This window comes from Mytilus californianus, unplaced genomic scaffold, assembly GCF_021869535.1.
Source record: "Mytilus californianus isolate M0D057914Y unplaced genomic scaffold, xbMytCali1.0.p SCAF_1, whole genome shotgun sequence".
In the NCBI taxonomy this organism is placed as follows: domain Eukaryota; kingdom Metazoa; phylum Mollusca; class Bivalvia; order Mytilida; family Mytilidae; genus Mytilus; species Mytilus californianus.
The window spans coordinates 120,078,059-120,222,237 of record NW_026262581.1 but is presented as its reverse complement, the minus strand read 5'-3'; the positions used below and the strand labels follow the sequence as shown (position 1 = coordinate 120,222,237).

The following is a 144,179-nucleotide window of genomic DNA, read 5'->3' as shown; positions in this document are numbered from 1 at the left end:
CACCTAAACCATATATATTCATGTATGGGATAATAAAACAAATCAAATGAAATATAGCGGGAGTCCCTCTGGGTCACCCCCACTCCCTCCTAATTGAGAACTTGTAAACGGTCGAGATCCCCACCTTGAAACCATATATATTCTTGTATGGGACAATAAAACAAATAAAATGAAATATAGGGCGAGTCCCTGGGGGGTCACCCCCACCACCTCCTGTTTGAGAACTTGTAAACGGTCGATATCCCCACCCCTAAACCATATATATTCTTGTATGGGACAATAAAACAAATCAAATGAAATATAGGGGAAGTCCCTGGGGGTCACCCAACCCCATCCTGTTTGAGAACTTGTAAACGGTCGAAATCCCCACCCCTAAACCATATATATTCTTGTATGGGACAATAAAACAAATCAAATGAAATATTGTGGAAGTAAACAGGCGTCACCTCCAACCCCCATTCTTTTTGAAAACTTGTAAACGGTCGAGATCCCCTACCCAAAACCATATATATTCTTGTACGGGACAATAAAACAAATCAAATGCATTATAGGGAGAGTCCCTGGGGGTCACCCCACCCCATCCTGTTTGATAACTTGTAAACAGTCGAGATCCCCACCCCTAAACCATATATATTCCTGTTCATGATTTCAAAAAGATTTGAATGACATACAGGGTTAATCCCTAGGCGTCACTTATGCATATCACTTTACTAGACCAAACCAATTTGTACTAGACTTTGCCCAATATCAGGCGACCATGGGAATGACTAATTATGGGAGCTTAGTTTGGGAGACTTCGTAACAGCATCCTGTTACAATTATTTCTTGTATTAAGTAAAAACAAATTAGAAGTCGGAAAAAACCGTTAAAAACACAATCTTCTAGTCATAGTCTGAGTTTGTTCAATATATAACAATTCAAACAAGAAAAGTAGCTGCTTAATTAGTAATAATACAATTTACTACAAACAAATATGAAGGACCTTAATCAATAAAAAATACTTAATCACAGGCCCTTTACATGGGATGGGCACAGAAAGAAATTAACAGAGCTATCTGTATATTTGATTATTTTAAATCTACAGTTAATGGTTGCAATAGAAATTATCAAAATTTTACATGACAAACATATGAAATAAGTGATTTTTGTTAATTGCTGATGAGTCAATGGTTTAGGGAAAACACCAAAGCTGTGATTAAATACATATTTGAAATAATACACATCTACACATTATTTGAAATAATACACATCTACAACCTATTTGAAGTAATACACATCTACAACCTATTTGAAATAATACACATCTACAACCTATTTGAAATAATACACATTTACCGTTGCAAACTTTCCACAGGTGCTATCCAGCACTTTGATTATGATTTGGTCTGTTCTTCTAATACTGTGTGCAATTGGTCAACTATATTTGGTGTATGAAAATATTTTACGATGAACAAGTCAGTCTGGTAGGTTTTGTTTGACCTTGACCTCATTTTAAGGGTTCATTGCTCAATGTTAAGTTTTTTGTGTTTTTGTCAGTTTTTCTGCAATAGGTCAACTATAATTGGTGTAATGATTGTAAGGTGTATATGTCTGTCTGGCAGGTATCATGTGACCTTGACCTCATTTTCATGGTTCATTGGTCAATGTTAAGTTTTCCTGGTTAAAGTTTTTTCTTAGATACTATATGCAATAGATCAACTATATATTTGATCAATAGAATGATTTTAAGGTGTACATTTTCTTTATGAGGATAAAAAAAAATGTCTGATATATTTTGACGAATCACGTTAAAGTCTTTCCAAATATACGGTAACGGATAATTATTTTAGACCCCCCCCCCCTTTTGTGGGAAAAATTTGGTTGATTATTTAGGGAATCACTGAAGCTTGACTGGAGCGGGCCCCCTCTTAGGCAGTAAGTGGGTCCCCCTTATGAAAATTTCTGGATCCGCCGCAGGTATTTAGCTGAATTTTGTCCCCAAATAACCTTCGGATGTCAAGCAACAATCACTTTTTAATTAAATTATGATGTCAAATTTTACAGGAACTTGTGAAATTTTAAGTAATGGCGGACAAATTTGCATACAAGTGAGGCCCCTCATGTGGTTGTCCAAGTAATCACATAATCACAATTTTTTTGGCCAATATAATCACATAATCATCAGAGACATGTATATCTATGTCTCTGTAATCATTAATTATTTTTTTTAAACAAGATAATCAAATAATCAAATAATCATGAAATCAAAAACTGGTATTCAAATAATAACTATAAAAACGGCCAAGTAATCAAATAATCAAAAACCCCATGAGGAGGCTCACAAGTGTATCTATAATACCCTCAGATGAAACCTGCTAGACGTCACGAATCCACGGAATGTATTAAGGTCGAAAGCTCCGAGTTTAGCATAACTATCATATAAATAGCACCTAGTTATGTCGATCTGGTTTGGACAGCGTGTTGTTTTGCTTTGTTTGATTTTTCACCTTTTAAAAATTCCCGCCGGGTAACTTCGAATAAATTGAAACGTCAACAGGAAATAAAACGAATGATGGGAAACAGGTGTTGTAGTCACTTCCGGTTTTAACAAAATATAGCTTGGAAATGGATTGAAAGCCGAAAATCCTGATAATACGCTTACTGTAAATATTTTAACATAAATTCAATAGATTTTTACTAACTTCGTATTTCTGACACGACTGAGACAGTAACATACCATATTTTGGTAGAAATGATTACATTTTATTTGCAGACTGGTTGATATTTTGCACCCCCATCATGTTATAAATATAGAAATGATAAACCATTCACCAGGCACCGTCTGTTTACATAGAATAAATCTCCATTATATATAACTTTTGTATGACTCATGTTTAAGATACTCAAAACTAAACACCGTAAATTCTGTAGGTGTCACTGTTGTTGCTGAATCATGAATGGTAGCGCGCCTATAAATTCCCAACTGATAAATACACCATAGTGGTATTGGTAAAGCGACTCAGTAAATGCATCCCAAAAATCACAGACATCTATGGAGGCATTAAGGCTTACCCTTGTCCGTCTGTACGTCCGGAAGTTGGTTTCGGTTCTCTCACTTTAGTTTGCCTCAACCAAATGTTATGAAAATTATACACAATGCTAATTACCACAAAACACAGATCAAGTTTGAATATAGGTGGTGTGACTTTTACAGTTCTCTAGCTATGTTCCTTTATAACCTTTAATGCAAGCAGGGGCATCACCTGTGTCCCATGGACACATTCCCCATTTGAAAAAGTACTTGTACTTTAGTTTAGTAGTATATATAGTACATATGTACATGTATGCATTTGTTCAACTATTTCCTTAACTTTATTATATCCAGAAACTCATTATTTACTCAAAAGACTTTAAGACCATCTTGGCAATCTACAATGAGTATTACAAATTCACATAATAGTTCTAAATTCTACATGTAGGTGCATTGATCGTGTTTTAAAAAATTGTATGTACATTTTTGCTGCTGGTATTTTGTAATTATAAAACACCCATGCAACCATGCATCCCATATTGCCTATTTTGCAACTGCCAAGTAATACACTGTCCAAACTAGGGACTTTTTTTTAATTTTATAGACATTTAACATGTTTAATATCAAATTTAAAGTAAAACAGTGTTCCCAGACCTTAATTATGTGTTGTTTTCCTCATATCAATACACATTTGACCTCAGAACAATAATTTTCAATCTTACTCTGGTATTTTACTTGTAGGTGTAGGTAAAATGTCAGCTTCAGCAGTATATATTCTGGATGTGAAAGGCAAGGTAAGATTGAAATAGTACAATACAAGATGGAAGGTAGCAAAAAATGATAATCATAAAAGAACTTATAAAGTTATACATTTGCGATCCTTTTTTAACAAAAAAGATGAATATGTTTTAAATATTTTTGCAATAAATCATGTGCACATTGACACTTTAAAGAAAATCCTTTATTATAACCAAATCTTCAAAATGTTCTAGTATTTGATTGTCTTCCCGTACTCTAACTCGCCAATTGCTTTTCCGTATCTGTACATGTATGAAGTGACCTTAAATTGTAACATCTGTTGTAAGTAATTCAGCAATCACACAGCACATGTGTAAAGATATAAACATTGAAAAAACTAAAAAATATATCTATTGATGGTTTATCAAGATCATGATAGGTAAACATGGGCGCCAAAGCCAGATAGCTACATGTACATGTATTTAAGCAGTCAACAATCATGAAATAAGCTATTTTTTGTCAGTTACACATTATGGATTTGTATAAATGTAAAAAACGTGCATAGAGGACTTAGTTCAGTACAAATGTACATGTATGCATTGGTTCAACTATTCCCTTAACATTATAATATCCAGAAACTCTTTATTAGCTCATAAGACTTAGCTTAAAGACAATCTTGGCAATCCTCAATGAGGATTAAAAATTCACTGTTAACCTTATGTGGGAAAAGACACATTGTACATTGCAAATAATGGAGATACTTTTTTAATATCTACATTGCACAAACTATTTCAATTAAAAATAATACTAATTTGTATTTCCAAAAAAAAAGATTATGTCCATTTTTGACGTGTACAAAATGTACCTTGTATATATCTTTTATAGGTATTGATATGTCGGAATTATCGAGGCGACATAGATATGTCTTGTATAGACAAGTTCATGTCATTAGTGATGGACAGAGAGGAAGAAGGCAGTATGACACCAATCATTCAACATGGAAACGTAACATTTGTTTATATTAAATATAATAACTTGTATTTGGTGGCTACAACTTTGAAGAACTGTAACATAGCACTGGTATTCTCATTCCTACACAAGCTAGTCCAGGTAAATGGTCAAATATCTAGTATTATTTTCTGGAATAGTTAGTTTTGAGGTAAATTACATAACAAAGTTTATGTTAAAATGTTAGCAGAAGAAATTAAACCATAAAATCAGGTTCTTGCATAATTGACTCTTTTGCACAAATGTTTAAAATTGATGCTCTCCAATACAACATGAACTTTTATCATGTTTATTTTTAAAAGAGCTGTAATTGGCATTCTCATTGTCTACAAACAAATTATAGCACAGTTGCTAAACACTTAAGCTTTTTTGTTTTTCCAATTTTTCAGTTTCAAAGTAGGCATAATTTAGTGAACACTGCTTGCAAAGTCTGCTCTGAATTATGCAGGTCAGTTTCAATAAGACTGATAAAATAATTCTTCCACTGGTACCTTTTCAAAATTATGTCGTACATGTTATATTTGCTATTTCATGTAACTGATTTATCAAGAATATTTTTTAGACAGGTAAACTATCTCAGTAGGCCCGAGAACACAGTAATTTCATAGTGGATTTTTTTTAGACAAAAAACACATATTAAAAAAATCGCACCTGCTCTATCGTATAAAGATTTTTACAGTGTAGTGTACTACTTTTGGGACAAATTATATCAAAATTATAGAAAAGTCTATTGGCTCTAACTCAAAATATGGACAATTTTATGTTAAGGGGGTCTGTAATTCAGTTTGACATCTTCAGGCATACTATTTTTTTACCTTTTCAAACGACCAAATCACTACTTTACCCAAATATTCATGCCCCAAATTTTTTTACGTGTAATTTCATCCCCCTACTTACTATTTTTTGCATAAAATGTAAAGAAATAAATTTGGAAGATATATGAAAAAAATTTGCAAGTTACACACTGTCCACACTAGGGACTCTTATTTGTAGACAACGACAATCAAAGGACGATAACTGTGTCCCCGGACCAGTAGTATTGTGGTGCTATAGTTGCCTCATGCATAAGCATTTGTTAGTTCTGCCTATGTCAAATTTCTGACTAACCTAAGTGATGTGAGGTCAAATAATGAAATAACATACATTAGTAATTACATAGAAAAAAAATATCTGTTATAACACATTTGCATTATACACAATGTATAATGAAAAATTATTCATTGTTATACTAAATTTTTTGTGTTATTTGCAATGCATGTTCTGATTTTGTGTCATGGATGGATGCCCCACATCTTCTTTTCTATCGTCCTGAATATGCATGAAATATTTGCCACTGGACGTTAAGCAACCAACAATCAATCAATCAATCTTCTTTTCTATTGTATAATTTTGTTACTTGATCCTACATCATCTCAGAACATTTGTACACAAACTTTTTTGGAAATTTTTATTAAAAATGATACTTTATGAAGGTCTTAGAGGCATCTTTACTATAGGATGACAAACAACTTGCAGAGAAGTACATTCTTCCATAATACCAACTGTTAAATATATTCTTTAAATAGATCAGGTTATGCACTTGACTGTTCATAGAACTATCATCCTTGATAAGCATGCCACATTTTGAGCTTGAAATTAAGCATCTAATAGGCAGGTAAGATCTCTATTTTTATACGACCGCAAAAAAATTTTGCCGTCGTATATTGGTATGACATTGGCGTCATCGTCGTCCGAAGACACATTGGTTTTCGCACTCTAACTTGAGTTTAAGTGAATGGATCTCTATGAAATTTTACCATAAGGTTCAATACCACAAAAGGAAGGTTGGGATTGATTTTGGGGGTTATGGTACAAACAGTTAAGGAATTAGGGGTCAAAAATAAGTATTTTTGTAACTTCCAGACATAACTTGTGTGTTAGTGTATGGATCTCTCTGACATTGTACCACAAGGTTCCATATCACAAAGGGAATGCTGGGATTGATTTTGGGGGTAATTGCCTCAAAATTTTAGGAATTAGGGGCCAAAAACAGGCCAAAAAACAATCATTTTTCTAGTTTCATGATATACATGTAATAACTTGTGTGTAAGTATATGGATCTTTCTGAAATTGTACTACAAGGTTCCATACCACAAGGGGAAAGCTGGAATTGAATTTGGGGCCAAAAAACGGCCTTAAAACAAGCATTTTTGTAGTTTCCAGACAATAACTTGTGTTCAAGTGTATGGATCTCTCTGAAATTGTACTGCAAGGTACCATACCACAAAGGGAAGGCTGGGATTGAGTTTGGGGGTGATGAATCATAAGGGGGTTCAAAAAATTTGGGAGAGGGATTTTTTTTTCCTTTTTTCCTTTTTTTTTCTTAGAATTTTCCATTTTAAATTGGTAATTTCTGATTTACATATAAAAGCAAATAATAATGATATGGTTTGAATAGGTAAATTAAATTTTTTTAAGTTCTTTGACCATATTCATTCTGTGTCAAACCTATGCTGTGTCAAATATTTAAACACAATCCAAATTCAGTGCTGTATCAAGCTTGAATGTTGTGTCCATACTTGCCCCAACTGTTCAGGGTTCGACCTCTGCGGTCGTATCAAGCTGCGCCCAGCGGAGCATTTTATTTTTATTATATGCATATAATACTTATTATTTGATTTCCATTACAGATAATGATTGAATACTTTAAAGAAATAGAAGAAGAAAGTATCAGAGACAACTTTGTCCTAATTTATGAACTTTTGGATGAGGTGATGGACTTTGGGTTTCCTCAGACCACAGACAGTAAAATTTTACAAGAGTAGGTAGTATTTTTTATATCCAGTACACATTGAAATGGTAAGAGTTTCCACCAAAACTCTGTAACAAGTTCTGATATCCAGTTCTTCTATTTTTTTCCCTATAAATCCTTAAAAAAAGGATAAATATGCATTTATGAAGTTGGTGATTCCTTTGCGCAACAACTAACAATTGTCATAAAAATCACTTCCAAATAACAATTATATATGATACATTATACATTTGTTTGAAATATTTAATTAAAAGCCAGTTTGGTCTAAAATTTACTTATCATAGATAAGCAGACAGACATGCCTATATTTTGAATGTTGTTTACCATTAGAACTACTTATACTACATAAAACTGTATTTTAACAGTAATTATGGATTTTGGAAATACATTAGATGCATGCATACTCACACATACATGTATACCAGCTTACAAATACTGTATTAATGTAATGCAGATAGTTATGAATCATTATATTTTGCTATAAATATTTCAAAACAATTTACAAACTAGAGGAAACATATCTTTTAGAATAACATTGATTGATCTGTCCAATGTTGTTATCAATAAATGTCAAAAAAGCTTATACCTAGCTTATTTCCACTTTTGCAAAAATAATTTCCTAATTGTAATACAGCAATGTAGGAACCAACAACAGATTGTCTTATTTGAGTAACAGTTTCAGATTTTGTCTTGATATTTTTGCAATCAGAAATGTTTTTAATTTATCACTGATGTTTACTCTTTTTAAGGTATATAACACAAGATGGACATAAGTTAGAGGTTGCTCCTCGTCCACCTATGGCTGTTACTAATGCAGTATCATGGAGATCTGAAAAGATTAAATATAGAAAAAATGAAGTATTCTTGGATGTTATAGAATCTGTTAATTTATTGGTAAGTCTTAAACACATATATATTGGGACATTGTTATTTTAAAAAAATGTGGTAAAATAGAGACCTGTATATGTGTTTATTATTTATTCAATAGAAGAACATTTTATATTGGATTTTGATCTTGTGAATATCTTTGATTTAGGTGATATAACACCTTCGTTTGATATAAACAGCAGGAGGAAATGAAAGCTTTTTGTTCAGGGTAATTCAAAGATGTCTAATAAATTGTGTTACACTAGGAAATAGTTGTAATAAAAAAACTTGAATGCAACAAAAGTGACAAAAAAAACTTTTAATATCTAATAAATGACTAAAAAAAATAGAGAAACATTCTTTTTACTATATAGTTTCCATTTTTCATTTTTTTACAGGTTAGTGCTAATGGTAATGTTCTTAGAAGTGAGATTGTAGGGGCTATTAAGATGAGAGTATATTTATCTGGTATGCCTGAGTTACGACTGGGACTGAACGATAAAGTCTTATTTGAAAGTACTGGAAGTAAGTACAGAGGTTGTATCATAATTTTAGATATAACTAACTTGTGTATTGAGAAATGTTGAGAAGTTTTTTTTTGGGGGTAAAAATGTGACAGAAAGAAAGTAAAATTTAATTTAGGGTTAAATTTACCTTATTTAAGACTTGTTGGTGTAGACTTATAAAGCTTTATGCAAAGGTTATAAAATCCATACACAAAACTGATTTTGATAAAACTCACTTTTGACAAATATTTGGTGAATCCATTTAATCTCTAGACATACATTGTTTTCCAGTTAAACGTATTGCAACCACCTGTTTAAAAAATAGAATATATTCCAGAAAGATAGTAAATATGTTATTTTGCTTGTTCAGTTTATAGATTTCCTTCATAGATTATGAGGATTATATAAATCACAATTAATATTTAAGCCAATAGTGAGTTTTGGATTTTTTTTAAAGTGCAAAAAAAGTGGTTAAATGATAATGCACATGCTATTTTTTAAAGCCTTTTTTACTTTTTTTGTTTACAGGAGGAAAGAGTAAATCTGTAGAATTAGAGGATGTGAAGTTCCACCAGTGTGTTAGATTATCTAGATTTGAGAATGATAGAACAATTTCCTTTATACCTCCTGATGGAGAGTTTGAACTGATGTCTTACAGACTTAATACACATGTAAGTTTGATTACAATCCAATAATTTACTACTGTAGGGTGTAATTGACAAAGTTATAGATCTTATTGTTAAATATTTAAACAACATCTGCACAATTTTTTGGTTGATGAGGCTGAGAAAAGAAAAGTATTTTTTTTTTGAAATTTTCTTCTTTGTTTCATACTAAATATAAATTGTAATTGATATCAAACATGTTCAAGATGTCAGATGTTCTGGTTTGTGTTTTAGTCCATTTGTACCCCCTTTAACTTTAATGTAATGGCAATAGTAGTTCAAATGCTTAAATATATCTTGGATGTTTTTACAGGTAAAACCATTAATATGGGTGGAGTCAGTTATAGAAAGACATGCCCACAGTAGGGTGGAATATATGATCAAGGTAAGATAGACAGCAAGGTTTAAATAGGTTAAGATTAAACATATTTTATTTGCTAAATCTACACAAAATGGATGAGACACAACTTAATCATACATAAACATAGGTATCTGATCAAAAACCTTTCTTTTTCCAGATTGTTATATGAAAAAGTTAGAGCTGCTATGTTGCAATAGAATAACGAAGGCAAATTTTCAGTCTTAGTTGAGTTAAAAAAACATTGAAGTTTTAGGATGCCTTAAGTATCACCATGATCACAGGATAGTATAAAGATAAACATTGGTCAAATGACTTATAAAGTCACACGTTAAGTTTTTACACTCAAGGTTCTGTAGCTCTATGAGAATTAGGACAATTGTAATTGGTTTTAAGAGTGGTGGTAAGGTGTACATGTCCAATCTGACCTGACAGTAATCACATGGTCCTTAACCTCTTTTAATGGTTCAACGATAAACATTTTCTCCCTAGGTCTGGTCAGTTTCTCACATTACATTTATTACATCATGTACATCAAAATACAATAAATCAGGGCAGTAGCTCTAATTCTTTTATAAATACTGAACATTTGTATGGAACTTTTGATGTATATAAAATGTCATTCATTCTCATCCCAGAAATAATTTTGTTAAATATTTAAAATAAAGATATGCTGTAAATTTAGCAATTGCTCCAATGTTTTTAGTTTTGATTCAGCCATGCTGGATCTATGTGATCACTCTGGTTTTGGAGATGGTGCAGAATACTAAGTTGAAGACATATCATGAAACTAACTATGTGTTTTAATGACTTGCAGAAACTTTCTACACCATTTTAATCATCGACTGCCAACTTTTGACATGTTATTTGCCCTTGAATTAAGAAAATATTGGTCGAACAGCTACTTTATATTAGATATGTACTTGCATATAGTTCCTTTGTAAATCAAAGTTTATAATAAATAACTATTTAGGAATTAATGTGAAAAAGTAATATATTAATCAAATTTAATCAGGTGATAAAAATTATGAAAGTATTTTATAAGTATCTTATGCTTGTGTAATTATAAGTTATTGAATAAAATTTGGTACAAGATGTGTATTGATAAAGTTGATTCCCACACTTCTTATACAACCGCAAAAAAATTTTTTTGCGGTCGTATATTGGTATGACGTTGGCGTCGTCGTCGTCCGAAGACACATTGGTTTTCGCACTCTAACTTTAGTTTAAGTGAATGGATCTCTATGAAATTTAACCATAAGGTTCAATACCACTAAAGAAAGGTTGGGATTGATTTTGGGGGTAATAGTACCAACAGTTAAGGAATTAGGGGCCAAAAAGGGGCCAAAAATAAGCATTTTTGTAACTTCCAGACATAACTTGTGTGTTACTGTATGGATCTCTCTGACATTGTACCACAAGGTTCCATACCACAAAGGGAATGTTGGGATTGATTTTGGGGGTAATTGCCTCAAAATTTTAGGAATTAGGGGCCAAAAAGGGGCAAAAACAAGCATTTTTCTAGTTTCAGGACAATAACTTGTGTGTAAGTGTATGTATCTTTATGAAATTGTACTACAAGGTTCTATATCACAAAGGGAAAGCTGGGTTTGAGTTTGGGGGTAATTGCCCTAAACGTTTAGGAATTTGGGGCCAAAAAGGGGCCTAAAAACAAGCATTTTTCTAGTTTCCAGACAATAACTTGTGTTCAAGTGTATGGATCCCTCTGAAATTGTACTGCAAGGTTCCATACCACAAAGGGAAGGCTGGGATTGAGTTTGGGGGTGATGAATCATAAGAGGTTAAAAAAATTTGGGGGAGGGATTTTTTTTTTCCTTTTTTTCCTTTTTTTTTCTTTAAAATTTTCCATTAAAAATTGGTTATTTCTATAAAAGCAAATAATAATGATATGGTTTGAATAGGTAAATTAAATTTTTTAAGTTCTTAGACCACATTCATTGTGTGTCAGAAACCTATGCTGTGTCAAATATTTAATCACAATCCAAATTCAGTGCTGTATCAAGCTTGAATGTTGTGTCCATACTTGCCCCAACTGTTCAGGGTTCGACCTCTGCGGTTGTATCAAGCTGCGCCCAGCGGAGCATTTTATTTGAAATGCTATTCCAATTCTTTCCTTGGGCTTAGGCAAGTAAGAGTACTGTAGAGTATGATAGACAATTATCATTATTTACAAACACTTTCACTCAAAGGTGGGAGTATTAATTGGAATCAACTCCACTTTAATGCCAATCTTAGTTGACCACAGTTAATATCTCTTGTGTTACATAATTAAATACACACTTCATTACAAAACTAACTTATACACTTGACTTCAATAGTATACCTGTAATTACTTTTGATCTAAACTACATAAAATTATTCTGTAAACTATGTCTCAAAGATGAATGACTAAGGATTGATAGGATGCATTTTTTGCAAAGAAAAGACAAAAAAAATATGTGTGTATAAAAAATGCAAGCAGGGTCTATTTTACTTGTAAAGTCAGTGTTATAATCATCAATGATTTAGGTTAATTTAAGTTTGATTATAATTAATTTGCTGGAAACAATAAACAAATATGCATAACTCTAACCTGAGCATTTATTCGTTTATTCACCATTTTATTGCTATTTAACAGTGTAAGGTACTTGTACCTGTATTTTAATACAGCAGGATCTTTTCCCAATGAATAATGAACACCAATTTAAATAAAAATTAATTTTCTTAATTTTTGGTTAAAAAAAAAGTGCATTTTCAATGCCTCATTCTGGAAATTATTAAATCAAACTTCAATAAAAAGTATACTACACCTTTCTTTGAAGATTTCTATTTCCAATCCTGTCAAAATTGTTTAATTGGAATAAAGAAAATATTGGAAACCCTTCTAAAAATTGAAATATCAAAAAAATGTGTATCTATATTGAGAAATTCTGCATCTTTGGGCAATTGAATACAATTTCTTTAGTAGTATCATGAAAATGAAATAAAACTGTTCATCTTCAGTGTCATATGCAATATTTATCAAACTCAATAAGTTATTGAAAGAAAGAGTTAGAAAAATTGCATAATATGTTCAAACATAGAAATACTCCCAAAAGCAACCACTTACAGGAAAATTTGGGGAGACAAGCTTGTTTTGTCACTGACTGAAAAAAAACCTATCTTTCTGAATTTAATGCAAGAATGATATATAAAGTTTTTTTTTGTTCATCACAATCCCTGAGAATATGATTTGAAATTATGCACACAACCCTTCCAGTCTCTCCATTAGTGATTCCTATTACTTTGATTGTCAGAAGTACCTTAGAAAAAGTACATTTTTTTCTTAGAATTTCATGACTGGTAATTTTTTAGTTAAATAATAATAAAAATGATGACATGTTCTACATTTCAATCCTTTGGGTTGTCTGCTTTTTTCAGTCCCTTGGTTTCTTGAATGTTAAAAGTGTTTAAACACAAGTTAAAACATTTTTAGCTCAAATCACTTATCCAAAGTTGTGATGTTTGTCTCTAAAGAAAAAAATTTATTAAAAATGAGATAAAAAAAATTGTCCAACTAGCTGTTGCCAAAAAATGGCTGAATAACAGCACCAACAATGCTTTAATTAATAATGTGGAGCCTGCAATAGGACAAATTTCTCATCAAAACTAACATTTTTATTTTTTACAGTAAAGTTCTTCTAAAATATTTACAGTAACCAAATTTATTAATCTAGCATTTTTTTCTGTTGAAGATTTTGACAATAATAGATACACACATTAAATTATTTTTCAGTCGATATTTCTTAGTAGCTAGATAGTTCTTACTGAAAACCTCAGATGGCACTGAGAAGTTGACTTTTTTGCTTTGTCTAATAGAAAAATGTTTAATGATAAATGTCGTTTCAGGCTAAAAGTCAGTTTAAAAGAAGATCAACAGCCAACAATGTAGAAATAATCATTCCAGTTCCAACAGATGCTGATACTCCAAAGTTTAAAACAACAGTCGGTAGTTGTAAATATGCACCAGACTTGAATTCTGTGATCTGGACAATTAAGTCATTCCCAGTAAGTTTAAATGAAGATTTACCAGTATATATGATTTATATATATTGTATGATTATTAAAGTATCATTCATAAGATTAAATATCTCTTCTTATTTTAAGCTCACATGACCAAAATGCCACGTAATTATCTTGAAAACTTTGATAGATAGGTAGAAACTATTAGGGCAATGATCAGCGATACAATTTCTCCAAAATGCCATGAAGAGTGAAACCATTGGATATTCCTTTAAGTTATTTCCTGTAAATGATATTTTTTTTTTAATTTCTGATTTCAATCTTTAAAACAGACATTGATATACAGGAACGTTTTGCAACCGAATTGATCACCAAGACAAATTTTAGTTTTACATAGTTTCTATCTAACACACATAATCTTTTTACATTGTTTCAATTTATTTTTGCCCAAAATCGGGGTGAGCATACAGGCTCCTGGGCTCCTGTTTGTCATTTTTTTCGATAAAATCTGTCACTTTTTTTGATAAAATAAGATCAGTTACAACAACTTACATGTTGATGAAAGTTTCTTTTAAAAAAATCCTCATAAAATAAGAGTTGTCGAGGAAAACCTAAACCTATTTTATTTTGGACTTTATGTTAGCCTTGATAAAATAATTTGAAATTTTGGATTGTAGTTAAGGACCATTATTGACAGGTGAATTTTGTTCTATTATGTATCTATTTATACTAATTATAGGGTGGAAAAGAGTATCTGATGAGAGCACACTTTAATTTACCTAGTGTTATAGGAGAAGACTCCGAGGGCAAACCTCCAATTCATGTCAAGTTTGAGATTCCATATTTCACTGTATCTGGTATACAGGTAACTATTTATGCTATTTACCTCCAGAGGCTATTTAATACATCATACTTTTATCTAGTTTGGAAAATATTTTAATAAAATCAAACTTATTATTTATTATGTTTTTTTCCAGTCTGAATTGGTATGTTCAACCAAAGGTGAATATCAATTTCATTGCACATTGAAGAACCTGTGCTGAAAATTTAAAAGGAGTCCTTTGATGGCATGTTGTTAATTTCTTACACACCTGATTCTTCTTATTTTTATATTGAAGCATTTGCATTTATCATTTTCATATAACACACTTATTGAGATTACAAACACATAAAATTGACATGAAATGTATTTATTTTTATAGGTAAGGTATTTAAAGATTATAGAGAAGAGTGGGTACCAGGCATTACCATGGGTTAGATATATTACACAGAATGGTGACTACCAACTCCGTACTCAGTGAACAAAACAATGAGGATATAAATAATTGTTGTCTATTTATTGTTTCATACTAAAATTTGGAAATTATTCTCACTGAATGATAAGTTTTACCATATTTATTCATTTTAATCATGCATTGCTCACTGTTGTATGAAATGTGCTAAGATTAAGATTATAAGTTTAGCCATTATATTACTGTTCATAGAATATACAACTATTGTAACAGTTACTCTAAAAAAGGGTAAAATATTAATATATTTAAAAAATAAATCCATGTTATGTTTATGTTTTCATGTGCATTGTTTTTTTATAAAAATTCAATATTTTTTTAATAGTAATTTTTTGTCTGGTAGGCTGTAGATCCTGTGTAACAGGGCTTTCTGTTGAGTTTAAAAAATCTTTTCAGTGGATTGCATGAAAGCAAGCCCATTCAATAAGCAATTTTGTCTTAAGCTTATGCATGATAAGTCTTTTTGCATTTAAAGTTAGACGTGATAATGCTTAGAAATACTTACAATACACATACATTCAAAAGAGTATACACAAATGTTTATTTAAACCTGTCATAGTGCTGTTTATAAAATGAAACATTGTTGTCAACATGAACATGAATAAATGGAAATAAAATTGAAATATCACTCAGTTATTTTTTTCTAGCCTGGAATAATGTAGCAGTAGAGGATCCATATGTGTTGTCTTTCTATGGGGATAGTGGTCGTGACTGCGGCTGTAACAATTTGCACATAACCTCTATTTCTTATCCAAACTTTCACCTAGGATGGTAAAAATTAGTATTGAAGTAGTTCGTTATTAGACCTTGTCAGACGGTCATCACTTCAGTGGTCTGGTTAAGTGTGCAAGATGAGTTTTATTTTTAGCCACTTTAAAAAAATATGTAAACGATATATTTGGTATGTTAATGGGTTGCGAAGAATACATATCTGACTGTTTAATGTCACATAGCCTTGACCTTAATTGCTTGCTTTTGTGGTCTGGTTAAGAGTAGGTTGAGATATGTACTTCAGTAATTATACATGTGTGGCAAATTTAAACTAACAGACTTCTTTTCTTTTATTTATTGGAACAATTGGTCAAATCCTCTCAATACCACACTAGAATAAACTAATTAATTACACTCCTGATAACAATTACCCGGTATATAATTTGCAAATATGTTAGCTTATAAACAAAAATCAAAGTAACATTCTGAGTCTTAAAATTTCTATGAATAACTCAAAAAGAGATAAACTAGCTAATTTTAGTAACAATGAAATATTAGAATTTGCCTGCATTTCTTAAACTTATATAAAGTAACTTTCACTATTTATCTATCTATTTGTTCCTCTTTACAAAATTACAGAATATATAAAGAATAATGTGTTAACATAACTCATCTACATAATTGTGTAGTATAAGAAATAAAAAGGTAAGGCTACAAAATTTAATCCTGGCTTGGTTGGAAAAGGTAAATGTGCATCTGACATGTGAAAGCCTTGACCTTGATTTCGCACTCCAGGTTTCACATTTTTATGTCCCCGCCGTAGCGGAGGGGGCAATAAGTTTTACCCTTGTCCGTCTGTACGTCCGTCCGTCTGTCCGTATGTACGTCCCAAAGTTGGTTTCTGTTCTCCAACTTTAGTTTGCCTCAACCAAATGTTATGAAACTTATACACAATGCTTATTACCACTAAATACAGATCAAGTTTGAATTTTGGTGGCGTCACTTTTACCGTTCTAGAGTTATGCTCCTTTACAAATGGAAAAATTACTAAATTTTTCGTTTCCGTTCTCTTACTTAAGTTTGCCTCAACCAAATGTTATGAAACTTATACACAATGCTTATTACCACAATATACAGATCAAGTATGAATTTTGGTGCCATGACTGTTACTGTTCTTGAGTTATGCCGGTTACAAATGGAAAAATTGTTAAATTATTCTTTTTTTTTTTTTCTAAATATCAAGTCATTTTTAAAATTGGAGTTATCTTCCTTTGTCCATGATTATAGTTGAATCAACTACAATCAATGCTTTATACAATGCAATGTTTAATTTTGCCTTCCACTGATAAAACACAGATCAAGTTGAATTTGGGTAGTGTCACTTTAACCATTATTGAGTTATGCCCCTTTATAAATCGAAAGATTGCAAAATTTTTAGTTTCCATTCTGTAACTTAAGTTTTGCCCAACCAAACATTATGAAACCTATACACAATATTCATTACCTCAAAACTAAGATAATGTACAATATTTTTGTTTCCGTTATCTAACTTTAGTTTGCCTTAACCAAATGTTATGAAACTTATACACAATGCTTATTACTATACATAATACAGATTAAGTACGATTTGGTGGCGTCACTTTTACCATTCTTGAGTTATGTCCCTTTATAAACATAAAAATTGCTGAATTTTTCATTTCCGTTCTCTAATTTTAGTTTGTCTCAACCAAATGTTATAAAACTTATACACAACCGTTCTAGAGTTATGCGTGTTTACAAATAGAAAAATTGCTGAATTTTTATACGACCGCAAAAATATTTTGCGGTCGTATATTGGTGTGACGTTGGCGTCGTCGTTGTCCGAAGACATTGGTTTTCGCACTCTAACTTTAGTTTAAGTGAATGGATCTCTATGAAATTTTACCACGAAAAAAAGGAAGGTTGAGATTGATTTTGGGGGTTATGGTACCAACAGTTTAGGAATTAGGGGCCAAAAAGGGGCCAAAAATAAGCATTTTTGTAACTTCCAGACATAACTTGTGTGTTAGTGTATTGATCTCTCTGACATTGTACCACAAGGTTCCATACCACAAAGGGAATGCTGGGATTGATTTTGGGGGTAATTGCCTCAAAATTTTAGGAATAAGGGGCCAAAAAAGGGGCACAAAAACAAGCATTTTTCTAGTTTCATGATAATAACTTGTGTGTAAGTGTATGGATCTTTCTGAAATTGTACTACAAGGTTCAATATCACAAAGGGAAAGCTGGAATTGAGTTTGGGGGTAATTGCCCAAAACGTTTAGGAATAATGGGGCCAAAAAGGGGCAAAAAATAAGCATTTTTCTAGTTTCCAGACAATAACTTGTGTTCAAGTGTATGGATCTCTCTGAAATTGTACTGCAAGGTACCATACCACAAAGGGAAGGCTGGGATTGATTTTGGGGGTAATTGCCTCAAAATTTTAGGAATAAGGGGCCAAAAAGGGGCAAAAAACAAGCATTTTTATACGACCGCAAAAAAATTTTTGTGGTCGTATATTGGTATGACATTGGCGTCGTCGTCGTCGTCGTCCGGCGTCGTCTGGCGTCGTCCGAAGACACATTGGTTTTCGCACTCTAACTTTAGTTTAAGTGAATGGATCTTTATGAAATTTTACCACAAGGTTCAATACCACAAAAGGAAGGTTGGGATTGATTTTGGGGGTTATGGTAATCACAGTAAAGGAATTAGGGGCCAAAAATAAGCATTTTTGTAACTTCCAGACATAACTTGTGTGTTAGTGTATGGATCTCTTTGACATTGTACCACAAGGTTCCATATCACTAAAGGAATGCTGGGATTGATTTTGGGGGTAATTGCCTCCAAATTTTAGGAATTAGAGGCCAAAAAAGGGGCAAAAAACAAGCATTTTTCTAGTTTCATGACAATAACTTGTGTGTAAGTGTATGGATCTTTCTGAAATTGTACTACAAGGTTCCATATCACAAAGGGAAAGCTGGGTTTGAGTTTGGGGGTAATTGCCCTAAACGTTTAGGAATTTGGGGCCAAAAAGGGGCCAAAAAACACATTTTTTTCTAGTTTCCAGACAATAACTTGTGTTCAAGTGTATGGATCTCTCTGAAATTGTACTGCAAGGTACCATACCACAAAGGGAAGGCTGGGATTGAGTTTGGGGGTGATGAATCATAATGGGGGTTCAAAAAATTTTGGGGGGGGGTTTATTTTTTTTTTCCTTTTTTTTCTTTTTTTCCTTTTTTGTTTCTTTTAAAATTTTCCATTTTAAGTTGGTTATTTCTGATTTATATTTAAAATCAAATAATAATGATATGGTAGGAGATACACACCAAACAGGATGTGTAAATTATTATATAATAAGTATTGTGCAATAGCAAGAAATTTTCAATTGCACAGTATTGCACAATAGCAAGAAATCTTCAATTGCACAGTATTGCGCAATAGCAAGAAATCTTCAATTGCACAGTATTGCGCAATAGCAAGAAATATCCAATAGCACAATATTGCGCAATAGCAAGAAATTGTCAATTGTACAGTATTGCACAATAGCAAGAAATATTTAATAGCACAGGATTGTGCAAAAGAAGATACTTCCTATAAATTGCTTATTTCTTGACCAATTTCAATGGGGTTTTATTCTTGATTTCATGGGGTTCTTTAATATGCTGAATCTAACCGTGTATTTAGTTTTACGTTTAGGAATTTGGGGCCAAAAAGGGGCCAAAAAACACATTTTTTTCTAGTTTCCAGACAATAACTTGTGTTCAAGTGTATGGATCTCTCTGAAATTGTACTGCAAGGTACCATACCACAAAGGGAAGGCTGGGATTGAGTTTGGGGGTGATGAATCATAATGGGGGTTCAAAAAATTTTGGGGGGGGATTTATTTGTTTTCCTTTTTTTTCTTTTTTTCCTTTTTTGTTTCTTTTAAAATTTTCCATTTTAAGTTGGTTATTTCTGATTTATATTTAAAATCAAATAATAATGATATGGTAGGAGATACACACCAAACAGGATGTGTAAATTATTATATAATAAGTATTGTGCAATAGCAAGAAATTTTCAATTGTACAGTATTGCACAATAGCAAGAAATCTTCAATTGCACAGTATTGCGCAATAGCAAGAAATCTTCAATTGCACAGTATTGCGCAATAGCAAGAAATATCCAATAGCACAATATTGCGCAATAGCAAGAAATTGTCAATTGTACAGTATTGCGCAATAGCAAGAAATATTTAATAGCACAGGATTGTGCAAAAGAAGATACTTCCTATAAATTGCTTATTTCTTGACCAATTTCAATGGGGTTTTATTCTTGATTTCATGGGGTTCTTTAATATGCTGAATCTAACCGTGTATTTAGTTTTTGGATTTTGGGCCCCGTTTTTAAATTGGTCCACATTGAGGTCCAAAGGGTCCAAAATTAAACTTTGTTTGATTTCATCAAAAATTGAATTATTGGGGTTCTTTGATATGCCGAATCTAACTGTGTATTTAGATTCTTAAATTTTGGTTGTGTTTTCAAATTGGTCTACATTAAGGTCCAAAGGGTCCAAAATTAAACTTAGTTTGATTTTAACAAAAATTGAATTCTTAGGGTTCTTTGATATGCTGAATCTAAACATGTATTTAGATTTTTGATTATGGGCCCAGTTTTCAAGTTGGTCCAAATCGGGGTCCAAAATTAAACTTTGTTTGATTTCAACAAAAATTGAATATATGGGGTTCTTTGATATGCTGAATCTAACCATGTATTTAGATTTTTGATTTTTGGGCCCAGTTATCAACTTTGTCCACATTGAGGTCAAAAGGGTCCAAAATTAAACTTTGTTTGATTTCATCAAAAATTGAATTATTGGGGTTCTTTGATATGCCGAATCTAACCGTGTATTTAGATTCTTAATTTTTGGTTCCGTTTTCAAATTGGTCTACATTAAGGTCCAAAGGGTCCAAAATTAAACTTAGTTTGATTTTAACAAAAATTGAATTCTTAGGGTTCTTTGATATGCTGAATCTAAACATGTATTTAGATTTTTGATTATGGGCCCAGTTTTCAAGTTGGTCCAAATCGGGGTCCAAAATTAAACTTTGTTTGATTTCAACAAAAATTGAATATATGGGGTTCTTTGATATGCTGAATATAACCATGTATATAGATTTTTGATTTTTGGGCCCCGTTATCAACTTTGTCCACATTGAGGTCAAAAGGGTCCAAAATTAAACTTTGTTTGATTTCATCAAAAATTGAATTATTGGGGTTCTTTGATATGCCGAATCTAACCGTTTATTTAGATTCTTAATTTTTGGTTCCGTTTTCAAATTGGTCTACATTAAGGTCCAAAGGGTCCAAAATTAAACTTAGTTTGATTTTAACAAAAATTGAATTCTTAGGGTTCTTTGATATGCTGAATCTAAACATGTATTTAGATTTTTGATTATGGGCCCAGTTTTCAAGTTGGTCCAAATCGGGGTCCAAAATTAAACTTTGTTTGATTTCAACAAAAATTGAATATATGGGGTTCTTTGATATGCTGAATCTAACCATGTATTTAGATTTTTGATTTTTGTGCCCCGTTATCAACTTTGTCCACATTGAGGTCAAAAGGGTCCAAAATTAAACTTTGTTTGATTTCATCAAAAATTGAATTATTGGGGTTCTTTGATATGCCGAATCTAACCGTGTATTTAGATTCTTAATTTTTGGTTCCGTTTTCAAATTGGTCTACATTAAGGTCCAAAGGGTCCAAAATTAAACTTAGTTTGATTTTAACAAAAATTGAATTCTTAGGGTTCTTTGATATGCTGAATCTAAACATGTATTTAGATTTTTGATTATGGGCCCAGTTTTCAAGTTGGTCCAAATCGGGGTCCAAAATTAAACTTTGTTTGATTTCAACAAAAATTGAATATATGGGGTTCTTTGATATGCTGAATCTAACCATGTATTTAGATTTTTGATTTTTGGGCCCCGTTATCAACTTTGTCCACATTGAGGTCAAAAGGGTCCAAAATTAAACTTTGTTTGATTTCATCAGAAATTGAATTCTTGGGGTTCTTTGATATGCTGAATCTAACCATGTATTTAGATTTTGGATATTGGACCATAATAGGTGAATGTCCAATTTAAAATTTTTAAGTTCTTAGACCACATTCAATCTGTGTTAGAAACCTATTGCTGTGTCAAATATTTAATCACAATCCAAATCCAAAGCTGTATCAAGCTTGAATGTTGTGTCCATACTTGCCCCAACTGTTCAGGGTTCGACCTCTGCGGTCGTATCAAGCTGCGCCCAGCGAAGCATTTTATTCTAGTTTCAGGACAATAACTTGTGTGTAAGTGTATGGATCTTTATGAAATTGTACTACAAGGTTCCATATCACAAATGGAAAGCTGGGTTTGAGTTTGGGGGTAATTGTCCTAAATGTTAAGGAATTTGGGGCCAAAAAGGGGCCTAAAAACAAGCATTTTTCTAGTTTCCAGGCAATAACTTGTGTTCAAGTGTATGGATCTCTCTGAAATTGTACTGCAAGGTACCATACCACAAAGGGATTGAGTTTGGGGTGATGAATCATAAGGGGGTAAAAAAAAAATTGGGGAGGGATTTTTTTTTCCTTTTTTTTCCTTTTTTTCCTTTTTTTTTTTAAATTTTCCATTTTAAATTGATTATTTCTGATTTATATATTTATATATAAAAGCAAATAATAATGATATGGTTTGAATAGGTTAATCAAAAAATTTTAAGTTCTTAGACCACATTCATTCTGTGTCAGAAACCTATGCTGTGTCAAATATTTAATCACAATCCAAATTCAGTGCTGTATCAAGCTTGAATGTTGTGTCCATACTTGCCCCAACTGTTCAGGATTCGACCTCTGCGGTCGTATCAAGCTGCGCCCAGCGGAGCATTTTATTAGTTTCTGTTCTCTACTTAAGTTAGCCTCAACCAAATGTTATGAGACTTAAACACAATGCTTATTACCACAAAACTCAGATCAAGTTCAAATAGGGGAGCGTCACTTTTACTGTTCTTCAGTTATGTCCCTTTATAACTATATGATATGCAAGCGGGGGCATCACCTGTGTCTACATGTTGACACAATCCACATTTATCTTTAATGATAAGATGAGTTTCTCTGTCATGTAATAGATCTACTATATTCAGAAAATGGAATGGTTGTGAGGAGTTTTTTTTTACTTAATATAGTTGTCTAGTATAGTTTTCTGGCACACTGCATCAAGATAATTTTAAATGTGGTATAGTTGTTAGAATTATATGTCTGTCTAACATACATCATTAGGCCATGACTGGAATTTTACTTTTTCAATTAACAGGTAGTGCGTTCAGGATGAGGTTTGTTCCTCAGTTACAATGTTTGATATGTAATTTTTAAGTATATAGATTGATGGGGATGAGACATTTCCACCCTACAGATTTCATTTGATGAATGAGTTGAGCTCAATGTGATAGTTCGTTGTTAAAAAAATTCAGTATTCAACATTTTTAGTGTCTCGACTCTTGTTTTAGATAATTGACCTCTAAGTTTTAGGATAAGGCTTGGTAAAGGGAATACCATCTTAGTTTTAACTTATCAAAACTTTTTTGCTGCATTATGGATTTTTTCAACAGCTAAAACATTGTGATAGCTAAAGTAGGTTAATATTCCACTGCCTAATTGCCTTCCATCTGGAAGCTGCCGATTGAAAATTCATGCTCTGCTCATGATAACCTGAGAAAAAATTTACACATTCACTTTAAACCTCGAAGAGTGAACATCGTTATTTTTTTTATCCTGAGTTGAATTAGCCAACAACAAAGGGTTTTTAAAAACTAGGTACTACTGACTCAAATTCATATTTCACGGGTGATTTACTACGACTCGCAATATTAAAATACCCGTTCAAAGTGGTGAAGTTGAAATCATCTCTTCGAATATTTTACGGATGCCATCACAACTTAATTGAACGTTTGGGAATATCTATTTCACAGATGGCGAGGGATATGATCCAATTGTTGTCATCACAATCCCATCCTCTTTTTATACGACCGCAAACAATTTTTGCGTCGTATAATGCTATGATGTCGTCGTCGGCTTTGTCGTCTTTGTCCGAAGACACATTTGGTTTCCAGACAATAACATTAGTTTAAGTGAATGGATCTCTATGAAATTTTACCAGAAGGTTCAATACCACAAAAGGTAGATTGGGATTGATTTTGGGGGTTATGGTACCAACAGTTTAGGAATTAGGGGCCAAAAAGGGGCCTAAAACAAGTATTTTTGTAGTTTCCAGACAATAACTTGTGTGTAAGTGTATGGATCTCTCTGATATTGTACCACAAGGTTCCATATCACAATGGGAAGGCTGGGGTTGAATTTGGGGGTTATGGTACAAACAGTTCAGGAACTAGGGGCAAAAAAGGGGCCAAAAACAAGCATTTTTCTAGTTTCCAGACAATAACTTATGTTTAAGTGTATGGATTGTACTACAAGGTTCCATACCACAAAGGGAAAGCTGAGATTGAGTTTGGGGGTAATTACTCCAAGGGGGGTTCAAAAAATTATGGGGGCATTTTTTTCTAATTTTTTTGGAGGATTCATATTTTTTTTTTCAAAATTTTTGATATCTTCAATTGCACAGTATTGCACAATAGCACAGTATTGCACAATAGCAAGAAATCTTCGATTGCACAGTATTGCTTAATAGCACAGTATTGCTTAACAGCACAGTGTTAAAAAAGGAGAGTAGTGCGCAATAGCAAGAAATCTTCAATTGCACAGTATTGCCCAATAGCACAGTATTGTACAATAGCACAGTATTGGGCAATAGCAAGAAATCTTCAATTGCACAGTATTGCGCAATACCAAGAAATCTTCAATTGCACAGTATTGCGCTATTGCGCAACAACACAGTATTGCACAATAGCAAGAAATCTTCAATTGCACAGTATTGCGCTATAGCAAGAAATCTTCAATTGCACAGTATTGCGCAATACCAAGAAATCTTCTATTGCACTATTGCGCAACAACACAGTATTGCACAATAGCAAGAAATCTTCAGTTGCACAGTATTGCGCTATAGCAAGAAATCTTCAATTGAACAGTATTGTGCAATAGCAAGAAATCTTCAATTGAACAGTATTGCACAATAGCAAGAAATCAGCAATTCCACAGTTTTGTGCAATAGCACAGTATTGCACAATAGCAAGAAATCTTCAATTGAAAATAAATACAAATCTTATAACCAATTTCAATGGGATTAAATTAAAGTCTTTAATTTTTGGGGGTTCTAAGTTGTATTACTTTTTTGGATATTAGGCCCCATTTTTAAATTGGTTTACATTGAGGTCAAAAGGGTCCAATATTTAACTTTGTTTGATTTCATCAAAAACTGAATTATTGTGGCTGTATGATATGCTGAATCTTATTGTGCATTTAGATTTTTCATTTTGGGCACTGTTTTCAAATAAGTCCATATCAAGGTTTGAAGGGTCCAAAATTAAACTTTGTTTGATTTCAACTAAAATTAAATGTTTGGTGTTTTTTTATATGCTGAATCTAACCATGTTGTTAGATTTTGGATATCAGACCATTCTAGGTAAGTGAAATGCCCATTTCAAATTTTTAAGATCTTTGACCAATTTATTTTGTGTCAGAAACCTATATTAGGTCAAACATTTGATCACAATCCAAATTCAGACAGTATCAAGCTTGAATATTATTTCCAAACTAGCCCAACTATTCAGAGTTCGACCTCTGCGGTCGTATCAGGCTGCGCTCAGCGAAGCATTTTATTCTCGATTGTGGACTTATCACCGGGTTTGTACTTACATGAGCAACAAAGCGGGTGCCACATGTGGAGCAGGATTTGCTTAGCCTTCGTGACCACCTGAAATCACCTCCGGTTTTTGGTGGGTTAGTGTTGCTCAATTTTTGTGTTTTGTGTACTGTTGTTTGTCCTTTTGTCGTTTTACGTTTCTAGCAACGGAAGTTTCTTTTCGACTTAAGCGTTTGAATATCCCTTTGGTATCTTTCGCCTCTCACTCTCATGTATAAACTCCCTCTGGCAAAGGTACCTTAGATCTATTTGGCTATTCTTTTGTGCCATATTTGGTCATACAACTTCTAACATATTTACACATAACTGACTCTTTAATTGTTACGGTTTGAGCTTTTCACGATAATCTAAAGGTAAAGTCTAGAAAATCGAGTAGGACGCACGAAATGAAATAAAGCGTTATTTGTATGAACCTGTTTGAAATAAACTGCTTTCTTTGATTTATTATGTTGTTTTAGGCTGCATGCCTGTAGAAAACATTTCAGTTGACCTCGTGATTTTTGTTTTATAATCTACAGTCCTGCTTAATTAGCGTTTCGATTGTGCATATGTATTTTTGATAATGTAAATTGGTAAATTCTTTTCTCTTATGTATGACAAGAAAACAAAGTCTTTTCATAGAAATTTCAATCTTAATTTTGATCACCACAAATATTCACCAAAGTTTAAATCTGATTAAAATCAGATCTTTCACTTTGCTTCGTTAGATTTATTTGTCGTTCGTGTAATAACTTTGACGGAAATGAAAAATAAATGCTACCTATTGATGACCATTTTAAAATCAATGATACAGCAATAAAAAAGCTAGAATAACAAATTCCACAATTACCACTCGAGAAAAAGACAAGAGAAAATTCTTCAATTGTTACAAATATCACCCGAAAAAGAAAATCCTCATCAAATTCCATAATTGAAGTAAGATACTACCAACATTAAGAAGAAATTATGAAATTGTCACAATGTCAAACTGATATTTTTCAACAAATTCCAGTTAATCAATTTAGAAAACTAGGTATTTTCTAATACAGCCAAAAATAAATCAATCAATGAATACTTTGAATCAAAGTTATACAAGGTTAAAAACGAGGTTGGATATGTTGAAACAGAATCGAGAGAAAATATTTCAGAAGAGAATTAAAACTTAGAATTGAATAAATTGAAAACAATAGGCAGTAGCAAGAATCAAAAGAAGAATTTCATAAGTTTTCTGATGACGTCAATGCAAAATGTCCATGTATAAAACCTTTCTGGATGGTCAAAGTATTAAATTCATTAATAGGATGCACAATTGAGAAAGAACCATCAATCAAAAAAAGAAACACGAAATCAAGTTAACACATGATATCGGAATGTATAAATATATTATGTATAGATAGACGACCTAAAATTAGAAGACATCCAACCTAGGGTTACACCTCATCACGGAGTTATCAATACAGAAGCTTCACATGTCAACAACAGTATGGACCAGAGAAACTCTCAGAATCACTGTAACAGTCCACAATTTTCTGAATCAGAGAAAGCTATGTATGATCATTCAAACACCTTATTTGGAGCCTTATAAAGCAACGTCTCCTGTTTTAAAAAACACTAGTTAAACTAACAGGGATACGATTAGATGGCCTACATATGGTCAACGATGAGCAAGGGTCCAGCCAAAAGACAAATGGTTGACCAAACCGGAACATATAGGTCATAAAAACGATGATGGCAATCAAACAAATTCGTCAGGTCCAGACAAAAATTAGTCGGATAAACAAACTTTATCTTGTTTTGAAATGTTTTAATGATTTAGAGGACTTGAAATGTTTTTCTTTGAAGGTTTAGAACTATTTTTAAGGTTTCGCGGCTTGTCATTAAAGATAGGTTTTGCAAAATAGTAGCTTGTTTTTTATTTGTTTAATATTTGGATATTTCATTTTTACGGAATCATTTGAATACTTCTTTTTAGGCTAAACTATGGCAATAAAATTGAGAATGAAAATGGGGAATATGTCAAAGAGACAACAACCCGACCAAAGAGCAGACAACAGCCGAAGGCCACAATGGGTCTTCAACGCAACAGCGAAGGCCACAATGGGTCTTCAACGCAGCGAGAAAATCCCGCACCCGGAGGATTTCTCGTCAAAACTATGTTTAAACCATTTTTCGAAAAATTCACACACTGAGAATTAAAAAAAAAAACACACTGAGATCAAAAAACCTAAAAACACACACTGAGATTACAAAAAATGAAAAACTCACACTGAGAATTGAAAATTACACACTGAGAATTGAAATTACACACTGAGATTTCAAAAAGACACTGAGATGAAATAACTGAAAAACACACACTGAGAATTTGAAATTACACACTGAGAATTTAAAATTACACACTGAGATTTTTATGCGCACTTTTAATGCGCACATATCTAATTAGCATACTTAATCTTAATCTATTACAAGCTTAAAATAACTAGGGAACAGAACTCGTTAGTCCTTCAATTTGGCGCCAAATGTTTTATAAAAAACATTAGAAATACAACGTATAGAAAAACTACGTTATTAAAGACCAATAGAACAAGAAAAATACCCACTTACTCTCATTACAAAATATAACCAAATTGTGAAAAACTTTATTAGAATTGTAAGAAAACATTGGAACAATCTGCAAAAAGACAATGCAGTTTTTACCCAAGTGCCTATTATAGCATATAAACGTCACAAAAATATAAAAGATTACCTTGCGAAATCAGAGTAACAGTTGAAAGACTTTTGAAAAGGGACCCATGCTTAAACAGTTTTAAGCAAAAATTCCCGATACACTTAGTAATAATCTGAATTATAGGCAACACACTTATGAATATGAGTTAGCGAAAAACGATGTTAAGTCTTGAAATTTATAACGAATGTTGGTTGAAGGAACCGCATTTCATTATAATGACGAGAGTTCGGGAGACCAAGATATTGATCGGTTGAATTATTCCGATCTCACGAATATTCATTAGTAATGCGCATATTAATCGCAGTGTTTATTTTTGAAATCTCAGTGTGTAATTAACAATTCTCAGTTTGTGTTTTTCAATTTATTTCATCTCCGTGTGTCTTTTTAAAATCTCAGTGTGTAATTTTAAATTCTCAATGTGTGTTTTTCATTTTTTGAAATCTCAGTGTGTAATTAACAATTCTCAGTGTGCGTTTTTCAATTTATTTCATCTCAGTGTGTCTTTTTAAAATCTCAGTGTGTAATTTTAAATTCTCAGTGTGTGTTTTCATTTTTTTAAATCTCAGTGTGTAATCAGTTTAAAATCTCCGTGTGTAATTTCGATTTCTCAGTGTTATTTTAGGTTTTTAAATCTCAGTGTGGTTTTTTTAATTCTCAGTGTGTAATTTTTCCGAAAAAAGGTTTAAACATAGTTTTGCCGAGAACGGCTTGCCATACTAAACATCTTGATCTATGGTTAAATATTTTAACCCGAGATTTTTTGCAGTCAATAGACTAATGCCAATGTGTGTTTTTATGCACTTTGACAATGTGTGTGTTGATACACTTTTAATATTTGGACGTGCTAATAATATTATAAAGTTATAGAACTTGGTCTCATGTGGACATGTTTGGTTGATAAATATTCTAGAATTGATTGGTGTAGGTTCCATGAATGTTAGCTAATGGAGTTTAAACGGCAATTATTGTAAGAATGAATTGTAAACATCAAGTAATGGTTTTTAGAATTACACTCTTCAGGTTCTGTTGAATATAATTATTTTTGTAGTTATGATACATGTATTTTGTATGGTTGTGGTATTTTAGCTAGTTAAAAATGTGTTCATTCAAGGCTACAAACCGTAACAGTATGTGTTTGGGCAGCTTGGATGTTAAAGACAAGTTTTTAAAAGTTTGCATTTTGATATTTACTGTTATTTGTCATTGTTTTTTTTTTTGGTTTGATATTTGACGATTTGTTCTTTTAATTAATCTCTGTGAGAGAGATTTTTGAAGATTCCTTGATTTTTTTTTAAATGCGTAAACCTTTCTTATATATCCATTTGAAATGATTAAAAGATATCTTTAAGAAAATTCTGAAATACAATAGGCACTATTTGGAATAAGACAATAAGACCCGTTTACACTTGTAAAAAAGATCGATCTTTCTTGAGATCGATCTTAAAAAGACCGATCTTTAGTCTAATGTAAACGGGAAAGATCGATCTTCAATCGGACTTAAAAAGTCCACCTCCTAGGGTGGTTTTAAAAAGATCGATCTTATTTGAATCGATCTTTCTTCAAGTGTTAACGGTTAGATCGATCGCGATCGATCTTTCTTTAAGTGAATTTTATATTTAGATATGAAAATAAATCTGCGCATGTTCGGCGGCAAAAACACACTTGTTTAAAAACGATGGTATGGATAAGAACAGTAAATATAGATTCCGCCGTTTTTATGCCCCACCTAGGGGCATTATGTTTTTCGGTCTGTGCGTCCGTTCGTCCATCCGTCCGTCCGTCTGTCCCGCTTCAGGTTAAAGTTTTTGGTCAAGGTAGTTTTTGATGAAGTTGAAGTCCAATCAACTTGAAACTTAGTGCACATGTTTCCTATGATATGATCTTTCTAATTTTAATGCCAAATTAGAGTTTTGACCCCGATTTCACGGTCCACTGAACATAGAAAATGATAGTGCGAGTGGGGCATCCGTGTACTATGGACACATTCTTGTTTGATCATTCTTCTGAATTATATTTCTTTGCTGCAAATCCTCATCTTCAAACGCATTGACCTTTCATTTTTTAATTGATAGTCTTCTCACATTTCTTTGTTTAATGACTTGTGACGTGCGAACCAAAAAGATAATTAATAACTGCAAACGAAATTCCAATGATCCAACTATTTTCTCCATGATTTTGCAGTGCCCGTGCGAGATGCACACGTTATCATACTATTCTATTTTTACGATTATTTGTTAACGAAATGTAAAGTAATCAGGTCAGACCGGTTCTTTTTATGTTGCAGTGTAAACGCACTAGATTAAATAAGGTCGATCTCGATCGATCTTTCTTGTGCAAATGTAAACGCGAACTGGTCTTTTTAAGATCGATTCAAAAAAAGATCGGTTCAATTTCGTACAAGTGTAATCATCCTAAATACGTTGAATTAGTGCAAAAACCTTTTCATGTAACAATTTTATAATTGACTCTACATGCCATTTTACATCTATTGCAGAATACAACTTTAAACTTTTAGATAACTAGGATATCATCGGTCCAATAGTCAGTGCATCGGTACTGAAATGATTTATGACATATTTTTTTCCTAAAAGTCCCCGTTGGTAAATGAAATAATTACCAAGAAATTAAGGTACCAACTTCATCGGGAAAAGATGACCTAAGACGAATTTGATATCCATTAAATGTCCCTGTAGGTCATATAGCTCATACCCGGTAACGTTGCGATGAATTTAGCCATTCCTGGCTTTCAAATGTTTGGGTATGAGCGTTCCTGATGAAGGCAATTCCAGAAAAGCGATTAGGACGCGCGAAATTTATAAAATGTTATTTTCCTTTACTAGCACTGGATCAATACCTCTGTTGGTGGACTGTTAGTCTTCGAGGGCATCACCAGTCCAACAGTCAGTGCGTCGGAACTGAAAGTTTTAAAACTTATTTTTTTTTGTATCAGTTGGTTTATTAAAAAGTTATTCAAGAAAAGTTGACCTTAGAAGAATTCGTCTATAAGTTTTATGTTACTTTAGATCGTATAGGTCCTTACGTTTATATGTATTTATGCGATCATGGCTTTCAAATTTTTGCTTTTGAACGTTCCAGGTGCATCCAGAAAAGTGCGTCGGAAGTACGAAGTGTTATTTCATTATACAGCAAAAAATATTTTTCAATTTTCATTTATTTGCATATTTAGCCGGGCTACATATTCTAGAGGTGGCGTGAATCAGATGTGGATGCTAAAAAATTCCAAAGATCTTTTAGAGTACATAAAATCTAAGTCTCTTTCATCTTGCAAAAGCATTAAAACATTTGACTTTTCTACACTTTACACAAGTATTCCCCATTCCAAACTTAAAGACAAATTGAAAAAGTTGGTCCTGCTTTGTTTCATAAAAAAGAATGGTATCTTGTTTTAGGGAGGGATAAATCGTACTCCGATTCAAACAAAAAATTCTCTGAAACTGACATTATCAAGATGCTTGATTTCTTGATTGACAACATATTTGTTACGTTTGGAGGACGTGTTTTTAATCTTACAATCGGCATTCCTATGGTAACCAACTGTGCTCCTCTTCTTGTCGATTTGTTCCTTTATTCATATGAGGCTGACTTCATACAGGAACTTCTTAGGAAGAAAGAAAAGAAGCTAGCAGTATCCTTTAACTTTACTTTCCGCTAGAAAGACGATGTTTTCTCACTAAATAACTCAATATTTGGTGACTATGTTGAACGCATCTATCCCATCGAACTTGAGATAAAGGATACAACAGATACAGTTTAGTCTCATATCTTGACTTACATCTAGAAATTGACAATGAGGGCCGGTTGAAAACAAAACTTTACGACAAAAGGGATGATTTCAGCTTCCCAATTGTTGAACCATGTAGCAACATTCCAGCAGCGCCTGCATACGGAGTATATACATCTCCCAGTTGATACGATATTCCAGGGCTTGCATTTCTTATCATGATGTCCTTGATAGAGGGGTTGCTGCTCACAAGGAAGCTATTAAACCAAGAGTTCCAAGTGGTGAAGTTGAAGTCATCCCTTCGTAAGTTTTACGGACGCCATCACGAGTTGGTTGATCGTAATGTAATATCCGTTTCACAGATGATAGCGGATGTTCCAATTGTCGTAACTGCAATCCAATCCCCCTTTCCCCGAATGTGACCTACCGAATTAGACTTATTACCTGGTTTGTAATATTGTTCTATTGTTGTCTTTGTAACCGGACAGCATGAGCTACGGGTGCAACATGTGGAGCAGGATCTGCTTACCCTTCCGGAGCACCCGATATCACCCCCTGTTTTAGGTGGGGTTCGTGTTGCTCAGTCTTTAGTTTTCTATGTTGTGTTTTGTGTACTATTGTTTGTCTGTTGGTCTTTTTCTTTTTAGCCATGGCGTTGTCAGTTTATTTTTGACTTATGAGTTTGAATGCATCTTTGGTATCTTTCGCCTCTCTTTTAGTTAACCTTTCATAATTTTTTTTCAGTAGTATTGGAATTTGTAATTATTATATGTAACTATTTTCAGTAACTCCATTTACTGAACAAACACAACTAAAAATAAACTATGCACCCTAAAAATCTGCCTATCACAATTGAAAATAAGCCTCTCTATGCTCACAGAAAGGTCGAGTGTTGCACATAAAGATAACGATTACTGCAGAAAGAACCAAACATTGTTCTATTGTTGTCTGTGTTACCGGACAGCATGATTTTTATTAGAGAATCGCATTGTCATAATGAGAGTCATGCTCTACGGGAGAATCAAATACATCCCAAAATACTAAAAACGTAACTTTGATCAATTACCTTAAACGCAAAAACATAATGGAGTTAATGTTTAAAAGAACATTGCATACTTTCTTTTTTATGCTTATACATACAACTGTTTGTAAGGTTATACGAGCCAGTTTGTGTTAATTCTCAACTCATACTTTTACATTCGATAAATCTGAGTGTAAACCATCCAAAGTAACTGTTACAAATATTTTGGCATCATATTATTGGTAGGACTAGCTTACATATGATCAAAAACAATAAGGAGTTATTAGTTTTTCTTTTCGGTAGTGCAATACTAACTGTGTCAGTACAAATGTTTTTTTTAGATAGTTAACATTTAATGTTATTGCAAAACCTTCGCTCAATCAAACTCAACACGATTACATGATATTTATAAGCATCTGATGCTAAGCTGTTTGAATGATGTTAATAAGTATTTCTTATATAAACATAAGGAGATGAGGTATGATTGCCAATGAGACAACTATCCACCAAAGTTCAAATAAAGTGGATGTAAGCAAATTTTATGCATGTCTCACATTACTTATTTCTTAGAAAACCCCTCTATCATCTATTTGACAGTCAAAACTGCTCCTACTAATTCTAACTTGAACCATAATAGATATAGGCATTTTGAAGGAACAAAAAGTATGAAAATCGACACTACTTTTCCTTTTCCATTTTGTTATTTATTTTTTGTTATTTTATATTATATTTGACACGCATTTTTCGGTTTCATATTTATTCTTTTCATTTTGTCAACAGTTATTTGCGTCAGCGTCGACTGTGAATGAGCCTTGTTGTTATTTTATTTGACTGATTGGAAGGAAAACAAATACATTCATGTCATCTGAACTCTGATGAATAGTTGTCTCATTGGCAATCATACCACATCTCCTTATGTTTATACTAAGTCGACGAGGAATAGTAGGATAGTATAAAGCCTATTAAACAATTGAACATTATGGTTTTCTGATGTATACATATAAAGAAATCCTAGGACTAGAACCGTAATTATAAAAATATGCATCATCGTCAAATCACAGTGTCCATTACATATAAGTAATGACCACAAGCTATAAAGCAAATTAAATATAATCACGAGAATATTATATGCGATAAATGCCTGTTTAAAATATCATTTAGATCTAATAAAATATCATGAAGACACAAATCATTGAGCACCAAAATTACTAATCAGCAGAACTATCACTGGATTCATCCTCCATATTTTCTTTTCCAATCTTCTTGGCTTTGTTGGAATGTTCTGAGGAATCATGGATAAGACCCTGATTTGATATTTTGATATTTTGATCATCGGAATCAGATATATGTTCGTGACTGCTGGACAGGGAAGGGTCTTCGGAAGTCGTTGTAGGGTTCAAAGTTGTCTTTAGAATTTCTGTGAGTTGCTGAATGTCATTTGTGTTCTGTGTTTCTGAATCGGGTTGCATGTGCACTGCAGATTCCAAAGCTTCATCGACAATTTTATGGGAAAGTTCGGCCGCATACTTCTCTTCTGGATGGATTATTTTCGGTATATCGGTTTTGGAATTAGATACGGTATCACTCTTATCATCTCCGTTCACTTCACCTTTTGATTGTAATTCATGTACGGGGAATTCTTCCGTTTCATTTTCCTGTTTTTCTTTCGTTATTTCACTTTCAATCGACTTCCGATCTGTTTTATCCTGATTTCCAAGACTACTTTGACTAGTACATTTACTGGGACTTTTCTCTGACGTCTGTAGAGAGCCACAACTTCGGTTTATATCATTTATTTTTGGGGTTTGCAAGGAGACTCTACTTCCCTCTCCCGTGTTATCTTTTTGTGATCTAGATATAGAAACGGCACTTCCGCTTACATCGTGAACTGAAGCAGTTTCCTCTACTTCTTTTTCTTTGGTTTGAAATTCTTCACTTTCTTCTCTTTGTTCAATTTTTTGTCTATTTTCATCGTTTCCTTTCAGACTTTGGGATTTTAGAAATGAAACAAAATTTCTGTCCTCGTCTTCGTCATTTTCGTCGTTGTTTTTTGGTTCGCTGTCGCCATCATCGTGTTTCGTTTCAGTGGCATCGTTTTCGGCAGTTGTACTCTGCCTATTAGCTGTACTATTTTCACCCTGTTCCTTCTCCTGACTGTAGTCACCCTCTTTATCGAGATCATCCTGACTACTAGACTTGTGCAGATAATTGATAATTTCCTGTCTCCAAGGAACTGGATTTTTGTCCTTCTCTGTACTTGATATCCTATCAAAAGTAAAAAGCTTCAGGTTCAATTTATGGGAATATATTGCACAACAAAATGAATTCTATTCTACAACAGCTTTCTCGTTTTCAGCTACAATGCTAATGTTTATAAAAAAACATATTTCAGTTATATATAGAAAGAGTTGGTTTACGAAACAGAGAATGAAGAGGGATGAAGCTTGAAGAGTGTAAGAGCAACTTCTTTGTCCACTTATTCGATGACAAAAAAAAAAACGGAAAAACTAAAATACGATCCATGATTTTGTACAACATAATGAAAGATTAATTAATACAAATGTAACTGACAATGTGTAAATATAATGTTACCATCGATCTGCAGTTTCAAATATCCATTTCATGGCATCGTTCATATTTAGGACCTCAAATGACTGAATCAGTTGTAAAAATGTTTTAAACATATCGCCTATCTTTTCTCTGGCAGCCACGAACATCTGAAAAGCATAAACAGATTGTCGTAGATGAAAATTGTGATTAATACTTTGAGAAATATCAAGTGACAGGTAGTACGTGAGAGTGTATAAGCTTACTGCTATTGTCAAATATGTGACTTGTAGGTCCAATAGGTCGAGTATTACATTGACTACAAACTTTGTAATTGTGTTATGTTCATTACAACATATTCGCAAGTCATTACAATAAACAAATTACTAAATTGAATTTACTTCATATTTCAATATTTACAATGTAATTTTGAAATTTTCGACGAGGATTTAAAATCGTTGATTAAAATGCAGAAGTTCCCAATACTATGTCATATTATTATGTTTCGAAAATAAATATTTCCAGAATGAAACAACAGTTGCGATGCATAATATACTTCTACTTTGGCTAATTAAAGTATTGTTGAAGATAAAGAGCCTTACAAAGTAAAATTAAAAAAATAACAAAGTTAACAGATTCTCAGATTTTCAGTATTTTCACAATATCTTTTACATTTCAAGACATAACTAACAACTAAAAATACAGGCAAAGTTCTTTTTTAACAGTCACAGTGTTTACGTTCGTTATTTCCATTGAAATATAAAAAAAATTTCAAAGATTTATTAATGTTGAGATTACCCGTAATAGTTGATGGTCTGTGTTGGTTATAAGAGCATCGTTGAAGATTTTGTCATTTTCTGGTCTTGACAATCCCATCTGTAATCCTACTTGATTTATGTTTCCATCGTTACCAAACTTATCGATTAGTAACACAAATATCTGGTCAGATACTGGCGAGGGTTGTTCTGTAATATAAATTTACATGTTTTTAAATTTCAATAGTTATGTAAAAAATGGTTAATTGAGGGTTTCAAATGTTTACCGCTACACTGATGGAAACCAGTTTAATTAGTGACCCTTTTCGTTTAAGGTCTTCATGGAGTTGTTTTTATTGGACTTAAGTTTCTTATTGCCTCTTTGGTATCTTGATCACACTACCTTTTTATTTAACCACACATTTTAAGATAACCGTGTACTAGTTGTTCTTAATTTTATTTGTTTCCTACATTCCTATGTTCTTATGCAAGGCTGATTCGAATAGTTGTGTTTTATACAACTTACCAACATCTGATGACTGCAGCGATGGTCCTGTTAACTTAATCTGTGCCCAATTATAAAACCTATCTTGTCGGTCTTCATTCTTTTCTAACCTGTAATATTTAAATACAAATTGAATATAGAATCAAAGAGCAAAGGAATTTTAAGTCCTCAATTAAACGAGGCTTTCAAAAGTTTTAATCTGTTCTCTCATTAAACTTCCAACAATAAGATTTGCAAATAAAAATATTGAAATGGTAACTTACCATATTTCTAGTTCTTTCTGTATTTGTTGAACCAAATCCTCTCTTTTAGTTCTTTGCAGGGCTGAGACAAGGTCGTCAACTCCGTAATCTACTCTATGTTTACTAGTATCTCTCCATAGTTGTAAAACCTATTCAACGGAAATAGTACGTAATTGGCAAAACAGCACATTTTTACAAGACAATTTGTGTAGATGTTAAATGAATCCAATATATAAATGTAAGAAAGCTGCAAATATAGACATAGTTTTTAGATGATGTTTCGTCAAAGATTTTTGGGAAAAAACAGCATTTTTTGTTGAAAAGGGCGGATTATGAGGATAGCGTTTTATTTCTTATACAATTTGCGGAGTAAAAACGACGATAGTTCAAGATTTCTTAGTGTAAAAGCTTTCAAATTTGTGAATAAAGGTATCAGTTAGACAGCGACTAAAGGAAACAAATAGCCATGAATACATCTAGAGGGCAACTTAAGTCTTCCATAATATACTGGAATGTGTTCTTTGATGCTGAAACAATTCATACTAAAAACGGGAAAAATGGGAAAATTCTTTTTTTCCCCATGTTTTCTACTGGAAAAAAACTTTGAGACTTGATGATATTAGTAATAATGTATTTCTAGGAAGGCTTCAAAAATGCATATCTAAAAAAAATTAGATGGAAAATGAACCTATTCTCTGAAACTGATTGATTTGAGAAACAAGTCTTATATATATGTAATGATACTAAAGTCAGAAATAAACAAATGGAACTTCGACAAATGGTGCAAATACGAGGGTAGGATGAGTGGTGTGTTTTTTTTTTTGCTTCAGTGTTCGTATGTTAATATTTGTTCAGTTTATTTTTGTAATTGGTTTTATGTAGTTTCATTTATGCAGTGGGTCATTCTTTTTTACTCTATTCATTATCTGCTCTTATTTAATATACTATAGTTTCCTCACCTTGAATCTTTTGTCAGGATCAGAAAGTTTACTATTTGTTCGGAAATTCTCCACAGTACGAAACGACAAGCCTAAAAGAACTGCTACTTTGATCCATTCGTTCTCAAGATTTTTAGAAAGTTGTCGTAACAAACTGTCTGTAGTGAAACCTGAATTTAACACAAAAAATAACTTGTAATTTCCAGTAATGGACTTTTGTTTGCAGAAGAAAATCGCATTGTTTTACACTTCTCCAAACATCGTGTTCTATAATTTTTAAGTAATTCAACCAATTTGAACTCTTCAACTTATGTTAACAAGCTTATGTTTCAATCTAATGTATTGTTATAAATACATGATATTGCCGTTTTTAGATAAAAACAAGGAGATGTGGTATGATTGTCAGACCAAAAAACGCAGATGTTTGTAACCATAGGTCACCATGCGGCCTTCAACAATGAGAAAAACCCACACCAATATAACGCAGAAACAAAATCACAAATATCATATTAAGCAAAAAAAGTATAATGCAAAAAACTGGGGGAATAGGGAATAACAAATTTACGATGTTTATTTAACCACGGGTAAACATGAATCACACAAAGACATTCATTATAAGATTCTGTAAGTATGTAAGAAATTTACGTGTATTAATAAAATGAGTTTTTGTAAATATTTAATGTTTACATGTATCACTTCATCATTACCTACCTGGAAAGGTTTCATCGTTAACAGGTTCTAAATCTTCAACGAATGGTGTTCCTGTCAATCGGAATGACATTGATACTAAACCCTCCTCTTCCTCTTTCCCGTCTTCTGTATCTTTTACTTCGTAAATATCAACCGAGGCCGCGTTAAAAGCATTACAGTCTGACATAGTCACTTGGAATTGTTGACAGTTTTCTCTTTTGGGATGAAATTCAAGTCTTGTTTTGGGGAAGCCAGACACAGTCTTAACATTACCACTAAGTCTTAACATATATTTGGTGCCTGGAATACTTTCAAACTCCCCCGAGTAACTTGGCTTCTGATCTAAGTAGTTTTTGTTTATCCAGAAATTCATTCTGTCGTCTTTTTTCCTCTTAGTTGTACATTCAATAATAACGTGGTATACAGTTTCACCTACTGGTTTCACCAATACTAAGAAGACGGTAAAAGTTTTTCGCTGTGATGCCCTCCTACACAGTTCTGATGTTTCTCTTATTACTGTTTCTTTTGATTTGTTCCTTTTTGCTTCACTAGCCACATATCTAATGACAATGATAAAAAAGTATAAACGTCATTTCCGAAGAATATGAAAAAGATGTAGGATTGAATTAAGAAAATAAACAAAACACACTGAATTTTTATTTTATGTTATCTTGTACTGATTGGTTTCTGTCAAATTGAATTGTACTCCAGATTCCCGGTAATCATCACCTACAGGGGAGTGCTATCTGAGGAAATGGTTGACTGTTGTTTTCCAACATGACTAAGATATACTAGTATCATACTTCAACTAAATGGTTTGTCCATTAACATTCTACTGTATTTACTAGCACTATATTGCAATACTATGGGAGGAAACGCCAATCAGCTGGTATTTCTATTTGTTCACCTTACACTATGATTCAGTTAAAGTGTCTCGATACTATAATCTCCAGTATTAGATGCATGCACACTGATGGTGGTGAAAGGGGTCATGTGTAGAACATATTATTTTACGATTGAAAGGTATATTTCAACTATTTGCAAGTAACATGACGAATGAGGGTCCTTCTTTTTTTAAACTTTTTTTATTCGAGCGTCACTGATATAAGTCTTTTGTAGACGAAACGCCCGTCTGGCGTACGAAATACTTAAAACACTTTACCGTTTATACTGAAAATAAATTATCGGATTCGTCTTTAATAGTTTTTCATTTTGATAAAACGGGTACCGGATGGGTTGTGTTTATATACCCAGAATCTGCCTATCTGACATAAATCAAATTACCTGAATACATAAAATCTTAAACTTTCTCAAGTATTTAATGCTAATACTTGGTTGTGGAAGAATATTCATTTCACATTTGAGTCAGATGTCTTTGCTCGATTCAAGACTATTTATTTTCTAAAATATAAATCGGATAGTTGAATGCACTTTTGCTTATAACATTGAAACTCACATAGAAAAATGTTCAACTGGTATATTCACACAACCTCTAGTGGTCTTTGGATTGACACTGATAACTTCCCAATGGTCCATATCTTGCTTTTCACCGAAGTCTTGATCTAAGAAGTATTCTGGATCAACATCAGCTCCCAGGAGGTACAGATCGCCATCATTCTCATAGTCCTGAGGCAGCGGAACACGGAGGTTGACTGTCTTGCGAGGTTGTTCTATCTTGTCATGGGTCAGATCATAGAAATGTCCAATAGATATTATAGAATCGATATGCTGAGGGTGGTAAACAGGAGTCGGGATAACCTTCAAAACAAAAGCTTTGTTTAAACTTGGGAAAACAATAAAGATCTTTGAGAGAGAAAACAGAGTAAGACCAGTAATCACCTGAGTGTGAAGGCAGGAAAGACTTTGTTAATATAAAGATAGAAAGATAATGTGGTTATTTCTATAATTGACAATTAGACAACTATCCACCGGAGATGTAAGCAACTATAAGTCATCGTACGGCCTTCAACAATGAGTAAAACCCACACAGCGTAGTCAGCTAAAAAAGGCACCAACATTAAAAAATGTAGAATAATTCAGACGAGAAAAATCGACGGCCTGAATTATGCTCAAAACATTAAATGAAAACAATAATGACAGACAGCAAACCACCGAGTTATCGGCTACTGACTGGGTACATGCACATACACAATGGGGCGAGGTTAAACATGTTTGCGAGCGCTCAAACCTCAATTAAATCGAGCGTAGAGCTAAACATTTAAAGCGCGGTTATCATTTTTATTTTGCTTCTAATTTTAGTCGGTATTGCATCTTTTTTTAGACAGAACCAAAAGTTGTTTAAACCTAATAAGATTTATGAACAATTTCTTCATATTACTACCTTTTCTTTCTCTCTAAAAGTCATCTAAGATTATAATAATTTACAAATCAAATAAGATTTGATTCGCCAGGGGAGGCAACTTTTGTAAAAATGTTCGATATTGTGGAAAATACGAAATGCTTGCAAATACTTTTTGAATTTTTTTTTTGTGTTTGAAAGTGGTTGAATGGTACGCCTTCCCCTAAAATATATATAAAATACCGAAAAGTAGGACTCATATTTCTCTTAAACAAGTAAATAGACTTATTTTTTTTCAAATTAGATTTTAAAAGGCTAATTCATTCACAACTATTTTAGTAATATTGAAAAAACATATTATAGTGTATCAACAGGGGCGTGTTTTTTTGTTCTTCGGTAGTGAGCCAGAAGAGGTCCATTTTCAACTATTTTAGTAATATTGAAAAAACATATTATAGTGTATCAACAGGGGCGTGTTTTTTTGTTCTTCGGTAGTGAGCCAGAAGAGGTCCATTTCTGTTTTTTTTTTTTTGCATTGGGAAGATCTTCTGGATCTCTTCACCCTCTTTCTTTTAAATAGGTAGTTTAGACGGCAGAGGCACATAACAAACATGGCGTCGCTTAGTCTAAATGACATTAATAAATTTATGAATGCAGATATAATAGAATGTAAGCTGTGTGATGAACGTTTTTATGGTATGGCAGCCTTAGTAGGACATCCCTGTAGGAACAATAGGCTGGATGAATATAAGAACTACACGGACAATAACAGTAAAGGGACGACTATTCGATATTCTGGGGAGGGGGAGGGGGCAGGAGGATTTTTTGCGGATTTATTATTCATTTAAATCTGTCGCTAATCACGCCTATTTTGTCAGCTCTTACCTGACCATCATATTCATATTTAAAATCCTCTTGTCTCCCACCCCACCCAAAACAAAAATATCAAATGGGTTTTACCTTATTTAACACAAGTTTAATCAAGTTTGATTGATCGTTGATTTCTTATTTTAAACGTCCAATGACAAATATTTCATGCATGTGCAGGAAAACACGAGTTTCAAAGTCAGGTATATAATATGAAAATAAGGAGATGTAGTATTATTGCCAATTAGGCAACTATCCACCCAAGTTCAAATCAAGTGGATGTAAGCAATTATAGGCAACCGTACGGCCTTCAATAATGACAAAAACACACACCGTATAGTTGGCTATAAAAGGCACCGACATGAAAAATGTGAAACAATTTAAACAAAAAACTAACGGCCTAATTATATATAATAAAACAGTTTACAAAAAATCAAATATGAGTCGACAGAACTACAGGCTCCTGATTTAGGACAGGCACATAAATGAATATGTCAGGGTTAAACATGTTTGTGAGCGCTCACCCCTCTCCTAAACTGGAACAAAAGATCGGTACAAGACACAAAAACAACTAACATTAAGACAATAGACACAAAGAACCGAAATAAGAGTATTTGCAGTTAAGGAAAGTTTGTTCAAAGCTAAATACAAGTAACACTGAAATAAATCTTGTTCTCCCAGACTAAAGTATCAATCAGTACACAACCAACGGATTTAGTCATAAACAGTCTGAGAAACACCGTGACCTTGTATACCTTGTGGTGGTCTGGAGGTTTTGCAATTGAAATAATAGTTAGGCAAACATATTTTGAGAACTCTGCGATATCTTTTATATACAAAAATTATCCAGTTTAGTTACTTCAAAATTGTTTGATAGACAAAATGTCCTTTTCGAGCATATACCAGAAAAACATTGACAAATTTTTGTACAGTTTTAAGATTATTACTGAAAATCAAATGGTCGGAGCTTTAAGCCAGATTTGTTTACCAAAATTGAGTTAGGAAAGCATAAAGAAAAAATGTGACGAATACATCGATTTCTTCCAAATAATTTACTTTGTTTTTTCACTTATTGCATAATTACATCAATACAAAAAGTTAAATAGAGCACATTATTACAGCCATGTCTACCGACTGAATTGACGTATGTTAATTTTCTAATAAATCATCGTAAACTTTATTTATGTCACCCAACATAAAAAATAAAATAAAATCTGCTATATCCGACGGAAAATTGATTTTTTGCTCTATTGCTTCTACAGAATATCTCCAGAAGAGGTCCAGATTCATTTCTTTGGACTCTTCACCAGAAGACATTCTGGAGATGTACAGAAGAGACCAATAAAACACTCCCCAGTACTAGTGTCTATTTACCTAAATTGGCCATACCAAGGTCAGTATATTTATATCCTTCAGACATATAACTAATGTAAAAGGACCTACGGACTAACACGCATACATACAACAAAAATATATGGGCCACACGCAATCAATTATGGACCCACTAAAATCATGTTCATATTAGTTAAACTATAAAGTTAATAAAACAAAACTTTTCGATTATTATGTACCCAATTTGGTACTTGATTATCTCCCCCTCCCCATTTAATATTAGGGACAAACTATGAATAAAAAATAAAACACTAGGATTTTTTATGAGAATAGAAAAAGTGAGAAAATTAGAAAAAAAACACCAAAAAAACACAAGGTTACACAATAATATGAAATTTACTTTCGTATGTAAATAAATCTCAAAAAGGGGAGGGTATACAATAACAAAACATACATTTACATACTTATTTACATTTTTCATGTTATACACGTCAATAGATAATATTTCACAACATAAAAGTTTCACTTTGTTATGAAATATCAAAATCCAATTAAGTAACCATCTGTTCTATAGATAAGTTATTAGATAATGTTGTCGATGGGAGCCTGACATTCCTTTACACTTCCTCACAGGTATAAATAGACAGGTAAACAAATCATTTCTTCATGAATGAATTACTTCAATATATAATATTACTCGTACACAGTAGTTTGTCAACATGAAACCTTATCAGGTTTATGGTAAGTAAAGATTATCTATATTAACTACACTATTATATATAAGTGCACATTAAGTTAACATAACAACATTTTAATGGAAACGAAATGCAAATGTTTTTAAAGAAGAAATCTCAATTCAAACATATTACTATAACTGGGTTAGTCTGACAAGAAAATTTTCATTCATTAACCTTGTATATCAATCATACCATCAGAAGTCCATGTCCCTAGTAATGGACTTCTGATACCATCCACCCTTCAGAAATTTATATGTGTAACAAACAACCCTTGATAAAAGATAACCCTATTTGACTGAATTTTATCTTTAGTGCAGCTACCAATATCTTTTTTCTAAAACATTTATTTTAAATTATTCTTTACCTTTCTTTAATTTCTACGTTAGCTCAGGTACATTATCATATGGAGGGGAATATCCGCCATAATTATACATGTCTTAATTTGTAAAATGCAATTTCTTAATTTGTAACATGCAATTTCTTAATTTGTAACATGTAATTTCTTAATTTGTAACAAGGATTTTTCCATCCGTTACATGAATTTTTACAATTCTTGATTTGTGAAATGTAACTTTTTAATGTGTAAATGCCGGCAATTTCTTAATTTGTCAACGTATTTTCTTCGTTCGTTAAATAAAATTGTTCATTTCTTAATTTGTGAAACGTAATTTCTTTGTTTGAGTCACGTTTTCGGAGAATGTGCCAGTCAATGAGAAGTTCCGTTTCTCAAGGAAAACTACAAGTTACAAATCAAGAAGTTTTACAAATCAAGAATGAAATAGTTCCACAATATTCCGCACGAGGTCGCTGTGGTTCCATGTCAACTCGTACCTTAGCCAACTTGTACTCAACCAACTTGTACCCAATATTTACCAACTCGTACTTCTGCCAACTCGTACTTTTACCAACTCGTACTTCTACCAACTCGTATCCAATATTTAATTATTAATAAGCATTAAAGTTTTCAAGTTCTTTTATATAATATACAAAATACATTAAAGTACAACTTTATTGATTGGTAATCTGATGCAATTTGTTTTCAAATCAAAAATATCTAAAGTTAGTCATTCGACCTTAGAAGTAATTGATTTTATGAAATTGTTTAAACGATAATTTATTTCATATACATGTTGAATAATTATAATCATACAATGTTCTTATCAGTGATCATTGTAGTCTGTGGCCGGGGTCGTGGAGGGTCCGGGGGTTGAACCCCCCCTATTTTTTTGACAACTAATGATTTTGTATGGGGACATAGGGTTGGAACCCCCCTTTTTATATGACTTGCATGTGTTTAAACCCCCTTTTAAAAATGGTTGGATTCGCGCGTGATTAGTGAATAATAGGCTAGGACCTACAAAAATAGAATGGGGTTGTTTAAATGAAAAGTAAACATAGAAGGGTTCATGAAAACACAGATTTCGGAATAAATGCTGCACCAAAGTCCGAGTTTTACTTATTAACTTTGTAAAAGCCAAGCTGTGGGAGGGAGGATAAGGGCGAAATGTATGATCTTACATTTATGTATCTAAATAAATGTAAATGTAAAAACTTGTGGACTATATTTTATTCCTGTGCTAGATTTATCGCTTTAAAAAGGCCTTTATAATTATATAAACTAACTAGAAAAATCTTGTTGAACACATGTTCAACGCAAAAATCAGTAAACAATATTCTTCTCTCTTATTCTATGGAGCTTTTTTTACTGATTTTTTTACTGATTTTTGCGTTGAACATGTGTTCAAAAAGATATTTCTAGTAAGTTTATATATGAGGGCATTTCGAATCTTTTTGAAGCGATAAATCCAGCACAGGAATTAAACATGGTCCAAAAACATAAATATAATCGTCTGGTAGGTTTAAATTATCTACGTCAGTTAACATCGTTTCAACAATAAGATATCATGTCCAAGCAAAATGTCAAAGAAATCCGGACAAAGCAGTCTTTTCTTCAGCCCACAACAATTCAAGATACAAAACGTTAAGCTATCGTTGTTCAATTTATATTCACTATTTACAGTTCCATTATACTGATCAATTTCTTTTTATACGGGCCCCTATCTGCCAGAAGTCGGTGGAGCATTTGCGTTCGTCGGATGAGGGGACAGCCCCTGTCGCTGTCTTTTTGTAGGTGGGTTATAACTAGATCCTTTTGGGGTCGTGTCATGATTTGTTGACGAAGAGCTGGTACGCTCTGTCCTAGATTCGTATAATACAGTGCCAGGAATATAGAGCTGATTGTCTAAGACGAATGATTAACTTTAAATATTTCTGATTTGAAACAAATTGCATCAGATTACCAATCAATAAAGTTGTACTTTGTTTTATTTGTAGGTTTCTAAATCATATAAAAGAACATAACAACTTCAATGCATATAAATAATAAGATATTGGGTACGAGTTGGTAGAAATATGTGTTGGTTGAGTACGAGTTGGCTAAGGTACGAGTTGACATGGATCCACAGCGACCTCGTGCGGAATATTTTGGAACTATTTCATTCTTGATTTGTAAAACTTCTTGATTTGTAAAACTTCTTGATTTGTAACTTGTTGATCTTTAACTTAATTGTTGTTTTTCTTGAGAAACGGAACTTCTCATTGGCTGGCAGCGGTAACAATAACAATGACAAAAAAATACATGTTACAAATTAAGAAAATACATTTTACAAATTGAGAAATTGCATGTTACAAATTAAGAAATTGCATTTTACAAATTAAGACATGTATAATTATGGCGGATATTCCCTGCCATATTATCAGACATACTACTGCTTTTATTCAACATTGTGTAAACTTGATTGTCGTAAGCGTTCTGCATTGGATAATGTCTGACATAATATGTAATTCAAACTCAATATATCCAGGGTGAATCTTAACTTATGATGCCGATAATATCAGTTATGAAGTAAATTTTCCTTTTATTAGGCTAAGATGTCAATTTCCGGTATTGTTATCTTCGATTAGTGAAATATTTGTTGAAACAATCAAATATTGAGAAAAAGGTATTTGAAAAATGTGAATAAGAAAAAAAAAAATAGCCAATATATCAAAGAAACAGCTAGAAACACCATTTTTGTTCAATGAAAAAAAAATAAGAATTGTTCAAAATGTTCAATAAAAACAAAATCTATACCCAACGTCTTTGTCGATCATGTATTCTAGCACAATTTCAATGTATATTTAAACTGAGTTAAAGTAACCTATCTAATGTTACATTATTTAAGCCACATATATCACATACCTCTAGTGATACTTTACCCTTTGGGTCATCGAACGTGTTTTCCAAAATAGAAATCTTAATAAACTTGTCCACAGACGATGACAGTTCTGCTCCAGATCGACCAATCTGAAAGGTCTCCTTTCTAGGGAAGGCTATTAGATTGAAGGACCTGACATGTGTTATATCTACCTCTGTAGTACAAATCCATTTCAAACGACCAGGCGTCCTCTAAAATAAAACAAAATGTAATACCTCATTACTGTCCTGATAAGTTTGTCTCGCTCTTCTTTTGATAAGAATTGATAACTCTTCTTTCCCCTCCTCTTTTGACAAGTTTCCCCCCTTTTCTTTTGACAAGTTTTCCCCCTCTTCTTTTGACAAGTCTTTCCCCACTTCTTTTGACAATTTTTCCTCTCTTCTGTTGACAAGTTTTGTCACTTCATATTTTGACAGTATTTTGTCTTCCTCGTTGACAAGTATTCTAACCTCACCTTTTTACAAGTATTTTTTCATCTTTTGACAAGTATTCTTTAAATGTATTATTATCTCGTCCTGTTATTCCAGTAGACCTTTTTCATTCGTGCAAGTATTCTTACCTACTTATTTTTGCTCATCTTCTGACAAATATTCATACCTTATGTTTAAACAAGTATTTTTTCTTCATCATTCAAAACTATATATCTTTTGACATTTATTTTAACCTTCCACACTTATTCGACTAGCATTCTTACCTAATCTTCTGACATGTATGTTACTTTACTCATCATTTAACCAGCCTTCTTTCAACATCATTTGATAAGCATTCTTTTCTCATATTCATCCCTTTCCATGCATTCTCTAATAAGTAATCTTACCTCATCTTTTAAACGTTTTATATCAAGTTGCCTCATGCTTTCTTTTATTGTTGGACAAGTGTCGGTTTTCATAAAAATATCTTCAAAAGGATCCGGGAAATCATATAGAGGTACTTCTAGTAAAACTTTAGCTTTTGTGCTTGTCTCAGATGTAAGGAACTCAAATGTATCACTGATAAGAAGCTCTTTCTGATAAGGTTTCAATACCGGATGGCAGAATTCTGGACGAACACGGCGACATATGAAACTAAGGGATTTTAATGGAAATGTAGTCGGTGTATGTACTGTAAGATCCGCTTTCTCTAACCAATATGTCTTATTGGGTTCTAATTCAATACACTGTATATGTATATCTCTGTAATAAAAAAAAATGTATGTACTATAGTATATACATAAAATGCCTAGAAAATGAACACAAAAGAGTAGATCTTATTCTTTACTTCCTCCCCGATCGGAGCTGGAACCTCTACTTTTTCACTTCTAGCTTCTACGGCAACACCGCCTAGCATTGCGCAGACGCCTTTCGTTTCGGGAGGTGTTAACTTCTCATAGGTATTAAAAAAGGACGACTAATCAAAACACACGAAAAAATTGAAAAGATAAGCAACGGCTTGATTTATACTAAGATGATAAACTAAAAACAAATATGAAAGACAGCAACCAGCAACACCCACTGAAATTCAGAATTACAGGGTACTAACTTGGGACAGACACATAAAGAATGTGGCGGGTTTAAGCATGTTTGTCAACGTTCGATCCTCCATTTTCCTTTGACAACACCACATACGAACAATCTCTTAAAATCAGTTGGAAAGGTCCTGACTCCTGAGATCTACACGAAGCACACAACAAATACCAAAGAAATTCAAAAAACTTACAGTTACTGAAAGCGATTTCTAGGCCAATTAATAAAAAGTATTTACCAGGATAAAAGTATACATTCAATGGATGTAAAAATACCATAAACAGTCTGAGAAAAGCTGGACCTTGTGTAATGCTAAAATAAAAGTACACAGTCCGTCGACCCCATGTACATTGTAGGACCATACGTTTTTATAACTGTAGTATAGCAATACATATTTAGTTATGTTTTAATTTATTAAAAACAAAATCAATGTTGTTATTACCGATTAAGACAATATTTAAAAGATTGTACAACAGCGCTAAATTGATAACCTTACGAATAAGTTTATGTGAAGGATATTTTTTCTGAAAGGAATTGATGCATTTTCCAGGGAGTTAACTTCTGAAGCAATGATAGTTTTTGTATATATGATAATTCGCATCATTTTGCTATGATTCCCTCCAACCCCCCACAAAAGAGTTTTGTTACTTTTTAGAAAAAAAAAACCAAATTATATTGTGTCAACCTGTGTTTCATATTGCTTTGACCTATACGATGCTCAATTATTGAAAACAAAAAACAAGAATTATTCTATATTTTGTGAATAGCTTACAAATATCTTGAGTATATATCATAATAATTTTTTCAAATTATTGAATAAATTTGGTAAGCATTCTTCTATTTGAACACTGATAAGATCATTGATATTGTGGAAAACTCACCCATTTTTTACTCCAAGTAATGTATATTCAGAATCTTTCAAAATTTGCTGTACCTCTGGATTATTTGCAGATTTCAAAGGCGTAAAACCTTTCTAGAAAGACAGATACGAAGAGATGAACAAATAATATGTATACCTAAACAAAAGCGGTGTAGTTATTCAAAAACAATTTATGGCGTCATCCATTTGTCCCCGATTTATCAAGTTTTCTTCCCTCTTCCTCTTTACCAAATTTGATGTATTCGTTTTGTGCCATCGCAAAGTTGGTAAATTTAAATTACAATTCATTTATAGTGAATTCATTGGATTTAAGTCCCCCAATTATATCAAATTAAAAAAATTTCCTTGTTCCGGTATAAAGCATATTACTGAAAGATTGGTCAAAGTACATGTGGATATTTTCATTGACAAGTAAATATAATTTATAATTTATTTTTTAAGCTAGCTAATATTCATTAATTTCAGAAAAAAAATTCCATACTAATAATTTACAATTTGAAATCAAAAGTGATGTCCATAGTTTTAGACCCTGGAACTAACTTATCAATAAGCTCACCTTATTTTTCTCGAAAGCGTTAGCGCCACAGAATACCAGAGTATCGACAGCATTTAGTTTGTTCCGATCAGCAGCATAGTGTAATGGAGCACAATCATTCTACAATTTAAAAGATAAACTTTAATCTTTCCTCTATTTTACCATTATACTGTTTTAAGGATAACAAACTACATTGTAACTAGTCGCTGCATTGAAGACCTGTTGGTGACCTTCTGCTGTTGTCTGTTCTATGGTCGGGTTGTTGTCTCTTTGACACATTCCCCATTTCCATTCTCAATTTTATTTGGTTATTATTCTAAGGTATTTAAACGTTTTTGGACTATAAACAAAAAATGGATTTTTTTAAACTTTGCAATAACAACTAATACATGTATTGAATTAAAACAAAATATGTAAAGAAACTGTTTTGATATGAATAAAATAAATTATGATGTACACGTCGAAAAGAAAACAACACCGTTAGATCCTTAGACTGTATCGGCGCTTGGTAGACTAACAACCTTGTGATCTTACTTACGACATCCTAAGACTATTGATGCTTGGTAGACTAACAACATTCTGTACTTACGACATCCTTAGACTGTATCGATGCTTAGTAGGCTAACACCATTCTTTAATTACGACATCCTTAGACTATTGATGCTTGGTAGGCTAACAACATTCTGTACTTACGACATCCTTAGACTGTATCGATGCTTAGTAGGCTAACACCATTCTTTAATTACGACATCCTTAGATTATTGATGCTTGGTTGACTAACAACATTCTGTACTTACGACATCCTTAGACTGTATCGATGCTTGGTAGGATAACACCATTCTTTAATTACGACATCCTTAGACTATTGATGCTTGGTAGACTAACAACATTCTGTACTTACGACATCCTTAGACTGTATCGATGCTTGGTAGGCTAACAACATTGTGTACTTACGACATCCTTAGACTGTATCGATGCTTAGTAGGCTAACAACATTCTTTAATTACGACATCCTTAGACTATTGATGCTTGGTAGACTAACAACATTCTGTACTTACGACATCTTTAGACTGTATCGATGCTTAGTAGGCTAACACCATTCTTTAATTACGACATCCTTAGACTATTGATGCTTGGTTGACTAACAACATTCTGTACTTACGACATCTTTAGACTGTATCGATGCTTGGTAGGCTAACCACATTATGTACTTGCAACATCCTTAGACTATTGATGCTTGGTAGGCTAACAACATTTTGTACTTACGACATTCTTCGACTATTGATGCTTGATAGTCTAACAATATTCTGTACTTAAGACATCTTTAGATTGTATTGATGATTGATAGGCTAACAACTTTCTTTACTTACGACATCTTTGGACTGTTTTGATGTTTGATAGGCTAACAACCTTCTGTACTTACGACATACTTAGACTACTGATGCTTGGTAGGCTAACCACATATTGTATTTACGACATCCTTAGACCATTGATGCTTGGTAGACTATAACAACATTCTGTACTTACGACATCCTTAGACTGTTTCGTTGCTTGATAGGCTAACAACATTCTGTACTTACGACATCTTTAGACTGTATCGGCGCTTGGTAGACTAACAACCTTGTGATCTTACTTACGACATCCTAAGACTATTGATGCTTGGTAGACTAACAACATTCTGTACTTACGACATCCTTAGACTGTATCGATGCTTAGTAGGCTAACACCATTCTTTAATTACGACATCCTTAGACTATTGATGCTTGGTAGGCTAACAACATTCTGTACTTACGACATCCTTAGACTGTATCGATGCTTAGTAGGCTAACACCATTCTTTAATTACGACATCCTTAGATTATTGATGCTTGGTTGACTAACAACATTCTGTACTTACGACATCCTTAGACTGTATCGATGCTTGGTAGGATAACACCATTCTTTAATTACGACATCCTTAGACTATTGATGCTTGGTAGACTAACAACATTCTGTACTTACGACATCCTTAGACTGTATCGATGCTTGGTAGGCTAACAACATTGTGTACTTACGACATCCTTAGACTGTATCGATGCTTAGTAGGCTAACAACATTCTTTAATTACGACATCCTTAGACTATTGATGCTTGGTAGACTAACAACATTCTGTACTTACGACATCTTTAGACTGTATCGATGCTTAGTAGGCTAACACCATTCTTTAATTACGACATCCTTAGACTATTGATGCTTGGTTGACTAACAACATTCTGTACTTACGACATCTTTAGACTGTATCGATGCTTGGTAGGCTAACCACATTATGTACTTGCAACATCCTTAGACTATTGATGCTTGGTAGGCTAACAACATTTTGTACTTACGACATTCTTCGACTATTGATGCTTGATAGTCTAACAATATTCTGTACTTAAGACATCTTTAGATTGTATTGATGATTGATAGGCTAACAACTTTCTTTACTTACGACATCTTTGGACTGTTTTGATGTTTGATAGGCTAACAACCTTCTGTACTTACGACATACTTAGACTACTGATGCTTGGTAGGCTAACCACATATTGTATTTACGACATCCTTAGACCATTGATGCTTGGTAGACTATAACAACATTCTGTACTTACGACATCCTTAGACTGTTTCGTTGCTTGATAGGCTAACAACATTCTGTACTTACGACATCTTTAGACTGTATGGATGCTTGGTAGGCTAATAACATTTTCAAACTTTCTGCATCTCCAGCTTCTGCCACGTAGTGTAAGCAACTGAGACCCAACTATAAAAACATACAAAAATTTGGTAGATGATGTTCGCATAAACGAATAAAAAAATCCTGAAAGGTACTAGGCTAATAATGTTTGTACTCCAGAAGCGCGTTTTATCTACTCAAGAGTCATCACACGACTTGACAGTTGGAAGGTCTTGCCATTTAAGAAGTTGGGTACCATTTAAAACAAAAATTCCAAAAACTAAATGTGCTTTTTACTTTTCAAAAAACAATCAAGATTTATTATTATAACGTTAATCAACGTTTATTTGCTCCATTTCATCATAAATTCGACTGCTACAAATTCTGTTTGCTTAGTTGCTTCATAAGCTTTTTTCAGAAGGTCAGTGTGGAAAGTATTATCGATTTATGTATTCGTTGTTAGTCTTTTATTTGGCGTCGTAACTGGTTTTGCAAATATCTTGTTTTCTGAAACTGCTTAACCAATTTGACACTTGTCTCAACCAATCATACGGTCTGTCAAAATGTTTACCTTTTGTTTTGATATATACAGAATATCGGGATTATGAATTGTACCTTCGTCTCTTTCCTTTAAATATTTAACTACATGTTTGTTTTATGAATTCATAAGATTACTACAGTTAGATTTTTATCTTAAGTTGACCTACCATTGACAAAAATATTAGATAAAAAAATTAATTTTCGACTCCTTACTTATATTTGGTTGATCTTAAGTAAATAAAGATATATTGAGTGGTTACAAATCAATGAGTTTTGTCAAGATTAGCTCACTATGAACAAAATAAAGGCGATTGATGTAGGAACATTTTATGGACATCAAGTGAAAATAACACGTTATAAGTTAGTTACGTTCGCAGCGTTTTTCTGGATTTACCACTATGACCAAAAAGGACATATAAAGAAGAGCCAAATCCACCTAAGGTCAACTTTCCCTGAAGGAGTTGGAACCATAGTTCAGCATTGGAACATATTATAGCAGCTGTAATCCAACAGTACTGATAATATAAGAACGTGTTTTATTGTATATGATTTGAAGATCTAGGTATGGTACACACCTTGTCTTTAAGTTTTGGGTTAGCACCTTTAGACAACAAAATCTTCTGCATGGTATAGTTTCTTCTTTGACATGCCTTGAGTAATGGTGTCATCCCATCTTTCTGAAAATAATCAAACCATAAGTGTTCTTATAAAAATCAAGATAAATCTTTTACATACCACCTATACTTCATAATATCAAGTCTTACTATATGTGTGGGCAGATCAATTTCCCTGAAAGGGGTTGCAAATTTGGTTTGTCTTTATTGCCAAATTATATTAAACACCTGCCAATCTTGCCTTTCGATACCCTCTTGATCCATTTGATAGCAGTTTCATAAAATATGGCTTTGCTCATTGATTAGGTCTTACATCAACTGAATTTATAGAATAAATCTCACCTTGTTTCTAATATTAACATTTGCTCCCTGTTCCAATAGTTATAGAATAAATCTCACCTTGTTTCTAATATTAACATTTGCTCCCTGTTCCAATAGTTTTTCCACACTCCCCGTTTTACCTTTACACACAGCTAGTAGTAACTTTTCGTTTAGGGTTTGTATCTCGTACATGTTGGATCAATTTGTTCATGCAGATACTGACAACCTAAAATGAATTCAATGAAGTTTTCATTTAGACAAAAAAGAGCGACTTCAAATTAGTATAGGTAAATGTTTTTGATACCAATAATGTTCTTCTTCTTGCTGACCTTTGACCTTTATTTGTATGAGCCAGAATGTATACAGCAGCTTCTGAAGAATGAGGCTAGAAGCTTAAATTATCCTTAGCCTTCGCTTTCCGCTAAGATGATGCTCGGTACAGTATAGTTAGGGAGCTACCATTTGATGTTTAGGGGGGGGGGGGGGGGGGAGGGGGCTAGGATGAAATTAGAAAAAAAAGGCAGGACAGGAGTTTTGAGTAAAAAACAAAAAGGCAGGATGAGCAACTTGGCAAAAAATAAAAAGGCAGGATGACAATTTATGTGAACAAAGTCAGGATACACTAATAAAAAAAAGGCAGGACCGAATAGAGTGAAAAATAAAAAAGCAGGACAGAGATTACAACTAAAAAAAATGCAGGACCAAATTTTTCATCCTGACCTTCTGCAATGCCAAAATATTAGTATCGACAGGATGTTGGGCCATACATTTATTTGTATGTGTAACAACTGTATAGAAATACGTAATTACATGTAGTTGTGTTTTGATTTATTTAAAACAAAATCAATGTTATTACCGATAACTACATATAATATTCAAAGACTGATAAGTTAACATGGATGTTCATATCTTGACCTGCATCTAAAAATTGACAATGATGGCCGTTTACCACAATAGAGATTGTTTAATTACATTTTTACATTGTGAGCTTTCCATTTCTGTGTAGGAAAATTTCAGCAGGTGCTTACATATGGACTTTATATCTCTAAGTTATGATATACAATAGAAAAGAGAGGATATTGGGTACCCATCCATGACACAAAAACAGTAAATCCACAGCACCAAAAGCTAAAGAACACCACTATTATTGTTAATTACAGAATGACAACTGTTTATCAAACTTCTATCGCGTGACATTCTTTGAATTCTAAAATTAAGAGTGAAAAGCCTATGGAACGCCGACACTGTCTTATTATGACATTTATCATTATATGATGTTCATTTGCCATTATATGATGTCATTTTACCCTTATATGATGTGCAAATGACATTATATGATGTGCACTTGTCCTTATATGATGTACACTTGTCATTATGTGATGTGAACTTGTCCTTATATGATGTACACTTGTCATTATATGATGTGAAGTTGTCCTTATATGCTGTCCAAACACGTTTATATGAGGTGCAAACATCTTTATATCATGTCCACAATTCATTATATGATGTGCTTTCTCCATTATGTTATGTGATTGAGTCCTTATATTATGTGATGCTTTCCTTATACGATGTAGAAACGGCATTATGTGATGTGCAATCACCTTTATACGATATGCAATCACCTTTATATGATGACAATTTGACATTATCTGATGTGCAAATTATATTATATGATGTGCAAATTATCTTATATGATGTGCAAATGGTCTTATATGATGTGCAAATTATCTTATATCATGTACAGATGTCTTTATATTATGTGCAAACTTCTTTATATGATGTGAACTTATCCTTATGTTATGTGCTAACATCGTTATATGATGTGGTAAGGTCATTATATTATGACAATGTAACATCATATGGTGTGGTTCGGTTTACATCTTTATATGATGTCAGAACATCATTATGATGATGTGCATTCATCGTCCTGATGGTCAATGAACATGATTACGATTAAAGCGATTACTCACTACGTCAGAACTGATTCCGATCTGCTTCTACGAAAAAAGCAGTTCTGTATCTATGTCGTATGAAAAATGGATGAGATTTTGAAAGAGTTAAACCTAGGCACGTTGGTATCGCGTTTTAAAGATGAAAAAATAGCACCAGATATTGTCGGAAAATTGTCCAAATTTGAATTGCAAAGTTTAGGCTTAATCGATAGCTCTAAAATAATGAATTTACGGTTAAAGTGTTTAAATTATGGATCTTCTACTTTGTGCCGAGCACCTGGTAGTCGAATATTTCAGATACCAGAGGATATTCTACACTTTTTTCTTGAATGCCAATTTACTGTTACTGATATAGCAAAGCTCCTATCAGCTTCTGAGAGTACAGTTTATAGGAGAATGCGGCAATGTAATTTAACTAAAAAGAACGTCTCAAACATTTCGGATGAAGATTTAGATTCCTTAATACAGGAGATAGTTCAGGAATTTCCCCGCTGCGGCGAAAACATGATAAAAGAATTTTTAATGCAAAATACAGCTATACATGCAGGTATGTTGAATACTCTCTTTTTTATTTTTATATTTGATTTCCTTTCTTATACCAAATAAATCACACAGTCATGTGTTTCATAAAATTAATTGTTACCAGGTGGTGAACATGGGATCTAGTCGTTGTAAAAAAGGGGATGGGGTTGGGTGGTATTGCGGTTGGAATTTTCGATTTGAACCTTTTTGCTAAAACTGTTAATTTTTGTAGCATGGACATTAAAGTTCTTTCTTGTACACAACTACTTTTAGAACTGTTCTGCATTTTGAAAAGCAGAAGAATTTTTATTTTCAATTTGTCTTTTGCAAATCAACTTAATTTTTTTTCTCCCGAAATCCTTTAGCCACTAGCCCGCCTCCATACCGAATGGTCATGCCATACATTTACAAGTATTATCTATTAAATATGAGTGAAAATGTAGCGGGACAGTAAACTCAACATAAAATTGTCACCAAACGAGCATCCACAGTTTTCGGGAATGGATAAAAGTGTAATTTCCCATGAATATTGTTTCACTTATAGAGCAAAGATATAAAAGATGATGGCAAAAAGAATAAAAAGTGGAAACGATGAAATCGTCAAAAAGATTACAACCCGACAAAAATTTACAAAACAACCCAAGGCCACCAGTGGGTCTTCAATAAAGCGAGAAATCCCACACCCATATGCTGGCTTGAGAAGGCCCTGAAACACTTATATAAAAAAGAGATGTGGTGTGATTGGTATGACACAACTCTTCACAAGAGACCAAATGACACAAAAATTAACATCTATATAGGTCACCGTACGGCCTTCAACAATGAGCAAATCCCATACCGCATAGTCAGCTAAAAAAAGGCCCCGAAATGACAACTGTAAAACAATTCAAACGAGAAAACTAACGGCCTAATTAAGAACCAAAAAATGAACAAAAAACAAATTTGTAACATAGCAACAAACGACAACCACTGAATTACAGGCTCCTGACTTGGGACAGGCACATACATACATAATGTGGCGGGATTAAACATGTTAGCGAGATCACAACCCTCCTCTATACTAAATCAGGAAAATAGACGCCACTCTACACTTCGAAACACAGAGATGAACCAAAAGTATAAAACATACAAGAATAACAAATGCTTAAGGTTCTGGACTTAGGACGGTCGCAAAATACTAGTAAGGCGAAGTTAAACATGTTTAGTGAGCGCTCAATCTACCCGCTCACCTTGAGCCAATGTACACATATTTAACTTCAACGTCTACAATTTTGAGTGTCAATGCCAAAGAATAAATTTTGGGATCCCTAAAAAATTTAGCATTTTCACAATTTTATATTTTCCATTAATTCGAAAAGTCCGTCACAGCTGTTTAAGTCATACTTTAGATATTGAACGTAATCAAACTTTTCAGTCGAAGGTTTTATTTTGTTAAAACATGAATCTATGGTGGCATATATCTGCCCCTACTTGTCACTTAGTTAAGTCGTCATAATTAGCTAAATAAGTCTACTTGTCACTTAATTAGATCTACTTGTCACTTAGTTCAGTTCACTTGTCAGATATATAAGTCTGTTTTTACATGTCATGAAATGGGCAAAAACACCTAAAGATGTTTTTATTTTCTATACAAAATAGTGTCATTTTATTATCTGACAAGTAGACTTAATAAACTTTCTCAAAATGTGTTTCGGAACAGATTTTTTCCGAATGTGACCTACCGAATTAGACTTATTACAGGGTTTGTACTAACATGAGCTACACTACGGCTGCCACATGTGGAGCAGGATCTGCTTAACCTTCCGGAGCACCTGAGATCACCCCCAGTTTTTGGTGGGGTTCGTGTTTCTCAATCCTTAGTTTTCTATGTTGTGTTTCGTGTTTCGTGTTCTGTTGTTTGTATGTTTCTTTTTTAGCCATGGCTTTGTCAGTTTATTTTTTACTTATGAGTTTGAATGTCCCGTCGGTACATTTCGCCCCTCTTTTACTCCAGTTTAAATCTCCGGAAAACGAAACATTGATATGTACATGTCACTTAAGTTAGAGCACCGTCAAGTATGCTGTTCCTTTTAACCGATGTTTTAATACTCAAGTAATCCGTAATATTAGTTCAAAAGGAGTAATGCATATTGTGTCTTCTACAAAACATCCTTGCCCAAGACATGCTAAAATAAATATGCTTACAAAATTTCATTTGTTTTTGTATTCATATACATGAAATATATATATATATATATATACATGTCTAAATTGAAAACGACGTTCAAACCTATGATTGCGTTGGATAAAAACCTCAATTTTTATACATGTGCATGCAAAACAAATTTCTTGGTAGAGGGGTCTAAATACAGCACAAACAACATTTTCCAAAAGACCAAAAAAGTGAAAAAGTATATTTCAACAAAACGCATTTGACTAACAGGTCGAACAACTGATGTTCTTAAACCCTGCTGACTGCCATTGGCGATTGCCAAATAAACGGATCACAAGATGTAACAAAATGGATCTTTAAAAATTAATATCTAATACCAAACAGAAAACAATAAACTTGCGGAAAAGATGGTATACCGCAAACAAAAGGTGCAAAAATTAGTACACCATATCCGGATTTCGACAATTAATGTCTCTTCAGTAATGTTAGGGATCGAAACAGTATTTGGAAGGCCATAAAATTTACCTCAATTTAGGATAGACTCTTGAATATATATATATATAGATCTAACCACTTCATTCTTTAACAGGTGACTAGAATGCGTTTAAGAGAGAGCTTTCATCGGCTGGATAACATTGGAATACAAGATAGAAAGAAGAGAAGGTTGCATAGAAGTATATACAACGTTGATGGTGTAAATCATATGTGGCATATTGACACAAACCACAAGCTTATCCGTTGGAATTTTATTGTGTTAGGAGGAATTGATGGCTTTAGTAGATTTATAACCTTTCTCAATTGCAGGGACAACAATAAAGCTGTTACATTACTGGATTCCTTCAAAAATGGTGTAGCAAAATTACGGAATGCCTTTACGTGTTCGATCCGATAAGGGCCTTGAAAACTGCCTAGTTGCTGATTACATGATCAAAGATCGAGGTCCTAACCGTGGTAGCATGATAACAGGGAAAAGCTGTCACAATCAGAGAATAGAAAGGTTGTGGAGGGATGTTTTTGAAGGTGTATTGTGCTTTTATTATGATCTTTTTCATTTCATGGAGGAAGAAGGCTTTCTTGACAATTCACTTAGCGACCACATGTTCGCTCTACATCATGTATATATATGCAAAAAATCACGCGATGAAAAATTGAGCATATGGGCACGGGCGTGGGGAAAAAACCGCCTTCGTACTGCAAAATCGTCTCCTCCTTGATTATTTACTGCAGGTATGATTAATAATCCACCCGATTTTGAAATTTTTTACATCGAAAATTACGGTACAGAGGGAAATTATGAAGATACTTTAAATGACTATACTGGCATAGATGATCCCAGGCCTATACTCGATTCACAGGCGTTTGTTGTAAATGAAACATGCCAAGAACAACTAAACTTGTATTGTCCAAAAAATTGGAGCTCTGTATATCATGGAATCGACGTATATCTACAAGCATTACATATTATCGAGAGGAATTCCGGAATTATTGAGTGATTATAAACGAGTTAACCTTTTTCAGTGTAGGACATATGTATATCATCTTCTCATTTTTCTTAAGTGTTTGGCAATAAAATTTCAGACAGATTGTGAAATTGAAAGAGTTAGATAAAACCAAACTGGTTAAGCATTATGTTGTTGAGAAATAAGAATATAAAAAAAATGCTGTTACAGTTTACTATTTCAAAGATGATGACTTCCGAGATTGTTTTATTCCTTTTATGTAATTTGTACATGTCATTTTATGTTTTAAATACAAATGTTTATCGAACACTTTGATTGAATCAAGTATATAGTTGTGGTATGTAGTTTAACTCTTGTCCGTTTTTCTGTTTTTCACAACGAACAACTTTCAGGACTTCCGATATTCAGGCGATTTTTGGTATACATGCCAGTCTTTAAGGTAACAATACACAGTTAGCAAACAAAGTGATAATTTACCCTCATGAATATTAGCCATCCTCTTTTCCTTGCTTTTAAATAGTAAAAGCTTAATGTGTGTATAAATAAGAAGATGTGGTATGAGTGCCAATGAGACAACTCTCCATCCAAGTCACAATGTATACAAAGTTAACAATTATAGGTCAATGTACGGCCTTCAACACGGAGCATTAGCTCACACCGACCAGTAAGCTATAAAGGGCCCCACATATCCAGTGTAACACAATTCAAACAGGAAAACCAACGGTCTTACTAAGTATCTATTTACAAAACGAGAAACATCTAATATATGTGCATATGTCTATAATCAGAATCTTCGAAAGATTCTATTTCCAATGCTGAAAATGGTGAAATTTTATTTATTTTTGGTGTATCCATGGCAATAATCTGCATGTATTTGCTATAAAATAGTGCTAAAATGGGGGTGAAGGTGTCGTTTCCCAAAAATTTTGTCCCGGCAAACTTGAATTTCAATGGCCTTGAGTGATACCTTTTCTGAATCTATTTACATACATATATCAAAATATGAAAGAAAAATCATATGTCTTTCGCCTAATTTTTTTCGTAAAATTGCGTTGAAAAGTTGGAATAAGATCCCAGTTAAGGTAACCAGTCAAGTACCCACGAATGTAGTACTTAAACTAGACAAAATGATGTCTATAATGAACTTGGCCAAGTAGTTTCAGTGGAAATTATTTTGTAAAAATTTACAAAGTTTATGAAAATTGTTAAAAATTGATTATAAAGGGCAATAACTCCTTAAGGGGTCAATTGATCATTTTGGTCATGTTGACTTATTTGTAGGTCTTACTTTGCTGTACATTATTGCTGTTTACAGTTTATCTCTATCTATAATAATATTCAAGATAATAACCAAAAGCTGAAAAAATTTCTAAAAATTACCAATTCAGGGGCAGCAACCCAACAACGGGTTGCCTGAATGGTCTGAAAATTTAAAGGCAGATAGATCTTGACCTAATGAACAATTTTGTTTTGAAAGATTTGCTCGAAATGCTTTGGGTTTAGATATATGAGCCAAAAACTGCATTTTACCCTATGTACTATTATTAGCCATGTCGGCCATCTTGGTTCGCGGTCGGGGTCATCAGACACAATTTTTAAACTACCCAAATGATGATTGTTTACAACTTTGGTTAAATTCATCTTAGTAGTTTCAGAGGAGAAGATTTTTGTAAAAGATAACAAAAATTTACGAAAAATTGTTAAAAATTGACTTTAAAAGGGCAATAACTCCTTAAGGGGTCAACTGACCATTTTGGTCATGTTGATTTATTTGTAGGTCTTACTTTGCTGTACATTATTGTTGTTTACAGTTTATCTCTATCTATAATAATATTCAAGATAATAACCAAATACGGCAAAATTTCCTTAAAATTACTAATTCAGGGGCAGCAACTTAACAACGGGTTGTCCGATTAATCTGAAAATTTCAGGGCAGATAGATCTTGACCTGATAAACATTTTACCCCAGATTTGCTCTCAATGCTTTGGTTTCAGAGATATAAGCCAAAATCTACATTTTACCCCTATGTTCTATTTTTAGCCATGGCGACCATCTTGGTTGGTTGGCCGGGTCACCGGACAATTTTTAAAACTAGATAACCTAATGATGATTGTGCCCAAGTTTGGTTAAATTTGGCCTAGTAGTTTCAGAGGAGAAGATTTTTGTAAAAGTTTAGGGACGACGGACGACGGACGCCAAGTGATGAGAAAAGCTCACTTGGCCCTGTGGGCCAGGTGAGCTAAAAATGACAAAGTTCAACTATCTCCCAAAAGAGCAAATATGAATAAAAATCAAAACCCTGACCACATGCACACCTTCAATATATGTACAAACAGCCAGCAAAGTGAAAACTTCCTAGCATTGAAACTGTAGGAGGAGTTATCTAGAAACGCTATGCACCTCTTTTGCAAGTATATACTCCAAAAATATCAAAGTTCAACTATCTCCCAAAAGAGCATATATTAAATCAAAAATCAAAACCCTGACCACATGCACATCTTCAATATATTACAAACAGCCAGGAAAATAAAAACTTCCTAGCATTGAAACTGTAGGAGGAGTATCCGGAATAACAATATACTCATAATGGGACGGACGGACGGACAGGGGTAAAACAATATGCCCCCAACTTTTAGTTGTGGGGGCATAAAAAAGACAACTTTTACTCCAAATGGTGTAGTGTTATTATTTCTATGTCAATATACCTGGCATTTTGAGAATATAAAAATATTCATATAGAGACACTCGGGCCTACGAAGTATCTATATACGGAGGACGAGCGGACATACGGACGAACAGGCAGGGTTAATTGATATGCCCCTCGGCATTTTAATATAGGAGCCTAAAAGTTTACATGTCAACAAAGACCCTGCTAGTGTATTTCTCAAATGAACTTGTGATTTCAAAAACATTGTTGTTTTAAACAAGAGTAGACACACTGAAATGTCTCACCTGTTCTAGTGTTGATAATTGAATTATGTTAGTTAAAAAAAAGTTTATACCACAAGCATTACATTAAATTAACATTTAAATGATCAATGTACAGCAGTTCAATGTAAAATAAACCCTTACAGACAGACACCAAATTATCGATTACATAAAAATTCTCAGAAAGAAACCTCGGACACCTGCCAGACAGACCTATACACCTAATAATTATTCCAGACACCAAATATAGTTCTACTATTTCTATAAAGTAACTGAAAAACAGACCAATGAACCATGAAAATAAGGTCAAGGTCAGCTGAAACCGACCTAACAGATGTATCTACCTTACAATCATTCCATAAACCAAATATAGTTAACCTATTCCTTTTAGTATCTGCAAAAAACAGACCAAACAAGAAAAAATAACATTGACCAATGAACCATGAAAATGAGGTCACGGTCAGATGATTACTGCCAGACAGACATGATGAACACCTTACAAACATTCCATACACCAAATATAATTTACTGAATGCTTATAGTATCTGAAAAATACTAAGTAGACCTGAACACAAAAACCCAACATTGACCAATTAACCATGAAAATGATGTTAAGGTCAAATGACACCTGCCAGTTGGACATGTACACCTTACAATCATTATCTATTATCTATACACAAAACATAGAAGACCTATTGCTTATATATAGTATCTGAGATATGGACTTGACCACAAAAACTTAACCTTGTTCACTGATCCAAGAAATGAGGTCGAGGTCAAGTGAAAATTAGCTGACAGGTATGACGACCTTGCAAGGTACGCACATACCAAATATAGTTACCACGTTACGCATCATAAGAGAGAAACAAGATTATTCTGACAAAGTCGGAAACTCAGGCTGTTATAGTATTTATAAGACAATAACAATTAAAACCAAGGAGTAAACAAAGACTCATAAAACCAAAAAAACATTTACAACTTACAGTAGAAATAAAAGAGAAACAACACGAACTCCACTGAAAACTGGGAGTGAAATCAGGTGCTCCGGAAGGGTAATCACCGTATATCGCACCCATCGTGTTATTTCTTTTTTCTATCCGGTAATGATAGGTTACTTATATGAATGAGGAAGATATAACTAATGCAGTACTCAAACAATTCACGGTACTTTCAGGAACTTTTTATTTATATTTATATGGACTTTAATGATTTTAAACAAAACATTAACCAAAATGCATTTTGTTGTTTTTTACTGATGAATATCAAAACATGAAGTTCCCGACTTTTTTCCCACTATGTTGGACAATTGTTGGTAATTGACAACATTTTTAAAGGTTCTCTGTATGACTTATCTATTTTGGATGATGATGCTGTTTCGGTATGAGTTCCTGGTTTGCTGACAATGGGGGGATTTCAGGCTAATTATATAAATATTTATAAATTTGGACTCGAGTTGTATGCTTAGCAAGATGTTATCTATTTAAACACGAAAAAGTGTTTTAGCATTGTTTTGTGTCAGTTTGAAAATAATAACAATATTATAGGATCTTGGATTATCCTTTGCAATCCAAACTTAGCACCAGACTCTCCTTGTGCCCAAGTAATTAACATAACAAAAAATCAAAACTTTTAATAAAGTACTTACTGAATACAATTGAGGTCAAGGACAATGACCATATGACAGACGGAAAGTTCGTAACATAAGGCATCTATATACAAAGTATGAAGCATCTAGGTCTTCTACCTTCTAAAATATTTAAACTTTTAAGTCAAGAGCTAACGCCGACGCTGCCGCCTGATCACTATCCTAAGTCTTACTGGCTGGTACAGTCGATACAAAAAATAAAATAAAAAATGTCATTGACATTCTACTTACACCGTTGAAGTCAGTTTTGGGTATATATTACCCCTTTTAGGCTTCGTAGAAATATACACATATTCTTATAATCAAATTCTTTGTCCACACAAGTAGAAATAAATATATCAAAAAGTTCAAACTGCTTAAAAGTCCTTTAATTTATTACATTTCGCCATCACTTTAGAGGAAATAAGTTTTGCTAAGGCACTAAGAAACACGAATTACTCATGATTGCCATTGTTGTTGCTCAATAATGACGAAATGAGGAAACGTTATAAAGGCTTCTTGTCAAGTTTGGTTCCATTTGGTTAATCGATTTCAGACGAAAAGATTTCTAGAAACAAGAATTGCGAAGTCATAAGGCATCGCCTTTACTTATCTAAAAAAAATGAAAAAAAATGATAAAGGATCTGAAAAAAATGCTAATGCTATCTGCCAAGTTTATTTCCTTTAGGCCTAGTGGTTTTAGAGTGTGAAATTTTACAGACGGACGCGTGGATGACAGCCACCAAGTGAAAACAAAACCTCAATAGGCCTTTGGTCAGCCCAGCTAAAATTTGATCAACTATTAAAAATAGGTCATTAGTCCAATTCTAGGCTTTTATTTATCAAATCAAAACATTCAAATTTATCCTAATAATTGTATTCTTTCTACATTCATGTAACATGATTTATTCAACATACATGTCGTCAAAGATCTGCATCTGATAACATACGACACGTTAATATACTATCAACTTTGCCTTCCATAAACGTATCTATCAATTCTCCCAAATTAATCTGAGTCAAAACCCGTCTAACAGCGTCTGCTAACGTCGACGCCATTTTAAAATGATAGGTTTTCGTAGAAGCAGATCGGAATCAGTTCTGACGTAGTGAGTAATCGCTTTAATCGTAATCATGTTCGTTGACCATCAGGACGATGAATGCACATCATCATAATGATGTTTCGACATCATCATAATGATGTTCTGACATCATATAAAGATGTAAACCAAACCACACCATATGATGTTACATTGTCATAATATAATGACCTTACCACATCATATAACGATGTTAGCACATAACATAAGGATAAGTTCACATCATATAAAGAAGTTTGCACATAATATAAAGACATCTGTACATGATATCAGATAATTTGCACACCATATAAGACCATTTGCACATCATATAAGATAATTTGCACATCATATAATATAATTTGCACATCAGATAATGTCAAATTGTCATCATATAAAGGTGATTGCATATCGTATAAAGGTGATTGCACATCACATAATGCCGTTTCTACATCGTATAAGGAAATCATCACATAATATAAGGACTCAATCACATAACATAATGGAGAAAGCACATCATATAATGAATAGTGGACATGATATAAAGATGTTTGCACCTCATATAAATGTGTTTGGACAGCATATAAGGACAACTTCACATCATATAATGACAAGTGTACATCATATAAGGACAAGTTCACATCACATAATGATAAGTGTACATCATATAAGGACAAGTGCACATCATATAATGTCATTTGCACATCATATAAGGGTAAAATGACATCATATAAAGGCAAATGAACATCATATAATGAGAAATGTCATAATAAGACAGTGTCGGCGTTCCATAAAAGCCTGTAGAATATATTTTGTTTACCCTTACCCCGTTGTCTCTCTGCTTCTCTATGCTTCCGCATCACTTGATGTCAGATTACATCAGGGCACAACAATAAATCTTTCTTACTGTCAATATTTGATTGAGATCAGGAAGAATCCATTGCGTGATCAGGAGAGCAGTTAGATAAATCAAAATATTAGTATTTGGAAAATGTCTGATTGTTGAATAAATTAAATGGACAAAGACACCCTTGCATGTGTCAGAGTAAAAAACTAGATCATATCTTGAAGGAAACATTTCAGAACTATCATCAACATATGTAAATTATTTGCCTTTAGCTGACTTTACTTTTTGTTAAGCGTGATGTACGTACAGAGTTGATATAGATCAAGATTTAAGATGTTGAGCAAATTAATAAACAATCAGTTTGATGCAATATTTTACAGGTAGATATAAACTACAGACTTACCTGGGTGTCTTATTATTTACCGTTACCAAAATAAATTGTCACAACACAGCACATCTAAAGGTCGATAATTTAAACTCCATAGTTTTATTAAATTTTTCAAAAGTATGTTCAGTATATCAAACAAATGATACACTTTGCACTATATATGTTTATTTAAATTATCGATCCAGGAAATTTGATATCGGTGTTGACTTGCGGGTAGGCATACTTTATAAATTATATTTTATACGCAAGAATGACAATTACAAGACCAATAAACTGTGTAAACTGTATAAAGGATATTTATTGTCTTACAAACACATGAACTGATCCAAGTTAATGTTATAGAATAGCTAACTTGAATTGGACATCCCTTTGGAAGCCTATTTGGCTACATATACAATAATTTCTTAACAACCATTTTATTCATTTAAATGAAAAGCGGAGTCCAAATATTTTTACGTGATATTAGTTCAGACCCGGAAGTACTATAATTTTTTTGATGATTGCAGTGCTGATATCAACAAATTTGATGTTAACTCCAAACTAATTAATTTTTGCAATTGGTAAACAGGTTAAAGAAGAGATAATGCTACAGAAAAGGAAGAGATAAAATGGGGTAAGTTCTTATTTTACCATTTATTGCGCATAGGTGCTTGGAGAATGTACACCCCCTTTTTTTAAACATTCATTTAAAGTAAAACTTCTTGAATTCTTTAGTATTTTAACTTATTTCCCCCTCCCCTTTTAACATATTCTTGCTATTATATTTACGATTAAAAAATAACCGTATTACATGACCGATGCCTCTTTATATTTTGATGATGTTTATAACTACGCTTAGGTTTGTTTATAAATGTCACCTTAAATGAGACGCCCTTGCAGTTGTGTTTTCTTTTGTAAATAGTGGGACACCATCTTCATCAACCAGCTAGAACACACTATTTCGATGTAAGAATTACTTTTAATATTAATAAGATAGTATATAATGACAGGTTTAACTCGGTCACATTATATTAATGGTTGTCGTAGTAGTATATAGTTTAAATCCGCATCATTAGAATATGTTGGATAGTTCATACCGCATCTCCTTATTGTAAATGAAATCTCTTTTTTCTCAAAAAGGTTTGAACATTATCAATAATTAGAATGTTGCTTGTTGATCGATCACAATGTTTCCTCGTTTTAGTTCATTTCTAGATATTCATAATTTTGATGTTGCACATCTAAACTGAGTACTCTCAAGATATTTGTGTAAGTATACATATCTTTCTTCTGTACTAATTTTGAAGGTTTGTGAAATAGAAAACCCCCAATACACAATGTCACCTTTTAGCCTGCAGTCAGTTTTTTTTTTTGTCATGGTTTTGTCAGTTTTTTTGGCCATGGTATTGTCAGTTTTTTGCCATGGTATTGTCAGTTTTTTTGGCCATGGTATTGTCAGTTTTTTTTGGCATTTGTATGGTCAGTTTTTTTGGCCATTGTTTTGTCAGTTTTTTTGGCATTGGTATTGTCAGTTTTTTTTGGCCATGGTATTGTCAGTTTTTTTGGCATTGGTATTGTCAGTTTTTTTGGCATTGGTATTGTCAGTTTTTTTGGCATTGGTATAGTCAGTTTTTTGGCCATGGTATAGTCAGTTTTTTTGGCCATGGTATTGTCAGTTTTTTTGGCCATGATATTGTCAGGTTTTTTGGCATTGGTATAGTCAGTTTTTTTGGCCATGATATTGTCAGTTTTTTTGCTATGGTATTGTCAATTTTTTTGGTCATAGCATTGTCAGTTTTTTTGCATCGGTATTGTCAGTTTTTCTTCGTCTCATGGTTTTTGATTCCCCCTTGGTACCTTCTCCATCTTTAATTTAGAATATAATTTGCATATTGACGGAAAACAATTGTGTCGTTCCATTTAAATCCTTTTTTCTAGCAAACACCATACTTTTTATTTTCACATTATCAAGGTAAATGTAATCATTTGCTAACAAGTGAATAATTCATTTCAATCTCAACTTTTATTGAAAACTATACACTTTATAACTCACACAAGTATCAACAAGTTGCATACATTGATAAGGTTTTACAGAGTTTTAAAAAGCCTTTATTTAATTTCAATATATCTATTTAATCGATTTTGTAATACTTTTAAAACTTGACGACAGCCTAGTGTACGTGTACACTTTATGATCAGTAACATCTCTGGTCTTGTTCTCTGTTTAAATAAAGCACCATACCATACTTCAGTCTGAAAAAAAAAATCATAAACATCATCAACAGCAAGGAATCCGACAGATAAATATCATTAACAGCAAGGAATCCGACAGATAAACATATTAACAGCAAGGAATTCGACTGATAAACATAAAGTTAAATAAATGCTTCTTATTTTCAAGAAAAACAAATACATGTGGGTGATTCATTAAACTAGAGGCACAACGGAGCCTTTATCGCTCACCTGCCATTTTTTTATAAAATCAATATAATGCTTCAAGAAAATTTGGGTTGAATGGTAACTGTGAAATCTTTATGGCTGATCAGTTTTGCTGAACAGAATTTTATTCCAATCAATTATATAAAACCATTTTATTGGAAAAAAAAACATCTTGTTAATAGATTTATACAATTATTGTCTGTTCATAACATAAAGAGCTTAACAATCTAGGTAAATATCTACCTTTATTTAGCTGATAAGATTGTAAACACATATGTAATTAATCACTGATGCTATTATATTTGTATATGTAAATTCTATAAACTGTACTATTATAGTTTTAATATAAAAGTCAAGAATGAAAAAAAAGGTTTAAATTGTGATTTCAATCATTTGACTTATCTGTAGATCTTGTGTAGCTGGTCATCTTTTGCTGTTCTGTTCAAAGTTTAAGCATACCAATATTTTATAGTTTTCATGATATAGGGTAAAGAATACTGATTCTGGTTAAAAAAAATAATCATTCAAGGTCAAACCATTTTTTGATACTCTTATAGGAAGTCAAGTGACTTTGGACCAGGTGAGTTAATTGAGAAGGTTGATATCCATTCATTGGAATAACATTTTCCGATCCAAACCCGTCTCTGATCATTATAAATGCATACAACTATATTCTTTCTAGTACATGTATTTATTACTTATGGACCACAAATCTACAAAACTTTTCTTAAATAGTATGAGGAGTATAAACATAAAGTGACAGAATTTTTGCACTGTGGAAATCGTGATATTTACAACAACAAAAGTAAACAGTATAGTTCTGTTTTGTTTACACAGGAAAATATCAAGTTATCAGAAAGAAAAACAAAAGATAGAATTTTGAAATAAAATAAGAACAGATGCTATTATAAATGCCATAAGGCATAAATAAATGGGAGCAACGTACTCATTTTCTTCGTATACATTACAAAAGATTACTGCACATTCTTTTATAAACTGAATTATCTAAATCCTTGATAAAGATTTTTTTTTAAATTTGAATCAGTCAAATGCATTTTGTATTTGTTGACAAAAGTTACTACTGAAAAATAAACTGATATGTATTTAGACAATTAAATGAGAAGTCCCATACATAAAGTGTATTCTTGCATCAACATTTGCTGATTATAGTAGAAATCTGGACCGATAATCTGTGAGCATTTGGCACCACTCCTATACTACCTAAATCAAAAGTCTTCAGCTCATTGAGGAATATAAAAGTATAACATAAGAAAAATAATATCACTTTTATTGTTGATTTTCATCTTAAAAGTCACAACTATAGACCTTGAACAAGAAGCAACGCTTTTACTAAAGGTCCATGGCGGACCTTAGCACCGGTTTAATGACTAGAATGATACACCAGTACATTATAACAAAAAGAACATCACTTTTATTGTTGATTTTCATCTTAAAAGTCACAACTAAAGACCTTGAACATGAAGCAAAGCTTTTACTTAAGGTCCAGGGCGGACCTTAGCACCGGTTTAATGTCGAGAATGCTGCACCTGCTGTGTAATGAGGGATATAGCTAAGGGCTCAACAATAGACATAGAAAACTTTGTTTTGATTCGGCATAGCATAAACCATACAAACATAAGCTCTGACGAGCGTTTTACCGAAATACAAATTATATCTGGCAAAAAAAAATATAACAAAACCGCTCATTAACAATTAATATTGACAACCTATGGACGACTCTTCAATTAAAGGCTGTTTACAATTCAGCATAATTACTTTGTATACTAAATATTTTTTCAGGGTGTACACTTTCTCATCCAAACCCACGACACCTGGTGAGAAGACCCCCGATTTATTGATCCGGTTCCAGGCCGTGTCAAGAACACAACCATGTGTTCAGTATCGGTTTATGTCCGTACATTCCAGGACGAAGTTACACCAGGTCCGAAGATATATAACCAAATACTTCAAAAATGTTTACGAAGGCGGTTTTATCTTCCTGTGCAAAACCAAAGAGATACTGAAGTCAGATGAAAGTAAACTGACCGTGTTTGATATTTTGCCGAAAGTTCCCGAGGTGAATGGTCAAACACTACAAAAGTGTTTTCAGTACCCAGACGTTCAGTATAAGAAGGTAAGGGAGAGGGAAGAAATTTGAATAAATGTTTTATATTGAGAGATTAAGAGGGTGTGATATTCTATCGAACACATACATTTCTGAGTAAGGTACATCTCTAAAACACTTAAAACAGTAGAGTACATGGAATACAACAGAACACAGTAATTTGTAAAGATTTCTTGTTAGATAGTTAAAACTGTTTATTTTAAAGTTTCGTGTCGGTATTTAGAACGAAGAAACCATTGTCGTGGAATTTTCAACAAAAATATTGACAAAAAAAAGCAAGAACAAGCGTTGTTGGGAGCGTGCAAGTGTATGTCTGAAATTTCTATCAAGGGCGTGACAACAAGGATAAATACTTAGAACTTAAATGAAGTTAAATACATATTGTAGTTACAATTCATAGGACGTCCTTGGATTCATAATTGATTTTGATATGATTATTCATGTTCAAAACTGTAAATGACCCGAATTAAATATATCCTTTGTTCAAATTTATCGCTTGACAGGCACTTGAAAGATCTATGCTCAACTGAATTGAAGAATTAATTATCTTAAAACATTTTCTTACGAAACTTTAAACAATTTTACAATGATATAACGTACTACATGTTATGCAAACGTACATATGCACCGGGGTTTTGTGATTGTGTCCTGGAGTGAACGTTTCGTTATTTTCAAAACAAATACTAGTATGTAGAGATTTGCTTTCTCCCTACATGTGCCTTTGAGTTCCCAGTTTAATATACTGTAACAGTGTGTTCATAAAAGAGATCAATTTAGGAATATTAGTGCAATAATAACATAACCGACTGTATAAAAACAAGAATATCTGATATGATTGCCAATGAGACAATTTTCGAGCAGAGACCAAATTACGTAGAATTTAGCACAACGTTCAACAATAAGCAAAACCTATCACGCATAGCAAGCTACAAAAGACACCGATATAACAAATGTAAGAATGTGAGAAAACTAACGACCTGATTCATGTAAAAAGCAATAAACGAAAAAATAAACAAGATATACAGGAACAATCGACAACCGCTGAACTACTGGCTCCTGACTTGGGACTAGCGCATACAGAATATGGCTGGATTAAACGTGTTTGCAGGAGACTATATATAACCCTTCCGTAACATGGGACAGTGGTGTAACAACACAACATAAGAACAAACTATAAAAATCAATTGAAAATGGGCTTATATCTCGTCAGATCGATGCAAGGCACAGATTTGAGAGTACTCGCAGTTACTTTTAGCTTCTCGTTAGAACCACACTCCGGCAAATTAAGTATGTTTGGTAATTTACAGGTCCGTCTTTTTTTGTATCATTTACACTGAAGCCATATCCTTTCTGTTTATAGAATACACGTGTTTAGCGTTGTTTAAATTCATGACAAAAGAACCATCATATTTTGTAAAATATGTAGCAATAAAATAGATACCTCGGTTATACACCTGATCTCAGCTGTCGTCTTGGCTTGATCGACTGTGTGCTCCATAAAACGTATAGTCTCTTAGTGTTCCTTCATTGAGCAAAACACATGCACTGACTGCGCTTCTTCCAGCAATAAGCCAATGGACTCTTCTCCACATGTTGTCATTAGGGTCATATACTTCAACAGCATCAGACGTGGTAGAACCATCATATCCACCAATCACATAAATCTGACCGTCTAGAACAGCAGCTGCGAAATTACTTCTTCCCACGTGCATATTTTCGAAATTCCCCCAAGCCTTTCGCCGAAAATCATACTGTTCCGCTGTCGCTAACCTCGAGCCACCATCGTATCCACCTAAGGCTATCAGAAAGTGATTGAATGCAATTAAGGCCACTCCACTGCGTGGGATGTTCATCTTTTCTAACAATGTCCACTGGTCAGTTAATGGGTTGTAGACTTCTGTTGAATCAAGACAAGTTAGACCATCGAAGCCGCCAACGACGTAAAGTTTACCTTCGTAACAAGCTGTGCCAGCGTCACTTCGATTGTGCCACATTGGTTGTACCAGTGACCATTGATTACGTTTATAATCATATCTGCAAGAACAGGAACAATAATGCATATAATCTTTGTATAAATGGAAATCAAAAAGCTCCTCAGAATCACTCATTTGTCAAAATTATGCCATATTCGACCGAGATCAATATTGAATTTTAGATCTATTAAAACTCATATCGACCAAAATACTGTAATTGTTTTATAACGCAATGAACCAAAGAATGTAAAAGAGATAAAATTGAGAATGGAAATGGGGAATATGTCAAAGAGACAACAACCCGACCAAAGAGCAGACAACAGCCGAAGGCCACCAATGGGTCTTTAACGTAGCGAGAAAATCCCGCACCCGGAGGTGGTCCTCAGCTGGCCCCTAAATAAAATTGTGTACTAGTGCAGTGAAATTGGACGTCACACTAAACTCCAAAACATATAAATGAACTAAAATTAAAAAACATACAAGACTAAAAAGGCCAGAGGCTCCTGACTTTGGACAGGCACAAAAATGCGGCGGGGTTAAACATGTTTTGTGAGATCTCAACCCTCCCCCTATACCTCTAGCTAATGTAGAATAAAGAAACACATAGCAATACGCACAGTAAAACTTATGGCAAGCCGTTCTCGTCAAAACTATGTTTAAACTATTTTTTCGAAAAAATTACACACTGAGAATTAAAAAAATCACACTGAGATTTAAGAACCTAAAATAACACACTGAGAAATCGAACTAACACAGAGATTTTAAAATTACACACTGAGATTTAAAAAAATGAAATACACGCACTGAGAATTTAAAATTACACACTGAGATTTTAAAAAGACACACCGAGATGAAATAAATTGAAAAACACACACTGAGAATTGTTAATTACACAATGAGATTTCAAAAATACACACTGAGATTAATATGCAAATTACTAATGAATATTCATGAGATGAATAATTCAACAGATTAATATCTTGGTCTCCCGAACTCTTGTCATTATAATGAAATACGGTTCCTATAACCAACATTCGTAATAAATTTCAAGACTTAACAACTTTTTTTGCTAACTCATATTCATAAGTTTGTTGCCTATAAATCAGATTATTACTAACAGTATATCGGGATTTTTTGCTTAAAACTGTTCAAGCATGGTCCCTTTTCAAAAGTCTTTCAACTGTTTTCGCAAGGTAATCTTTTATATTTTTGTTACGTTTATATGGTATAATAGGCACTTGGGAAAAAAATTCACTGCATTATTTGTATTTTTGCAGATTGTTCCAATGTTTTCTTATAATTTTAATAAAGTTTTTCACCATTTGGTTATATTTTGTAATGAGAGTACCGGGTAAGTGGGTTTTTTGCTTGATCTATTGGTCTTTAATAACGTAGTTTTTTCTATACGTTGTATTTTTAATGTTTTTTATAAAACATTTAGCGCCAAATTGAAGGACTAACGAGTTATGTCCCCTAGTTGTTTTAAGCTTGTAATAGATTCAGATTAAGTATGCTAATTAGATATGTGCGCATAAAAAGTGCGCACAAATCTCAGTGTGTAATTGCAAATTCTCAGTGTGTAATTTCAAATTCTCAGTGTGTGTTTTTCAGTTTATTTCATCTCAGTGTGTCTTTTTGAAATCTCATTGTGTAATTTTCAATTCTCAGTGTGTAATTTTCAATACTCAGTGTGAGTTTTTCATTTCATGTCATCTCAGTGCGTTTTTATGAAATCTCAGTGTGTAATTTTTAATTCTCAGTGTGTGTTTTTAGGTTTTTTAATCTTTTTTCGAAAAATGGTTTAAACATAGTTTTGACGAGAACGGCTTGCCATAAAAACTCAGTTTAAAAGAAGCCCGATTCCGATGTCAGAATAGGTAACAAAAGAAACTAAACAAAATGACAATGATACATACATTAACAAAGGACTACTAGCAGTTACTGACATGCCAGCTCCAGACCTCAATTAAACTGATTGAAAGATTATGTCTTCATCATATGAAAATCAAGTACAATCCCTCCCGTTAGGGGTTAAGTATCATACCATCATGAAATATATGAGAAGAACATAACCCGTATGATGAGATGCTTTTTCCTGTGATTTTGAAATTGGTGCTGTATCTCGAAATGTTGACGATAGACTTTTACCATATAATGTGTACCGGTAATATTTACTAACAAAAAAAAATATCACCTGTTTCACTGAAATTGGTTTTCACTGTTGTCCAAATAGTATTTTAAGCAAACACGAAAGTAGAAATTGATAGAGAAAAGAGTCCATATGATTTTCATTCAATCCATCAGATTAAACGAATTGTCTGACGTCATCTAAAGTCAATTTGCATACAAGCTATTTTTCACACAGTCAAATACCTCCCCTGTAACTGTACCGTATGCCCTTTTAAAACAAAACAAATTATTTAAAGAAAATCATTATGTTGTATATGATATGCACCTTTCAAGTACTGTAACAATCTTAATCAAAAAATCTTTCAATCCTCGTTTTCTTCTGATTTCCCCCTTCTAATCGCGTAAAATCGACAACAATTATAGGCGGGAACGCACACTTTTCCAAATTTTCCGACTGAATAAGAAAAATAAGTAAATTGCAACTGTACTTGTCCTAACTCTGAACCTGCAGCTTTTTTTCTAAATGCTTAGTATTTTTTTTTAATACAAAAATAAGAAAATATGCCATGGTTGCCAATGAGAAAACTCCCCACCAGAAACCACGTAGAAGTTAACAACTATAGGTCACTGTACGTCCTTCAACAATTAGCAAAACCCTTACAAACGAGAAAACTAACGGCCGGATCTATGTACAAAACAATAAACGAAAAATAAATATGATATACAGCAACAAACGACAAACACTAAATTACAGGCAACTGACTTGGGACAGGCAGTTAATATTGTTTGATGGCGCTAATCCCTTCCCCTTTTAATCGTTTTAAACAGTGGTGTAACAGTATAACATAAGAACAAACTATAAAAATCAGTTGAAAAGGGCCTAACTCATCAGATCGATACAAAGCACAAAATAAACCTAACAAAAACACAAAAGACACAAAGAACAGATCTGAGAGTACTCGCAGTTACTGACAGCTAGTTCAAGAACAATACCAACGTATAAAAAAATCATGTTTTATAAGACTAAAATACCAATCAGTAAATATCCACATCCAATGGATTTAGTGTAAAGACGTCATTAACAATCAAAGAAAACATAACTACTTCATGTACCAAAATATAAAAAGAAATTTGTAGAAAGTCCGTGTTATAACATATCCAGAAAATTGGAGAAAAAACGTACTAAATATGCGCATACACTTTATACTTAAATATATAAACATTGTTAACCAACCATAATTAATCATATTTACCTCTAACCTCTAGTATTGATTACTTTAAGTGATTTACTTACTCTAAATTTAAAATATTACAAAGATTTATCTTTTTAAAAATTCTCCAACTTTACCTTTCAACAGAATTGTGTCGCTGACGTCCGTCGAATCCACCACACGCGTATATAAAGTTATCTACTGCGCATGTGCTTACATAACATCGTGCTAAATGCATAGGACCTTTCTCTATCCAAGATCTTTTATCTGGATCAAAGCACACAACACTGTTCAAGTATCGAAGGCTGTCAAATCCTCCAATCACATATATCAAATTATTCAAGTTAACAGTTCCATGGTACGAACGCTTGGAATTCATTGGTGGAACTATAGAGTACCAGTGATCAACGTTTTTGTCATACGTTTCCACCGTGTTAACTACTCCCTCGCTTGACCAACCACCAATGGTAAATATAACACTTGACGGTACTCTTGGTCGTAATAGTGGGTCATCTAACGAAACCATAATAGTTTTTGTTGTATCTCGTAAGTCCAAAAACTGTTTAGCCTTTTCAATAGCTGTCATAGATTTTTTCGATTTCCTAATAGTTTTATTCTTTTCAATAACATTTGTAATGAATTCACGTTTGCAAAATGCTAATCGGACTGCTTGAAATAAAGTTTCATATTGGTTCCTCCTCGACACGTAACTAAAGTCGACCCATCTCTGAATGGCCAAATATACTTCGCTTTCATTTTTAACTAATAGTTCATCGTCCTCCAGTATTTCCTTTAATTCAGTTATGTCCATGACAACGAATTCTTGGCTATTTTTTACAATCTCACCTAAATAAGACAATACAAATTTCAAAGCTTTCGTTTTCAGAATTTCACAACTGTAAAATCGGGCAAATTTTAGAATTCCTAAACAGTTTTCTACACATAATTGTTGAAGCAAGAACTCGGTACATTCTTTCAAAAGTCCAAATATATGGAATCTGTCGGCGGCGGCAAATAAGTCTTCAAAATTGTCCTCATTTATGTCAGCTGTCCGTAAATATCCATATTCTATTATTTGTTTCATCGTTTTAGAGGACACGCCGGAAATACTAATTTCCTTGTTCGTTTCATCATTGCCGTATTTGAACAGCGAACGGAAATATTGACTGCAACTTGCTAGAACGACTCGGTGAATTGGAAATCGGACATTTATTTCTTCTGGAATAGTTATAACTGCATCACAAAAGACTTTGTTCCGCCTTAGTTCATTTAACTCTGTAATGAAATCGTAATCCACAAGATCCATTTTTTATTCCCAGTCCGTAAAAATACTGTCGCATTGTCCTACATGTTTAGATATTTTCGGAAACGTTTGACGACTATGACGTCAGTTCTTTCTTAACTCAACATCTTCGCGCTAAATCAAAGGAGAGGATACGTAGCAAATACCGTCAGTGATACTGCCATTTTACAGTGTTAGTTTTGTTTCACTGAATATTTTCTTCCATATTTCATTTATTTATATGGCTTTTCGAAAACATAGTTTGGTCGTTGGTTTTCTCTTGTAATTGTTTCACATTTTGATATCCAGTGACCTTCAAGCCATTTAATTTACGGTATGGGTTTCGCTCTTTGTTGAAGGCTGAACGACCTGTAGTTGTTTATTTGTACATCCCAGTTTTTTGTACTTTGACTGATTGTTTTCTCATTAGCAATAATAACCAATTTTCACTATGTTCGAATTGGAGAGCTAGATACATTATGTAGACAGTTTTTTTTTGTTGGCGATTGTATGCTGACAGTCGACTAATTGTGTAGTTAGGATACTGTCTCAACAATATGTATATATCACATCTCCTTTTACCCCGATATTCAATTCTGTAATAATATTCTTTAAAATTCGAGAACATTTCAAGTTATTAAAAAAAAATTTGAAAGAGCAGGTTAACATAATGATGATCCATATTCCAATGGATATATCATTCACAAATATAACATTTACACACAAGGTTGAAAGTCAGTCTAATTTCTGCATGTTTATATGTCTATCTTGGAAAGATGAATAGATCTACCAAATTAATAAGAAATAAAATGTAAAATATTGTTATTGTTTATTTGAATAATCAAAATAAAAAAAACCCAACTCTTTATTCCTAATGAATGAGCTTATTTTGAGCATATAAATCAGTTCAAATCACAAAAGCAAAATTCATACAACTTAAAATACTTATTGTAAATGAGAACAAATAAATGAACCAGTTCAAAGAGGGATAACTCTATTTATTGTTTTTTTTCTGTCTCTTCTGGAAGATTTTATTTAGATACAGACCAAACAGTGTATCAAAATATATTGCATTTTATTCAAGCAGGAGGTATACAAAAGGTGATGTCGCGTATTATTAATAATTTTTTTATGCAACCAGATAATTTAAACTTGATCTGGATCTAAATATGAAAACACTAGTAATTAACGAATTTTTTCAAGAGATATGAAATTGTTGAATATTTTCATTTAAATACTAGATGTGTGCAACGGAACTACTAAAAAGAAATGAAATTATATTGTATAAAAAGGCTAATATTTCGGAGCAGTCAATGCGGATCACTAGGAATCAATATACATATACTTCATATGAATTTTAGCGAATTACAATTAGTCCTCAGCGAGATTAGAGCCTATACCTTTTGACATCGTTTCAACTCTGCCTGCACTACGCCAAGGGCCTTAGGTATTAAACAATAATCGAGGATCATCGGTATATATTTTCTCAGATAGAATTTATTATACTTTATTAAAGTGTAGATTTTACCATGCTTTTTTAAAAAAAATAATAAAAAGTATGGGTCACCGTGCTATTTTTCATGCTACAGGTCGTGCAAATTTGCCAAATTTTGCACAGATTATCCATGAAAAAACACTTTTTTGTGAATAAAAAAAATCTATGAGATAGAACTTTGAAATAAAATATGAGAAGAAAGGTTTTATAATATGCTTTAAGAAAATAAAAAGAAAAAATGGTGTCACCGAACTTGTTTTCTTGCTACAGATAAAAATTTAAAATTTCTTTAACTTTCCTTTATAGAACTTTTATTATTATAAGAGTTATCTCCCCTGAAATGGCTAAGTTGAAAAATTGATTCAAACAAACACAAATATTTGATATTCGTTAAAACAGTCTGAATAATGCAATAAACCACTTATTGTTCTTTATTCAATAAACAGTCTTACACACTAATTGCCAATCTGTCTCAAAGCTTGCAGATTTAGGCAAAAAATTATACCTATTCAGTACTGCTATTTTACAATCCAAGATGGTTAAAGCTCTGAAAATTTCACAAGTTATCTTATTTTATCATAGAAATGTGATTGCATGGGTTCTTAATTAAAACTTTCTTCAATATCCAACTCATTTCAGTCTTTGTTATCTTCTGTATATTTTTTCTTATGCTTGTATGTCTCTAAATTGGAGTTAACTTATTCTTGTCTCACACAATGCTTGTCAAACTATTTTTTGTCAAAACTTTTTTTCTGTTCCAAAATAAGTTTTATTTGAGAAATAAGTGTGATGTGTTCCCTTATCTGACTTTTACGAGTATGTTCTCTGATTTTGTTCTTGTAATTCAGAATATTTTAACATGGTTTATTCTTTACTACATTAAATATGCAATCCGTTTTATAATTTAAATTTGGTAAATGATTTTGAACAAGGAATCATCTCTTATTTGAAATTGATTTACACATTTGTAGGCATATTCCCAGTTTAATTGATTAATTTATTTGTGTCGATTGTCCATTACTATGCACGTTCAGGAGAAAATAAAACATGTTTATGTAGGACGATAACATGATACTATGTTTATATGACATGAACATGAAACCTGCTTGTTATAGATCAACGCACTATTTAAGCAGGATTGTCAAGGTGCTAGCTTACAAAGGTCTAAAGCAATACTTTGTCACCTTACCAGGATACATCATTCTCTCTCCAATCCAACAAGTCTTTGTTATTCTTAATACTGCGTTCTTTGCTGAGAAACATAATACATCAATTTTAATGTCTTTGTTATTTATCCGTTTGGGGATCAAACGCACGACCGTTCGAACACTGTGCGAGCACGTCTCCACCATCCATTCTATGTCAAGTTTAGGGAAGTTTTGTGCTCACAAAAATGTTTAACTCCGCCACTTTCTAAATTTTCCTGTCCCAAGTCAGGAGCCTGTACTTCAGTGGATGTAGAAGATTGCCGTCCGTTATATGTTTGTCTGTACCTCAGTGGATGTAGAAGATTGTCGTCCGTTATATGTTTTCCTGTACTTTAGTGGATGTCGAAGGTTGCTGTCTGTTAAATGTTTGCCTGTACTTCAGTGGATGTCGAAGATTGCCGTCCGTTATATGTTTGCCTGTACTTCAGTGGATGTCGAAGATTGCAGTCCGTTATATGTTTGCCTGTACTTCAGTGGATGTCGAAGATTGCCGTCCGTTATATGTTTGCCTGTACTTCAGTGGATGTCGAAGATTGCCGTCCGTTATATGTTTGCCTGTACTTCAGTGGATGTCGAAGATTGCCGTCCGTTATATGTTTGCCTGTACTTTAGTGGATGTCGAAGATTGCCGTCCATTTTATGTTTTTTCCGTTTATTGTTTTGTCATAAATTAGAACGTTGGTTTTTATTTCATTGGAATTGTGTCCCATTTTGTCATGTCGGGGCTTTTTATAGCTATTTTCCCCGGTGTTGAAGGCCGTACGGTAACCTATAATTGCCTAAATCCATGGTCATTTTGAATCTGCTGGATATTTGTCTCATCGGCAATCATACCACATCTCCTTTTTTATATACATGTTCAATTTATTTGTTTAACCGGACCGAGTTGATCAGTTATTCTCAACTCATATGTATCTTCTTTTCATACAAGGTGTGGTACAACTATGACGGAAAGAGGTTCTCCATTTCGTGTGCATGTGTGATATTTTTGTTTGAGAGAAGTAAAGTTAGCCACTGGCCACCAGAAGTTCTACGAGAAGAATTGAGTGCCAGTGCAATCGATGGTTTTGCACATATCCCAACTGACATTATGTCATGGAGCGGTAAACTTGTAGGTTTGTAAAATATTATAGTTATTAAATAATAATCTTCGTCAAGCAGATTATGGAAGTATAGTTGTAAACATGTAAGTAGAGCTCATTACATCTAAAGATATTGATAATACAAATTATATTACTGGAATTTGAATGTATTGAAAAACATAAACATCATGATGACCCGAAAATTATCAATCGATTCCTCATTTGAGTTATTGCCATTGAATGATGATCTTACCTATTTAGCGTTGTTTTGCTGCAATAGATAAAAGAGAAACAATTATAGCAAAATTGATGTGTATGTCAGGCAATATCTCCAAATAAATCAACATGGCGGGAAAAAAAACGATTTCTTATTGGAGTTATTGCTCTTTAATGATAATTTTTTTTTTACCAATTTTGGATTTTTTTGTTGAAACCTTCTAGATAGGCAGAAACTGTAAACAAAAAAAAATATGATCTGCTGGACAAGATCTACAAATATGTTCAATGACAGAAGTCGTTAGTCAACTCCTTATTGGAGTTATTTCCCTTGGAAGAAGATTTTTACATATTTTTATACGCCCGTTTACGGGACGTATTATGGTATACCGTTGTCCGTCTGTCCGTCCGTCCGTCCGTCCGTCCGTCCGTCTGTCTGTCCGTCGTCAACATGTCGGACATTAACTCAAAAATGCTTTAACCAATTTGCATAAAACGTTGGTGAATTGTTTATATCTATTGACGTGAGCACCCTTTCGTTTTTTATATAATTTAGATTTTACGTTTCTGAGTTATGGGGTTTTATTCATTAAAAAAAGGGGGATTTTCCAGTTTTCGGACAATAAGTCAAGAATGCTTTCACCAACTTGCAAGAAATTGTGGTGAATTGTTTATATCTATTGACATGAGCTCCCTTTCGATTTTTATAAATTTTAGATTTTACGTTTCCGAGTAACAGGGTTTTATTCATAAAACTACGGCGGGGGCATAAAAAGGGGGGATTTTCCAGATTTTGGACAAAAACTCAAAAATGCTTTCAGCAATTCTTATAAAACTTTGGTGAATTGTTTGTATGTATTGATGTAAGCTCCCTTTAGAATTTAATGAATTTTACATTTTACATTTCTGAGTTATGGGGTTTTATTCATTAAAAAAGGGGTGATTTTCCAGTTTTCGAACAATAACTCAAAAATGCTGTCACTAATTCTCATGAAACTTTGGTGAATTGTTTATATCTATTGATGTAAGCTCCCTTTTTATTTTCATAAATTTCTAATATGACATTGAGAATAAATTGAACTTTATTTGTTTATAGTCTGACAACAGATTTACTAAGTATTGCACTACAGCAAGAAATCTTTAATTGAATATAAATTCAATTCATATAACCAATTTCAAGATCTTTGACTACATTTATTCAGAAAACTATAATATGTCAAATATTTAATTACAATCCAAATTCAGACCTGAATCAAGCTTGAATATTGTGTCCATTTTTGCCCCAACTGTTCAGGGTTGGACCTCTGCGGGCGTATCTAGCTGCGCTCAGCGAAGCAGTTTATTAATTTATACGACTGCAAATTTTTCTACGTTCGTATATAGTATTATCATGTTGTCAGCGTCGTCGTCGTTGTCGTCGTCGTCCGAAGACATTTGGTTTCCAGACAACATCTTGAGTATAAGTATATGGATCAGATCTCTATGAAATTGTACCACAAGGTTCCATACCACAACAGGAAGGTTGGGATTGATTTTGGGGGTTATTGTTCTAACTGTTAAGGAATAAGGGCCCAAAAAGGGGCCATAAACAAGCATTTTTCTTGTTTCCGGACAATAATTTGTGTATAAGTGTATCATGGATCTCTGTGAAATTATACCGCAAGGTTCCATACCTCAAAAGGAAGGTTGGGATAGGTTTTGGGGGTTATGGCCCTAACCGTTTGGGGAAAAAGGGCCAAAAACATTACTTTTTTAATACTTTTTAAACGCCCGTTTACGGGACGTATTATGGTATACCGTTGTCCGTCCGTCTGTCCGTTCGTCCGTCGTCAACATGTCGGACATTAATTCAAAAACGCTTTAACCAATATGCATGAAACTTTGGTAAATTGTTTATATCTATTGATGTGAGCTCCCTTTCGTTTTTTTATAAATTTCGGATTTACCGTTTCCGAGTTTTGGGGTTTTATTCATTAAAAAAAGGGGATTTCCAGTTTTCGGACAATAACTCGAAAACAATTTCACCAATTTGCATGAAACTTTTGTGAATTGTTTATATCTATTGACATGAGCTCCCTTTTGTTTTTTTATAAATTTCAGATGTACCGTTTCCGAGTTTTGGGGTTTTTTCATTAAAAAAGGGGGAATTTTCCAGTTTTCGGACAATAACTCAAAAACAATTTCACCAATTTGCAAGAAACTTTGGTGAATTGTTTATTTCTATCGACATGAGCTCCCTTTTGATTTTTATAAATTTTAGACTATACGTTTCCGATTTATGGGTTTTTTTTCATTACAAAAAGGGGGATTTTCCAGTTTTCAGACAATAACTCAAAAATGCTGAAAGCATTTTTTATGAAACTTTGGTAAATTGTTTATATCTATTGATGTAAGCTCCCTTTTGATTTTTATAAATTTTCGATTTTACGTTTCCGTGTTATAAGATTTTATTTGTTTATAGTCAGACAACAGATTTACTAAGTATTGCGCAACAGCACAGTGTATTGCACAACAACACAGTGTATTGTACAACAGCAAGAAATCTTTAATTGAATATAAATTCAATTCATATAACCAATTTCAAGTTCTTTGACTACATTTATTCAGAAACCTATAATATGTCAAATATTTAATTACAATCCAAATTCAGACCTGTATCAAGCTTGAATATTGTGTCCATTTTTGCCCCAACTGTTCAGGGTTGGACCTCTGCGGGCGTATCCAGCTGCGCTCAGCGAAGCAGTTTATTTTTAATTGCTTATTTCTTGGGGTTCTTTATTATGACGAATCTAACCGTGTATTTGGATTTTGGATTTTGGACCCCGTTTTTAAATTGGTCCACATTGAGGTCCAAAGGGTCCAAAATTAAACTTTCTTTGATTTCAACAAAAATAATATTTTTGGGGTTCTTTGATATGCTGAATCTAACCGCGTAATTTAGATTTTTGATTTTGGACCGGGTTTCAAATTGGTCCACATTAAGGTCCAAAGGGTCCAAAACTAAACTTAGTTTGAATTTAACAAAAATTGAATTCAAAGGATTTTTGATATGCTGAATCTAAACTTGTAAAATCGTCAATCGACTCATTATAGAAGTTGCTGCCCCTAAATCACAATTTTAACCCCTATTTCATTTTTGCATATTTTAAAACTATAATGGATAGACAAAAACTTGGTCGTCAAAACTAATAAGCTGACAAAAATGCAAGATGAACGATACAGGCTCTTTGAAACCTCTAGTTATATTTAACTTTCTCATGCATGCTAAGTGATATAATGTTCTTTAATGCATGGATTCGCCATCATATAATATCGATATATTTTCATTCGGAATATGATTTAACTACTGGACATTTTTAATTCAAATAACCTTCCTGTTTCTTTCAGAATGTCGCGGTACACCTCTTCACATATTTGCTGCAATCGGACTTAAAGAAGAACTAAGAACAGCTATTCATCAACTATCAGAAGGGACAACAGCCAAATTTCTAACTGACCAGAGGGGTGCAACACCCCTTCACTACGCAGCAGTCAATGGAAATTTAGATGTTTGTGAGATAATAGTGGCAGGTATGGGAAGTGAAATGATTTATCATCTTGATAACTGGAAGCGTACACCGCTACATCGAGCTCTTTACAGACGTAAGGCACAAACTATCACTTACCTGATTCAACTGAATGCAGATGTTGATACAGAAGATTTTACTGGTAACAGCTGCTTAAACTTGCTGTTCAAACAGAGTCCAAAAGACGTCGAATTCATCGTATCGAAGTTAGAGACAGATTGTGTGGACAATCGTGTACAATTCTGTCTATTGTATATGTCCATGAGAAACAAGAATTTCTCACACGTCCATCAGCTTGCGCAATCAATATCAGTGTCATCAGAAGTGCAGATAGGTAGTACATTACTTCATATGTCTGCTGAATTCAAACTTTTAGATGTGACGAAAATTTTGGTGTCGAAAGGATTTGACAAATCTCAGAGGGATCTTACCGATTTTTTACCTTTCCATATTGCCTGTAAATTTGGGACTATTGATCAAATCCAGATACTAATGTATCCTGAAATGGACGACTATGATGTGAACAAAGGGCTGCAACTCTGTATCCGGCATGGTCATATCAAAGGCTGCCACGAGATCAACGTTTTCCGTCAAGATATCGCTTTAGAAGAAACAACTGTATGTATGGTGATGAGCACAGTTCAGGCAACATTGAGGAAATTTAAACATAAATATATAGACGAAGAACCATTGAAACATTTTGAAAATATGGCCAGCATGTTACTACCAACTATTAAATCAATACCGGACGTTTTGAACACTTACGTATATGATGCAGCTCTTTATGGTGCTTCTGAGACGCTTATTCTCTTAAAATCACTTGGTGCTAGTTTTAACACTTGTGATTTTTCTGGCAGATCTCCTTTGCATGAAGCAACACAGTCGAACAAACTTCGATGCGTTCAAGTCCTTTTGAAAGGGGGTGCTAATCCGAATACGGTTGATTGGAGAGGATCGACTCCACTTCATTACGCATGCGGAACAGGGAACGCAAATATTGTGAAATGTCTGATGGAGAACAAACATGTAAAAGTTAACATTAAAGATGTAAATGGTAGAACACCGCTACTGGTGGCTGCATACTACTGTAGGAATGATATTGTATGTTACCTGTTGAGAAATTGTGAACAAGTTATTGATCTGAAAGTACAGGATGAAGATGGATATGGCTTGTTGCATTTTAGTATTCATCTGAAAGAGAGCACATTTGATCTTGTCGTTGAAAAAATGTCTACCAGACCAAAACCAATGGTCGCTGATGAAAGTGTTAGAACCAAACATCAAATTCCCGACCATTCATGGATTGGAGAAGTCATCTTTACAGACTTCAGGGCACACTTGCATGATATGGATGATAGTACGTTTAACATTCGATTTAAAAACAAGCCAAAACGTGGGAAAAGTGTTTCTTTGAAACAAGGGTCATCGTATAACTCCATTAATGTCAATAGTCAGTTCTCTCTTCAAAGAACCACTGTGTCTACATTATGGACATCAAGAGAAAAAGAACACAACTATGTCAAGAAAAAGCCGAGAAAATCACCTAAGCTTAGTTATCAGTTGTGTAGTGGATGCAAACGGCTTATCAAATCTCTAGCAATGTAAGTATTCTCTATTAATGTAGGGAATCTCTATATAAAATAACTAGTTTTACAATGTAGTTAGAACTGTTTATAAAAAGAATAAAATAAACCAAACTGTTGAAAGCTTATTAGAAAACGATCAATTTAAAACAGATAAGTATAAATGAATGAAACCTTCCCTGCATATGTAATATACACATCGCTACAGGTATGATAGCGGCCAGAAATAACCACATAAATACAATTTGTAAATGAAATAACAGTTTTGTTTTGTATATAAAGAGCAAGATAACTAAGCCATAGGGAAAAGACAGCCATATATCTTAAATATTAATGAAAAACGGAAACCATATGAGTTAACCAAGCCAGTGATGCTTTATACATCTTACAAAAGAACTGATTTTAGTTGCAATCAGTTATTTTTTCAATATTTCATTTACATCCGATTTAATTTACTTTTCGAATAGAAAGAAGGATAGCACCGATCTCAATGTATTTTTGGGGGAAAAAATTAAAAGATGTCATATCCTACCGGAAATTTTATTTAAAAGAATATATAGCGCTCTATACGTAAATATATTTTTTAACCATTTCAAATATTGCCGTAAAATAATGCTAGTATTTAACCACAGTGCGTTGCTGATGAAGGTTTTTTTTAACAAAATTGCAAATTTTATATATTTTTGTGAAGTTGTTAATGGAAGGACGTCTCTTACCAAAATGAACCAATTTGAATCCGAAAAGCAGTGTATAGCTTTCCTTCCTACATGATTTGGGTTTTGGTTAAGAATGCTCTTACTATTCATTTTGGGACAAATTAATCAAAATTGAGGTTTTCGGCTATCTTCAGTTGTTTATGAGTTGTTGATATGTTAAGAAATAAGTCTGTTATTGTAAAGCTTGAAAGGCCTTTCGAAAATGGCCCTCGGATGAAATAAATTCCAAGCAAATTGGCCCTCATTCATTTACATTAATTTCTACGGTAAAAATCATTATATTTTTACTTTTTTAAAGAAACTACCAATTTATTTTTTTTAAAGTTGAATCAGAAACTAAGAATGAATTACCATTCATTGCATTTGTAATTATGCAAGAGGAAATGAAGAAATGTCGTAGACAATAATTTACAAGTCTCAAATGATTTTTCTTTTAGACACAGATGTGTTGTTCCCTCGGATAGGAGAGGGAAGAAGATCAAACTGAAGGCATTTGAGTATCTTCAACGAGACACCAAAGAGAAGACCACTGTTCCGCCATTCTTTTTAGCAGTTAAGGATGGAAATTATTCAGTCATGCGGAAGTTACGCAAGTTAGATCAAACAGTTTCAACCTACCATGACAACTTTGGACGCAATTGCTTATCATTAGCTTTAGACTTAAAATCATTGAGATTGGTAAAAAATGTTCTTGAACTTATACCAGATATTGAGAAGTCTGGAGCCGTACATCGAGTTGTATCACAAGCTTCACATTCAAAGCGAGACAGTACTCCATTACAATTACTGACGTACCTGATTTCTATTGGCTGTACACTGAACGGAACAAATGACACGTCTTTAGATGAGGTAGTGGTTGGTCTGTCAATAAACAACAAGAATACAGATATAACAAAGATTCTTATTGAAAAAGCTCAAACAATCAGTGACAAAACTATGGCAATGGCTGCTTCATCAGGATCAGCAGATATTGTGGAAACGGCATTGAAGAAATGGAGAAAAAACGACGCGAAACAAATCACTGAAATGGATATCCTCAGTATTGCTATTAGCTCGCGGGCCATTTCAATCGATGTCATGAAATATCTTTTGTCACGCTACTACAAACACAAAGAACATGGATCTACAGAAAAACATGAAGATAAAAACAAACATTTACACGACCTATGTAAGTCATCACAGATTCCACTTGTACGAAAACATTCCTTGCTGGGCAAATTGTTGCACAAAAACCATCCTGCTCTGAAAAGTAAGCCTAGAACACAAATTGACATTTTCAGCAAGATTGGAACTCTCTTACTTAATCACGATCCAAATCTTGGCATGAACTATACTGGGGATGTTCACATAGTATGTGAATGTTTGAGAGATTGTATTGAAATGAAATGCTATGACGTGGCGGAATTATTAATTAAGAAATCGACAGATATTATATGGAAATGTGAACTCTCTGATAAACGCTGTGCCTTCCAGAGACACTTTCACAAGAAAATATATAATAGTTCGTCGAAGAAACTTGTAAATATTTCTTACTTGCAAAATATTATATTAGCTGCAGCAAGCAAGGATACTCCTGAAAATGTCCTAAATGAAGTTTTAAAATATGGAGCCAAGTTCTTCAGATCAGACGCGGGAGCAGACGTTGGAATTGATTTGGATATTTTACCAGCTGAAAGTAGGAAAGATGCTGAGAAAATTGAAGATAATATGGTAAAACTGGTTTTAACAGTTCTAGAATTGATTGCGGGAGAAAAAATGAGACATTTTAATGTTGTAAAGATTTGGAAGCAAGTTCCAGGAGTATTACCACACATTTATCTTCTGGGCAAAGACATAGATATATCTCCTTTTGTAAGAAGTAAAGAAGACTTTTTCCTTAGCCATTGTTATACATTGTACAAGAAGAAATCGCTTCGACCTGGAACATCGGTTTTGCACCTATCTGCAGGTTTGCAAGACAGTTCAGCTCTCAAAATGGTGATCAAGGTAATATTACAGCTAAATTCATCATATTTTTGAGAAAAATTGCGCCTTAAAGTCACCCTGTGATAAAGTTTAAGACATTTCAATGTTGAGTGAAAAGTCCGTTTTAAAAATAATAACACAAACTCGACAAAATCTAAAGAGAATTAACCACAAAATTACCTCCATTCAAGATGTATATGATTTCAGACGAAAGCACCAAACGCAATTTGGAGTTATTTCCTTAAATTCGTATAAATCAGTTATATAATTTATACATTGATAAAAAATGGTATAATTTGCTTTATTTTGTTTATTCTAAGAATTTATTGGTAATAGCATCTACTTAATTTATTTACATTATGTTTTAGATCCTGCAATATTATACAAAAACCTGTCTTTTTTTAATAATGTATGTTGATCTTTATATGTTTTAATTTTAAATTTTTCATTTATGTTGTTAGGTTGATGTCTCATTAAATTATTAATAGTTGAATGTTTTATAATTACAGGCGACAGTTACAATAGATACAAATGTAGAGAACGAAGACGGAGTGTCACCTTTAGATATAGCCGTTACTGCAGGATATTGGCAGAACTACAAAATTCTCATGGATAACAATGGAATGGTTAAAACTGAGACTCTTGAGAAATGTTGTATCATAGATGCATACAATGGTAAATATAGGGATTATAATAGGGCAATTCCTAGGTAAATATAGGTGTTCGAATAGGACAATTCCGAGTTACATATAGGGGTTACAACAGGGCAAGTCTGAGGCAAATATAGGGGTTGCAACAGAACAAGTCTGAAGTAAATATAGGGGTAATAATAGAACTCTGAATTAAATATAGGGGTTGGTATAGAACAAGTCTGAGGTAAATATAGGGGTTCAAATAATAGGGCCATTCCGAGGTAAATATAGTGATCGTATACAATATAACTAGTCAGAGGTTACTATAGGAGTAGGAATATGACAAGTCTGAGTTAAGTGTAGGGGTCACAATAGGCTGAGTCTGGGGTAAACATAGGGGTTGCAATAGAACAAGTCTGAAGTAAATATTAGGGTTAGAATAGAACACGTTAGGTAAATTAAGGGGTCGAATAGAACAAGTCTGAGGTTAATATAGTTGATAGAATAGGTATATAGTGTAAGGTAAATAGATGGTTAGAATAGACCAATCCGAAGTGAATGTAGGGGTAGGATTGAGCCAAGTCCGAGGTAAATATAGTTGTTGGGATCGGGAACGTCCGAGGTAAATATAGGGATGCGAAAAGAACATGTCCATGTTTATAATAGGAATAAGTCCATGAATAAATAAACAGGTAGAAATAAATAAGTCCGAAGAAAATATAAGGGTAGAAATAAGACAAATCCGTGGTAAACATAGTTGTTAAAACAGGGAAAGTTTGTGGTAAATAAAGGGGTAAAATAGGATAAGTCCGAGATTTATATAAGGATTAGAATAGGACAATGCAGAGGTACCGATATTATGGATATTCTAAGGACCTTTATAAGAAGAGCTCAAATAATTCAATCAATCTTTGAATAATAAAATATATTTGTTTAATTATTCGCATTTCCACTAATATCAATGAAAAACAAAATAAATGCAATGGCAATTGTTCTTTATTTCCATATAAGTATTAAGCACAACTGGATATTGTAGAATTTCTTTTTTCCCTTCTGAAATATCTTTTAATTGTCATGGACCTTCAAATTGATTAAAACTGGTATATTATTGGAATTAAAAGGATGATTTTCAAACAGTACACCTTGCGCTCAACATGATTTTGCTTATGATTCTTTCGTTAATGGTTATGGTTGCAAGAAACATTTATTTTTTTGCAAATTTGGTGTGATCGTTTCTTCACAATACATATTTGTCACTGGAAAGATATGCAGACTGCTTATTTTTCCATATTGTACTTATAATAAAGTTAGTGAAAACGGTTACCTTTTGTGACGGTTCCCTACATCCCCATAATTTATTAAATGAATCATTAAAGAATGCAAAAATGATATGGGTATACAATACTGCAGAAGTATTTATTTATCAAGTCATTGAAAGAAATCTAGAACATTATGCTTTGTATATGTAGTTTTCTTTGTAGTGTACTGTGAAGTGCTGTCTTTCTGTCGTTTTCTTTGAATCGTGGTATTGCCTGACCTTTATTATACCCCACGCAACAAGGTTGCTTACGGTATAATGTTTTGACCCGAACCTCCGTCCGGCAGTCAGTTCTTCTGTCAGTCCGTCAGTCCTGTTCTGGTCATCTCAACTTTTATGAAACCACACAACAGAATTGCATGAAACTTTGTAGATAATACGGACATACTGTGTAGATGTGCATAACGACAGGAAATTATGATTCATTTTTTCTCTAGGAATTATGCCCCTTTGAACTTAAAATTTTTACATAAATATATTACTGCAACAGTTTTTCAACGCAACTCCTCTGATACCACACAACAGCATTTCATTAAAATTTGTAGTTAATGAGAACATAATATATAGATGTGCAAATCCACAAGAAATTTTGTATCAGTTGAATTTTGTAGGTGTTTTGAATCTTTGATATTAGGAATCTGGTGATATTTTGTTTGCCAGTGACAATGTTGGGGCGTTGAGTATTTGATCGTGCTCACAAAGGTTCTTTAATTATAGATATTACATTATGTACATTATGTATTAACTGCAGCTCAAAAAATCCTAAAAATGGTAGATGCAAGTTATTGGGGTGAGAAATGGTGTGGACGGTACTGGGAATATGTTGAAGATATGCATTGTATGGAATGGGAAACCAATGAATCAAGTCATTTTCACCTAATAAGAGGGTTCTCGCATTGTCTGAAAGGTCATCCTGAATATGCTGATAAGTCTTTTCATGGAAAGTCGAGAATAAAAATGGCACAAGACATCTGGAACAGGTATGCTGACATGATTATTATATATGCAACTTTAAGTGTTACTTCTCTACGATATGTTTTCTTCTCTTGATAGCCGAGTCAATGGCAGTTCAGGATTTTCACTTTAGATCTACATATGGAATTCATCCATCCATTGTTAGAAATGCATTTTTATACATGCATGTTGTTCCTTTAGCGGGTTCAAATTCAAGTTGCTTAAACATAGATGTGGAAATTCACTGGTCTGGTACCAGAGATCACTCTGTCAACTAAACTTTATAAATTATAATTTGTTTAAGACTACTGATGCCTAAGCTTCCTCGTTACTTAACCAAGAATTATAACACAACATAAAATGTAGAATAGCTTTAGATGCAGATCATATATTTTCAATGTAAAAGTACTACTGAATGTTGGTAAATCTTTGTCGTAACAGCTGTAATTTTGTCTATTGTTTCTTATCTTGTAATTGTCGATTGTCACAATTAAATCACCAGAACACACATTTTATATGTTGCATTTGTACAATGATTAAATTTGTTTTCATTATTCTAGTTCTAACTACCAGTTCAGAAGTTTCTGGCATTTTTCAAAAGCAAATCCTTATTATGCAGACAATCGTCATGGCAAATCCAGACTGAAAATTGTAAAGGATGTATGGTCTAGGTAAGTGTCGTGCCGACAAGAGAGGTTTGTTTAGGTTTAAAAAATTACATAATTAAAAAATACCTAGTTTGACATATAGCAATGTTTTCTTTTGTCAACTTTAACACCATGAATCAAAATCAAAGTTTAGTTCCATAATTGAGATTAAGATATAATGGAATGTGCAATGATATAAAAGTTGTAAATGATGAATACTTATGAGGGTATCACCAGCCCAGTAGCCAGGACTTCGGTACTGGCATGAAAATACCGATATTATTCTATTTAAATATCAAAATCATTTTAAATTGAGGAATGTATCTCTCTCATGCATAGTTCTGATTCCTTGTCGGATTTGGCTTTACTTTTAGTCCCTTTTGGTTTTATCAGCTCTTATATTGTTTGTATTAGGTTTTGGACAAATATTTTTTCCTCGAGCATCACTGAAGAGACATTAGTTGTCGAAATGCGCACCTGGTGCAATAAAATTGGTACCGTTAATGTTATAATGAATACCTAATTATGAAAGGTTAATTATAAAAATAAACACGAACACCTTTTTTATTTTTCAATCTCATACATTTTATATTTTCTTAACACAGTTTCGCCTAAGCATTTTAATCAACTTTGAAGTTAAAAGTTACTACAAGTTACTCTCATATAAGAGTTTACTCATTACGGATTTCGATGAAATCTTGCAATTTTAACAGACTGCATATAACAACAATTCAGTAATTTTTAGTAAGAATACACTTAATTACGCAAAATAGTTTTTATACTGAAAAGTAAATATATATATATATATATATATATATATATATATATACATAATTACAAAATGAATATTTTAGGTTAGAAATAGGACAATCTGATAAACTATTAAAAGACGAAGCTCGTTTGACCTGTGCGTGTGCTGTATATCGTCTCTGGGAAATCATAGAGTATTTTATGGAGAAAGCTCCGCATCTAATCATAAACGCAATCAATGAAGAAAGGTTAGTATGAAATGCAATGTAAAAAATATAGCAAACTATGATAAGATGGTTTTGGACAAAATAATATACTCACAAACGAATTTCTGAGAAAAGATTTAATAAAATAGTATGCTTTCTTTAGGAAAGACAGCTAAAAATTAATATTTAACATATCATGTGAAGCATATATACCCATTTAATGAAACTCCTTACAGAGGTTACAGTCTATTGATTGATAGTAGTTTGCAGTGTGTTATGATTATTAAATTGATCTGAGTGTTTTGTACATTTGTTATAATATTCAAATTACTATCTAAGTTTTTTTTTTAAATTTTCAGGGGATTAATGCTTGCAAAACTAGAGTTTCTGTATCTTATATGCACACACTCCCCAACCAGCGTGATTCTAAAACAGTTGGAGTTCATTGAAAAACACATCACATCCATCAAGCAAAATGCTCTCAGTGGTTTAATTATGTATTTAATTGCCAGAAATGAGGAAGATTTATGCCAACACCTTTTTACAAAAACCCTCGTGTCCATTGGTATTGATTCATATGATGACGTCTTACAGTATAGAGACAATGAACAGAAGACAGCTCTACACCATGGTGCCAGAAATGGAAATCTGTTAGCAATTCAATGTTTGACATCACAAATAACGAATACAAGGGTCGGTGAAGTAGATTTGTTGAATTCCATGGACAAATTTCAAGCATCACCGCTATGGTATGCATTAAGCAATCGTCATTGGAAATGTGCACAACTTTTATTGATTAAAGGTTGTATTCCAAAATGCAGAAGAGCAACACCGGATTTTGATAATAAGAGGAAATTTAAAGCTAGTGCAGAAAAGTTATCAGAAAATACATTATCAAATTTCGCATCTGGGAATATGAATATTACATTTGGTAAGCGTGTTTATCAGACGAAAGTAAACAAATCTGTTAAGATGGCCTACAGGTTAGGACAAAAGCGTGGGAACATATTTGAACGGAAGAAACAAGGAAAAGAGAAAGGAAATACAAAAAAACAAAAGCGACACAAGAGGACATACTTGTCTTTTAAAACAGAAAGATCTTATGATTACAAGAGAGCGTTGGAATTGATTAAACTTTCGAAAGTAGCAGAGGTCAACGGTGCTGGTCTAATTCATGTAGCATATGCTTTAGGGGACCAAGAATTAATATCTCAAATTATAGCACAAGATAGAACAGCTTTCAAACAAGAGGATAGATGTGGCTGTTTACCCATTATTTACGCTATTAAGCACGGCAACTTTGATATAGAAAAGCCAAACGAAATGAATCAAGACTCAACAACCGTTAAAGCATTAATTTGGAAGTTCATGTCGACAAAACAAAATCAAAACAAATTAGTTTATTTTCTGACTCAGTTATTGTCCTTCATTTGTTGGAGATATGCATCAAGACTAGAAGCCCCAAACTTTTCATCTGGTGAAAATGGAGCATTTACCTATCATCTTGGAGAAATAATCGCACAAATTAAGGAGAATTCGTTAAAAGTGCCGAGAACAATCATGTCGTTTAAAACTGGTTGTCTTTACTCTAAGCAGAAATTTACAAGCCTAGTAGCTAACATGGAACAAATCTTAAAACAGTTTTTTGACACTGGAACTATTGAAACCTTTCTATGCTTATTCAAGTTTCTTCCTTGTGGCCAGTATACACAAATATACAATTCTTATTCCTGTGTTGTTTTTCCAAATGAGACGAAAGAGGGACAACACCAGCTATCATTGGCAAAAATGATAAAAGACCAAATTTCTGCTGTTGGCGTGACGAACATTCCAAAAGAATTACTGACTGTGCTCTTAATATCTGGAGAGTCATGGGTTTTTGAATTGTTAGTTGATACATTAACAAATGAACGCGAAAATAAACTCACAGATCCATATTTGCTTGATTTAACAATAATAGATATAATACCACTATTAACACAATCTGAAAATGAAAACGACAAGATCGTACTTGCACAAGAAGTTATAAAACAGATGGAAAAAATTCTTATACTAGAATCTTCTTTGACATTGCATTCAGACGTAGTTGATATTGCCAAAGAAAAACAGTTATGGTCTTATCTTGAAGTAATAGGACACCATACTCTTATAGGCTCGGGTGTCTTAAGTCCTGTTTGGCAAACAGTGATGGCAAAGGCTGCAGAAAGTGGACAAATACAATTTATGAAGAGTATTCTTAGTAGTTTGGAAGTATCAAAAATGACGGATGAACAAAAATCTTGCTTTACTGCATTTATCTGCTTAGCAAGCTTGAATGGACAAGTGGAAACCGTTAAATACCTGATCAGAAATAGAATTCCTCTTATCAGTCATTTGGATGAATCACCTATTAAAGATTTATTGGGAAAGTTCCACATTCCATCTTGGGGTGTGCTTGAATATGCAGTAAAAGGAAATTCGACAGATACGATTGTTTTCCTTCTAAAGTGTTTTAGGGATGATAGAACGATTAAGAACAGTGTGAAGGGCAGAGACCTGTTAAAATTAGCAATACAAAAAGGAAATAAAGAAGTTTTTCAACACCTATGTCAGTACGTTGACAAGGAACTGGGACAGACTGTTACAAGACAAGAGATAGAGGAAGCGTACAGGATATCCTTAATGCATGGTAGAGAGGAATTTTGCCTCCAATTACTGGAACAAAATAATACCAGTTTAGTGATAGACACAGACAATAGGATGAGTTCTCTGCATCTAGCTGCAATCCATGGAATGTATTCTATAGTCGAAAAAATTATCCAGACTAGGCCAGAGGTTTTAAATCGAATTGATGGAAATGGATATTCAGCAACTGATTATGCTGTTGTATGTGGAAGGACTAAAATAGCGCGTTTATTGAAAGAAAACAAAATGAGCATTTCTAACTCTGTAGTCGACAGAATAGAGTGTTGTGGATGGTTCAGAGATCATATGACATTTAACGAAACATTAAAAAAATCGGAGAAAAACGAACTTGTCCAATCTTTAAGAGGGCGAACGCATTTGACTATAGAGTCTGCTTTAGAGTATGGCAATGATATTTTAGCAGCGTCTGCTATACACAGCTCTCAATATCTGATAAAGGCAAATTTAAAAACAAATTTCCTTGACACTGTTGTTCTAATACATATGGCCGCACAGAAAGGTTGTTTAAAATCATTAGGATATCTATGCGGAATGATTCAAGAGGATGAAAATGTACTGACGAAAGTGTGTACTCATGAAATAAAAGGTTACAGCGCACTTGCATATGGCATAACAAATTCAAATTTTGAATGTGTAAAAGTATTACTAAAAATGGGAGGAACTAAATGGCAAAGACTACCCACTGGCGAAAACATTCTCCATCTTGCCGTTAAAACAGAACAGCTTAGTATTGTGCAGTTAGTAGATGACATAACTAAAGGTTCATATAGAACAGAGAAAGACCACCAAGGAATGACACCTTTACTTTATGCTGTTGCACTTGGACAACATCATATTCTGGCGTATTTAACTACTGGAATGTCATTACAATCGAAAGAGCATATTCATCATACAAATTCCGAGACCAGCGACTTCACATGCTTAGAGTGCAATCTTGATATGTGCATAGGATGGTCTAAACTTTACCTTAATTCTGATAAGTATCACATAAAAGAACGCAATACAAGACCAATAAACACACAAAACACAAGCGCAAAGTTTTTCGTTATAGATAAACCAAAGAGTTTGAAAATTGAACGTATTAATTCGTATGGCAGACGTTTGGCAACAATTTACAGAAAACCTAGAAAAGAACTCCTTCTTACATTAATGGTGGAGAACATACCACGAGAGAGTTCTTTATGGAGGTATATCCTTATCTCTATGGGATATAAAGACGACAATATCAGTTTACAGGAAGTTCTATTGCAGCTTCCGTCGTCGTCAGGAGAAACTGTACATCACAGAATAAAAAGATTAATGGGAAGACCAGAATACACGGTAACTCTTGCACATCTTTCTCAAATGGATACCGATATTAGTGATTTGATACTGTCTGCTGCGGCTTGCGGTAACACGCAATTTCTCAAAGGACACATTGAGACCAATATTCGAAGTAAGAACGATCAGGCATCATTGAACGAAATAGCTTTTGCTTTTGGGAATATGCAGACTGCTTTGTTCTTGCACCGAACAAGTAAACTACAAAATATACAAACTGTGTATTCAATATTCCATGAACTGACAGAAACTCTTCCTCTCCAAGTGAAATGGATAACTGGCATAGAAAAGCCAGGGAACGAAAATTGGGAAAAATCAATAAGCACTGATCCAATTGACAACAAATTGTCTATGGCTGACTTGTGGGTTATTGCAAACTTCCCCGACGACGTAGTAGATATAGTCTGTACCAATATAGATGATAATTTCTTGATCCCTCAAGCCATATGCGGCAAAAAATATACTGTTGATTTTGAAAGCTTCAGAAAAAACACACTAAGCAGTCATTTACACCATGTCACAATACAAGCATATGTTGCATCAAGTCATATATACGGACGACAGTTACAAGCCTTTACAAGAAACGGATACGAGAAGCTGAATGCGGTCCAAAATATAAAGGTGACATGTGAACCAGTAGGACCAGGTAGCCTTCCCAAAATACACATTGATTCTTCTGGGAACTTCATAGAATCTGTTGTGTTGACACAGACAAAAACTGGTACTGCACTTATGATTGACAACTCTCTGACACAGCGTTCTGATGAAGTAATCAGTAGAAATCGTGTGATGACAGATGTCCTCCCAACAGTTTCTACACTGGTATGCTTCATTTATGTTAGAAATGTCTCGATATGCGATTTCTATAAATGAAGTAATCTGTCAATATATCGATGGATTTGCTGCATTTGAAATTGACGACCGTATGTCAATTTTTTTCTCCATGTGATTTTGCAGTTATCTTAATTTAAAAATTTAGAATCTTTTAAGGGAATAATATAACTGTTAACAAAACTAAGATTAATCGATATGAAATTTTATAAACTATCAGACGAGAAGAAGTAGTGACAAAAAGAATGAAAACATAAAAAAAAAATTAAGAAAAAGAATTTAACAGTTGTTTTCTCAAATAAATTTTGAATTTGGTTTTAAAAAAGAAATTACTTTGTATTGATTAATTTCCAGCATTTTAATTTGTCCAATGAAACGTATAGAAAAAAAAATTATGATATTTTCTATTTAATATTTTTCAGGTTTTGGATGTTTTTGAAAGAGATGTTACATTACGCATAGATTGGAATTCTCTTGAGTCACGCAGGCGTACCGGAAATTATGACTTACTTCTGAAATTGTTGTCCGGTGAATCAAGCGGAAATTGGCTTGGAGGTCTATATGATGTTTTATTACAGTGCAAAAGTTTACGTAGAGAATTGTTTAACATGTTTGACCAAGCAACAGTTGATTTCTCTCTTCATTCGTTGTCACACATTCGTGAAGTTGTCGTTGTGTATGTCGATAATTTGCAAAGACCAGAAATATCCAGAAAAGCTAAAACAACTTCCTTATCTGATATTTTAATATGGGAATTCACATACGAACGAGGTAATCTGAAATACAATAGGGAGAACTTTCCACTTTTAATAGCTTTACTACGTTACCACAATTTATCTGATGCCGTTTATAATTCCGTGTATAGAATTGCAAACCTAGACACAAACGTAGGCAACCGAAGCAAGTTTGAAAAATATAAAGAAAAGTTAACTCTTGAGATAGATCTCAAATCTTTTGGAATAAAAGATGGCACAATGATAAATGAAAAGCTTTGTCAGGGAGTAAGCAGAGAGGTCAACGTAATCGCACATGAATGTGAGGCAATCATGAGACTGGTATTGAAGGCGAAAAAGATTTTGCTTAGAAATAGTCCATCAGTTCAGGGCGCAGGGTTAGTCTTACAAGATGAAACTATTACCATCAGTGTGTGTACCTATCTGAATTCACAGAAAGCCGTAACGATAGAACGCGGACAAATCCGACAGAAACTAGAGGACATAGAGGATCAACAAGCATTTTCTGAATGGAAATCGGAACAATTCAATGCTATCAAACTTAAAGTAGAAGAAAGTTCCAGTATGTTAAGAAAGAATTATGGCATAGATGTTCATGTTAGTTTTGATGATAAACGCATTGCAGCTTATGGTTTCCAAAGATACAGACGAGAGTTGGAACACCCACATGTGGTTACCACTGCTATGATGACAAAATGTGTGCAAAATATAGTTCATGCAGTTCAATATATGATTGATGAAGTATTCCATAGCAATTTTGGCGAATACCTTCTTTCTTTGAGCAATGACAACAGCATTCCCGATGGATTATGGGTCAAAATACTTATCGATCCAGGTAATCAAATCAGTTCTGACAATAGTTTCATGGTGAATAGAGTCGTCAAATTAAAGTTGAAAGAACATTCAAGATGTTGGTGGTGGCGTGGTAGGTTATCAAACACAGACGTTTTTACTGATGCATCATTGCTCCCACTTTATACGTGCAAAGTTGAAGAAAAAGACGGGGAAAAGATTTGCTGGAAGCATAACAGTTTCGAATCCTCAACATTAGTCACAAGAAAGCAGCCATCAAATGAATTAGTATCGCTAAATAATCGTGTCTATAAAATTGTGGATGAGTCATTATTTCAGGAGGTGCTTTCACAGTTACCAACCAAAATTAACGTGAACGCTGATACTTTTATAACTGGTGAAATGATCGATAAGTCAGTTTTAAGAGATAAACTGTCCCCAGATTTCCGTTATGTACTCGCAAACTCTAGGCTGCACATTAACACCCCAATGATTAGAGATGAAGTTAATAGAGACTTTCAAAGCATCTTCAAGGTTTTAGGTTTTGTGCCATCAGATATTGAAATCGATTTTCAATCTTTCAACGCTTATATCAAATCATCGGATGATGTTAAGGAGGCTAGAGAACACACGCATAGAACCATTTGCATTGTATCCTCTCGAATGAAAACTGCATTTTTCAATCTCTTTCGCACTTATGGTCTAATACTATCAACAAGACCACCTTGCTCTCATTTAAAACTGATCCAAGAACGAGTTACTGGCATGCTAAAAAGTATTGAATCAGTCAAATTGAAACATACAGGTGAAACCAGAATTATATCGAAAAAGAAATTAGGTGCGTTGAGGAACCCTATCCTGATGGGTCAAGAAAAACAAATTGAAATATTGTTCTACAACTCGCCTATCGATACAAATCTAAAAGTGCATATCAAAGAAGTTTTACTCTCTCTAGTCATCAATACATTAGAAAACGCTATTATCGCGAGATTTTCCAATGAGATGAGAATAGACAAGAAAGTAATAACAGTTAGAAACAAGTATTCGGACAATCTTGAATTTGAAGAAGCTGTATTATGGCAAAGTCATCTGTATTGTAAAGAAAAGGGGATAAATCTGTCGATGTTCCATTCTATTAAGGTAGATGGTACAACAGCAGTTTTCAAAATGAAAGGGACGTCATCACTAGAATTCTCAGTATCAATCAATGAAAAACAGCTGGTTGATTCGAAAGTATTCAGATATATATGTAAATCGCACCCCTCTGATGACACAATTGACCTTTTTGAATCAGACTTACAATTTTTGATGTGCGATCAAAACTCTGTAAGATTACATATAAAGAGGCCACTTAACAACAAAGTAGAATATAATGACCCAGCATTATACAGAATCAATTTTATTACAAAATCAGCAATACAATTAAGCTTGAAACCATTCTATTGTGACTGGTTTGGAGAGAATAATATCGTTTTAAGATTTACAATCCCAGACACTGATGATAAGCAATCCGATATTTCATTTTTATTCAACGATAAATTAATCGGAAACTTCACCAATATAGCAATACATAAAGAACCTCAATCAAATGCGACGATTGCAATGTCGACAAGTATACAAGTTAAGAAGGATGGTTGGTTTAATATTTCAGTCGGGCATGACCGACACCATTCTGAGGAAATAAGTGAAATTCCACCGCAATATCGTATAATAAGCAGCAAGAAAATGATTGAACCAATAGCGGGAAGCGCAAGTACTCAGTTTATTGCATCTTATACTCCAGCACATATCTTTTCCAAGGGCAATAATTATATCCACAGTCCTATAAGAATAACCAAGATTTCACAGGAGAAATACAGAGTGCATGTAGACGACCACCAAAGAGAAATACTTATAAAAGCAGTTTGTAAGCAGTGTAAACAAAGCTTAAGCATTTGTACCCAATTCCAAGATATCATACCCAATTTTGAGCTCGTAGTCAACCGCCCGGAAGACGAACTAGAAGATGTACATGAGGATTCAATAAATAGAAATACATAAAACTGTTGAGAAAAATAGGTTTACACATCATCTCCATGACTGTATGCAATTACATAAACAAATAGATAACTAAACATTTGTATTTATAGGTTTGACATTAGTACCGAAATGTTTGAATCTTCGTTAATTGAGGAATTTTATTTGTGAAAGATACTTGAAATAACATAATATATTGTGGAAGCAGGTATTAAACCCAGAAAAATACGATGCTATTTTAGATATGAAGATGTGCCATTTCATAAATTTGTTGGTTCATCAACATTTTCTTTTGAATCTAAAAGTTTAACTAATAACCTATACTATTTATATATATTGTATATTTTTAATAACTTATAATTTCTTGTTTGTTTTTAAAGATAATATGTCCTGCCATTAGTAGTTATCCTGAATGAATAGATTTCATTTCAATTTATTGAAAATCAAAAATTTTGTAAAATTCTTTTTCAATTTTTTTTTGTAAAAATTCATTGTGATATCAAATCATGTAGTTGATAAAGTACAAATGTATATAGGAGATTAATTTCATTTGTTAAAAATAGTTTCAACAAATTCACGTGGTATTTTGAATGATAATGATTTTTAATTTATAGCTTCCTCACATGAAAACTATATGTCCGACGTAATGTAAAAAATAATTGTCTGTTGTAACTGGTGCCTTATTGAATTACACACAATAAATTACTCGAAACTAAATACTAAATATTAATATTCTCTAAATAGAAGTATAATGATTTTTTCTCATATGAATGTACAAACGAATCTTCAGATTTTCATTTTTGTGTTGTTAATTCAAGCACAGTAAAATGGAATAATTATGCACGTCTTCCTTGCTGAAATGAAACGCGTTTAGACTTTTATGATGTCTGAAACATAAATAATTACATTTAAAGTGTCAAATAAAAAGATGACACTTCTATATTATGTTTTTATGTAAGTTAGGGTGTTTACTTTCATTAGACTATTTCACTTATCCACGTTCTTGCTTATACGAAACGGTTTTGGATTTGTATGATATCTGAATTATAAACTACTGCATTTAAAAGCGTCAACTGATAGTCAATTTGAATGGTATAAGGGGTATACCTTTAGCAGAATATTTCTAAGATCATTTTATAAACTTATGTTGTACATCTTATCAAAACAGTAATTTGGAAATGTTTGAGTATAACTATCAAATAGGTTAGTATGTAATTTGTGGAATTTCATCCTTTTCTTTCCGTAAAAATGGAGGGGAGGTCAAAAGGTCAAGATCACAGTAGCTGTAAAAATTCTGAAAGATTAGGAATTATAAAGATATTCTACTACTTAACTACTGAAATTTTCCTACCTAGCGAAACTAATACTCATATAGCAATAGCAAATACATTATCATACTGGTCTTATCTCACCTCAGCTATTTTACATATGGTACTTTTTGAATTCATGATATTTATCCCAACTTATATAGGCGTTTCATTGACTGCCATTTTAAGTCTTTCTGATATAAATATCTTTAAATGAAATGTAGAAGAAGATGTAAAGAATGTTTTTCTTGCTGTATATCTGTGATACATGAACAAGTTTATTTTATATTATATTTTTCGCTTTTTATTGTTTTTATATTATGAAATATAGACCTGTTTAGTTCACTCAATGTACCATCGTTTGATGGGATATTTAATCAAGGCCTCGTGAACTTTAAACATATTCTAAATAGATTAATTTATATTGGTAGTAACTTTTATCTGAAGTGTGCATTCACAGAAACTCTTGCATTAAAACAGTAAAAACTCATTTTCATATTAATTGTCTGTGATAGCATTTATTTTTTTACAAGATAATATTTAAAAAAATCTTTTTATGTATATTATTTTCTCGTGCATTTGTAGTGATATAATTATTTTCTTTTTTGACGACCAAAATATATTTATGTATACTATGCAATGGTAGTTTTCGATGTATTTCATGAATGAAATATTTGCCACTGGACGTTATGCAACCAACCATCAATGTACTTCTTGGTTGGTTCGTTGTACATTTTATTTAGATCTTTATTCAAACCATGTCTTGGATGACATTGTATTTTTTGGACAATGTCATTTATATACATTAGAAACATAATGTGTGTGTAAATTGCATGCTATGGACGTTTTAATAACGTGACTATAAATTATTTTTACAAAAGTCAAAAGGTACGTATTTTGAGAAATAATATTTTTCATTAAAGAACTCTGATCAATATTTGATGACGCAACAAGTAATTACTTATATAAATAATATCATATAATTGGTAAACAGAATTTAAAAATCGATTTCAATATGTAAATGCATGCAACATCATAGTTATACTTATTACTATGTTTTAGGGAGATTTCTATAACGGGTGACAGTACATCTATTGTGATATAGTTTTCTAATTTAAATAATATTTACAGAAATTCTCATTCTAAGAATTCTTATTTATATATTGTTCTTTGTGAATTATATCTTACTGTGATACTTACAAATAAAACTATATATTTTTGAAATAAATGTGTCCAGTGACTATGTTAGCCAGAAATACTAAAAGGAATTTAACAGATATTTACCGAGTTGTGATACATATCTGTTGCATAATGTTACTAAACATGTGAGTTATTTTATATTTATCCACTTTTATGAAATTATTGAAAATTAAAAAAAAAACTACAATCGAGGATATCGAAAATTTGCAACTTCTAGAGCTCTTCTACAAAAATCTGATGACCTGGCTAATACTGACTTGGTGCGTACAGTTTGAAACGAAACTGGCGGGTTTAAACATCTTGTCTAAAAAGTAAAATAACAAAAATACCGAAATCCAAGGAAAATTCAAAACGGAAACACCTTTATCAAATAGCAAAATCAAAAGTTCAAACACATCAAACAAATGGAAAACAACCAGTGTCATATTCCTACAGGTGTCAAACATCAGATAGTATATGCGAAGTCCTCAATTACATTGAATTTTCATTTTTGCCTTTTTAATGATGGTTCGTTGGGCATAGGCCATTTGAGCGAAGATAAATAATGCACATAGGGTCATTTGTGCGCCGACATCATAGGACATTTTATATAGCGCCGGAATATTGACCTTACCTGCATTTTCAAATAGGACGTTTGTGCGAAATTTCCTGTGATACTTTTATATGAATTAAGAATATATTTTTAAAAAGTAAGAAAAATGAGTTAAGTTTTTAAAATAAATATATTTTATTTTATTTTACACCCGAGTAATTCGACCGGTTCTGGCTAGTTAATGGCAGTGTCGTTCTGAGTTGGTCTCTATTTACCAATCCATTTTACTATAATTCATTGGCTATGCAAAAACAGAAAGTTGGATTAAGTCAACAATACAAAAAGGTTGGTTCATATATCGGTCAATGGCTGAAAGGAGTGTTTGGGATAGAGGAAGTAGCAGACTGTTTTGTTAAGGATTTCATGACCGATTTACCTAACGCCAAGCCTTGTATAGACTTTGCCGATTACTTGACTGAAACTTACATCACAGACGAATTGTTGTTTCCCCCTTATGAACCTCAGAGCCGAACAGACAAGAAGAAGGAACAGAATCTCCTTGATCTGCATTCACCGCACTGCCAGCAGGAAATAACGAGGTTTCTTTTATGTCAGAAGCCTAGGATATATATTTCAAGCCCGAACTGACCTGTAAATAATGCTATTGCCGAGTTTTATCCGTAGTTAGCACGGGTAACAGTTTATATCTGGCGAACGGAAGAGGTAATCCTTCATCGTTCTTAATTCTTTTTCGCTCAGGTGTCCTATGCTTATTTTTTATTTTCGCTCAAATGTTTAAAACTTTCGGCGCTCAAATGTCCTATACTTTGGCGCTCAAACGTCACTATGTTATCGCTAAAATGTACTGCCTTTCGCTCAAATGTCAATTGCCTGGTTCGTTATACGGAATTATGTTTATTATTTAGACAACAAAAATAACAAACCCCTATGATACCTCATCGATAGCTGATTTCTCTGGTTGTGTCATGATTTCATGATGATATTCTTATTCTCGTGTTTCGTTGTTGCTCTCGTCCACCATTAATACGGCTATGTATTATGGACTGGACATATGATTGTTACCCTTAGCTGGCTTTATATTTGTCGTTTGACTTATTTTTCAAATTATTCCTTAATTGCTAAATTGAAATATAACAAAAGAAGGGGTGAGTTGTTTGTTGGTTTTATTAATATTTTCAGCTTTAATAAGTAAAAATCATTGAAATAAGACACAAATAAAAATTCGAAAATTACAGTAGGGATTTGGAAGAAATTGTTGTTACCCGACTTATCGTTATGCATCAGATGAAAAAAATAAAATAATCAGTGAACATATCAGTACAGGTTTCATACAAGCTATGTTATTTTAATAAACCAACTGATACCGGCTGCTGAACAGTTATGTTGTTTCAGTAAACCATTGTTTATTTGACCTGTTGATACTAATTGTAATGCTTTTTATGCCCCCGCCGTAGCGGATGGGGCATTAAGTTTTACCCTTGTCCGTCTGTACGTACGTCCCAAAATTGGTTTCCGTTCTCTAACTTTAGTTTGCCTCAACCAAATGTTATGAAACTTATACACAGTGCTTATTATCACAAAACACAGATCAAGTTCGAATTTTAGTGGCGTCACTTTTACCGTCCTAGAGTTATGCCCCTTTACAAATGGAAAAATTGCCGAATTTTTCGTTTCCGTTCTCTAATTTTAGTTTGCCTCAACTAAATGTTATGAAACTTATGCACAATGCTAATTACCACAAAACACAGATCAAGTTTGAATTTTGGTGGTGTCACTTTAATCGTTCTAGAGTTATGCCCCTTTACAAATGGAAAAATTGCTGAATTTTTCGTTTCCGTTCTCTAACTTAAGTTTGCCTCAACCAAATGTTATGAAACTTATACACAATGCTTATTACCACAAAACACATATCAAGTTTGAATTTTGGTGGCGTCACTTTTACCGTCCTAGAGTTATGCCTCTTTATAAATGGAAAAATTGCAAAATTTTTATTTTCTTCTAAATATCAAGTAATTTATATTGAAATTGGAGTTATCTTCCTTTGTCCATGAATATAATGGAATCAACTACATTCAATGCTTTATACAATGCAATGTTTAATTTTGACTTCCACTGATAAAACACAGATCAAGTTTAATTTGGGTAGTGTCACTTTAACCATTATTGAGTTATGCCCCTTTATAACTCAAAAGATTGCAAAATTTTTAGTTTCCATTCTGTAACTTAAGTTTGCCCCAACCAAACATTATGAAACCTATACACAATATTCATTACCACAAAACTAAGATCAAGTACAAATGTTTTGTTTCCGTTTTCTAACTTTAGTGCCGTCAACCAAATGATATGAAACTTATACACAATGCTTTTTACTACATAATACAGATTAAGTTCGAAATTTGGTGGCGACACTTTTACCATTCTTGAGTTGTGTCCCTTTATAAACATAAAAATTGCTGAATTTTTCATTTCTGTTCTCTAACTTTAGTTTGTCTCAACCAAATGTTATAAAACTTATACACAACCGTTCTAGAGATGCGTGTTTGCAAATAGAAAAATTGCTGAATTTTAAGTTTCTGTTTTTCTACTTAAGTTAGCCTCAACTAAATGTTATGAGATTTACACACAATGCTTATTACCACAAAACTCAGATCAAGTTCAAATTTGGGTAGCGTCACTTTTACCGTTCTTCAGTTATGTCCCTTTATAACTATATGATATGCAAGCGGGGGCATCATCTGTGTCCACATGTGGACACTATCCGCATTAAATTGTTATTAAATGTTTACTTATTCAGGGTTATATCTGGTCTATATGTAACACTCAGAAACGTGTCCTTCCCCCCAAACGTGTCCGATTCCCCCAAACGTGTCCACATGACGTCACTGAACTGCAAAACATGTCTAAATGTAAAAGGGTGGCAAAGCGTGTCATTTGTCTAAACGCCCAAACGTGTCCATTCCCCCAACCGTGTCCATATCAAGCTTAATTTTTTTTTTTCTTTTACTGGAACTATCATTCGTGTCCATATTATAAATACGTAGGTTATTTGGTTATTGTTTTTTCATTAAAGTATACTCATTTTGCTATTTTATTAAAAACTAGAAATAAATTACTTTAGGTCTTTTTTAAACCGGCATAACCTTTTTTAGATTAAAATCCCAATTAGTGTTAATCCCGAATAACCGTCAAAATTTAGGCCCAATCCTAAATTCCAGGTATGATAATATAACCTATATACAGTATTTATTGTTAACATGATGTCGTTAAAATAATGCATAAAATATTTGGCACTGGACGTTATTTCTCTTGTTCGTGTGTCTTTAGTGATGCTCGAAACCTAAAATTTATTAAAAAACCTGAAAACCAGTTTATGATTTGAAGAGCTTTTAAAATATCAGAACTGTTGAAAAAAGAGGAAGTCAATTCTGCTAAAAGCCCGCCGTATGATGAATATAAAAGGCATCGTCGGAGTTTATTAGTAACACATAATTTACATAGTAAACGATTTTAAAATTCAACTGCACTAGATTTATTTGTATGTTCGCTCTGAATGAGCATGAAATACTTGCAACTGGACAATAAGCAAATTCAGTCAAAAGTTAATTCATATGTTACATATTAAATTTGCAATTATGATAATCTTTAACAACCGACATTGAACAAACTAATGCTAATAAATTACTACCTCATCAACTGTTTCCCCCAATCATAGAATTGCCGTAAACGCGGTATTGAATTCATTCAGGACATACATGTATTAGCGCTAAAAGACGTGAGACTTTCTGGCGTTTAATAGTGGACACGTTTCGGCGAATAACAATTATTGGACACGTTTTGGGGTTATGAAATCGGACACGTTTGGGGAATATTGAATATTACGGACACGTTTGGGGGGAAGGACACGTTTGGGAGTGTTACATATATACCAGCTTTGATAAGTGTTTGGTATTACTATGAATTTTCACTTCTTCGTACTATGAACACCAAAATTATTCATTTTGTAAAAATATTTCCTTTCTCCATTTGAACTGTACACGTATACCTAACAACAAAATTATTTTCATTTACCTGTGTTTAAAGTAGTTGCAAATAGCTGATATTTTTGTTCAAGCATATTGTTTTTCTTAAATTGTTTAACATTTCACAGCAGTATAACATGTTACTTTAATTATTCTTCCCTTAGTTTATTTATTTTGTATTTACATTGTATCATAGATCAAATCTATTTGTTCAGTGAATGTTCACTGGTGTTAATATATCTTTTGATTGAGTTAAGCCATTTCAATTGATATTTTATTTACTGGTCTTTGTTGTGATGTTACACTATTGTTTCAGATAAGGGTGAAGGTTTGGTACCATTAAAACGTTTAAACCCACTGCAATTGTTTGCACCTGTCCTAAGTCAGGAATCTGATGTTCAGTAGTTGTCGTTTGTTGATGTGGTTCAGAAGTGTTTCTCGTTTCTCGTTATTTATATAGATTAGACCGTTGGTTTTCCCGTTTGAATGGTTTTACACTAGTAATTTTTGGGGCCCTTTATAGCTTGCTGTTCGGTGTGAGCCAATGCTCCGTGTTGAAGACCGTACTTTGACCTATAATGGTTTACTTTTATAAATTTTGACTTGGATGGAGAGTTGTCTCATTGGCACTCATACCACATCTTCTTATATCTATTACATAGGGTGCTGACAAGCTATATTGTTTTAGTAAACGCTGTGATACAGGTTTTGTACAACAAGCTGCTGAAAAACTATGTAGTTTTAGCAAACCTGCTGATGCAGGCTGCTTAAAAGTAAAATTGTCAAGGCAAACGCTGTGATGCAAGTTTTGCATAAGCTACGTAATTTCCTTTACACCTATGACACAGGCTGCTGAAAAGCCATGTCGTTTTAGTAAAACGACTGACACAAGCTGCTGAAAATCTATGTTGGTTCGGTCAACACACTGACACATACTTCTGAAACGCTTTAATGTTTGAATCCCACTGATCAAGCTGGCGACAATCTATAACTTGTTTTCAGTAAACCTACGGAAGCAGATTTCTGACAAGCTATGTTGTCTTAGTAAGCTGACTGATACAGGCTACTCACAAGCTATATTCCCTCAATAAGCCCACTGATACAGGTTACTGACATGCTATGTTGTTTCAGTAAATTCCATTATTACAGGTTACTGACGAGCTATGTTGTTTCAGTGAACCGACTGACACAGGCTACTCACAAGCTATATTGTTTCAGTAAACCGACTGATACAGGCTAACGACATGCTATTTTATCAGTATCCTGTATCAGTCGGTTCACTGAGACAATAAAACTTGTCAGAAGCCTGTATCAGCGGGCTAACTGAGACAACATAGCTTGCCAGAAACATGTTTCGGTGGGTTAACTTCATTTTAGGCAACTTTCAGCTATATTGTCTCTGTAGTCCCACGGATACAGGCTACTGACAAGCTATATTTTCTCTGTAAGTCGACGGATACAGGCTACTGACACACTGTATTGTTCCAGAAAAACGACTGATATAGGCTACTGACAAGCAATTTTTTTCAGTTAATCGACTGATACGGGCTACTGACAAGCTATATTATCTCAATAAGCTCAGTGATGCAAGCTAATGGCTAGCGTTTTTTTTTTATCTCAGTAAACCAACTTATACAAGCTACTGAAAGCTTCATTGTCTTAATAAACCCATTAATATAGACTACTGACAAGCTATATTATCTCAGTAAGCCCACTGAAACAGGCTGATGACAGGCTATGTTGTCTCTGTAAGTCCACTGATACAGGATACTGACAAACTATACATTTCTCAGTGAGCCCTATGATGCAGGCTATTGACAACCTATGTTGCCTTAGTAAGCCCACGGATAAAAGCTACTGACAAGCTGTTACATTTCAGAAAACCCATTGATACAGGCTACTGAAAAGCTATATTGTTTCAGTAAACCGACTAATAAGGGCTCTCTCCCAGTAAGCCCACTCATACATATTAGTTACAAGCTTAATTGTTTCATTGAACCGACACTTACAGGCTCCAGAAAAATTATATGGTTTCAGTAAACCGACTAATACAGGATAAAGACCAGCTATATTATTTCAGTAAACCTACTGACACGTGCTGCAGACAAGCTGTATTGTCTTATTAACTGAAAAAAGGGTACTGACAAGCTATACTTAAATTGTCTCAGTAAGCCCACTGATATAGGCTACTGACAAGCTGTATTGTCTCAGTAAATCGACTGGCACAGGCTACTGACAAGCTATATTGTCTCAGTAAACCGACTGATTCAGGCTTCTAACAATCTATATTGTCTCAGTAAATCGACACAGGTTACTGACAAGATATATTGTCCCAAAAAGCCGAATGATGCAGAATCCCGATATGTTTTTATGTTTCATACTAAAACAGATTTTGACAAGCTATTTTGTTTCAGTAAACCCAAATGAAACTTGTTTTGACAAATCAGTGGTTTCAGTAAACCCACTTATACATCTAATAAGGTTTAAAACAAACTATGTTGTGTTTGTAAACCTAATAATTCGCGCTTTAGACAATCTATTTTGATTCAGTAAACCTACTGATAAAGGCTGCTGATGAGCTATGTTGTTTAATTAAACCTATTGATACATGTCTCTGACAAGCTTTGTTGTTTCTGTAAACCTATTGATGAGGATCTCTAACAAGCTATAATGTTTCAGTTAACCTGCAGACACAAGCTTCTCACAAGTATACTCACTAATGCACGTAGCTTACAAGGTATGTTGTTTCAGTAAACCTACTGATTCAGATTTGGACAACTGAAATATGTTGTTTCACCCACTGATTTCGGTTTCGGCTAGTTTTAAAAAAACTCACTGATGCAGGCTGCATATACATCATTTTGTTTCAGTAAACACATCGACACAGGTTTCTGATAAGCTATGCAATTTAAGTACACCCAACCATACACGTTACTGAGAAGCTCAGTAAACCGACCGATACAGGCTACTGACAAGCTATAGTGTCTCAGTAAACCGACTGAAATAGGCTACTGACAAGATATATTGTCTCAGTAAACCGACTGAGACAGGCTATTGACAAGCTATATTGTCTCAGTAAACCGACTGATACAGGCTCTGACAAGCTATATTGTCTCAGAAAACCGACTGATACAGGCTACTGACAAGCTATATTGTCTCAATAAGCCGACTGATACAGGTTACTGATAATATAAATAAGAAGATGTGGTATGAATGCCAATGAGACAACTCTCCATCCAAGTCACAATGTATAAAAAGTTAACAATTATAGGTCAAAGTACGGCCTTCAACACGGAGCCTTGGCTCACACCGAGCAGCAAGCTATAAAGGGCCCCAAAAAAGACTAGTGTAAAACAATTCAAACAGGAAAACAAACGGTCTATTCTATATAAAAACGATAAAACGAGAAACACTTATGAACCACAACAACAAACGACAACCACTGAACAACAGGCTCCTGATAAGCTATATTGTCTCAGTAAACCGACCGACACAGGCTACTGACAAGCTATATTGTCTCAGTAAGCCCACTGATGCAGAATCCGACATGTTGTTTTTTTGTTTCATACTAAAACAGGTTTCTGACAAGCTTTGCTATTTCAATAAACCAAATGAAACATGTCTCTTGCAAAAATTGTTGCAGTTTACCCATTGATACAGGTTTCTGACAAGCTATGTTGTTTCAGTTTACCCACTGATACAGGTTTCTGACAAGCTATGTTGTTTCAGTTTACCCACTGATACAGGTTTCTGACAAGCTATGTTGTTTCAGTTTACCCATTGATACAGGTTTCTGACAAGCTATGTTGTTTCAGTTTACCCACTGATACAGGTTTCTGACAAGCTATGTTGTTTCAGTTTACCCACTGATGCAGGTTTCTGACAAGCTATGTTGTTTCAGTTTACCCACTAATACAGGTTTCTGACAAGCTATGTTGTTTCAGTTTACCAAATGAAACATGTTTCTGGCAAACATTGTTGTTTCAGTTTACCCATTGATATAGGTTATTGACAAGCTATGTTGTTTTGATAAACCCGCTAATACAGATTAATGACAAGGTATATCGTTAAAGTAAACCCATTGATACAGATTAATGACAAGCTATGTTGTTTCAGTAAACCCGCTGATACAGGTTGCTGAAAAGCTATGTCGTTTCAGTAAACCCACTGATACCGAATTTGACAAGCGATGTCGTTTCAGTAAACTAATTATCACAAGTTAACGGCAAGTAATATTGTTTATCCTGCAATCAGCCAACTATTGTACAAGTAACAGGTATACAAATAATTTTTTGCTTTATTTGTACTTGTACAAATAAAGTCTCCTGTTACCGCTCTTCCATGTTGAGCAAGCGGTAATGTGGATATTTCTTTTTGCGTACCAGTTCATTTTTGGGTCCTCTTCGCGGTCCGCGTTTAAACTATGTCGATTTCTTTGAAAAATTAGAGACAATGATTTAGATTTTAACAACTAAAGTTTCAAGTGTTGGGTGTAAATTTCAGGATAAAAACAATATATGTACATTGTCGGAAAATATAAAAATTATTTGTACTCGCTGCGAAACAGGAGAAAAGCTCGGCGAGCCTCGCTTTTCGTCCTGTTTCTAAAGCTCATACAAATAAATTTTATATTTTCCGACAATGTACATATATTGTATATTTAGATTAACTCAGCGATACAGGTTTTGGGTAAGCTTTGCTATTCCGGTGGAAATATTTGATCGAACTTGTTATTCAAGAGTATACGGTTTTTTGAATATATTATGCACAAATCAAAACTGAATTAAAAGTGAATTGAAATATTTACAAGCAACTACAAACAGACTTAAATTTGTTAATAATTGGTTGGCTAGCTTCATTAAAAAACAAGATATCAAAATTGTGCAAATATAATAAACACAACGGTTAACAACCCCTAATTCCAATAAATGAACAAAACACAACAATTATTTGTATGTTTTGGAAACCATCACAGAGATGTTTTTATTGTAAACACATAGGCTCTGTGAAAAGATGTGAATATTTTAAATTACATTAAGAATCAAGATAAACATCGTATTTAATATCTGGTAAATTGATATTACACTATTAGCATTTTAATGTGTAATACTAGATATTTTTGGTTTAAAGGTTCTGTTTGTAACAAGGAATTCGATTGGTTAATGCGGATATCAATCAACATGACTGACGGTTTAAGGGTGAATAATTCAGCATGTACGTCTCATAGTATCTTATCTGAATAATGATTTTATAGATTTTTACAGAAAAAAAGATTATATTAAATATTGGTTTATAGGACTGAAACGTTGAGTTTGAAGGTACAGTTCGTTTTTATCACTCTATACTTGTGTTACCATTACAGATTGAATATACCGCATCCTATACATTAAATAATGTTCAGTTAGTCTAATTTCTATATAATATATTGTCATTTTTTTTTTATAAAATATTAGATTTATTTCATAGTTTATCAAATGTGGTTTTTAATTTTTTGTTATAATTGAAATCTTAATCATCAACGTAAGAACGTAACGCCATTGTAGATAAGAAGATAAATTAATAGATAAATGAATGAATGAACGCACGCACGCACGCGCACGCGCACGCACGCACGCACGCACACACACACACGCACGAACGAACAAATAGTTAATGAATAAATAAATAAATAAATAATGAACAATCTGTTACCTGTAAAAAATACGCGTAAATGTAATAATATCTTACGCGCAATCGTCATAAAAATAATCTCCTAATCCGAACAGACGTCATGCGCCCACACATGGGTCTGTACAAAAGATAGAAGACTTCATATAGCAACGTTATGACAGTACTGGAAAACACGACCATGTGTATGACAGTACTGGAAAACACGACCATGTGTAACGTCTAAAACATATTTTAAAGATTATTAAAGAGTTTAAAGAATACACTTTGAAACATCAAAAATTTTACCAATATATCAATTACATCCAAATGCTATTTGCAACTATACAGTGTTGTTTTTGAAGACAATTTTATACATTATTGCAAACTTTACATGCTACTTTTTGTAATATTTTGTATCGAAAGATGTCTTTAACAAAAACGAATTAGCTTGTATAAAAAGGTAGCAAACTGCATTTACTTCAATATTTTAGATATATCTTCCAAATTTACCACAATCTATCAAAGTTTTGCAGTTTTGGACCACATGCTTAACAGTACACCGTCATATCGTTAACACCTAAAAGTACACTTATGAAGCTGTGCTACTCGGAATTTCGTAAAATATCGACTCTCAACAGCATCCAAAATGTCGCTGACGCAAAAAAAAAACAAAACAAACAAAAACAAACAGTTATCTCATTGGCAATCATACCACATCTACTTATTTTTATATATAGGCGACAAATTGCATTATCTCTTGAAATGTGCAGTTCTCTCAGAAGAAAGAAAGAAATATTACAGGAAATACATCATAAAATGTAATATTCTCAAGTTAACAGTCTAATACGCTTGACAAAATGTTTTCATATTTCATATTCTATAAATTACGAATTTCAACAGATGTTACAGATTTTTTTTATAAATTCCCAATTAACAAAATAAAAATATAACACTGTCAGAACTAAAATAATAGAAAAAAGAAAAAAAAAAAAAACTCGGTAAATTTATAAGAATAATAAATACAACAAATAGATTCTCTCTAAAAGTTTTGGTGAACAGAACTTCAATATAATCTCCCCCTCACTTTATACTAACTTTCATATATTTCTGTGATGTTTTACCATATCGTTACCTCTCATTTGTAAAACTGTATCATGTTTTGTTATTATATTTGTCTATAATTGTTCTGTACACCACGGTATAAGCATTGCTTTCTCAGAACAATGACATAAGTAAGTAACTGCATTTTATTTAGAGTCGGACATGATATGTACAAGTTAACATAGTAAACATGAGCTCTGTATACATATATATAAATATATAAAAAAAAATGATAATACAAACGGAAAAAGAGGCAGAAGATATAAATATAAATAAAAAAGACAAAATAAAGGTGTTAGATAATACCGAATGGCAAAGTGAACTATTTAATGATCGTGGACATCAAAATGGCAACAAACTTCGAACGTACAGGTTATTCAAAACTAACATTTATGCCGAGACATACGTTCTCCAAATTATACCACGCTCGTACAGACGTACTCTAGCCTTGTTCCGCTCCGGTTCACTCCCGTTAGCCATTGAGACTGGCAGGTACACCAGGCCGCCTACAGCACTAGAAAATAGACTGTGTAAATTTTGTTCCTTAAATAGTGTTGAATCTGAAAAACATTTTCTTTTAAATTGCTCCTTATATGATGACATTAGGTTTGAATTGTTGTTCGAATGTTCACAATATATTGACAATTTCTCAATGTTAAATGATGATGTTAAGCTTGTTGAAATAATGAAATGTTCCGATATTCAAAAATGTCTAAGCAAATGTTTACACAAGAGATTTATGAGACGAAAATTATTTTCTTAATTATTACTAATAACACACTATTAGTAAGAGTCTATTTTATGATTTTAAAGTCACTGTGATTAATTTTAGGATAATATTAAATATGCAAATTGTTTATATATGTTAAAATATATATTTTTTTATTCTTTTTTATTTATTTTTAAACTTTTTAAACAACATTCCTTTCAGATTTTTATTTTTTTTGCTCAAAATGTATATGCTTTTAAATTTTTTTGATGATAATTTTATGAATTTAACTGTGAAACTATATTGATATGTACATAACATGTGTTAAGTGTCTCATAAGTCAAATTTATGACTGGGTATTGATTGTTTTGTTGAATACTGTGATATGTAAATATTTGTCAATCAATATGTGACACTATAATTAAATAAATATTTATTTATTATTTATTATCAAACGGAAAATGATAATGATATAATTAATAAAAATGATAATGATATAATTAATAAAAATGATAATGATATAATTAATAAAAATGATAATGATATAATTAATAAAAGTGATAATGATATAATTAATAAAATTGATAATAATCTAATTAAAAAAAATGATAATGAGACATCATGTATGTGTTTGGATTGTTATGATAAAAAATGAATAGGAACGTAAATCAGTTACTGTAGTAAAACTATTTATTAAATCACTTTTTTATGGTAGATTATGGAATGGACAGTTTTAGTTTCGTTGATTACTAGTAGCATTCAAGTAAGTAAATAAAACTTATTGAACTAAGTCCATGTATGTTAATGCCACGAATTGTTTCTAGCATATGGTTTAAGTGCTTTTAGATTATCTGAAAGAATTGCCTATTGGCAAATTTCCTTTCCATTCACTGTAGGATATTTTAAAGTAAAGTCTGAATGGTCTTGCAATATGATTTAACATTCATTTAATGTGTGTCTTTCTACAGGACATGTCCAGTTCCCTTTCTTTCCATAATCAAGGGGTATTTTGTCATCAACTAACTCTTAGAATGTCAGTTACTATCTCACTAACATATTCCGTATTTTTCTTTTAGAATTGATATAAACTGTAACATCTAACTATCATGTTAAAAATGAGTTGACCTTTGTAAATACTGTTTTTTTTTTAACAAATGCATATATTTTATTTCAACTTCTGGCTTGTTACTATATCTATCAGAGGTCCAAACTCTTCCTGATGTTCCCTGTTACTTTCCACTAATTACCTGAGGCATAAATCATACACACACATATATAATATATATATATATATATATATATATATATAAAATATCACACATTATTCAAATGTTGTCTTATGGTTACTAAAATATTATAATTTTATTTTTCAAACTTACTTACTTTCCCGTTGAAAGTAATAAAAATTGAAAACACATTAATAATTTTGTCTTTTCATCTGAAATATAATAAGCTTTTAAAATATATAAATACTGTAAATATTGTTTACTTGAAATGTAAATAACTTACTGTTTACAGATTTGCTACTCAGCTCGAACTCAAGAAGGTAAGAAAAACTAAAATACAAATGAAAAAACTATAAAGAAATTGATATTTTTTCTGTTAAATAATTTACAGATTTCGGTAACAAATAAAAAGGAATAAAATGCTGCCCAAAAAATACCAAACAGTACAACTGGACACACCAAGCACCAATATCCGACTTCTTCTTAAGAAAAAAATCGGACAAACAAACAAAGACAAATAAACTGTTCCTGACTTTAGTCTTAGGTTAAAGAACAGAAATATTTCTCAGGCGAGGGATTGTTTCATAGTATAATAAATATCGAATTGCTTAATCATTTTTTATGTAAAAAAGAAATTTAGCCGATTATATTAGAAAATGGAGTTGTAACCTCTTTCTGTTATCATCTTGCTGATGGCATTTGTTAGTAAATGCATTTCTTGACGGAACCAAATAGTATTGTTTTATTTGTTTCTTTTTGTTGTTGTTGTCGTATATATATATACCGGTGTTATAAACATAAGTAGTTTTATGAACCGATCTTTATTGTATGATCTTCGGTGTATCTTCTGTTATTTCAATGTGTAGTGTTATTTTACTGTTCGAGATTAAATAATAGGATCGAATGCTCCAAAAACTAGTTTTAACTGTTCGACATGTTTATTTCCTTGTCTTGCGTCAGTACATGTAGCACTCATTGACATGTATGTGTATGTTCCTGTTCTATGTCTTTAGTTTTATCGTATTTCATTCGTCTTTTAGATTTAGTCTGTTTTTCACAACTTTTCTAGAATAGGTCGAGAACTATAGCTTGACGTGATTTAAACTTAGATTTAAAGATGGATATATTTTTGAAGACCTTATATTGAACTCTAGATGTATTTGTTGTGTGTAGTATATCACATAATCATTAGTAATATTTTTCTTATTTAAATATCTCATTAATTACCAGAATTCATTTTCAACAGATATGACATATCTGTGAAAAGTGAATTTTGTTCCTTGATTTTCGTGTTAAAAAAAGAATAAATAAAGGAGATTTCTTGAATCTTTGAATAAATATGACATCAATTTCTTTGATCTCCGAGAGGATGTTAACGCTATAGAATTATCCATTAGCTGTTCTGGTGACCGATGTGACTTTTTGTAAAAACGCTAAATAGTGACAAGTTTTTGAAAAAAAATATTTATTATTTTCCCTACAATACATTGCATTATATATTAGTTTTGAACCATGTATCAGTACAATTTGTTTTTTTCATGTTAGATGAATATTATGTGGTGTGTTTGTCATATTAGAGTCTCCTTTGAAGACAGTCATCAATCATAATTTAAGATTAGAAACATAGATACAACCGCTGATTACCCGTGAAAATTAATACTATTCTAATGGCACGGAAATGTACTTTGGCATACTATCCACAAATAAATCACACCTTAAATGACATTTATGAAAATCATGACTTTCTTATCCGATTTGAAATCCAATATAGCTTGAATTATTATTGAAAAATTGAAAATATATTTAAAACTTTGAACAAGAAATATTCAAAACAACTACTAGTTATCAAAAGACATTTGATGTGAAGTCACTGTTTTCCCAGTTAAATTTGTAACCATTTACGAATTCATTCTTATCGAGAAAAATCTTCATGTAATAAAGAAATAACAACTCCCTTTTAATTAAAAGGTCCTTTAATAGCATTCTTGTGCCATTATAGTTATGAATCGCTGTTTATGGTCAGGCCCTGTAAATATTCGTCTAAATTTAATTTAATTGATAAATTCAACAACACCAACCTTTACCTTGATAATATTTTTTTTTCGTTAAATAATCAAGAATCCTCTATATATACTGCTGAAATTAACCCATGGATACTTACTTTATTGATCCATATGTAAGCTTATCGATCCTTTGAACAAAATTATAAATTCTCAATAATAAGATCTATCATTTGTTCTTATCGGTACTAACATTGTTTTTGTTATCAATAAATTAAACATATCTGAATATGTATTGCTGCACTTCCGGTTCTACGTGTCATTTCACAAGGCCATGTTTTCCTAGACTGTTTATGATGTCTTTATACTAAATCCATTGTATGTGTACTGAATGATATTTTATCTTGGACACATGATTGTTTCATTAGTTGCTATTGGCTCTGAACTAGCTTTAGTAACACCGTGTTCTTGTGTCTTTCGTGGTTGTGTAAGTTGTTTTTGTCCGTTGTATTGATCTGATGAGCCAAACACTATTCAACTGATTTAAATAGTTTGTTCTTAGAATGATCTAGAATGAATTTCATAACAGCGTGGACATGGACACATAGGAATTAAATGTTATCGTGTGTATCACTGGCTGTCGACAACAAAGACTTCGCAATTACAGTATGTCAGGGGCCTCTCAATGGGGATATACTTAATTACTATCTTTACACATGTCCATTCATAAATATTTTTTTTGCATGAAAGTTTATAGGAATTTGCTTTGAATATATTTATATACACAACAAGAAGTTTTTTTTTGACAGAATGAGTATATTCAGAGGTGATATCACCGAGTAATCGAGAAAAAAAAGTGATGTTTTTTCTTGCACAAACGTTCTATGGCTCCTTAAAAAAAAGAAACATTTATTCGTTGGAGTTGATGTAGAGTAACCTACGATCAACTTTCATACTAAGATTATTTTTGTTGGTAATAAAAACCCCGGACCTTCATAAAAAATCATTTTAGTCCTCTGCCTGGGCTGCATACTTTTTTGCACGGAACAAATTTGAAATCCCATCGAAGACTCCAACGATCAGATTTTCGTGAACATTTAAATATCATTCTAACAAAAAATAACTCGTGAAAATATTAAGAAGCATATGAATCCGGTCTTGTGTGCAACATTTACATTGATTGGAGTCAGAGTAGCATTTGTGGAAACATTGATACATGTATTTATTTTAGATTTTGTTATACCTGAACACGTATAACAAAAGTTACGGGATCTTTATTCTTTTACTACAAATTGAGCAGGTAATTTCAATGAATTTGGTCTTACTCAATTATTTTTTTTGGTTATTTGAGGACGCATATTTGAGACAATTCTGCATAAATGTTTATTTGCAATTTTATTCATGCTGATTTCAAAAGCCTCGTGCATTAACTGAATCAGGAATGGTCGCCCCCATACAATTTGAAATTGTACTCATTTCTTTTTCGGTTTCTGTTTCAATATATATCCATGAATTTAATGATATGTTCACAAAACATCTGTTTTGGAATAATAAATCATGTGCACAAGATTAAACTGGTCAACTGTAACACAAGATAATGTACAGGTTATTATGTCAACATAACAGTAACAGTGTAATAATAACCTTTAAACAGGGTTTAGATATTCTAGTATAAGAGGTATTGTGAACGTATTTAATTCATGGATAGATACTGAAACACAAATTAAAAAAAATAAGTACAATTCTAAATTAAATCGCTGTGATCCGTCCATTTCAAATCAACAGAACAGCTGCATTTAACAGGTCGGGCACATTTCCTTATACGGACATGTATTATTTAGCATACGTATGCCCCCGTCAATGCATGTATTAGTGCTTGTTTACAAATAAAGAATTTTTTTTATTTTGACGATTGACCTTTCCACTGAATGATTTGCAATGCATGTTGGACTACTTGTCTATAACTGACACACTACTTAATTTTTCACTTATTGCCAGGAGAGAATTTTTCTTACTTTTTTCTCTCGATTACTAAGTGATATCACCACTGAATATACTCATTCTTTCAAAAGAAAATTTTGCTGTGAGTATATAAATATATTTAAAACAAATTACTATAAACTTTCATGCAAAAAAAAAAAAAATTAAGAATGGACATGTGTAAAATAGGAATTATGTGAAATATGAGAGGCCCCTGACATACTGTAATTGCGTGAAGTCTTTGTTGTCGACAGCCAGTGACCGACATGATATCATTTAAATATCAGGTGTCCATGTCCACACTGTTATGAAATTCATTCTATATTGTGCTGTTATACCACTATCCCAAGTTAGTGGAAGGGTTGGTTAAATATGCCAAATCCCACCACAGTCTTAATATACCTGTGCCAAGTCAGGAGCCTGTAATGCGGTTGTCTTTTATCGCTCTATATCATAATTGTTTGTTGTTTGTTTTGTACATAAATCATGCCTTTGGTTTTCTTGTGTGAATTGTTTTACATTTTTCATGTCGGGGCCTTTTATAATAGCTTACTATACTATGTGTTTGCTCGTTGTTGAGGGCCGTACTATGATCTATAGTTGATAACATCTACGTCATTTGGTCTATGGTGGATAGTTTTCTTATTTGCTATCATAATACATCTCCTTATTTTATATTGTTCGTTGCTGTCTATCATATTTGTTTTTCGTTTAATGTTTTGTACATAAATCAAGCAGTTGGTTATTTGTTTGAACTGTTTAACATTTGTCATTTCGGGGCCTTTTGTAGCTTACTATACAATATGGGATTTTCTCATTTTTGACTTATAGTTGCTTATATCTACGTCATATGGTCTCTGGTCTATAGTTGTCACATTGGCAGTCATACGGCATCTTCTTATTTTTATAAAGCCCCAGAAACTTCAAATATTGACGGAGAAAAAAACAATTATTTTATGGATGACATGTTTTATATTATATCGTTATATGGCACGTTGAACCTGTTTGACCTTTCTGAAAAAGGCATATCAATGTTTCATAATTTATCCTTTACCATTTTGTTTTTATTTTGGCATCTATCTATTGTTAACGACTAAACTGTATAACTGGTTTTCAAAAACTTTTGGTTTCCTAACTAAATATAAAATAGTAATAATGCGAGTGTCAACCAAATTAAAGATAAGTATTTGTGATCTTATTATTACCCGGAATGTTTTCAACGGAAGATATATATTTTGTGTAATAAACCCTACTTTAGAGTTGGGATTAGTTAAAATCTCCTTGGATATCTGTCAGGAACTGTCTGAGCACTGTTATATAATAGTACCTAGAACAGTTCTCCTGACATCGTAATAAAAACAGTTTTTGACAGAAGCTGTTCTACCTTAAAACAAGTTTTGGACTGTTCTAACTAAAACACTTTTGGACAGTTCTACCTGAGAATATATACTGAATGTTTTACAATAGAGCAGTTTTATATACTGATAGTTCTATCTTTATCTATATATCTATATCTATTTATTATTTCAATTATCTAAACTTTCTCTTTATTAGTTACAACAAAATATTTTGGGATATCGTTGCTTTTCATGATATTAAAAAATGTTCATTTTTTCTTTTTGAATTGATATCCTCTGTTCTTTTTATCTTTTTTCTTTCTTTCTTCATTTCTTTTTCCTAAAACAGATTTGGATAGTTCTATCTAATAACGGATCCCTACAGTTTTACCTCTGAACAGTTTTGGACCTAGAACTGATGCTGAAATTTCTTCTCTGGAACAGTTCTAGCAATACAGGATAGACTTGTTCCAGAACTGTTTAGAAAAATTCTATGACAGTGACAGACTATTCCAACAGTACTGAAGAGAGGTCATTAGAGAACTGGTCCCAAATGTCAAATGTAGTTACATGTAACCTACATTGTAGGTCCTTGAAACAATTTGCTTGGAGTTTAAAGTCTAAACTTGCAACTATGAAGTCGTTTGAAATACTTTCGCTAGTTATCTGGATCGGGGAGTTTAACAAGAATTACGTCTTCAAAATAAACAGAATACGATACTAATTTGAAAAATGAATATTCTGCAGAACCTATATGAATTTTTCCTTGTAAACTATTGAAACGTTATTCTTTTTCGTTTATTTGTGTTTTACAATGGCGCCAATTTGTGCGACCGTACATCGGTTAACCCAGACACTAAACATATGAAGCACACATTTCACATATACTATCAAGCTTGTTTCATATATCTTCCCGATAAAATGATAAAATATATGTAAAATAATTAACGCTTTTCAAGTGCAAAGATATATACTTTCCTGATCTACTATATTTGAAAAAAAACCACGAGGATGTGTATAAAAATGAATGTAAACAAATATACCATGAACAATTATCTCATCTTAAAGTTTTATGATCGTGATTGTGGTAAGTTAAAATGGTTCTAACAAAGACGTTATTATACAAACAAATTACATTTTATTAACACTTGTCAGCGAAAATTTCATTTTTTTATTGTCGTTGAATTTCAAGTTTAAAGTTTATATCACTCAAAGACCACACCCAAGTTATGTGAAACATTACAAAACAATTAAACAGTACAATGAAATGCAACGAATTGAAGAAGAAGAATTTCATTAGTATTAAATCCAAACAATAGAATTGTTACTAAATAAAAAAATCAACTTGTCAAAATGTTAGGAATTCGAAACAGTTTTAATGTGGTTCTTTTTCCAAATGTTTTAATTACCATACTTGCTATAAGTCACATGTATTGATTTTTGAAATTAATTACAAAAAATAATCAAATGGGAATTTCAGTTTTTTCACAAATAATATTAATGATCATAGTTTTTCAACTGTGGTACTGTACTGATGTATTTATCGTGTACGTATTCCATAGCACCTACAACGTGCATTCATTTGTAAACAATCAATTTGTAAACAAAATGATGCTGGACCAGGAACAGTGGTGCCATCTTTCAATTGCCATGAAGAAATACTTCACAATAGTTGTTTATTTTTGTTCTTGTCAACTTTTGTCAGTCTGTAGATATAAGAAGATGCGGTATGAGTGCCAATGAGACAACTCTCCATCCAAGTCAAAATTTATAAAAGTAAACCATTATAGGTCAAAGTACGGTCTTCAACACGGAGCCTCGGTTCACACCGAACAGCAAGCTATAAAGGGCCCCAAAAATTACTAGTGTAAAACCATTTTAGTTTTGTTTTTTACGATCTAATTTTCATATATACTAAATATAGTAAAGTCAAATTCCACCGAAAGATTTATATAGGTCTCATCTGGAATCTGGACCAAAAACAAATATTGAAAACTAAAAGTTTTTATGCTTTTATGAATGAGATGAAATGAAGGGTTAATTTTTATCAGTGAACAATTTGCGCTGCGCAGATTTGGTTCAGAATTTTATATTTGACTCGCAATAATGAATACATGTTCTTGATAATATAAGTTATTAGCACTTTCTTACTACACAATAATGTACAAAAATTAATCAATCATATAGAAAAACTGACACAATGAAATTACTTACTTGATATTTTCTTTTATTTTATTCAGCATCCTATTTTTGTGAGAAACAAGACAACAATCTGGTTGCTAAATTCAGATTGGTGAGAAACAATGATACAATATATCAGATAATAGGCCATACAGCTGCAGAACCCGACCCAGATCAGAGTTCACCTGTGACGTCATGTGCTGATATCTCTACCGATAGTCAGAAGGACATTTACTATTTGAACGTTACCATTGATCTACAAACTTCAACATCATATCCAACATGTGGGGTCTATACGGTAGGTTCAGAATAATTTTAGGCAATTAAATGCTATTTGTTCGAATCTGTGCTATAGGTTGAACCAAACTCTCCTCAACGGACTAAATAATAGTTTCGAATGTTTGCACTTGGTTCAGAAACAAACCAACAATGCATTATCTTTTGATTCATTTGAGATAATATTCTACAAGCATAAATAAATCTAGCGAAAAATATAAGTGACATTAAATTTCATCGAAACGGCCGTACTGATAATTGTTGTGGTGGATTGACAAATACATAATCATTTAGTAATCGTACAGATGTGACTTGATAACTATATAAACCAAGGAAAGAACATCAAGCATCGTCTTTTAAATAAGCTTTATAGCTTTCTGTACTTTGTATCTTCTGTCTTTATGTATGTTTTTGTGCTAAGTGCGAATCTGATAAGTCAAGCAATTTCCAACTTTCCAACTAATATTTATAGTGTGTTGTGATGTTTTGTCGCTATACCACTGTCTAAGGTTAGAAGGTGGGTTGAGAGGAGACTTGTATTTGCTGATATCCGCGTCTATTTCTCATATTTTGTTGGATAATTGGCAATCATACCACATCTCCTTATCGTATATTGACCAATCTTTATGAGAGGATGTATTTTACCAGATGTAATGATAAATAACGACATTCCTTGTTTGACTGTTACATCCTATATCCTTGTGTAGAATATTCCTGTCTTATATTTAATACTATCTACTTGGGTCAACACTGATGTTTTTTAGTTGTTGAGTATCGGGTTCAAGGTACCATATACATTTATATTCACTTGATACGTTAAATATGTTTAACAAACGAATTGGCAGCAACCCAACGATATTAAAAGTCGAGAGAAATCTAGACATGTGTCTGTACCATATGTCAAGGTCGTAATCGCACAACAGTGTCGAAAACAGTTGTGATTGTTTACATTGACTAAACATCTAAATTCAACACCGAAGATCCAAGTGTAAAATGAGTAAATGAATAAAATATTTTAGATAAAACAGAAGACAACATTTGACAGGGTTTCTTACTTTGTTCCAAGGCGTGTCTAATTCTGCTCAGTCACATAAGCGGAAAGTGCAGTTGTAAAACGGACTGATCTCTGCCTTGAGCTATACGTTTAATATTGGTATTTAGATATTGTATGCACTCATAATGTTATAATATCCCCCCTTTTAACAATAATGACTACTTTGTACCTACTTACCCTTGTATTGGTATACTGCCTTCATATTCAAGTATTTGATTGATTGATTTAGTTCGTCTGTCCTTAAACTGTAGCGTTATTTAGAAATAAAACTCGTTACTAAATTTGTACGCATAAACCATGAATGCGTTATTTGTTAAAGATTTAATTCATAGACTGATTATACTGTTATACATTCGTTTATTACTAAATGCACCTAACATATACCTAATCCGGGTGCGGGATTTTCTCGCTGCGTTGAAGACCCATTGGTGGCCTTCGGCTGTTGTCTGCTCTTTGGTCGGGTTGTTGTCTCTTTGACATATTCCCCATTTCCATTCTCAATTTTATTTGACTCATTTTTATCATAAAATCTCAATTATGATATTTGGAATCTTTTTACCAAATATTGTGTAGCGTGTTCTTGTCTTTTTTATTTTGTGTTTAATATTTGAAAATCTAAACTCTACTACAAACAAATAAGACAACAGACCATTGAAATAAACATTGCATATTTGAATCAAATTGGATAGTGTGTCGTCGTATACTATCAGAAACTGATTGTTATTGATTTGTAAAGATTCCACTTCTCTACTATGTTTACAATGTACCATTATTACAATGTTTACTACGTTCCTGTTTATTCACTAAGGTAAACTACTCAACGAATGTTTTAAAAAAAAATGTTAAAGTTATATGTTCGAAAGCTTCATGAGTGCCATCATGGCTTTGTTGACCACTATTGAGTATGACACAGGTAACCGTCACTACTTAGTATGACACCGCTAACCGTCACTACTTAGTATGACATCGGTAACCGTCACTACTGAGTATGACACCGGTAACTGTCACTACTTAGTATGACACCGATAACCGTCACTACTGAGTATGACACCGGTAACCGTCACTACTTAGTATGACACCGGTAACCGTATATTGCAAGGGAATATAGTTTTAAATAGGAAAGGGTGTAATAGAAAAACGTTTTGCAAATGAAAAAACCTTTGCAGGCGTATATGTCATTACTTACAAATACAACGCTGTAATTGTAAAGTTTTAAATGCAACTACAAATTTATCAAAACCGACCCTTTACATATGCATTATTCTCCAACCACTCTGACGCCTATTTATGCAAAGAAATTGGTTAACATTATAAATGGACATGGTCTTCACCGAATGCACATTTAAATACTTTTTATGTGATCATAAATATCTCTGGAATTTCTTGTATTAAATGTTTGTTATAGTGTTAACGTCTTTTTATTTATTACGTGTTAATTGAATCGGGAAATCTGATTGACATAAAACGAGCTTTCAAACTCAAATAGATCTTTTAAAATAGTATTGGTTCAATTAATACACAATTGCAAAAAAAGTAAGCAATATTGTAATGATTAAAAATAACCGTTAAAATACATTCATAGAAGAAGTGCGATATGAAAATCGTCTTATTATTTATTTACTGGTGAAAATCGTTAAAAGTATGATTTTATTAAACAACACGCTTTAGTACTCGTGCAATAATACACGATGTATACTGTACAATGGTAGCTTGAGTTCGAATCCCGCTTATGACTTACATAAATATTTTAAATTTCAAAAATATAATTCTAACATTGCTGAATGAAAAGACAAGCAATTATAGTAGTTTCAGTGGATGAACGCCCTGTCTGTTCCATAGAATAAACCCAATGTACATATATTTTCTGGTATTTGTCTAAATTTGTACATACAACATCTGTTTTATTCAAATTAATTGAAATAGGTCAATATTTGCATGCAAAATTTAATGTACTGAAAAAATGCTTTACTGCGTATGGGTACTCCCAAATTCAAAAATACTGGAAGCAAAAAAAAAACCAAAGTAAAAAAAGAAAATACATCAGTATACAGAACTTTGCAAAATTTATAGGTAGATTCTTAAAGAAAACGTCTCGTTCTACTTAATGAAGTAGTTTAAAGTGATAATTATTCGGTAATATTGGTATTAATGACGATTAATAAGCTCAATAACATTTTTGTCATGCTATTGAATAGACGAAAGCAAATAATCGATTAACGTATGGAGATGCACTGGAAAATTTGTTTGAAAGTCTCCCATAAATACTATTTAGATTTCAAATTTTGGTACATGTTCACTTAGTTGTCCTTACATTGTATTTGCATTATTCCTTTGCTTTTTGTATGTTTTTTGCTGTGCATGTACTGATTTTGTGTCATGGATGGATACCCCATATCTTTTGTTTTCTATCTTATTAAACAGGTTTTTGAAGGAGAGACATTTTATGGAATTGTTCGTATCACATCTACGTTTTGAAGTGTTTTTGGTATAACTAATAATATATTTGTTGAAACTATCACTATCATGCCTTCGATTGCATGGTATGAATGAGCAAAGGAGAACGACAAGGTAAACAGCAACACCATCTGAATAAAATTCTGATGTGAATTTTGAGCTCTTGAATTTGAGAATAGCACCGACTCCTCTCTACTCTCTCCTATCCCATGACGTAGAGGATCTCTCATGATGTCTTATGAGTTATTTTTGGTCTCCTTCAGATTGAAACAGGAAAGAAGTATAAGCTGCGAATAAGGTCACAGACTACTGTAGGAATCAAATCAGTAGAAGATGCGTATTATGACTTTATTTGTGATGTACAGAAGTCACTAGCGTCCTGGGTACGGGCTACAACACTTGGACTCGGGTATGATATATCATCTTTATTTTTTAGATTCACTTTTTTACTTTACTTATTTTTAGGGCTTTTTGGTCATATAGCTTTTCTTCTTATTCGGTTCTTATACATCGTTCGTCTTTGAGAGTTTCTGATGAAGGTAAATCCAGAAAAATGCTTCGGGCGCATAAATTTATAAAGTGTAATTTTCATTTTTTCAGAGAATATTCACGTCAAGTATTATAAAAAAATAGTCATTGTTGCCATTGTTCCATCATCACTCAAATAAATCCAACATTCATTTTTGAGCATTAATGGGACGCCAAGATCTTGTTAAAGTAGCAAGTACTCATTTCTTGATATCATACCTGTGATCTCTTTAAAAAAAAATATGTCTTTTACATTACCGTTTTAGTGATACACAACTTGTAGTTGGTCGGTCAGCGTATTCATTTTTGAGTGCAGATAGCTGAATTTTCTGCACGGTGTGAAAAATAGCACAGAAAAGGCAAAAATCGTGACTGCATTGTGCATCGAAATCTTGTTTTTTGACGTTTTTAGATGCTACACGTTCACTTGAATGATTTATACAGCGAATATAAAAATGATGACCCCTATAAACTATAGGTTAACTTAACGGAAATATAAGTGGCAATAATATATCTTTAAAGAAAATTCGGACTTTATGAGTAAAGGCAATTTAAAATCAAATTCATTTTTTTGCAATATTCACGTGCATTCCATACATTTCTACTTATATCTGCTTGATAATAATTGTTCTCTATCTGGGAAAGTGTAAAAGTGAATTGTACCGTTTTCGATAACCACATGCAGTTTCACATCACCTATATAAAAGTAAAAGGGGATGGTATGGTTGCCAATGAGTCCAGATTATTGTTTTGTTTTAATTGTTTTTCATTTTGCAAAGTCGATGCCTTTAATAGCTGACTAATTTTTTGAAGGCCGTACATCCCCTTCATTTGGACAGTTGTCTCTTTAGCAATAAACCAATGCATATCTGATTATTTTATATTGAAGGATCTTTAACGGTGCAAAAGATAGCAAATATCTTTAGACATTTATTACATTATATTCTTTTTCTGCTCGTTTTCAATTATCAATAATACTACTTTTAAAACGCCTGACAAGTCCAACCAACCTTTCTGCGTCAAAATAAGCGTTCATATTTTCACCTTCTCCAAAATATCAAGATCAACGCCCCTTTTCAAAACGAAAAGGCGTTCTCTCTTAGGTTTGAGTTGTAGTTGCTCTCTATATATAAATAAGAAGGTGTGGTATGAGTGCCAATGAGACAACTATCCATCTAAGTCACAATATGTAAAAAGTTGACAATTATATACCTATATTACATGCTTTTTTTAAAAAGACGTTTTGATATTTATCGACACAAAGAATTAAAGAGAATGTTGAAAGTTCTTAATTTTGAAAAAATTAACATTTATTCTATACTTAATCAAAGGTTATAAACTTTTACTATAAGTTAAATAACCTTAAGTTTAAAATATGTTAACCTTTGGTTAAGTAACCATAGGTTTAAACTTATTTAACTTTGGGTTACATTTTTGACCAAAAGCTCGGCAATCGGGTCCTGGTGTTATAATATTCAAAAAGCAATTTGATGATATTTCGTTATAGTCAGTCATATCAAGATCATTCATATCCTTTTTGAGGAATGTGCTTTTCCTTTATAGTTCTCTAACAGAAACAAATCTTCAGCCATTTCAATCTTCATTATCGTTTTGGTTGATGGATTATACTACCAATATCCCACTCTTCGGTGAAGTTGAACTCGGAAGGGAGATGTACTACCAAATTGGTTTCCAGTCTTGTTTTAAACAGGATACCCGTAAGTATATAATATATTTAGCAATCTCAAGAAAGGGATCAATCATTCTCAATTCAAGGCGGTTCAGAAAGAATATTAACAAAGAAGTTAAAGTGCGTGTTGAAAACTCATCTTTCCGTTTAAGTCTTTGAACTAAAATTTTTTATTTGTTTTTTAAATGAGTGAAAATAGATTAATATGAAAATCACTCTTTCGATCTGAAAAAGTTAAATTGACCTTTGTACAACCAAGTCATGGCTAATTGTCCGAAAAGCCGAATAAATAGTATTATTGCAAATGTTTATTGGCATTATCATCTGCAAGCTTTTATTTTATAATTGTTTTTATGAAGATCGTCTATCGAAAGCTATGAAGACTCTTAGTTTCCGTGAGTATAGCAACCAACTGAAAAAAAAAAATAAATGCAATAGACATTAAAATATACTTTCAGAATATGACACATGTGGACACGAATTTTGGGTTGCATTTCAAAGTCTGGGTATTCCATCTGATTCTATCCTTACATTGTACATCTTAAATCCATCTTCCAGTAGTATATCGGTGCAAATCGAAAGTGAAAATTCTACTTTACCATGTTCACCTGTAATCGTCGCTCCGAACTCTTTCGGAGCATGCTCAGTCGACACCAGCTTTGAGATCACTACTTCTTCCTGTAAAGCCATTTATGTGTCTTCCCCATTCCAATGTATATATGTTCAACGTCAACACTACACGTCTCAAGATTTTTCTGTAATTCCTATTTTGCCTGTGGACACCTTTCGCCAGTCATATCGTGCCCTCTCGTCTGTACACGACACGGAAATAATAATAGTGTCACTTAATTCGACTTCTATTGACATAACACCGTCAGGAAGCAGTCCTGTTACTATAGAAACTGAACGCTTTGAAACTTATAGTTACCAATTTGGATCTGGCTCGGATATTTCCGGGTCATCTGTGATATCTGACAACGTAGTTGCCATTTTTCAAAAAGAGACATTAGCAAACGGATATGGACTTCAACAGTTGCTTGGAGAATGGTCAGCAGGTAAAACATACGTCATACCATTCGTAACAGGTTCAACCGATACCTGGAAATGTTTAATTCTGAAAAATTCCACCGATGTATCTTACAGTTCCTCGACATTATCCCGAAACGCAGGAAATGCTGTTACTGGATCTGTCTCATCATTTATGGAAATTTCATCGACAAAGCCAGTTCTCTGTCAGGTTTACAGTGGAGACACATCTATTTCTCTGTTTTCCTTTGAGCAATGGTCAAGTAGTTATAGTTTTGTTCTAAAACAAAACGAGATATCATATAAGTTATTGATAGTTACAACTTCAGCAGACAAAGACTTACTTGTGCTAAACATTAATGGTATTTTAACAATCATAGTTGGAACATGGGTGTCTGTTACTAAAGTTACAGGTTAGCATTTAATTTTGTTATCGAATATACCAATACATATTCAACCAATTTTAAAAGACCAAAAAAGAAAAAGAAAAAAACAAAATATTTGATATCTAACCACAAGTGAAAAGTAGCCAAGTAATTAAAAAAAAACCACACTTTTCCCTTTATATTTGAAGTCTTTGAGGTAAAAAAGAATTTTGTTAAATTTCACGGAGATAACAATAAGCAAAATGTAACAAAAAAGAAAGGAAACAACTGATGAAAATAGAAGTGGAAACCATCGGAAGATACATTGTAGGTAAACAGTCCTAACACTTAAATAAAGCAAAATATAATTTTGACTTACAGTTACGACCATGTTGCTAGTACGTTATCGAACGTATTACCACACCTGAAGACGCTATATCGGTGCTGATATAAATTGCTAAATTGTTTTTTCAGAAAAGAAATTAATTATTGATAGATCTAGTAATTTTGAACGAAGTCGTTGTTTCCTCATGCAAAGTTGACCATATTCGTATTCTTATTTAGTGTTAATACAGTCTCTAGATACCATGCTATCATTGTTTTCCTATGTCTATTATACCATAAACAGTTGGAAAACAATTATCTGCAACTTTTGAGAAACATAATGATTGTACTTCTCTATAATACATGGCAGTCTTCTATACTATCGTTTCTCAAAATGTGCTTCCTTATTGGCAGGTTGTTGATACCAATAAGAGATATAACACAAGATATATGATTATCTGTATCTTAAAAATGTATACTTTTTAATCACGAAGGTTCATCATTAGATTTGGTAGCGTTGGAAATGCCAATAGATCTAACAGGAATAAGTGATGACGTTTTTGTGACACTTTCCCATCCGAATGTCAATTTCCAAGTTGTGCTGCTATCAACACATTCATCATCTAACAGGAAAACATTGACCTTAGTACCCGGATTTAATTCAGTGTATTCTAATGTAGAAGTAAGTAAGGTCTACTAAAATGAACTTGGAGTGCCAATAGTTTATTCATCATTTACTAAGGAAGAACCCTTTAAAAAAATAACAAATGTATAATTCATCTTTAATGTAAATTAGTACTTCTTGCATCAATGAAAATATTTAGCCACATTAAAATTAAGGTCAAGTTACAGTAAATGGGTCATGTCACAGATTTCTATAACAATTTCCATACAACTGCAGTATATTAAACTAAAAATCGAAAATATAATGCATTTATCTCTTTTATTTAAAAAAATATTATTGAATGAATTCTTTAAAAATAGATGTACATTATTGTAGAAATCACGTAAAATGGGTGGAAAAATTTCTTAAAATCTTTAAAACTAATCAATATATTTTTGCTGAAAAATTGATCTGTTGATGCTACATATAGTTTAATTGATAACAAAAATTATAGTCCCCGACTTTTTTTTTGGGTGTATATACCAATCTGTTTCCGTGTTAGAAGTGAAGAAGTAAAAAAACCAGCAAGAACAAAAATGTAAATATATAACAAAACTATAAACAACTTTCATACAAGTGTGAGGTTTAGCTAGCTATTAAACCAGGTTTAACGAAAATGCCGATACCAAGTCAGAGAAAATGACAGTTATTTTTCACTTGATCCGTTGGTCGATAAGGTTTGATTTTGTCAGTTTTTTTTTAATTTACATTGAAGTTCGGTATTTTTGTTATATTTTTTTTACCCCAAGAATATTTACATCAATAAAACAGATATTAACATGTCGATTTTTAAATAAAATAACTATGATCTAGTTGTAGAGAAAGGAATTGAAATATAACTTGACAAAAGTTTCGATAGATTTTACGTACAATCTATGCAAATGAACAACTTCAAGTATTTTCGTTCAATACCATTTTAGCAAGTTTAGCAATTAAATGAATTAACTATTAAGTTTTCAGTAAAATTTGTGACATCGCTTTGACCTTGTTATACAACTTAATATTCTAGATATAAAGACTTTCCAGTGCATAAGATGACTGTTGAACCTGTAGAAGATGAGATTTTAGTTTGCTCATTGATTATAAAATTATATAAATCTATAGAACTTCATCTGTTAGACTTAAAGAATGACATACGTTTGAAAATGACAAGATATTCACTTTAAATTATTGAGACCTCAAAGAACGCAAAACACAATCATAATTATTTCCTGGTATATCAGTTTTATCCTCATATAACGGCGTCTTTTGTCTTTAACAGTATTATTTAAAGTCAAATCACTATTCAAATACACCTTAGCACGATCTATTATGTTACTAATATAGCATGTTCAATATTTTTTATTATAAGTCTTGTACAAAGACTTTAGGTTATGTTGGAGACTTGATCGATAACGACTGCGATGGGATTGCTGACGAAGACTTGCTTAAAAGTAAGTTTCAAAGTGCAATCTTAGTCACATGGGATTTTATTCAACAGAAACATGATTTAAAAAATCTGTGGCATTCTGTCGTTTACATTTTAATTTTAGATTATTTTATCGTTTTTGTGGAATAAGAAAGAACATATCTTTCAGCTTTCGAATTGATCAATTGAATCAAATTGCTGAATAAAATCCTCATCAAAATTAAAAAAAAAAACAAACTCATAGCAAAAAAATTGCAAAACTCAAACACATGATTGTGCAAGAATTTAAAAGAAACCACCAACAAATGGATTATGAGATTATGAGAAAAACTTATCAAAGAAACCAGGCTTATTCCACATTGCCTTGAATAATCTCGAATTCTTCTATAGCTGTTCCATAAAAGTTTTCATTTTGGATCATTTATCAATAATGCTTACTTTATTATATTCGATAAAGGCTTTTGTTGTAATTTATAACACATGGAATATTTTACCATAAGTAATTTCGATACACACAAAAAATTATATTAGATATAATCAGTAAAGATTGTGAAAATGAATTTGTTATATGAAGATAGCTTAATCATTTTTTATCCTCAGTGCACATGTTTATCATTACACTGAAATTTTAATTATTTTAGGTTCAGGTGCTAATTATGCGGACTTGAAAGGGATACATCAAGGTAGTCATTATGTCATGTATTTTAATTTCATCTCATAGTTTTGACAAGTTTACTAATCATAAATATAAATTCAGAACCATTATCATATTATTGCGCCTTGAATTGCCTTTTGTATTAGAAAAAAAATGCCTTGAGAGAATTTGATTATAATATTTGCCTTATTTGAAATACTATTAAAATTATAATGACCTGCGATTTTTGGGTAAAAAAGAACTATACATACTCAGACTGAATTCTGTTAGTACGTTGCTTTGAATGGGGCGAAAAAGATTATTAACACATATTAGAACAAAAAACCCCAATTTTCTGAATCCGAGAAGACCGTCTTTCAACCTCAAAATTTGAAAATAAAACTAAATCTAAATTCGTGACTGGTCCATCTTATACCGTAGATATTTAGGAAAAAGTGTTGGATGAATTTCCCAAATAAGCTTTCATTTCAGGTTGATCGGTTTGTTTATTAGGGAAAAAAAGACTTTTAAAAATGATTAGATATACAGAATATAAACTATCGCTTTCTGGCAGATGTATTCTTCTTTGTAGTATTAAAATGTCGGTGTTCCAATACTATAATGACTGGCAATTTTAGTATATTAACATTGTACATTTATCTATTGTAAGCTTTCCTTATGGTAACACAAGAAGGTAATAGAATTTCTTTCCAGTTCTAATAAGCAATAAGCAAGTATAAAATTTAAGATTCTGTTCATTGGCTTTACATATTTCTTGTTTTTACATTTTATTTCAACTTAAACCTTTAAAACGAACTTTCAATATGACCTTTTCTTGAACAATAAAAATTTTAATTTTTGTAATTATTTCAACAGAAAATACATGTTTTGAAAAGATACGAGTGAATGATTGTGACGTATCACCAGACCCAAAATTTGAAAACTCAGTACAACAACGAATTATTGAAAATGGGTATGACAAATTTTCTCTTTTGTAGAAACAACAATAACATATAAATTTATTTCAGCGTAAATACTGACAATTAACAAGGTCGGATAATTTATTAAGCAATGTTCTGTCAAGGTTTGAAGGCTTTAATTGAAATCACATGTATTATAAACAGCATATAACTTGACAAGCGTTTCGTACATAGTTATAAGGACAGACGTCTATTTTACAAAATATGCACACCTTAAACTGAACATTAAAATAGCTTGTTGGCACTTATTGTAACTTTCTAATATTTTCAAATTATTTTTTCAATGACTAGGATGTTCCTACTGAACATCTTTTTGAATCGGCGAATATATTACGACTATTGTTGTGAATAGAACTGTTGAAATAGACTGAGATTGATTTATTTTCTAAAAACCGTATGATAGAACGTAAATAATTCATTAAATGTGGATATATGTTACAAACTAATTTTCAATAAATATCCGTTTACTATGAAATTGTGTAAATCCTATTTTGACAATATTACAGGTGTGTTAGTGGCAATAAAAATGACCCTTTCCGACCAATGTCAGATTTCACATATGATTCGACGAAATCAGATAATATTACGCAGATTTATAGGTCTGGGAAAGTCGAGTTAGTTGGATTTGATGGTTATGATGAAATATATCTACGCTGCAATGTACACTTTTGTTTCAAGTATGACAGTTCTTGCGATACGGTAAATATGTTAAATTATATATAATATAATATCAGCATTATATGTGGTATAACAACTTATAAGGAACGTATACATGGATGTTATAAGAGCAAGGGTTATAATGACATCCACAATTTTCATAGATGGTGTATTTATATGAAGAGTACTATACTTTAGCACATATCATAGTATAACGGTGCTTTTGATGTTTTTCTTTGGAAGTTTGTCTCCTTGAACAAACGATCCTACGGTCCTTGATATCAGTAAGCAACGTGATGGCAATGTTTGTTTAGATAGCTTTATTAATTTGAAAAAAAGAAGGAAAAAGAAAAGATAAACAGATATTACAAGGACACAAGTAAAATATTGTGTCAACAACACATTCGCTTTAACAAAGTTATCGTTCACATTTTACACAGATGTACCTGTTTGAACAACTAAGTAAAATGATGTTCGTGATGTTATTTAACATGAATAAGAAAAAGTATAAGCAGAAACAAAGCACACATTTGGTAAAGACCGAACACATTGTGTTAATGAACCTGAATAGTTTTCTTCTGTCTGTTTTTATAACATTAGACTTTATTTAGTTTTGCGACATACCGTTGTATCTAAACGTAAATATGCGTTCGTGTTATCTATCGCAATTCCTGTTTTGGATACAACTCCTTTAATACTCTTTCATTTTGAGCGGCATTCCTAAGAAAGAGTCAATGTTATGGACATCGGTTTGCCCAAAGACTTATTTTATCAAAAAAGGCTCTATTAACAATTAAGGACGCATTTTATTGTCTTTAAATAAGAGTTATCCTCTTAACTTTCTGTATTGTATATGAAGTAAGTAAATCGACAAGGAAGAGACAAATCAAGGTAACATATCCACACTGAGGGAGTTGCATGAACTCTATAAGGAGCGAGACTGGGTGCGTCGACATGATAAACGTCTGCTGCTATGCATGCATCACCCGCCATGCGAATTCACACTCAGTAAAATTTCACAATCGGTACCATAACAGATCAGTCGACTATACTGGTATCTAAAATTTAAGACTTGAAAACATGTTGCTAGTGAGAAGAGACACTGATACATTATATCGATCAACCAATTCATGATGATGACCGTAAAACTTGAATAGTATCGATTTCAGTCGTTCTTCCTTATGACTCTGTTGGAGCCTTTTTTGTGTAAGGAGCACACCCCTGTTAATGAAGTACGTATAGTGTGAACATGCACGAGCATACCGTATTAACTCAGATGTATAAACGCCATACGATGGAACAGAGAGTATGTTACTGCTGATATTTGGCAATTTGACAATTGAAAAGTTGAAATCGTCACATTTGTCATAGATTCGAATTCTATTTTGAAGTCGTTCATCCGTGTCAATATCGAGGAAAAGATCAAGTAATTTATGTAGTTTCCTTAATTTCAAGTTCACTGGGATTGATGAGATCTAAGCACTCATTGAAATGTAATAATTGAATAATGTCATTAATATATCGGAAGTGAAATTAAAGAGTTTTGCAAAATGCTTTTTTCTTCTTGTCTTTGTGAAGGTTCCGTTTGAGTTCAGCTTCATATGAGTACGAAAAGTCGGTCAGTAGTGGTGCACAATTAGTACACATGGGAATTCCGACTGTCTGCTAAAACATCATACATGTACCACCAAACTAAACAAATATTTTGTCGACCAAAAAGTCAAGTATTTTGACAATTTCATCTTTTGTGTATTTGTCGTGGAAAGCAGTTTGACTCTTCAACAAATAAAGATTTTTCACTAAAACAAGGAATTTGTTTCATAGTAAATAATATACTGGTAGAAACAAATCATATAAAACTTTACCAGTTCGAAAAAAATATACAAGGTTTCTTTGTTTCAACTTCAACTTTTTTTCCTATTAAGCGACTGACTTGTCAAATGTTTAATCTGTACAAATTGAGTTCGAAAAACAAGAAAACGTAGTCAACAATGTTTCATATTGAATTTTAAGATGTAACCATAGTTATTCAATTTTAAACAACACATGTCAGGGCCGCCAAATTCCAAATGATGACACTTAACCATAAAAATATTATAAAAGAGAGGTGGAAGATACCAGAGAGATATGCAAACTTAAAACTCAAAGTCGAAAACGAACTGACAATACCATTGCAATTAAAAAACGGAAAACCGACCAAAAGACAAACAACATTATACAAAACACAACATAGAAAACTAAAGGGTGAACAACACGAACCCTACGAAAAGGTCAATATATCATTGCTACAAATGTAGATGTAAATATAACTATTGAGTGTATTACATGTGAGCAAAGACCATTGACATGAATTGTTGAAGATTTAATTGATACTCAATTGAATCTGGTCGGTATATCAAAAAGTGTTCTTCCGAATCAGTAGCTGGTCAAGATTGAGAAAGAACGGCGCATATCATTCATCGTTACCCTTTCACATCTTTGGAAGACCGTTTTTAAATAACTGAAGAATAACAATCTTTGAATTTAAATTTGTTAGAGATGTGTAAATAGGGTTGAAAAGTTAAATACCAAATAAAAAACACAAGAAAATAAAAATAAGGTCTTCAAGTAAGTAATGATATACACTTTCCCCTCGAAATAAAATGATAGATATGTCAAATGAAACGACTGCATTATTTATATTTTAAGGATTTTCGAATATAAGTAAGTTATTGTAACAGTTACAGTGTTATATTTGGAAAAAACCATCAAATGATGTTGTCTGCGGTGTTGAATTCTTAAACAACCATCAAATGTTATTAACTTGTATTGTTTTAATATAAAGAGATATAGAAATATCTAATGTATAATTGATTTACATTATAAATAGGTCCACTCTTTATATGCAGACATTACTATTTTTCACAACTGATGATAAATTTGATTTTAGAGTTGTACAAAACGCCGCAAACGTGATGTTCATTCCTCAAATACCGTATCTGATAGGTTGATCACTCTGTCAGATCTACAACAAATTACAACATCTGATGGTGAGTATATTCCACATAGAAGTCAAGCTTTCAGTATTGGTATAATTAAAACGTCTGAACAATCTACGTCTAAAGTTGAAACTCATTAACCCAATGGTTCTCATAGTCGTTTTATTTTTTTCAGCTCATAATATCTCTGGTTACAAGCAAACTTGATGAAAGTTATTGTAGAAACACGGAGCAAGCACACTCAAATTGATACAATACATGTACATTGAGTATTCTAACAATTTGATCGTTTATTACCTCCGTAAATTAAGCATTTTGTAACATAGTACTGTAATAAATAAAAGCACTATTTTCAAGGTGCTGTTTTTAAGTGTTATGGACCATGTAACGAGTTTCTAGTGCTCATTGCCACCGAGTTAACGTCCGTCATTTAAATATTCCAACATGCTTTGGAGAAACTTGTATAGCATCATTTTCTCCAAATAGATGTAATACAAAGTTGAAAGATTTCCCAAATAATATGATGCATGAACTGAGAAGTACTAGAAATCAAATGTTTAAAATTATAATGTATCAAAAGTTGAAGACAATTCAACCCATGTTTACACCGAAAAAGCACTAAAATAGGAGAATGAACAGAACATAAGTTTCATGCATCCAAGTCATTTGGTTACTGGTGGATAATTGTTTCATTGGTAACCATGCCACAATTCCTTATTTCTAATATAAAGACAACCTTAGACGATTCTGCAACAATAGCAGTGTGTAACTTTATTGTGAGAGATATCAAATCTATCTTAAAATACATTTGATTTATTTTCATTTGCACTTTAAATTTTTTTGTATCTAAGCAGTTACATGGGAAAGGGATCTTTCATTTAATGTTAAACACATATTTTTAGATAGTTATTTTTCCGTGAAAAACTTGTTCTAGTTAAATACCATATGTAAGGATTAGACTTTTTATCTATGTTCTAAAATCTTGTTATCGTAGCCCAGATAATATAATTACGTTTTAGAAACTATTTTGACAAATTTAGTTTTAAGTCCTCTGATAACAAAATTATTATTTTCTGTGTTTTATAATTTTGTTTAGACAGTCATGCGGTTTGGTTTTCTCAATAATTGGTTTTATTTTATCGCTAGGTTATAGTTCAGTTTTCAAATGTATTTAATGGAATCCATTTGGTTGAATAATAATTACTATTTCTGTTTTATTTTATTTTAGAATCTTGTTTTGACAGTTCAGCCTTTATTTCCGTGATATCTGTGTTATCGATAGTGTTTGCAACACTCCTTTGCACCATTCTGTACTTCTTTGTGAGGTTGTACCAACTAACAGAAATCAGACGTACACAGTTACCCATGTCGTCATAAAGTTTAAATCTCATAGTCAATGAACGTTTCTGAGAGTTGTTAAATATTCCGTCCATCATGCTAATACAGGTTGTATCAGATTGTACCTTAAAGAACTTACTCCCGAGTAGATACATGTATTGATCAGAGCTTTTCATTTACATCATAATGTTGTTGTTATTGTGATTTCGTTTTGTTCGTTATAAATAATGATTTATATATAAATTGTTATTTTAAGTTGTTTATTACTTTTTAATGTGTTTCATGTAACTTATACTTCTTGTGCAAATTTATTTTGAATACATAGTTAACAATGTTAGGCGAACTTCTCACCTGAATATAAAATTCCACAAATGTATATATTATACATTATCCAGCAAAAACTGTAACCTTTTAAACAGAATAGATAAACCAGATTCATTCAGTTTGACGTATTTTTACATTCCAAAAAAAAAAAAAACAACGTTATTGTTTGTGTCCTTGTGTTGCTGTCTCGTTAGACCACATTGTCTGTAATAAAATCTTGCAATTATGAAAGACACATTTTTCTTAATTTCGACCTTCTGATAATGAGTTTGCAAAGTGGTCATTGGCTGTGTTGTGTTGAAAAGTAAGTAAACCTGAAGTTTATTAAATTGCAAAAGCAAAATCGATTCATGTCTTTAGCCGTCAATCTTCTTGTACAGCATTTATGGTACAAAAAACATCGTAATGCAAACACTGACATTTTAAGAATGTCGCAAAATGCGGTAAAACCGAATATTGAAGAAAATATACGGTTTTAGATCATCGTCATTAAAACCTAATTCATCATCACAGAAAAAAATTGGATTTGCTTCTTTTTTCCTTTCTTCTTTATATTTATAGTCCGTATAATATCTAAAGAATTTGTTTGTTTTACATGCATGCTCATGCTATTATTGTTTATATACTTATATTGTATTATGAGAAGACTTGATAAGTATGATTTACTTGTGTCTCATCCAATTTGCTTAGATTTAACAAATACAATACTAGTATGTTGAAACTAATATACGGTTTTCAACAGAAAACCGTCAATGCTTTATGATAAAAATCGAACTAATTCTTTAAATGTTTCCATAAAATTTTAGAGATCATTGGAGATAACATAAAATCTGCAATCAATATCAAAAGTCCAAGAAAACCAAAAGCATCAATGCTTGGATCAAGCACATTGA

At 32.7% G+C, this 144,179-nt stretch overlaps 5 protein-coding genes across 10 annotated transcripts; 3 read left to right on the top strand and 2 right to left on the bottom strand.

Moving 5' to 3' along the window:
* Positions 1–2,559: 2,559 nt before the first annotated feature.
* LOC127732565 (AP-1 complex subunit mu-1) lies at positions 2,560–15,862 on the top strand. Its single transcript, XM_052241623.1, has 11 exons — positions 2,560–2,642; positions 3,752–3,804; positions 4,634–4,858; positions 7,426–7,556; positions 8,297–8,441; positions 8,813–8,939; positions 9,449–9,591; positions 9,899–9,970; positions 13,832–13,990; positions 14,685–14,810; positions 15,148–15,862. Exons 2-11 carry the CDS (start codon positions 3,763–3,765, stop codon positions 15,244–15,246), a joined length of 1,269 nt encoding a protein of 422 aa, XP_052097583.1. The 5' UTR covers positions 2,560–2,642; positions 3,752–3,762; the 3' UTR covers positions 15,247–15,862.
* Positions 15,863–33,176: 17,314 nt separating this feature from the next.
* LOC127732460 (uncharacterized) lies at positions 33,177–67,646 on the bottom strand. Of its 5 annotated transcripts, none has more exons than XM_052241502.1 (16): positions 67,485–67,646; positions 54,595–54,742; positions 54,157–54,258; positions 53,030–53,128; positions 50,372–50,470; positions 49,817–49,908; positions 48,251–48,605; positions 47,418–47,624; positions 40,398–40,699; positions 38,963–39,501; positions 38,273–38,421; positions 37,335–37,462; positions 37,093–37,181; positions 36,610–36,776; positions 35,857–35,981; positions 33,177–35,529 (listed from the first exon to the last, which is right to left on the bottom strand). In XM_052241502.1, exons 2-16 carry the CDS (start codon positions 54,706–54,708, stop codon positions 34,473–34,475), a joined length of 3,624 nt encoding a protein of 1,207 aa, XP_052097462.1. In that variant the 5' UTR covers positions 54,709–54,742; positions 67,485–67,646; the 3' UTR covers positions 33,177–34,472. The 5 variants fall into 5 exon arrangements, with proteins under 5 accessions (XP_052097462.1, XP_052097469.1, XP_052097477.1 ...); XM_052241509.1 differs by lacking the exon at positions 67,485–67,646 and adding an exon at positions 67,061–67,265; XM_052241517.1 differs by lacking the exons at positions 54,595–54,742; positions 67,485–67,646 and adding an exon at positions 54,538–54,585.
* On the top strand, positions 44,139–105,859 carry LOC127732451 (uncharacterized). Of its 2 annotated transcripts, XM_052241497.1 has the most exons (12): positions 44,139–44,180; positions 68,038–68,082; positions 71,688–72,021; positions 82,243–82,426; positions 85,997–87,776; positions 88,912–90,460; positions 90,949–91,114; positions 93,141–93,369; positions 93,904–94,014; positions 94,845–94,988; positions 95,306–99,773; positions 100,205–105,859. In XM_052241497.1, the coding sequence occupies exons 2-12, from the start codon at positions 68,078–68,080 to the stop codon at positions 103,346–103,348; spliced, it is 12,114 nt and encodes a 4,037-aa protein (XP_052097457.1). In that variant the 5' UTR covers positions 44,139–44,180; positions 68,038–68,077; the 3' UTR covers positions 103,349–105,859. The 2 variants fall into 2 exon arrangements, with proteins under 2 accessions (XP_052097457.1, XP_052097446.1); XM_052241486.1 differs by lacking the exon at positions 44,139–44,180 and having other exon boundaries at positions 67,890–68,082.
* LOC127732538 (kelch-like protein 10) lies at positions 69,498–78,715 on the bottom strand. The gene is made up of 3 exons (XM_052241590.1): positions 77,464–78,715; positions 73,454–74,046; positions 69,498–69,701 (listed from the first exon to the last, which is right to left on the bottom strand). Exons 1-2 carry the CDS (start codon positions 78,630–78,632, stop codon positions 73,473–73,475), a joined length of 1,743 nt encoding a protein of 580 aa, XP_052097550.1. The 5' UTR covers positions 78,633–78,715; the 3' UTR covers positions 69,498–69,701; positions 73,454–73,472.
* Positions 105,860–115,627: 9,768 nt separating the features above from the next.
* Positions 115,628–143,512, top strand: LOC127732509 (uncharacterized). Its single transcript, XM_052241550.1, has 14 exons — positions 115,628–115,721; positions 118,578–118,625; positions 119,381–119,408; positions 126,646–126,884; positions 130,634–130,779; positions 132,462–132,616; positions 133,047–134,027; positions 134,798–134,985; positions 136,319–136,400; positions 137,017–137,058; positions 137,886–137,982; positions 138,496–138,688; positions 141,576–141,675; positions 142,853–143,512. The coding sequence occupies exons 2-14, from the start codon at positions 118,581–118,583 to the stop codon at positions 142,999–143,001; spliced, it is 2,445 nt and encodes an 814-aa protein (XP_052097510.1). The 5' UTR covers positions 115,628–115,721; positions 118,578–118,580; the 3' UTR covers positions 143,002–143,512.
* The last annotated feature ends 667 nt before the right edge of the window (positions 143,513–144,179 follow it).

Excerpts from the sequence above, each read along its gene's own strand:
- LOC127732565 (XM_052241623.1), top strand. The coding sequence starts at position 3,763 with ATGTCAGCTTCAGCAGTATATATTCTGGATGTGAAAGGCAAG. Across the intron at positions 4,859-7,425 it reads TCCTACACAAGCTAGTCCAG|ATAATGATTGAATACTTTAA; the intron begins GTAAATGGTCAA and ends TTTCCATTACAG. Across the intron at positions 7,557-8,296 it reads GACAGTAAAATTTTACAAGA|GTATATAACACAAGATGGAC; the intron begins GTAGGTAGTATT and ends ACTCTTTTTAAG.
- LOC127732538 (XM_052241590.1), bottom strand. The coding sequence starts at position 78,632 with ATGGATCTTGTGGATTACGATTTCATTACAGAGTTAAATGAACTAAGG. Across the intron at positions 74,047-77,463 it reads CGACACAATTCTGTTGAAAG|ATATGATTATAAACGTAATC; the intron begins GTAAAGTTGGAG and ends CTGTTCTTGCAG.
- LOC127732460 (XM_052241502.1), bottom strand. The coding sequence starts at position 54,708 with ATGTACGAGATACAAACCCTAAACGAAAAGTTACTACTAGCTGTGTGT. Across the intron at positions 49,909-50,371 it reads ACGCTTTCGAGAAAAATAAG|AAAGGTTTTACGCCTTTGAA; the intron begins GTGAGCTTATTG and ends CTGTCTTTCTAG. Across the intron at positions 39,502-40,397 it reads CCAGTTGAACATTTTTCTAT|ATATGTGGCTAGTGAAGCAA; the intron begins GTGAGTTTCAAT and ends CATTGTCATTAG.
- LOC127732451 (XM_052241497.1), top strand. Across the intron at positions 72,022-82,242 it reads CAGACGTTCAGTATAAGAAG|GTGTGGTACAACTATGACGG; the intron begins GTAAGGGAGAGG and ends TTTTCATACAAG. Across the intron at positions 91,115-93,140 it reads TATCATAGATGCATACAATG|CTCAAAAAATCCTAAAAATG; the intron begins GTAAATATAGGG and ends TATTAACTGCAG.
- LOC127732509 (XM_052241550.1), top strand. The coding sequence starts at position 118,581 with ATGGAATGGACAGTTTTAGTTTCGTTGATTACTAGTAGCATTCAA. Across the intron at positions 130,780-132,461 it reads GCTACAACACTTGGACTCGG|TTCTCTAACAGAAACAAATC; the intron begins GTATGATATATC and ends TTTCCTTTATAG. Across the intron at positions 141,676-142,852 it reads ACAAATTACAACATCTGATG|AATCTTGTTTTGACAGTTCA; the intron begins GTGAGTATATTC and ends ATTTTATTTTAG.